The sequence below is a fragment of the Neofelis nebulosa genome, chromosome 12 (assembly GCF_028018385.1).
Source record: "Neofelis nebulosa isolate mNeoNeb1 chromosome 12, mNeoNeb1.pri, whole genome shotgun sequence".
Taxonomy (NCBI): domain Eukaryota; kingdom Metazoa; phylum Chordata; class Mammalia; order Carnivora; family Felidae; genus Neofelis; species Neofelis nebulosa.
The window spans coordinates 90,549,627-90,675,739 of NC_080793.1; the positions used below are offsets into that span (position 1 = coordinate 90,549,627).

General features: G+C 47.3%; 1 protein-coding gene, 1 long non-coding RNA gene and 2 other non-coding genes across 4 annotated transcripts; 2 read left to right on the forward strand and 2 right to left on the reverse strand.

The window, feature by feature from the left end:
• Nucleotides 1-46,555: 46,555 nt before the first annotated feature.
• LOC131492164 (uncharacterized) lies at nucleotides 46,556-51,863 on the reverse strand. The gene is made up of 2 exons (XR_009251906.1): nucleotides 51,795-51,863; nucleotides 46,556-48,206 (listed from the first exon to the last, which is right to left on the reverse strand). It is a non-coding gene; the product is annotated as an uncharacterized LOC131492164 (long non-coding RNA).
• A 5-nt stretch (nucleotides 51,864-51,868) lies between these two features.
• On the forward strand, nucleotides 51,869-107,315 carry SPTLC1 (serine palmitoyltransferase long chain base subunit 1). The gene is made up of 15 exons (XM_058695866.1): nucleotides 51,869-52,000; nucleotides 54,852-54,959; nucleotides 56,655-56,749; nucleotides 67,825-67,918; nucleotides 68,473-68,545; nucleotides 76,734-76,866; nucleotides 84,711-84,840; nucleotides 88,990-89,079; nucleotides 93,513-93,620; nucleotides 95,570-95,665; nucleotides 96,310-96,406; nucleotides 97,699-97,753; nucleotides 101,059-101,176; nucleotides 104,423-104,496; nucleotides 105,932-107,315. The coding sequence occupies exons 1-15, from the start codon at nucleotides 51,944-51,946 to the stop codon at nucleotides 106,023-106,025; spliced, it is 1,422 nt and encodes a 473-aa protein (XP_058551849.1). The 5' UTR covers nucleotides 51,869-51,943; the 3' UTR covers nucleotides 106,026-107,315.
• LOC131492237 (U6 spliceosomal RNA) lies at nucleotides 80,895-81,001 on the forward strand. Its single transcript, XR_009251947.1, has one exon. It is a non-coding gene; the product is annotated as a U6 spliceosomal RNA (small nuclear RNA).
• Nucleotides 107,316-112,277: 4,962 nt separating the features above from the next.
• LOC131492240 (U6 spliceosomal RNA) lies at nucleotides 112,278-112,380 on the reverse strand. The gene has a single exon (XR_009251950.1). It is a non-coding gene; the product is annotated as a U6 spliceosomal RNA (small nuclear RNA).
• Between the last annotated feature and the right edge of the window lie 13,733 nt (nucleotides 112,381-126,113).

Genomic DNA, 126,113 nt, shown 5'->3' on the forward strand with positions numbered 1-126,113 from the left:
TCACCTACGGAAGGACATCTTGGTTGCTTCCGAGTCTTGGCAGTTATGAATAAAGCTGCTGTAAACATACAGGTACATAATTGGATTTGGAGCTAAGTTTTCATTTTGTCTAGGTGAACATCGAGGGGTGCAATTGCAAGCTTGCGTGGTAAGAATACACTCAGCGTGGTGAGTAACTGCCGGGCCGTCTTCCAAAGTGGCTGTACCCTCTTCGCATTCTCACCAGCAGGGACGAGAGTTCTGGCTGCTGCACCGTCCTCCCCAGCATTTGGTACCGTCAGAGTGTTCCAGATTGGGGCCATTCGGATACGTGAGTGGCGGCGTCTCGTGTTAATTCGCACTCCTCTGATGACATATGCTGGGAAACATCTTTTCATATGTTTATTTGCAACCTGTGTATCTTCTTCGTTGAAGTACCTGTTTCGGTCTCTGGCCGATTTTTATGTGTTTGTTTTCTCATTGTTGATTTCTTAAGGATTCTTCGTGTATTTTGGATACCAGTTTAAATGTGTCCCTGGCAAGTATTTTCTCCCAGTCTGTACATTGTCTTTGCATTCTCTTGATGCTGTCTTTTACAGAAAAGTTTTTAATTTTAATGGAGTCCAGCTTATCAATAATTTCTTTTGTGGATTGTGCCTTTCTCGTCGTGTCTAAAAAGTCATTGCCAAACTCACAGTCATCTAGATTTCTAGACTTTCTTCTAGAATATCTTCTATGAATTTTATAGTTTTGCAGTTTACATGTATATCTGTGATCCATTTTGAGTTAATTTTTGGAAGACTAAAGCCTGTGTCTAGATAGAATAACATAAATTATCCCATATGAACATCAGAGAGAAAACAGACAGGAAAGATGGGACTGTTTCAAAAGATCTAACATCAGCGTCCCAGAAGGAAAGTATAAAGAGAATGAGGCTGAGAAAGTACTCAGAAAAATAATGGCTAGAAATTTCCTAAGCTTGACAAAAGACAATAGATTCAAGAAACTAAATTGAATTCCAAATAAGATAAACCCAAAGAAATGCAAGCCAAGACCCAGTGTAGTAAAACTTCTGAAAACTAAAGGCAAACCGTCATCACCATCGTCGTCATCATGAAAGCAGCCAGAGACAAACAACGTATTAAAGTGGAACCTCCCAGGAGGTGCCTGGGGGGCTCAGTTGGTTAAGCATCTGACTTTTTGTAAAAAAAAAAAAAGTTAATGTTTATTTTTGAGAGACAGAGAGAGAGAGAGAGAGAGAGTACAAGCAGGGGAGGGGCAGAAAGAGAAGAGACACAGAATCAGAAGCAGGCTTCAGGCTCTGAGCTGTCAGCACAGAGCCCGATGCGGGGCTCGAACTCATGAACCGTGAGATCATGACCTGAGCCAAAGTCAGATGCTTAACCTACTGAGCCCCCCAGGCACCCCAAGCATCTGATTTTTGATCTCAACTCAGGTTTCGATCTCCATGTCATGAGTTCAAGCCCTGCATTGGGCTCTACTCCCAGCGTGGAGCCTACTTTAAAAAATAATGTTAAAGTGGAACACCCCCCCCCCAAAAAAAAGTAAAGTGGAACCCTAAATGTATATTGCTAAATGAAGCCAATCTGAAAAAGCTGTGTGATTCCAACTGTATGACACCGGGGAAAAAGCAAAAGTCTGAAGATAGTAAAAAGATCAGTGGTTTCCAGCATTTCAAGTAGAGAGAGGGACAAAAGGAAAAATAGACGGAGACAGGAATTTTTAGGACAGTGAAACTGCACTGACATGGTACTGTAATTGTAGATACACCTCATCGTCCATTATCTATCTGAGTTGTACATCTATAAAATGTATAATCTAAAATGGGAACCTTAACTATGGACTTTAGTTAATGATCATGGCTCATTAATAGTAACAAATGCACCACACTAATGTAAGTTGCTAATAATGGAGGAAACTAGGGGGTGGGAAGGGTGAGACAGGTAAGCGAGAACTTTGTACTTGCCACTAAGCGTTTCTGTGAATGGAAAACTATCCCAAAGTAAAGTCCATTACATTTTTAAGTGATTGGAAAATCAAGACAGTCTCAGAAACTCTGAGAGAATTTGTCTACAGTATACCCAGGATAGCTACAACAAGTTCTCTACACAGAAAGGAAATGAAGGAATCCAAATGAAGGAGGAACATGGGAAGAGTGAAAATATGGAAAAATACAATAGAGTTTTTGAAATTATATTAGATGGTTGGAGCAAAAATTATAACACTGTCTAATGTTCCTCAGTGTATGTAGAGAAATATGTAACACAGTTACGTTACAAATGGGGAAGAGTAGAAAGGAAAAAAAGGGAGGTGAGGTTTCCACACTTCATTTGATCAGGAAAAAGGTTGTTGACACAGCATAGTAGTGAAATATATATACATAATAGAATATCTTAGGTGAAGTGGACCAATTTCTCCAAAAGTACACACTACCACAACTCATCCGATCTGAGATAAGTAATTTGAATAGCCTGATAAAGAAATTAAATTTATAACTTAAAAACTCCCAAAAAGAAGGACCCAGAATACCTTTATTGGAACGTTATAGCAAATGTTTATTTCAGGGAAGTAAAGGTAATTCAATTTTGAAAATCAATCAATGTAATCTATCGTATTAACAAGCTAAGGAACAAAAAATTCATGATATAGTACATTAATGCAGAAAAAGCATTTGCCAAAATTTAACATCCATTTGTGATAAAAACTCTCAGCAAACTAGGAAGAGGGATGAACTTCTTCAACTTGATGAAAAGCTTCTACAAAAATCTTACAGCTAACATCATAATTAATTGTGAAAGATTGAATTATTTTCCCTTAAGGTAAGTACAAGAGATGTTCATTCTTGTCGCATAGTAGTAGAAGTTCTATCCAGGGCAATAAGGTAAGAAAAGGAAATAAAATCACACAGATTAGGAAAGAAGGAACAAAACGATACCTATTTTCAGAGGACATGGCTGTTTATGTATGAAATTCCAAGGAATCTACACAAACAAAAACTTCCTGGAAATTAATAAGTGAGCTTAGCAAGTTCTCAAGTTGCAAGATCAACATACAAAAATCAATTTTACTTCAACAATACTAGCAACAAATACATGAAAATTGAAGTTTAGATTATAGTACCATCTACAATTGCTTTAAAAAAAAATAAATACTTAGATATAAATCTCACAAATCATTGGAGATATAAATCTCACAAACATGTATGTATAAACATTCCGAGGTAGGTGCCTAGGTACCTAACAATGGCATTCTAAATGCCATTCTCCACTAAAAGCAATCGGTGTTCTTTGAAGAAATGGCTGAATGCAGGGCTGGGGCCTCTTGTTCTGCCAGAGAGAAAGAAGGTGTCCCATGCATGACAAAGACGTATCAGAAGGACACGGTGCCAAAGAAGGGGCTCACACGGACCACATCTGTGACCATTTGACCATCGGAATAAATAATGACACTAGTGGATTACAAGCCACTGAATCAAAGAGGAAATCACGAGTCCATACAGATATAAATAAATGGAAAGTTTGGTGAGAAACAGGCTACTGAAACGGTTTCGGAGTACCTCTCTACAAAATACTTACCAATAACGAAGGAAAGGAGAGGCCTGGAAAATCCCACCTTAGTACAATGGTCAAAGCGAACAGCCCGCCTGATGGGATGCGGTGAGAAACCCACGGCATCTGTGATATTCTCGTCCATGACACATAACCTGCATAAAGCCACGAGGAAACTTTTTTTTTTTTAATGAGGGGCATTCTACTCTACCCTGGCCTGTGGCTTTTGAGAGTCTCAAGGTCACAAAATCAAACCAAGGCTAAGGAACTGTGGCAGGTGGGAAGAGACTGAAGAGACATGACAAGGCCAGGCAAAGCAGCATTTGGAACCGGCTCCATTTGCCGTGACGGACGCCACGGGGACAATAGGTGAGACCTGGATGGGGCCTTAGGTTCAGGTGGTAGGAATGCGTCACCGCAAGGGATGATGGCTGTGCTGTGTATACATACACACACGTAAGAGAATATTCTTCATTGTAAGAAATACATTCTGAAGTATTCGAGGTGATGGAAAACCGGGCGGCAGCCTTCGGTAGTCTAGGAAAAATAAATCCATACTGTACCTGCAAAGTTTCCATAAAATCTGTGGCTCTTCCCCAAAAAATGGAACCACTCTGTTGCCAAAATTTTACATTGAAAATCCACATATAACCTGTGAAAAGTTTACTTTATAAATTAGGAGCAGTAAGAGATTACTAATAACAAAATTGGACAATTGTAACACTATATTGCGATAAAAGTTATGTGAGTGTGGTCTCTCTCTCTCTCTCTCTCCCAAAATATTTTCCCGTACTGTACTCACCCTTCTCCTTGTGATGCTACGAGCTGATAAAACGCGTGTGTGATGAGACGAATCGAGGTGAATATGTAGGCCCTGTGACAGAGTGTTAGGGGACTATTGACCTTCTGAGCGTGTGTCAGAAGGAGAAGCATCTGCTTCTAGACTCTGGTTGAGTGCCGATAACGAAAACCATGGATTGCGGGCGGGGGGTGGGGGGGAGGGTACTTTCGTGGGAGTAGCAGGTACCAACAGGCTCATTATGATAAAGACATTGTAGTAGTGAAAAATGACATCAACCCAAATGTCCATCAAAAGGAGCACTGTTCCGTAAATCTAAGTACATTGATACACTGGAAAACTACACAGCACTCAACACAAATGAAGTGTCTCAGCATGACTACTTGTAGAATGATAGGGATACTATCTGCAGGAGTGTTTTAAGCAAGCCAAGCGATCCCCCGCCCTTGAAGGACACATGCAAGTGACGCAGAGGATAAGAAGGTGGCCGGAAGAGGGCACACCTCCTCCGATGGCCGGTAACCTCCCAGGGGCAGGGGGAGAAGGCAGTCACATGAGCGCAGCTCTCCCAACCACATCTCAATTTCTTTGATCTGACAGAAAAATGCCACCGTCTTGCTAAATTTGTGAGTAGTGGGTGTATGGATTTGTGATAGGTTATTCCTCGTCGATGGAAATATTTCGTTACTAAAAGTTTAAAACAGTACGATAAAATTAAATTGTTATCAAAAGTTCAGAGGCTCTGAGCAGAATTTGCAGATAATGTCTGGCCTGGCTAAAAGCCACACTGAAACTTTCCCAAGGACACCACACCCTCCCCTTACAGCAGGTGGCCCAGCCCCCAGGATTCCACAGGGGCAGCAGAGTCCCTGCCCCGGTTACTGGGGTTACTGAGGGTGTCGGAGACGCAGAGCAGGAGGAGGAGTGAGCTGAGAGACACCAAACCCTTTGACCTCTGGAGGAAAGATTTCCTTTTGCAGAGAAACACAGTCTCTGATTAACACGAAGGAAGGACCAAGGAAGAGGTGTTTTACGCACCGTTGTAGAGAAGTTAAGAAAATACCTCAAATTTTAACATGTGACGTCACGAGAATATTTTCATACCTTACGAATAATACATAATACCAGACTTGATGTTACGATGTGCTACGTTCCTGCTATATGGTGACTCCTTAACGCTAATAAAGCAGTGCAAATAACCAGGGCCATTGCCGCTGCGGGACGTGTCCCCTTGAGGTTCGCGCCACGGCTGTACCAACCGTCTCACAATTCACATAACTGTGCCGTCTGCTCTGTTAAACCCTAGCTTCAGAGTGGACACAGTCACAAAGCTTGTTTTTCCACAGCCAGTGGAAGCTCTGTCATTTGTACTGATTTTGAGGAATGGCGTGCTCGGATGAGTTTCCAGTCTTCCCGTGTTATCAGTGACATTTGATACTCTCGGATGGACTGTGCCAGCCACGTAGGGTATTTGATTAGAAAAGAAATGCCCCCTCTGTTTCTGAATAGGGTTCATGCTCCCTCTGTTTTGTTACACATGAAGAGTTTGCCAGCAAAGCTGCCCCGGGGGGGGGGGGGGGCACCTTAACTGGGTTGGCTTCCTCTGTGCTGGGTGAGGACGGAGATGCAGACCCAGGACTGATGTAAAACTTGATCTTGAGGTTCCACTGAAATATGTTCTCAGCTGGATCCGTCTAGAAAAACAAGTTAGGGAAAACAAAAATTCAAGAGATCATAGTATAGAACACGCTTTTTTTTAATGTTTATTTTTGAGAGAGAGAGAGAGAGAGAGAGAGAGAGAGAGAGAGAGAGACAGAGTGCGAGTGGGGAAGGGGCAGAGAGAGGGAGGGAGACGCAGAATCCGGATCAGGCTCCAGGCTCCGAGCTGTCAGCACAGAGCCCGACGTGGGGCTCAAACTCGCGGACCGTGAGATCATGACCTGAGCCAAAGTCGGATGCTCAACCGACTGAGCCACCCAGGCGCCCCTGGAACACACAGTTCTATGTAAGTCCTCAACATTACGGTATTTCTCGGTAACAAACCATGATTGTAGCATTTTTGTTAGAAGTATCCCAGCAGAGGAGCAGGTGCCGGAACGCTGCAGCACCGAGCAGCCCGCTCCCGCCACACCACTGAACGCGTCTCATCCGTTCCACTGCAAAGTGCCAGGACCCACAAGAAAACGAGCAGGAGGATTCCATGCGGAGTGGGTAACTGAGAAATGAACTAGAAACTCAAGAGAAGAATTCTGTCCCTGAGAGTACCTGACGAAGGTTCTGGCACTTTGGCATATTGATTATTTTGAATTAAAGTTACCTGAGAAGCAGTCAGCTGACCCTTCCTTTGTCTTCCTAAAAGCAGGCGATAAATCTCCCCCGTGAAGGGTGCCCTCCCTGTACCAGGACGAGGGAAGACCTTCCTCTCGCCAGAGATGTGGGGTATTTGGGGCCAGGAAGGCTGTACAAACAAACCTTGTTTAACGAGCCCACATCTTCCTAGAGATTCTTCAGCATTCAGTGCCCACAGCCCAAACCCTTTATCACGTCCGTTCCCCGCATGTGATTTGTTTCTTTGTCTGAACGGTATAAAAGCTTCCTGCTCTGGTCACTTTTTCCCCATGTACAAGTCAAACTTCAGTTAAAAATCTGTATATTTTTCTCTTGTTAATCTCTCATGTCAGTTTAATTCTTGCCCAGACCCAGACCCAGAGGGAGGAGGGGAGAATTGTTGCTCCCGTGCACTGTATTAGGCATTATTTGAAAGCAAAGGAAGCGATTCAAACTCATTACTTACGGTACAAATCCAAACTCCTGCTTATTTAGCAGCCCAGAAACCCTGGCACTCAGAGTAGGCATCTTTTATGTTAAGAAATGTTTAAAATTGACTTTAGAAGATCATATAGGGGCGCCTGGGTGGCTCCGTCGGTTAAGCGGCTGACCTCGGCTCAGGTCATGGTATCACGGTCCGTGAGTTCGAGCCCCGCATCAGGCTCTGTGCTGACAGCTCAGAGCCTGGAACCTGCTTCGGATTCTGTGTCGCCCTCTCTCTCTGCCCCTCCCCCGCTCACGCTCTGTCTGTCTCTCTCGCTCCCAAAAATAAATAAACATTTTAAAAAATTAGGAAAAAAAAGATTATATAATACATAGTGTAGGAGCATCCGGGCGGTTCAGTCGGTTAGGCATCCAATCTTGGTTGCCGCTCAGGTCATGATCCCATAGTTTGTGAATTCGCGCCCTGTGTCAGGCTCCCTCTGTCTGTCTCCGCTCCTCCCCTGCTTATGCTCTCTCTCTCTCTCTCTCTCTCTCAAAATAAACAAATAAACTTAAAAAATACATAATTTAGTGATTCTCAAAGTTATAAAATGTCTTGAGAGAAAGGCAGAGGCAGCTCCGGGGTTTCTGTAGAGAAGAGGGTGGGTTGGGAGACAAGGGGAAAACCTGTAGAGCAGCCTTGGAGTTACAAGCACACGTCGGTTGAAGGTCCTGGGGAATAAAAATAGCGAGTGTGTTCTGCTATTTTCATGCACTTGATATTTAACATTGTTGAAAAGAGACATTGTATCTAAAACGGAGTCACTTATGTTAAGCCCCACCAAGACTTAACACCTGGTGGCAGTTTCAGCCACTCCCAGGAGTGGCAACCAATCCGTCTGGAATTTCTTGCCGCACTAGGAGGTAATCTGCTGATAAGACCCCCCTCCCCTTCCTCCTCACCTTGCGGAGACAACCCTTTATTTTCTTTTGCTAATAAATCCTTGTCCCACCTGCTCTGCCCACAAAAGCCTTCCCTTCAGCGCTCCCCTCCGTTTGTTGGGTGGGATGCAAGCTGCTTCACACATTGTTGAGTGGAGCCACTTAGATCTTTACATTTATTCAGTTGCACTTTGACAATACACACGAAATTATGACGGCGCGGTTGTGGTGGGATGGCAACCGTACCTGGGGATTTCGGGGCCTGGGGGAGCTGGGAGACGTTACAGAAAGGCTTCCACGGCCCCGAGCAGCCCTTGGTCTGGGAGCCTTCACTGACAAGAAAAAACCAAAACCAAAACCAAAACCAAACAAACAAAATTCTAAGACTTTGAGCACGTTCTTGGGCCAACAGAATAAACTCTTCATAGAGAGTCAGGCCAAAAAGGAGCAGAAGTCATTGATGTGCAAAGCAAAAATCTCTGGCCTAGTAAACTGCTTCCTAAACTTGTTTTCTGTTCAAGGCAGCATCAGCTACGTGGCCTACATCCCCAAATGCCCTGTGTTTGCCCTCCACTTGGAGCCAGTATCTTCCATTGTTAATTCCCGTGACCACTGTGGTGAAATGAGACACTTTTTTTAAATTTTTTTTTTCAACGTTTTTTATTTATTTTTGGGACAAAGAGAGACAGAGCATGAACGGGGGAGGGGCAGAGAGAGAGGGAGACACAGAATCGGAAATAGGCTCCAGGCTCCGAGCCATCAGCCCAGAGCCTGACGCGGGGCTCGAACTCATGGACCGCGAGATCGTGACCTGGCTGAAGTCGGATGCTTAACCGACTGCGCCACCCAGGCGCCCCTAAATGAGACACTTTTTATGTGATATTTGATCGATGCCTTTTTTTGGTGTGGAGAATTTGAAAGTCGGCTTTTGGATTCATTCCTATTATTATTTAATTCCATTTTCTAGGTGGTTAATATTTAAGAAATCAGCGAGGCTCCCAACAGTCATTAAGCCTAAAGCGTTAGGCTTGGAGGTTGGAACTCAAAACCCAGCACTGCCTGCCAGTCACTTACTACTGTAACCATGTATTCCCTGGTAGGGCAAGAGCCGCCGGGAGAGGGAGCCCTTGTGCATCGGGCTTACCCCGCCCTCATCACCTTGCCCAGTGCACAGCTGAAACTCACGTCCTCCTGCTGTCCCTCTGCTCCACCCTCCCGACCTCTGCTCGTAGTCACTGCTCATACTCCTCTGCCTCACCAGCCATTCCATTTACACTGGTTCTGTCTTTCTCTCTCTCTCTCTCTCTCTCTCTCGCTCTCGCTCTGGCTCTCGCTCTCTCTCTCTCTTTAGTATGAGATGTAGCAAATGCAGGGAAGAAGGCATAAGTCACATTGTGTTAATTCATGATTGTAATGCACGTGTAATGCACAAGAAAGTACCACTGACATTTAAAAATGGGGGGCGCCTGGGTGGCTCAGTTGGTTGAGTGTCTGACTTCAGCTCAGGTCATGATCTCGCAGTCTGTGAGTTCGAGCCCCGCATGGGGCTCTGTGCTGACAGCTCAGAGCCTGGAGCCAGCTTCTATTTCTGTGTCTCCTTCTCTCTCTGCCACTCCCCCACTTGTGCTCTGTCTCTCTCTGTCTCTCAAAAATAAATAAATGTAAAAATGGGACAGTGAGGCACACCTGGATGGCTCAGTCGGTTAAGCCTCCGACTTAGGCTTAGGTCATGATCTCACAGTTGGTTGAGTTCGAGCCCCGCGTCAGGCTCTGTGCTGATGGCTCAGGGCCTGGAGCCTGCTTGGGATTCTGTGTCTCCCTCTCTCTGCCCCTCCCCTGCTCATGCCCTGTTTGTCAAAAATAAATAAATGTTAAAAAAAAAATTTTTTTAATAAAAACGGGACAGTGGGAGCACCCGGAAGCCCCTCCTGCATCCTTCCTCCCTAAAGGAAACCGTCCTCCATACAGTAATCACCTCTGGGCGTTTGTGTAGAAGTTTACCACATCCAGTAAGCAGCTGTAAACGCTACTGTGCCTTAAGTGCCTGCCCTTAAACTTCTGATGGTAATTTAAACGCTTGACATGAAGCTTTTGATTGCCGAGGCATCCATCGCTAAATACACCTGCCCTGAATAAGCACCCTTCCCTGATGCCTGGCCCAGCTGCCGGCAGAACAGCCAGAGGAGGAATTAGGGGGCCCCCACGGGGTCGGGGCCGGGTTTCTCTTTCAGAAAGCCCTGGGTGAGCTAGACACCGGACCACCGGAGGGACCCTGCTTCTGCCTTCCCCACCCTGACTCGCGCGCTTCTGCTTTAGCGGCCGCTGGCACGCCGGCCTTGTCCAGGACTGCCCGTGGTACACCTCCTTAGAGCTCTCTGCAGGCTGTTGCTGGCGTGCATCCCGCAGTCAGCATAGGAAGAACCCCAGGGGCCCGTCCAACCGCAGCACTGGCTGCCGGGTTCCCCGCCAGGCGGTCCCGGCCAAGAGCAGCCCTGCGGACAGGGTGACATGGGTGCAGCTAGAGTTCCATCTGCTCCTCGTGTGCCCTCCTCCGTCCCGGCTTTGCTCGCCCAACGTCGTGCTTCTGCGATCCATCCGCGGTGTTGTGTTCCGGGGCGGCTTCTTCCACCTTACTGCTGTGCGGTATCTGATTACGCTAACACACCAGGATTTCCTCACTCGCTCCCAGGTCGATGAACATTTGGGTTTGTTCCCGTCTGAGCGGTTAGACCAATCTTATATGTGGGGCGCCTGGGTGGCTCTGTCGGTTGAGCATCTGACTGTCGATTTCAGCTCAGGTCATGATCTCACCGTTTTGTGGCTTCCAGCCCTGCATCGGGCTCTGCACTACAGCTCGGAACGTGCTTGGGATTTCCCTCTCTCTGCCCCTCCCCTGCTCACACTCTCTGTCTCTCTGTCCTTCAAAACAAACAAACAAACAAACAAACAAACACACAAAACAAAACATTCTTACATGTATTTCCTGGGCATGGGTGTGCAAGATTCCTAGAGGGTATTTCTAGGAATGGACTTACCATCTATGCAGTTCTCATTGCCCCAGTAACTCACCAGTCCTTGCCTTGAGGTGTTTTATTTCAAGCATTTCAGTAACTGTGTAGTGTTATCTCATGAGGCTTTTAATATGCTTGTTGTCTATTTGGATTCTCTCTTTGATGAATTGCCTGTTAAGTTTCTTGCCACGTCCCTCCTGAGCTGACTTTTTCTTATTGACCTAAGGTTCTTTGTATATTCTGGATATGAGCCTTCGTTAGACCTAAGGTTCTTTGTATGTTCTGGATATGAGCCTGGATACTTGTGTCACAAGTATCTTTCTACACTCTGAGACTTGTGTTTTAGTAGTCTTTTCCCACTGCTCTGCAGTGCTAGCTTTATAAGAAGTCAAGTATCCATAAATACCTCTTTTTTCTGGATATTGTTCTGTTCTATAGATCTATATGTCTATGCGTTTGCCAATACTATACCGTTTTAATTACTGTAGCTTTTAATGTCATGAAATTTTATTATTTTATTTTATTTTATGAGAGAGCATGAGTGGGGGAGGGGCAGAGAGAGAGAGAGAGAGAGAGAGAGAGAGAGAGAGAGAATCCCAAGCAGGAGTGGAGCCCAACGCCAGGTTTGATCCCACGACCATGAGACCATGACCTGAGTCGACATCAGGAGTCTGATGCTCAACCGACTGAGACAACCAGGTGCCCCTATTGTGACATTTTATAGAGAAAGCTCAGCTAATTCGCTTCAAAAACATTTTTACTTTCTTGACCTTTTGCATTTCCATATACATTCCAAGTTCCGAGGGAATAAAATTGGGATTTTTATCAAGATTATATTGAATCTTGATATATTCCTTTGAATCCTCAGTCTTGACAGAATGTTGGTTGAACTGACATCTAATTAGTTAAGGGATAATTGAGATCCTTATAGTGTCAAGGCATTTCATCTAGGAATATAGTGTTGCTCCCTATTTAATTTAGGCCTTTTTAAATGTCCTCTTTACAACTTAATAATATTTCTTCCTATAAGTTTTTTAGCTACTATTAGATTTATTTCTGAATACTTGATTTCTTAGGCTATCTTGATGTCTGTTTAAAAAAAGGTAATTATATTTCTCAATAGTATATAGAAATCCACTAGATTTCTGTGTATTGACATGGTAGTCTCAGTATATTCTGTATATAAAATATATTTCACATATTGATTTTTTATAATGATTTCCACAAACATTTCTCTATATTGTGTATATATTAGCAAGTCAGCCATCTTGCTAAGCTTTTTAAAATAAGTTGAAATTTTAATTAATGTTGAAAAGGCCTTCCATATTATATCGAATAGAAATAGTAGAGCAAACATCTTTATCTTTCTCCTAAGTGTAAAAATTGAAATGTCTCAATATTTCACCAGTAAAAGTGGTGTTTTGTTGTAAATTCTGTGGCTGTTGCTGGTACCTTCTATGAGAGTTAGATGGTTCTTTTCTGCTTCCAGCTTGGGTTGAGGCGTTCTTTTTTTGTATGTTAAAAAGATACTGAATTTTACCAGATATTTTTATGGTTTTATTGAAATGATGATTTTATTTATTAATCTGCTAATATGTTATGCTGATTCATTTTTTAGTGTCAAACGTTGCATTACTAGGGTAATACCAAATCAGTCACGCTGTATTATTTTTTTATGTATATAACAGGATTCAGTTCAGCAGTTTTTTTATAGAATTCTTCGTGTTCAGCATTTCATGGGAATTCTCATTGTACAACTAAGATTCCAAGGGTCAGATTCAGTGTTTCACAAAGATGTTTCACCTTTGGGCGCTAACAATGAAATATATTGAAAACAATGTATGTAATCTTTGAAGTGTTCCAAGGAACACCATTGCTATCAGCAACGTGAAACCATACGTGTCCTTGTTAAAATTCAGAACTACAGCTCAAAGATGCTTCTGTGTTTTCAGCCAAAATTCTGGGTTGTATACAGTTTGGTTTTTTTTTTTTAATGTTTATTTTTGACAGAGAGAGAGAGAGAGAGAGAGAGAGAGCATGAGACGGGGAGGGGCAGAGAGAGAGGGAGACACAGAATCTGAAGCAGGCTCCAGGCTCCGAGCTGTCAGCACAGACCCCGACGCGGGGCTCGAACCCATGAGCCATGAGATCATGACCTGAGCTGAAGTCGGACACCCAACTGACTGAGCCACCCAGGCGCCTAGCCCTCAACCATCTTTTAAATGTGTGGCTAAAACTTAAGGCTGTGCTCTCAGTTAAGACAAAAACTTGTGTTTTTCACAGTAGATGTAAAAACAATAAAATACTAATGAAAAAATAATAGGTCTTTTTGTCCATAGTAAAATTGGACTGTCATCGATCCTTCTAACAGTGTCCTTCTCAAGTTACAGGAGCCCCTTAAAATGATTCGGGGAGCGTCTTAGTTAACTGGGGCGACTGCCAAAACAAAACACCATGGAGTGGGGGCTCATCCAGCAGGAGTTTATTTCTCCAGACCAGGGTGCCAGCAAGGTGGGGTTCTGGCGAGAGCCTCTCCTGGTTTGCAGATGGCTGGCCTCTCGCTTCACCCCCACTTGACGGGAGGGTTGGGGGGAAGGGGGGAGAGAAGCCTGTCTCCTACCATAAAAAAACCCTGTCTCCGAACACAGTGACATTGAGGATCAGGGTTTCGACATAAGTTTTGGAGCGTGAGGGACAAAATTCATGTCTCAGTTTCAGTCTCTGGTCCTCCCCCCCTCCCCCCGCAAATTCATGGTCTCCTCACATACAGAATATTTTCATTTCCCCCCAACATCCCAGAAGCCTTCCCTCATTCCAGCACCACCTCTAAGTCTGAAGTCCAGGGTCCCGTCTCAGGATCACCATCACCAGGTCTGCGAGGCACTGGAGACAGATTCATCTCGGCGCAGCTTCCCCCTTTCGATGCTGATCTGTGAAAGTGCACAAGTTACGTGCTTCCAAAATACACCGGTGGGACAGGCCCGCGGGAGGCGGTGCCATGCCAAAAGGGAGAGATAGGGGAGAAGGAAGGAGGGGCAGGTCCCAGGCAAGACCCAGTAGATCCTGAGATTGGGGAATAACCCGGTTGGCCTTCATGTCCCCCCATCCAGGCCCAGCGAGGTGCCGGCACCACCCCGCGGCCCACCCGCTACTCCGCAGCCACTCTGCCCTCCGAAACCAGGGAGGAGAGAGTTTCACCCCCTGGACCTCTGGTGAGAGGGCCCCCCTTCTGGTCTCTGAATTGCCTTCGGGGTCCTTCTTCCCTTTCCTTGAGAAACAGTGCATCTTCACAGCCTCGTAGCTCCGTGCTCCGGCCCCGGAGAACCCAGTCCCTCATTCTGCCGGCTTTCTCTGCCCCCTTCCCTCCCAAGTGGCAGCATCTCTGAGGGTTTAATGCCGTCTCTGTTCCTGGCCTGGGCTGAGAGGGCTCCTCCAAGTCCTGAGTCACGTGATCTCTTATCAGCAGGTGGCTCAGGCACACCCTTGGTGTTCTCTCCTTTGCGGTGTGGATAGCATTTTCTCCCTTTCCAATTTCAGGTTCCTTTTTTTTTTTTTTTTAAGTATTTTAGGGGCACCTGGGTGGCTCACTAGGTTAACATTGGACTTTGGCTCAGGTCAGGATCTTTCGGCTCTCAGGCTCAGAGCCTGGAGCCTGCTTCAGATTCTGGGTCTCCTTCTCTCTCTGCCCCTTCCCTGCTCATGCTCTGTCTCTCTTCTCCAAAAATAAATAAACGTTAAAAAAAAATGTTAATCAAGGTAAAAAAATAAAAAGCATTTTATCTCAGTTTGCAAAAGCAGTCTATTAAATACGGGGTTGGAGATGGATCGGGAAGAAAAGGCTTTTTTATCTGCTCATCGGAATAGAACCGCGAACAGGCAACGGCGACCCCATCATACTTTCCATTCAACGTCACCGTGATGAGATTTCCTTCAGCATTTCACTCACTTCGTAATTAATTCTCGTTCCCCTGGCTCCGGGGCCAGCAGGCCGCTCTCATGAGTCACGGCCTCTCGGCCGCCACAGGCTTTCTTTGCGCAAGGCCCGATGCTGTCTGTTGCTGGAAGACTCAGCGATGTCCGCAAAGTGTAGCGGAGCCTTGGGGCAAAGCCTAACAGGGAAAGTGGAAGCGACCTGTTGGTGATGCTAGAATTCTAGGGCAAGCGCCTCACTGCGCCCATTCAAGTACTCCTCTCAGCAAAAAACACCCTCACGCACATCATGTTTTCACTGAATGTCTGGGCACCCCGTGGCCCGCTCAAGCCGACACACAAAATTAGCCATCGTACGGACTGTTTCTTCTTTTTCTATTCTCTGGAAGGTTTCCAATAAGATTGGAATGATTTCTTCTGGAGTGTTTGATAGAAACTGTCTGGGCCCAGAGGTGTTTTTGTTTTTAAGTTTATTTATTTATTTTGAGAGAGACAGAGAGAGCGTGAGCGGGATAGGGGAAGAGAGAATCCCAAGCAGGCTCTGCACGGTCAGCCCGGAGCCCGACGAGGAACTGAAACTCACAAACCCTTGAGATCGTGACCTGAGCTGAAACCAGGAGTCGGAGGCTTAACCAACTGAGCCACCCAGGAGTTTTATTTGTGGAAAGGTATTTAACTACAGATTCAATTTCTTTCATAATTATAGGGGGGCGCCTGGGTGGCTCAGTCGGTCATGATCTCACATTCTGTGGGTTCCAGCCCCACATCGGGCTCTGGGCTCACAGCTCGGAGCCTGGAGCCTGCTTCGGATTCTGTGTCTCCGTCTCCCTCTCTGCCCCTCATCCCACTCATGCTCTGTCTCTCTCTCTCAAAATAATAAATAAACGTTAAAAATAATAATTATTATAGGAATATTCAGGTTTTTCATATTTGTCTTGAATTGATTTGAATGAGTGATATTTTCTAATAATTGTCCAAATTTTTATCTATCGATATGAAATTTTTTATGTTTTGAAATGGTCCAAAGTTACTGTTGTACTAAATGATTTTTTTTTAAATTTTTTAAATGTTTATTTTTGAGAGAGAGACAGAGTGTGAGCTGGGGAGGAACAGAGAGAGAGGGAGACACAGAATCCGAAGCAGGCTCCAGGCTCCGAGCTGCCAGCACAGAGCCCGATGCAGAGCTCGAACCCACAGACCGTGACCTGAGCCGAAGTGGCACGCTTAACCGACTGAGCCACCCAGGCGCCCCTGTACTATATTATCTTTAATTGCCTGCCTCAGGGTGTCCTGTCCTTTTTATCATCTTTGATATTGGCTTACATGCCTTTTCTTCCTATTTTTGTTTCTTCATGAACCATCACACACGTTTGTGACTTTTATTAGTTTTATCAAGTTGAAACTACTGACTTTACTGATCCTTTTGATTTTGTTACTTTTACTACATCATGAATTTTTGCTTTTAAATTTATTATTTTTTGCCTTCCACCTTCTTCAAGTTTAAATTGCTCTTTTTCTGTAACTTCTAGAAATGGATGCTTAGCTCATTTTCAGGCTTGCTTCTGTTATATTTTATGTACATAAGGCCATATGCATTTTTTTAAATACTGCTCTGGCTGCCTTCCACAAATACTGGTGTGTGATGTTTTTGTTATTATTCAGTCCATACTATTCTCTAATCTCCATTAGAATTTCTCCTTTGACTCACGGTTTTCTTAAAGATGTATTCCTTAATTTACATATAAGAATTTAACATCTGTTTTTAAAGTACTTACTTCGAACGTGGCTCTAACGTAGCTAACTCTCCATGAGTCCAACCCATTGGCATTTGTTGAGACTTAGTTTGTGGTCTGTCTGCTCATTTTTAAAAAATATTTTTGTGATTTTAAGAAGGACGTGCTTTCAGCATTTGTTATGTGTCCTGTTCTGTATTTGTCCATTAGGTCAATTCTGTTATCATTTTATTCACGTATTTCCTACCAGTTACTGAATAATGCCCTCTCACTGAGGATTTGTCTCTCTCTCCTTGTACTTGTGTCAATTCCCATATGATACATTTTTCAGGCGCACTCTTTGGTCTATATGTGTTTAAAACTAGTATGATGTCTAGGTAAAAGTAGGCTTTCCTTATATAATTGACCTTCTTTACCTCCAGTAATATTTTTTTGTGTGTTAGGTTGTATCTGGTATTTACATAGTGACCTCATAGTGACTGACATTAAAGCCTTCTATAGTTTGGGACACCTGGATGGCTCAGTGGATCGAGCGTCTGACTCTTGATTTTGGCTCTGGTCATGATCTCAGGGCCGCGGGATGGGGCCCTTGTTGGACTCCATGTTGAGCGTGGAGCCTATTTAAGATTCTTTCTCTCTCCCTCTGTCTCTTTCTCTCTCTCTCTAAAATAAATTTTTTTTTAATTTTAAAAAATGAAAAATGCTTTCTGTGGCTGAAGTTTAGAGGTTTCCTTCATGAACAAGTATATGTTATATTTTATTTTTATCTAGACTGACAATGTTTATTTTGTCACTGGAGTATTTTCTTCCCTTGTGATCAGTTTGGTTGGTGGGTGCTGAGACTTCTTTCCGCCACCTTGGCTTGTGCCCGCCATTTGTCCCGTCTACTCGCTATTTCTTTGCCTCTCCTCTCTTGTCTTGTTACGTTAGCAGACTGTTTATGATTGCTGTTTTTGACTTTGAACTTCTTCATACTGTCTCTATTCTATTTGTACTTGCCCTAGAAATGTAAGCATGCATCGTCAACTCCAGAAATCCAAATGTGATCAAATCTTTCTTCTCCTCCTGGGCAATTCCTGGATCTTGGAAGATTTTATATTTGCTTACCTCTCTCCTGAATTAAATGTTATTGTCTCCGTTTTTAAGTTCACCTTGTTTTGTTTTTTAATCCTCTTGACATTGTTACCACCGTTTTATTTAGTCAATAGTAATTTACGTTTGCTTATATGTTTACCACTTTCTTTGTTCTCTATTCTTCTCTTAAACTTATCCTTCGTGACCAGTTTCTCTCTGCCTAAAGTACATTCTTTAGCATTTCCTTTACTGAGATCGTGTTGCTGACAGATTCTCTTCTCTTAGTTCTCATTTGCCTGTAAGTGAAAGAAATTCACCCTCATTTTTGAAAGATACTTCTGCTGTGCGTATATGTCTAGGCTGACGAGATTTTCTTATAGGATGTGAATATGTCTTTCTTCTTCTGGCTTCTGTTGATATTGTTAGAAGTCAGATATCATTCCATCTGCTATCGTGTTTAGGTAATCTGTCTTTTTTTTTTTTCACCCTGGATGACTTAAGATGTTAAGTCTGCAGCTTTACTACGTATCTAGATGTGAATCTATTCTCATCAGTCATGCTTGGGATTTGCTAAGCTTCTTGAGTCTGTGGGTCTATTCCTGAGTCTAAAAAGGTCTCACTATTATATTTTCAACTATCGCTCTGTTCTCTTCACTCAGCTCTCAGAACTTGGACGAAATACTTCTCACCTCCTTCCATGTTTATCCTTTCTGCTGCGTTTTCTATTATTTTCTCTCTCCATCATGTTCTGACTTGTCTTACAATTCACGAATTCTCGCTTCTGTTCTGTTCATTTTCCTGTTCAATTATATCCATATGATTTCCATCTCCAGAAGTTCTGTTTGATTATTTTCTGAATATGGCATGCCACATTTTCTTGCCTTTTCCCTACAGTATGCTCGGGTTTGTCACTGGCCATAGTTTACGAACTATGAGATGCACTTTCCTTTACAGTTTTACGTCTTTGAAATAGTTGTATGTGCGAAAACCAGTGTTGTTTTATAATTACTATCAGCCAAAAAGCACCCACAGAGAGATCATTAATATGTGCCCCAAATGGAACTAAGAAATTGGTATAAAAGGGAAAAAAGCATTTGTAAGATAGATCGCTATAAAGCAGGCGTGGGAGACTTTTCTCCCCGGTAAAGGTACCAGGTACAGAATAGAAGTTGCGATTGGAAGCGGCATTTGGTTAAGTCCCAATAAACCACTGCGTTCTCCAAGATCAACGTGCTTCCGCACAGAACGCGTGGGGGACTGAAGGAGGATTGATGACCACAGGTGGCCCCGCACGTTTCACAGCTTCGCACCACGCTCCGCAGCTGCCCCAGGACACGGCACTGCTCTGGCTTCCCTACGGGTCTTAGTTTCCTCTCGCTGACTAACAAATTAACACAGACTCGGCACCCTGGAACCACACCCATCCGTTCTGTCACAGGGCCGTGTGTCAGGAGTCTGGGCGTGGCACGGCTAGATTCTGTGTTGAGGGTCTCATGACGCTGAAATCAAGGTGCTGGAGTCTCACCTGAGGCTTGGGACCCCCTTTGTGGCCCTCGTGATTGTGAGCAGAATTCATATCCTTGCCACTGTAAAACTCGTGGAGCCTGCAGGGGCGCCTGGGCGGCTCAGCCGGTTGAGCGTCCGACGTCCGCTCGGGTCATGATCTCAGGGTCCATGGGTCTGGGCCCCGCGTCGGGGTCTGTGCTGACAGCTGGGAGCCTGGAGCCTGCTTCCGATTCTGTGTCTTCCTCTCTCTCTGCCCCTCCCCCCCCCACCACTGTGTCTCTGTCTCTCTCAAAAAGAAATAAACATTAAAAAAATTAAAAAAAAAAAAAAAACTCCTGGAGGCTGTATCTTCAAGGTCAAGGGGAGAATGCCTCGCTGACACAAACTTTTGTAAAGACTTCACTAGATGAGGTCAGGCCCACCTAGGATAATCTCGTTTCGTTCACTCAGTCAGCTGATTAGTCACTTAACCATGGGGGTGATAGTCTATCTCACTTTCACGGGTCCTGCCCATTCTCAGGGGAGGGGGTTTTACAGGATGTTGACACCAGGCGGCAAGGATCTTAAGGATCGCTTAGAATTTTGCCATCAAGACTGTCCTAGAAGGAACATCTCAAGCTTCCATTTGGCTCTTCCTACCCTCACTCCCCAGGCCGTGGAGCTCGTGCATGGGTCGTGCCCACGCAGGTTTTGAGTATGTTTATTCCCATCGTATACGTGCTAACTGCGGAGCTAACCACAGTTTAGATGCATGGACCGCTGGGTCCACTCAGAGACGGTCCCAGGTCAACACGTCATTTGCCACCCAGTGTGCCACAGCTCCATGCTGACTGGGGGGCCGAGGTGGGGGGACCATAGTGGCTCCTGAGAATCAGCAGCGACAACGTCTGACTTCAGGTGTTTCCAGCCCTGCCTCCCAGCGGCGATCGGCCCAGGCTGTGGTTTCCTACTGCGCTCTGTGGTCCAGCCCTGTCTTCCAGACTTCCAGGTTCCAAAACCCCAACCCTCCCATTTGTCTCAAGCGGTAGCTGCTCCTTGCAGTTGCTGCCTCTGGGGTACCTCACTGTCTGCTTTTGCCTTTAGTCGTCTGATGTCTGCGTAATCAATTCTCTGTTTTAAAATAGCTTTACCACATGCACGACCCCAGAGGACAGTGTGCTAAGTAAAATTCACCAGTCACAGAAGGACAAATACTGCATGATTCTACTCATACGAGGAATCTAAAATGGTCAAGCTGAGGGGCGCCTGGGTGACTCAGTCAGTTAAGCATCCGACTCTTGGTTGTGGCTCAGGTCATGATCTCACGGTCGTGGGACCAAGCCCTGCATCGGGCTCCACACTGGGCACAGAGCCTGCTTGGGATTCTCTCTCTGTCTCTCTTTCTCTCCCTCCCTCCTTCCCTCCCCTCCTCGTGCACCCTCTTTCTTTCAAAATAAATAAACTTAAAAAAAATAAATAACTAAAACAGTCACACTGACAGAAGCAGAGAGTGAAATGTGCTTGCCAGGGGTGGGGAGGGGAGGGGAAAGGGGGAGATGTCAGCCAATGGACATCAAGTGTCAGTTAGGCAAGGTGAGTAAGTTCTAGAGATTTGTTGTACAACATTGTGCCTGTAGTGAACAGCATCGTATCGTGCACCTAAAAATTGTTAGAAGGGTTTATCTCATATTTAGTGTTCTTACCACAAGAACAAAAAAGAGGCACAAGGAAGCTTCTGGAGGTAATGGATATATATCAGTTCCCTTCATTGGGGTTTCACAGGTGTACCTGTGTCCCAAGTCATAAGATTGTATACATTAAATATGTATATCAGTTGTATACCAACTGTACCTAAATAAAGCTGTTTAAAAATAGATTAATAAAGGGGCACCTGGGTGGCTCTGTCGGTTAAGCATGCGACTTCGGCTCAGGTCATGATCTCGCAGTTTGTGGGTTCAAGCCCCGCATCGGGCTCTGTGCTGACATCTTGGAGCCTGGAGCTTCAGATCCTGTGTCTCCCTCTCTCTGCCCCCTCCCCTGCTCACTCTCTCTCTCTCTCTCTCTCTCTCTCAAAAATAAAGATTAAAAAAAATTTTTAATATAAAAATAAATTAAGAAAATAAAATGTCTCTGTTAAAAATAACTGATACAGTTCCTGTTTTCCTGACTGGTGCCCAGGCACATATCCGACGCTTCCTCAACGCTAGAGTGAGTAGGTAAACTCCAGTAGGTGCACGGAATGACCACTGTGCAGAAATACAACTGAACACGCGATGCTCGGTGTGCACAAAACTCACAACCGCAACACCCTGGCCCGAACCGTCCCGTGCAGCATGGTTCCACTTCCGTGCACTGTGCAGTCGGGTCCGTGTGGGGTGTGAAACCATCACAGACGGTGAGGGAGCCCGTACCCCGCGGAGAGGGAGGGCTCGCCACCCAGCCAGGCTTCCGTCTGCATTGGGTGCCCTTCTCCTTACACGTGGCAGAGTTCCCCCTGGAAAGGATTTGGTTGGTGATTTCAGGCCTAACCCGGATGACCCGACACCTTCCAGGGACTCGCAGCCTTGTTTCCCGCCATACCCGCGTCCTTCCCACGTGTCTCTCGCCGGAAAGGATGTTAAAACGGTTTCAGTGCAAGCGGGAAGTGCGGTCTTGGGAACATCAGAACTTCCGCGGAGGCTGCAGAACACAGCCCGGGCGCTTAGCACCTGCCTCGCCCCGAGCCCCCCCCCCCCCCCCCCACGTCGCTGGTTGGGTCACCCAGAGCCATGGCGCATGACCTCGGGTCTTCTGGCGCTGCCCCTGGAAGACCATGGCAAACGTGTGTTATCCTAGAAAATGAAAACTAATATTCATGCCTTGTTCGGCCTTGATCTACCTACAATCATTCTCAGACTGTATTTTTTCAGAGGTGATCTCAAAGTATGTTTATATTGATTCGTAGAAATTAAACACATGTAATCTATATCTAAGAATCCTGCATCTCAAACGAAACAATAATTTTTTAGCAAATTCGTGGTAAAATTCCGATGAAAGTCCAGAAATAAATTATGTAAGTTTTCACGAATTTATCTCCTGTGTCAGACGATCGCTTTCTTTTTCCCAAAAATATTACATCTAAATACAACTTAGCACATTTTTGGGAGGCCCCGGGGGATTTCAGAAATGCGGTCGTGCTGAGGGTGGCTGCTTTTCTGTGCCAGCTCGTTCCCTCTCCAGAAACCAGCCTCCCGTACCTCCTCCCGGAACCCAGTGCGCAGTTCTCAACCTGAGTTATCTGTGGTAAGAACATGGGCAGGCATAGTACAAACATTAGTTATACTTAAAACCTCTATCATCGTATCATGGTATTATTTACTTACACGGAATACAGTATCCAACTACGAGGCTTTTTCCTCAAAGAAATTTTTTTTTTTTTTTAAGCAGACTGCATACCCAAAGCGGGGTTTGAACTCATGACGCTGAGATCAAGAGTCACACGGTCTACCAACTGAGCCAGCCAGATGCCCCTCCTCAAAGGAATCTTAAAGAAATTCCATACTTACCATCTACCAATTGTACTAATTTCAAGCATAATGTATTCAAAATGAAGTCTTGAAGTAGGATTATAGTTCCATTTAAACATCAGAGACGAGAAAGCACAGATTTAGACTTCCTCTACCAAGCATACCTTTTAGCAACTGACATTGCCAGAGGTGTCCTTTTCAGCTGTAAATCCTCGACACGACTGCTTAGTAGTCAAACAAGGAGGTGAGTTCAGAAATGTCACAGAACACTGAACTGGATTTTATTTCTCTGCAGCATTCAGAGACAAAATAATGGTAAAAATAAAACTCTAAGTTAAAATGTTAACTTCATACAACAGGATGATAATAAATGGCCTTTCCTTTTTAGATTCCTTCTAAAAAATGTCAAGCCCATCAGGACCCCCACTAATCAATGCTTTGGCGCCCCAAACTCCCCACCTAGTGCTGGTGTGCAGTGGGCAAGACCACAGCCTTGACTTTGCTGGAGCATCTGCCCCTGGGCGACCACCACCTGCGTGCTCCACGTCTCTTGCCCTACATTCAGTGCCTCCCTACACCTCTCTTGAACTAGAACTTATCCTGTTTCTCATTTTCACAAGGGCACTCGCGTTCTTTGTGACTGCTTCATCTACTTTCTGTAAAAAAAAAAAGCCAACCCACAAATATTTATTGAACAGCCACTGCTTTCCAGAGTTTGCCTATGTCGAGTTCCTTACCAGCCTGCTCCCTGCCTTCCAGAATATCCATCAGCTGGTGCGAGCCCATCCTGGTGCAGTCCAGCATGAGCCACAGAACCGTGCAACGAACAGAAAGGGGAGTTCGGACACATACAAGGTCCTCTAAGTGATTTGTGTAAGAAATGGCCTCTGTTAAGAACACAGAAGATCCCTTCATTAAAGGTAACATTCACTGCTCATTTTTATTAAATTCTCGTATCATCAGTACTGTCATAGTGAAAGAAGATTTAAGGAACTCATATATTAGAGACTATGACACATTCTTAGCTTCCTGATTCATGGGAAAATGTCCAGGAAATCTTAACGGAAAAAAAGGTTAATAAATCGTTGAAAATGGCTCACAGCAGGTTCCCCAAGAATCAGAAGTGGAGGACGATGCCTAGCACCCCGATGCAAGTCTGAGTGGCCTCCCTGGTGTCCCCCCAGCTGCACGTGGTTGCCCCACATTACCTCACACGGCTTGGAACATGCAGACACGTGTTGCCTCAACCCTACCCAGCCTGAGCCCTAGAACTTCCAGATGGCCCGAGCGGCCCTGCCCCGTGTTGCCGCACCCAGCAGCCTTCCGACACCGGGAAGGGACGGGTTTACAAAATTAAAAAGTTTGACCGATTACAAAAGCATTTCTATGAACCATTTCATGGCACTGAAAAAAGATAGTTCCGCTTCAAGCTTTTAGTGTGCGAGAAAGACCTCTACAATGTGTAAAATAAGACCAAACAAAATAGCTCTTGCAACATTTTATCGAGTAGACACACACACACACACACACACACACACACACACACACACTATCCTCGGGTTTCAGGCTACTGTTCTCCTGCCTGAGCGTTAAGCTGGCTCTCACGTAGCCACCTGGGCCCGTGGGAGGGGAGTGCAGTAGGTCCTGATGTAGGCAACAGTTAGTCCCACACCCTTCCAGATCCGAGCTCCCCGCCCTTATCCAGGGGTTCGGTTTCTAACCACACGTCAGAGTGGCTCATCTCTTGGGCTTTCATCTACCTGAAAGAGGCAGAAAGAAGGGAGGATGGCAATGAGTGCTAAGTGCTGGAGCCTGACCTGAGTTTGCGTCCTACGTGACCGGAGTGTGGGGCCGATTCACTCGGAATCCTGAGGCAAGCCAGACTTTGGGTTTAGAACATTCCAAATAAAAGAGGTTTGACAACCGCGTCAGGGTTTCAGAGGGAACCAAGATCACAGAGCAAATAAATGAATATATATATATACATATATATGTATATATACATATATATATATATATTTTAATTTTTTTAATTTTTTTCAGTAACTCAACTTCTTGCATTGAAGTTGATCCAAATGTTAATGACTCCAGTCAGGTGCATAAGGCTTTTAGGCACAAAAGATGGCCCTCAGAGGCAGGATGTCTTCTCAGCCCACTACACGATCCCCTTAGAGCACGTTTATGTGGGCAACAGATGCCATACTTATATTTTTACAGTGGCTTGAATTTTTTTCCTTTATTCTGCACTATTACGCTGTCTCACCTACGCTGATGTATCATTAGCTACAATTATTGTCTATTTGTAGGATTATTGTGTTATCATTCACCGTGTTGGAGTTGCATTTGCCCTATTTTTGTGAGAGGAATGGAACAAAATTCTCCACTAACCAGCAGACAGGATGGGGAGAGGCATCTTTTAAAAACACACACACAGGTGACAACACACAAGGTAAATTATAAGCTACAATTAAAAATATGTGGAAACCAACATCACTGGGCCCTTCCCAAGCTAAAGATCTCTGGGAAATACGCAACAATCTGTAGTTGCCCTCGTTCCGTTTTCACCACAAAATATTTTTCTACATATACACGGTATTGTTGCAAGAGGATTTGGGTGCTTGTGAATTAAGGAAATCTTCCAAATAAGGGGGGAAAAACCAACAGAAACCTCATTCACAAATGTGTCTGTCTTCAGCAGTGCTGAGAGGATTTTGTGGTGATGCCGGAATCAATGAAAGCCTGTCGTGAGCACGTTTGTTAAAAGTACCTGACCGCTTTCAAAGTTTTCATAACTTTTCATTTCGTAGAAGAAATCTGTGCTTTTTTTTTTTTTTTTTTTTTTTTTTTTTAATGAACTTTATATCATAGGAAGAGGCTGAACATGGGACTTGGCTGTAAGGACTTTGCAAACCAGACCACACATTGTTCTGAGAACAGCACAGTCAGGCTTCCCAGTCTCAGGTGCCAGCACCCCCCCCCCCCCCCCCACCCCCGGGAGCGCCTGTTGGAAGCTCGCTCCCCTTCCGGAGCCGACTCCGACGTAAGCATGGCCGCCACATCCGGTGCATTGAATCGCTGCATCGCCCTGGCGTTTCCTGCAAAGTCAGGTGAGTAGGTTTTCATTTCCGTCTCCTCTATTTACTAGAGTAAATTTACTATTTGCAGAGTAAATTGAGAAGGCGCTCAGAACTATTGCTTTCCTTGAATAGTAAACAGGAAAATGGCTTATTATTAAACTCCATTTAACTTTACATACAACTTTACATTTAAATTACATATAACTTTATAAATTACATTATTTAATGTGATTATTAAAATATACTATTTGGGGGGCATAGTTTGGGCATGGGATTAAAGATTCATAGGGGCACCTGGGTGGCTCAGTCAGTTAGGCATCTGGCTCTTGGTTTTGGCTCAGATCATAGTCTCGAAGTTCGTGAGTTCGAGACCCCTGCCCAGCTCTGGACGGAGCCTGCTTGAGATTCTCTCTCTCTCTCTCTCTCTCTCTCTCCCTCTGTCCCTCCCCCACTCACTCACGCCCACTCTCTCTCTATGAACAGTCTCATTTTCATAGTTATCACCACAGTACCTGCCCCGCCCTGCGCCACCCCGCCCCCCCCCCCCGCCCCCCAGCAAAGAACAGGGCAGATTTCATATGAAAAGGCTTTTTGTAGGTTGAGATCTGCACATCTCAATGTAGTTCAGCAACTTCAACATCGTGGTTTCCAGCTTTGCTCTTTTCCACCCTGGGAGCCTTGCTGGGCCTTGAGTAACACTCACCCTCTCTCCTGTGACCGACTTGGAATTTCTTAGACTCCACTTCTTCGGTTATTTCCAAGGTCAAGCCCTGAGCATCCCTTTCATCTCTGATGCTGGAATGTGGAAAATAAAAGATACGAAATGCTAACGTGGAAAAAGAAAATCAGCATAGATAAGTGTATGAGAAAAGATACACGACAGTAAATTCTAACATAAGACTGTTGAAGGAGTCAGAAAGGGCTTTTTCATTACCAATGAAAAAGAGGCAAAACCTAGAGGTGCTGCCAATACAAATGTAGAGCCGTGGATTTTGACAGAGCTCTCAGGAGGTGAGGTGGCCCCGTCAACCTAAGACACACTGGGCAGAAACAAACTGCTTCCTGGGCTCAGCTCGTGTGGTTGGAGAAACCATTCATTCTTTCAAGGCAAAGACGGTTTTACTGACCAGATTAAGAAAGGTCAGTATTCCAAACTTTTTATTCTTCGACATCAGCTTAACTATTAGTGTAGGCATTGAAATTCTACAGTATGCCCATCTGTGAAAGTTTACCTCTAAGCAGTATATACAGTTCACTCAACTTAGTAAGGTCACAGCATTAAGCCTCTCATTCCCAGAATGATGGCCCAGTGACTGGCTGGTCCCATCACTCCATGGCAAGTTCTGAGCCTGTCATGTGACAATTCGGGTGTGAAAAAAACTAAAGACACTTTGGACATGGAAAGAGACAGAAAGTTTACTACACACAGACTTTCCCGAAATTCCTCCAGGAGGCTCTTGAGTGCAAAACAACCAGATTCAAGAAAGCAGGAGACCGGGGCTCCTGAGTGGCTCAGTTGGTTAAGCGTCTGTCTCATGGCTCAGGTCATGATCTCATGGTTGATGGGTTCGAGCCCCACGTCGGGCTCTGTGTTGACGGTGGAGAGCCTGCTTGGGATTCTCTCTCTCTCTCTCTCTCTCTCTCTCTCTCCTCTGCCTCTCCCCCACTTGTACGCATGTGCGTGTGTGCACACCCTCTCCCAAAATAAATAAATAAACATTAAAAAAAAAAGAAAGAAGAAAACAAAGGACCCAAGAATGGTGGCAGCCTAACGAGTAACTTACGTCGAGTCTAAAATACTGTCAGTGAATAATTATCTGGATCTGACACCGCAAAAAGTCCCAACACTAGGGCTGGAGTGGAACTGTCAGAGTTCTCGAGCAAACACAGGTCGAATACAGCCTGTTCTCAACATCTGCGGCGGCCGCGTGATTTCTGTGAAGGTAGCAGTTTTCACAGATCAGTGCTGCTTCAACATCACAATCAGCACCCAGCTGGAAATAAGCACATTTCTCGAGCCTCCTAAAGAAGATGTGCCCGATGGAAACCAGATACCAATTTTGAAGATTTTTATCACTGATGAGAACACGAGCATCTCGTACCCTCACCGTAAAAGGAAGTGTCACAGCTTCTCATGTAATGGAACTTGATGTGCTTGGAAAATACATTTCTTCACATCTCATCTACGGAGACTTTGTTGGGCTCAACGTGTAATCAAATTGAAACTTGTTGAAATACGGCTGCATCTCAAATAAACTTACATGTGATACATGATATGAAGGGCTCTTAAGAGAGAAAATTCTTCCTGGTGTAGGCTTTCCTGTGCGTTAATAATCAGAGAATCAAACTGGGCACAACACATGACCAAATTCTTGGGGGAATTAAAAGGAAATAAGTGCCCATGAACAAATCACAATTATAAGAGGTTAGACAATTCAGACACAAACCAAGGTCTGTGCAGGTAAGAAACATAATAGCGAAAATAGTGCAGGCATTAGGTCATGTAGATCTGAGCACCAACTGGGTCGAGCCCCAAGGAGTTAGAGCCTAGACATGGTCCAAAACATCTCAGAACCTAAACGCTGAAATGGGGTGTTAATGCACATATGATGGGCGTTGTTATTAGAAGTATCCTATATATATACGTATATATATTATTAGAAGTATCCTATATACATATATATATATATATATGTATATAGGATATATATATATATGTGTGTGTGTATATATATATATACATATATATAGTGTGTGTGTTATATATATACATACACATCCTACATGTGTGTGTGTGTGTGTGTGTGTGTATATATATATATATATATAGTGTGTGTGTGTGTACAACGGGATATAGATATAGATAGATATAAATAGATATAGATGCCTTCTGATGCCTGCACATTGGGACACACAGCTTTTTACTCTGTATTGTTAAATACAGACCTAAAAAGAGATAGCTTACAGAAATCTTAATACTTTTAAACCTTAGTCAAAACCTTAGACTCGATGAATCAGGAAAGCGAACTGAAGAATGTTTAGGAATTATAAATTCGGTTGATTTCCAAATTCATTAATTTCATGATGTATTTTAAACATAAGAGTACCTGTATTTCCAAGCACGATTTCCTGTTAGAATTTGTTAAGAGAAGCAAATCGAAATTTCTCTCAAAAAGAGAAACATACAGTTGAAGACAGAAGCCCCGATATTCAGCTGAGTGCAGGCACTATTTATTAGATACATAAGAAAGGGTGCTTGGGTTCTTGGCGGTGAATTAACAGGGAAAAAAGTGCAGTCGTAGGACTACGTACCTTCCTGAGGCATTCTGCGGGGGTCTCTAAACCGAGGGAGCTCTCTCGTCGCTCATAGCGATGCACGCACCCCCAGGACTTCCCCTCCTGGAGATCTCGCTGGAGCAGGGAGTCCTGAAGCCTAGCTCCTAGCACTCCCAACAGCCCAAAAAAACCGCTACCCACAGGCCAACTGCTGCTGCCGGGGGCCGGGAGGGTCCTGCCCCAGGGTCCCAAGGCCGGCTCCTGCCCCACGGCAGTTGCACATGAAGGCTCCACTGTGTGGACTTGAGGGGCATCCACGTGTAACGGTGTAGGCCACGGGGAAGGAGGACATCCTTCCCTGGGTGATGGGGTGGGAGAAATCAGGGAGGGCACTCGGGTGATGACATTGCGATACTGGACTGTTCAACACAGCCTTTGAATTGTGAACCTTCAGATGTATATGAATCTGTCTATCCCAATACATGTCCATATATATGAATATGTGTGTGTATGTGTATATGTATATATACATATATACACATATATGTATATAGGAGAAGAGGAATCATAAGTTTTTAATAAGTTTTTTGTTTTATTCAGATATTTTCTTTTGGTGCCCTTAATTTTGACGTAATTTCAAACTTGCAGAAAAGTTTAAGAATGGACAAAGAGCTCCTATAAATTCTTTATCGAATTTACCATTTTAAACATTTTGCCCCATTTCCCTTACCTCTCTCTCCATACACATAATACGTACATGTGTTTTCTGAACCACGTGAAAATAAGTTGCAGACACAAAATATTTAAGAATAAGGACACTTCCTGTGTAACCACAGTACAAGGATAATAACCCGGAAATTCGACATCGACACGCCATTCACTAAGTCCCTGACAAAGAGGGCGGGGAGACGTTTTGCTTTCAGAGGAGTAACAGTAGGATTTTTCCCAACAGTGACGGAATTGAGAAAATAATGGAACGTCTTCAGAGTGCCCGGTGAGCATTCCACACCCACCCGGTAAAGGACATACTTGAGAAACGAAGGTGGTCATACTGGGGACTGGCGTGAGGCCGGATGATCGTGTGCCACTGCTGGGTGGTGATTAGAAAGTTGTCAGGAGACCAGACCCTAACGGTTCTCATGACAAGGAAGAAACAGGTGATGTGTTAACTGAACGTGCTGTAGACATCACTTCACAACACATGGAAGTCAGGTCCTCGTGCTGCACCCCTGAGATCCCTACGGCACTGCGTGTCAGTTCTAAATAAAACTGGGGGGGGGGGAAACTGACGGTGGCGAAATGTTTCCCTCAGACAAAAAAATCGGAGAATTTATTTCCACGGATCCACACTAAAAGAAATGCCAGGGGCACCTGGGTGGATCCGTGGGTTGAGCATCCGACTTCGGCTCAGGCGATGATCTCGCGGTTTGTGAGTTCGAGCCCCACGTCGGGCTCGCTGCTCTCAGATTGTCAGCGCAGGGCCCACCTCAGATCCTCTCGCCCTCTCTCTCTGTACCCTGCCCCACTCGCATTCTCCCAAAGACAAATAGCTAAAATGAATTAAAAAATAAGAATGAAAAAAATAAGAGAAATGCTAAAGGGAATTTGCGAGTCGTAAGGGGAATATGGTAATTAACACAGGAAAGAAAGAAGAGAGGCAGAAAGGATCGATCACCTGTGGGTAAATCTAAGTAAACCTTGGCTGTTTAAACAGCAACACTCATATGGGCTTTAAAATACATGGGGAAGTAAAATAAATGACAGTGCCGGGAGCGGCAGGAAGGGGTTAAATGGAGTTGGTGTTTCAGGGTCCTCACACTGTCAATAAATTCTAAAACTCGTACAGATTATAAGCCTAAATGTGAAATGTAAAACAGTGAAACACTTAAAATTACGAAATTATGATGACTCGTTTGCGGTAGGCAAAGTGTCCCCAGATGAGACACAGAAAATGGCAACTGTAAAGAAAAACATGGTTGGGGCGCCTGGGTGGCGCAGTCGGTTAAGCGTCCGACTTCAGCCAGGTCACGATCTCGCGGTCCGTGAGTTCGAGCCCCGCGTCAGGCTCTGGGCTGATGGCTCGGAGCCTGGAGCCTGTTTCCGGTTCTGTGTCTCCCTCTCTCTCTGCCCCTCCCCCGTTCATGCTATGTCTCTCTCTGTCCCAAAAATAAATAAAAAACGTTGAAAAAAAAAATTTAAAAAAAAAAAAAAGAAAAACATGGTTAAGTCGGACCATGTTCAAACTAAGGATTGCTGTCTGTCCAAGGACACCAAGACGAGAGCCAAGAGGCAAGCCTCAGCATGGGGGAAGATACTAGTAACCGATGTGTCTGTCCGAGGTCTCCTATCCGATCTCTAATACATACCTCCGATCTCTATGTACCTATATCAGTTCTGTGCATTTTATATATAATATAAATTGTGTGTGCACGCGCGTGTGTGTGTAGAGTCAACGGAAAAAGGCGGACGACACGACACAACACAACACTGACTTTATACGCGTCAGAGAAATACAAATGGGAACCATGGTGCGAAACCACTACAAAATCACCAAAATGGCTAAATTTAAAAAGACATGACCTGCCAAGAGTTGGCGAGGACATGAAAGACTTGGAGCTTTCACACACTGTTAGTGAGAGTGTAGATAAAACTACTTTGGTACACTCTTGAGCAGAGTCTTCTGAAGCTGAACGTACGCAAAGCTTGTGATCCAGCAAGGCCTCCTCTTATATAAATATCGGGGTCTGGAGACAAAACACGGGCACAAATGTTCATAGCAAATTCTTTCATAACAGCCCCCAACTAGAAACAATCCAGACATCGACCAAAAGCAGAAAACATTTTTATAAGTGTGATATATTCAAATGAGAAACCACAGTGAAGAGAAAGAAAATATTACCGCACGGACAAATCTCTGAGATATTTGGGAAATGCAAATTAAATTACAAGGAGACATAATTTCGCATCTATCAGAATGGCTTAAACCTTTTTTAAAAAGTCAGCACCATGTCTGGCAAGGGTACAGCGTACCTAGAACTCTCGCACATTGTTGGTAAGAATGGAAAATGAGACAGCCACTCTGGAAAATAGCTTGGCAAGTTCGAGAAGTTAAATACACACACACGCCATTGGACCCATCAATCCCAATTCCATGCATTCAGTCTAGGTAAGTGAAAGCAGCGACTTTCACTGCTTTGTACAAATGTTTGTAGCAGCTCTCTTCATAAATCGTTGTAATCACATGCTGATCATTTATCATGAACTTGATAAAGTTTGACACATTACCCACTGCAAAAAGCCAATCTCAAAATGTTACATGCTGTATGATTGCATTTATAGGGTAATCTGTACATGTGTTAAGACTCCTACGACTGTATATCCAAGAGAAAATTGACTTACTGTTTGTAACATTTTTAAATAAAATTAAACACTGCAAATTAAGTGGTAGCCCAGAAACACAAGGATTCTTCAAAGGCAGTTCATTTGATGTGCGTTTTGTGCTGGTGTGCCTCTGAATTCTTAAAACTTTTTTTTCCCTACAGTTGTGGGTAAGCTTGGAGTCATTTTCCATTTCATTCATTTCAGGCTCATGAAGTCATCTCATATTTGGCCACTAGAGGCTAGCTAGAAAATTCTTATTTGGGGGTTTCCTTTAGCCTTGTGCGAGTATCCCCCATTTTGACTGTTCTCAAAGATTATAAGAAATATAATCAAAAGAATTTTTGTCAAAAGAATTTTTCACGTGGCCCCTGGGTGGCTCAGTCAATTAAGTGTCCAACTTTGGCTCAGGCCATGATCTCACGGTTCATGAGTTCGAGCCCCACATTGGGCGTCATGATCTAGTGGTTTGTGGGTTCAAGCCCCGAGTTGGATTCTGTGCTGACAGCTCGGAGCCTGGAGCCTGCTTTGGGTTCTGTGTCTCTCCCTCTCTGTACCCGTCCCCAGCTTGTGCTCTGTCTCTCTCAAAAATAAACAAACATTTTCAATAAAGTTTTTTTCCAGCCACGTTCATTTCATTTTTCCACTCATGTTAAATAATAATCAGATATATCTCTGGTGAGATTCCTTTCCTTGAATGGCTTCACAGAAAGAGCGACCACCCACCCCTCCCGAGACAAGTAGACAAAGAGGCAGGTGTGTGTCCACAAGCCTGACCTGGAGGCGGAGCCTCTGCCTCTCTCATTCACGTCAGAGTCAGAGATGACGCACAGTGATGGCATCGGATTCTAACTCCTTCTTTCTCATTTGGGACTCACAGAGGGGTGCCACCTCTAAGGGACGTACCACCAAGTAGCAAGCGTGTAAAAGCTCCTGCATCAAAATGCAGACACACGGACTTCACCAGGCCTCCCACGCGTTCCGTCCGAGTTGTAACTCCTATCAGTTGCCTTTTGGGAAGAGTCCGGCCTCATGGTCTCCCCAGGTGACAGCTTATCAGATTTCCCTTTTCCATGATGAAGGAAGGATTGTTATAACACAAATGGCCAGAAGTCTTGTCCCGCAAAGTGGTATTTTCCAAGGGCGCACTGCCCACCCCCCAGGCAGGCTTGAGTTTCCTTAACAGAATCCCAAGCCGTTGCCAGTGTGGCTGCGGCCACATGCACGATAGCCCTGGCCTCTGGCCTCCGGTCCCCAGCATCCCACAGGCCCCCGACGCACACGCCTGTCCAGTCTCCCCTCCCCCTGTGGCCTTGTCCCAGCCCACCCATTTGCCGGGGTCCGTCACCTTCCATTTTATTTGCCCCTTTTCGCGCCCTAGTGTCTGTAGCCTTGCCCTACCCTGGCCCTCCAGTCCCAGCTGCTCCTCCCCATCCCCCCTGCTCCCTTTCCACCGAGTTCTCCATGGTCCTTTCCCCTCTCAACAATTCTTTTCTGTTCCCCTGGTCCCCCCGACTCACCCGTTTGCTGACGGAAGAGTATTTATTGAGAGAGATAATAACAAGTGTTGACAAGGATGTGGGGACATTGGGACACTCCTGTGCTGCCGGTGGGAGCGCACAAGGCTGCAGTTGCTGTAGAAAAAGGCCTGGCGGGAGAGGTCTCTGGGAAGGCCGTGGGGCAGGAAGCACCAGAAGTCTGTCTCCCCACCTGGACGACGGTTGCACTGGCAGAGTCTGTCTGATGTAACGGGAATCTGGTGTCTATTGAAGGCTTGCAACTTCCAGGAGAAGGCTTGGATGGTAAATTGCATTCAATCACGAGCAATTTCTGCTCTTAGCACAGTAGCAGCTACCCACTCCCTTCCCCCAGCCATGTGGCAGGCAGCTGTGCGTGTATTTCTGAAGCAGCTCACACATGGCTTGCAGGACGTAGAGGAGGCAGGAAGGACGCTGTCCTCCAAATACTGGCTCTCTGTGCTGTGATCCGTGTTTGCTGCTTCTGATCACAGAGGCACAGACAAAGCGGTGGGTGGCCATTATGACTGCTCTTGCCCCAGTGTTGCAAACCGTTCCTCTCTGGCTCAAGGGACATCCAGGAGATTTCAAGGGCCAGTTCCATTTCAATCCCCCTTTGTGTTTTTGCTTTTCCCCTTCAGGAGTCAGACATTAAAGACTAGGATATTCAAAAACAACAGCATATTCAGGGAACACTAGAAAGTGACAGGGCATTCCCGAGGAAAGACTTAGAAAACACATAAGAAGACATGTTTACCCTGCAAAGCTAATCCTTGGCACAGAGAGGCTACAATTAAAAAAAAAAATAAAATAAAAATAGCAAGCCCTAGGGAAAGAGGAGACTCTAATTTCCACAGTTACCACATTATTAAATTCAAATGTCCAATGTTCAACAACAACAAAAAAATCCCAGGCATACAAAAAAACAGGAAATTATGGCCATTCTAGGGAAAAAAGAAATTCTTTTTTTTTGTAACCTTAATAAAATATTAATGTTTATTTTTTTTTATTTTTTAATATATGAAATTTACTGTCAAATTGGTTTCCATACAACACCCAGTGCTCATCCCAAAAGGTGCCCTCCTCAATACCCATCACCCACCCTGCCCTCCCTCCCACCCCCCATCAACCCTCAGTTTGTTCTCAGTTTTTAACAGTCTCTTATGCTTTGGCTCTCTCCCACTCTAACCTCTTTTTTTGGGGAAAAAAGAAATTCAACAGAATCTGTCCCTGAAAAGACTTAACAGAATAGACAAAGACTTCAAAATAATGCTCTTAATGTTGCTCAAAGAACTAAAAGGGGCATTCAGGAAGTCTAGGGAACTGTGTAAACAAAATGGAAACACCAATAAAGAGACAGAAAACATGCACAGAAACTATGTAGCTGAAAAGTACACTAACTGAAATGGAAACCGTGTGAGAAACATTCAAAGACAGTGCTAGGCAGGCAGAAGAAAGAATCCGTGAACTTGAAGACAACACTGGACATGATCAAGGCCGAGAAACAGAAGGAGAAGAGATTGAAGAAAAGCGAGCAGAGCCCAGAAGAACTTTGGCACCTTCAGAAGGACCAACACACACATCGTGGGATCCCAGAAACAGAAGAGAGACAGAAAGGGGCAGAGAGAATCCTTGAAGAAATAAGGACTGAGAACTTCCAAAATTTGAAGAAAGACGTGAGTATAAACATCAGAGAAGCTCAGTGAACTCCAAGTAAGATGAACGCAAAGAAACCTGCACAAGACACGTTATATTCCAACTTTCAAGAGCCAGCGACAAAATGTGAATCTTCACAGCGGCAAGAAGGAAGTAATCAACACAGGGCAAGGGCTCACCAGTAAGATTGTAAGCAGATTTCTCATCGGAAACTTGGAAGACATTGGGCTGACATGTCCCAAGTGCTACAAGGAAACTGCCACCAAGAAATCCTGTATCTGGCTAAACTGTTCTCCGTAAGTAAGGGAGAAATCAAGATATTCTGAAAGAAACAAAAGCCGGGGCAGCTTGTGACAACGAGACCTGCCCTACAGAAAAGTAAAGGTCAAGGTAGTCCACAAGGCGCAATGAAAGGTCACAGACTAACTCAGAGCCACATGGAGGAATAAAGATTTCAATAAAGGTAAATATATGGACAATTCTACAAGCTGGTGAAGTTCATAATCTAGGGACATAAGCTCAGCAAAAGATTGGGACCTAGCCTCACAGGGCTGGAGAATGCCTCCCCTCCCCCACACCTCACCACCACATTCCTAAAAGCTGTTTCCAGGAGTTTCTTCCATCCCAGTGCATCATGCCTGGCTATCTAGAAAACAATCACAAGCCATACCAAAAGGCAAACCGTACAGTCTGAAGGGACAGAGCAGGCATCAGAACCAGACTCAGATATGGTGGTACTGTTGGGAATTATCAGACCAGGGAATTTAAAACAACCATGATTAATATGCTAAGGACTTTAATGGAAAAAGTAGACAATATGAGGATTGTAAGCGGAGAGATGGAAATTGTAAGAAAGGTTAAAAAGATCAAAAACAGAGGTCAAAAACATTTTAACGAAAATGAAGGATGCCTTTTGATGGGCTCAGGAGACTGGACATGGCTGAGGAAAGAATCTCTGAGCTGGGGACATGACCATAGAAGTTCCAAAACTGAAAATCAAAGATAAAAAAGGCTGAAAAAAAATACAAAAGAATATCAAGGGGGGGCTAGCTGGCTCATTAGGTAGAACTTACAACTCTTGATCTTGGGGTAGTGAGTTCAAGTCCCGTGTTGGGCATGGAGCCTACTTTAAAAAAAAATTACAAGGAAATAGTAGCATGTGCTGCTATACAAAAGAATATCCCAGGACTGGGACAAAGTTGTAACATATGTGTAATGGGAACACCAGGAGGAAAAGAAAGAGACAAAGGAACAGGCGCCATATTTGAAGCGATCATGACGGATATTTCCCCACGTTAATGTCAGGCTCCAAACCACAGATCCAGGAAGCTCAGAAATCACCAGGAGGATAAGTGTCCAAAAAAACTACACTTAGGCATATCAAAATGAGGCAGAAATAGAGACTTTCTCAACAAAAATTGAGGGGGTTTATTGTAAGTAGACCCGCCTTGTAAGAAACGTTAAAGAAGTTTTTCAGGGAGAAGGAAAATGAAATAGGTCAGAAACTCAGATCCACATAAAGAAAGGAAGAGCATCAAAGAAGGAATAAGTGAAGGTAATATAAGAACCTTTATTTTTCTGGGGCACCTGGGTGGCTCAGTCGGTTAGGCACCTGACTTCAACCCATGTCATGATCTCAAGGTTCGTGAGTGGGAGCCCCACATCCGGCTCTCTGCTCTCAGCGCAGAGCCCGCTTGGGATTCTCCGTTCCCTCTCTCTCTGCCCCTCCCTGGCTTGCGCACTCTGTCTCTCTCTCAAAAATAAATAAACATTAAAAGAATTTGTTTTTACTTTTATTTTTCTTATCCTTAATTGATCTAACAGATAACAGTTCAAAATAATAATAGCCACAATGTATTTGATTATGTTGTTTATGTATGGGTATATAATCGAGATATTCTTCCCATACAATCCAAGAATCCTGCTCCTTGATAGTCACTCAAATGAACTGAAAATTTATGACCACACAGAAACCTGCATATGGATGTTTATAGCAGCTTTATTCATAATTATTAAAACTTGGAATCAACCGAGTTGGTGCATGGATGAATAAGCAAGGGAATCCAAACAAGGGAATATTACTCAGCATTAAAGAGAAATGAGCTATTGAGCCATGAAAAGACATGCAGGAAACCTACATGCCTACCACTAAGTGAGAGAAGCCAGTCTGAAAGGTTACACACCGTATGATTCCAGCCCTATGACATTCTGGAAAAGGCAACACTAGGGAGACAGTGAAAAGATAGTGGTTGTCAGGAGGCGTCTTGGTGAGGGGGGATGAAGAGCAGAGCACAGAGAATTTTTAGGGCAGTGAAGCTATTCTGCACAGTACTACAGGGGCAGAAACCTGTCGTCATACATTCGTCCAAATTCATAGGTTGTATAACACTTCAGGTAAACTATGGACTTTGGGTGATTGTGATGTATCCGTGTAGATTCACCAGATGTAATGAATGTACCATCGTGATGGGAGAGATGTAGAGTGGGGGAAGTTGGGGAACGCAGGGGTAGATGGGGAATATCTGTACATTCTGCCCAATTTTCGCTGTGAACCTAAAACACAAAAAAATAGAGTTTATTAATTCAAAAAAATACATGGGGCGCCTGGGTGACTCCGTCGGTTGAGCATCCGACTTCAGGTCAAGTCATGATCTCACGGCTCATGAGTTCGAGCCCCGCATTGGGCTCTGTGCTGACGGCTTGGCGCCTGGAGCCTGCTTCGGATTCTGTGTCTCCCTCTCTCTCTGCCCCTCCCCTGCTCATGCTCTGTCTCTGTCTCTCTCTCAAAAATAAATAAACATTCAAAAATGAAAAAATCTATACATACATAACGACGAGTAACAAAGACATGAGCAACATTGTTCTGTAATTATTGTTGTGGTGATTCCATTTTCAATTTTCTCTTCAGGGAGTGAGGAAATGTTTCAGGCAGGCTAGTCAGTAAATTCCTAACCACCTTCTCATTTCCTCCGGAATTCCAAGAGGTGTTAGAACTCGTGTGTTGACAACAATGGTTTAGATTGGGAAAACCAAATGCAGCTCCAGGATTTAAATCCACTTTTAATCAGAGGAATAAACAGGGAACACAGCATTAAAACAGGTAGCCTTGTAAGCACTTTAAATGCTGTTATGCAAACCTGCTATTGAGAAATCCAGCTCAAAGGAATCTAACACATGGGGGACATGATCTTGTCAAACTTGTCTTGTTCCTGTGGATCCTGAATGTTCGACTCTAGAAATGCTGCACTTAATTCTAATCAAGATATTCAGGAAGACACAGGACACTCCCACCTTCCTTGGCTCCTTCACCCTTTCGCATCCAAACAAGATGCATTCTGGACTCAGAATCGCATTGCCACACACCTGAACACACACATGTTTGGAATGAAGAGTGGTTATTAATTTCCTCCAGTCTGTGACATTAAAAAAAAATTTAACTCTGTGTGAGACCTTGAGGTTGCAGGAAAACACAATCGAGTTTTCACACGAAAAACCTAATTGAACCCAACTCAGTCCAGATTTTGGATGAAGGGGTGACTTCCAGGCTCCACCTGGAAGGGGCTGGGCCTCGAATTTGTAGGGCACTTTGTACAAGATGGAGAACAAGCTGAGTTTCCAAATCAAGCCAATGTGGGGAGTGGAGAGGGGTACTACCGATAGGGGCCATGAGGAGTTCAGAGCCCCCCTCGGGCTCCCTGCAAGTATTGCCCTGGTTCCACCGCCACTTCTTTGAGCTCCTCTCTCAGCTCATACATATGAATGCTTTCTTCACCCTAGATGAACTAGATGAAGCCACTGGCATGTGTGTCTGATTTGATCTTGGCAGGAGATCCTATCAGGCCACCTGGTCTCTCCCTGAACTGGCTCTGGGCACGTCCTCCAGTGTCCTGATGAAGGCTCCCTGCCCTCTGTCCTCAGTGAATCTAGAACTTTTCTTTTTTTTTTTTAATTTTTTTTTTCACGTTTATTTATTTTTGAGACAGAGAGAGACAGAGCATGAACGGGGGAGGGGCAGAGAGAGAGGGAGACACAGAATCGGAAGCAGGCTCCAGGCTCTGAGCCGTCAGCCCAGAGCCCGACACGGGGCTCGAACCCGCGGACCGCGAGATCGTGACCTGAGCCGAAGTCGGACGCTCCACCGACGGAGCCACCCAGGCGCCCCTAGAACTTTTCTAATGACAACAACTTCCAGTTACTACTGCCTATTACTATGCTATGTGCTTCATATCTATTAAACCAGTCACAATAACCCAAGAGGGCATTCCCATTCCCATAGGACAGATGAGGAAAAGAAAACGAGCAGGCAGAGGGATTTTTAAAAATCTGCTGAGAGGCGCCTGTGTGGCTCAGTCAGTTAAGCGTCCAACTTCAGCCCAGATCATGATCTCGCGGTTCGTGAGTTCGAGCCCCGCGTCGGGCTCTGTGCTGACGGCTCAGAGTCTGGAGCCTGCTTCGGATTCTGTGTCTCCCTGTCTCTGCCCCTCCTCCACCCCTGCTCACACTCTGTCTCTCTCTCTCTCTCTCTCTCTCTCTCTCTCTCTCAAAAACAAACAAACAGACAAATAAATAAATAAATAAATAAAAATCTGCTGAGAGGCGCCTGGGTGGCTCAGTCTGTTGAGTGTTCAACGCTTGATATCTGCCCAAGTTGAGATCTCACAGCTGTGAGATGGAGCCCCACGTCAGGCTCCAAGCTAAGCTTGGAGACTGCTTAGGATTCTCTCTCTCTCTCTCTCTCTCTCTCTCTCTCCCCCTCCCTCTCTCTCTCCCTGTCTTTTTCTCTCTCAAAATAAATAAGTAAACATTCAAAATTATTTTAGGGGCACCTGGGTGGTGTAGTCGGTCCTGACCTCAGCTCAGGTCCTGATCTCAGAGTTCATAAGTTCAAGGCCCACGTTGGGCTCTGCGCTGATGGTGCAGAGCCTGCTTGGGATTCTGTCTCTCCTTCTCTCTGACCTCCCTGCTTGTGCTTGTATGTGCGCTCTCTCTCTTTCTCTCTCTCTCTCTCTCTCTCTCAAAATAAATAAATAAACTTAAAAAAAATTTTTTTAATTCTTTTAAAAAATAAAAAATAAAAATCTACCGAGACCCTAAAAGCCGGGACTGGAGGTTAGACCCATCCAGGTGGACTTCTTCTGCTCTGGGAGGGAGAAAGATAGTGGGGCAAAACCTCTTTATATCAGGGTTACCGTTGTATCTGTAGTAGTGTGTAATAGTGCGTCAGTACCCGCGCACACGCACGAATGTGTGAGCACACGTAGGGGTGTGTAGGCGTGTGAATGTAGATGTAATGTGTACATTTCACTCTAATGTCTAAAAACTGGTGAGATTCCTGGGGAACCTGATTGGGTTGTTGTTTTGTTTTGTTTTGTTTTGTTTTTTAATTTTTAATTGTAATTCCCGTTAGTTAACGCGCCAGGTGAGAGGAGTTTCAGGTGTACGATAGAGCGACTCAGCCCATCCGCACAGCACCCGGTGCTCCTCACGACAGGTGCACTCCCTGAGTGTGAGTCATTTTGAAATGGGTGGAAATGCTAAATTTCAAAAGCTGTTTTCTCAATGACAAATGCCAGTTGCCCGTCTCAACCGGTGGAGCAGGACCGGTTGACACACGGGCCTCCGGTGATCTCCAGACATGTCCGTGTGACGGAAGTGTCCCCGGGGCTCCCCTCCAGAACAGTCTGCCTGCACAGGGACATAGCCCCGGACGGACGGACACACGCAATCCCCAGGCCTTTCTCTTGGGCTCGCTCACTGCAGCTGGTTTTTTTGCAGTGCATTTATGCAGTTTTCCGTGAGCAATTTCTTTATTCCCTTTGACTCCTCTGACCTCGTGTCAACTCTTCATTTTCAACTTTCCTAGGACATCGGATTCTGTCTTGTTTTGGAAATGCCACTGTGACTACATTCTGTCCCCTTTCGAAGAACCGAGCAGTGTCCACACTGGAAAAGCAGGTACGATTCTGTTCTTGCAGGAGGTGATGCCGGATCCGGGTCGGCCTGATTCAGCAGCAGCCCCCCTGGACCCCACTTCACATGCAGGAGGAGAATCCTAGTCCTGCCGCCTCGGTGAGCCCCCCATCACCCCAGCGTGTCAGGGCCCAGCACTCAGGCCCGGAGCTCCCTCCGATGCCATGGCCAGCGCATTCACAGGCCACACCGGGGTCACTCGGAACCCCATTTGGCTCAGGGAACCTTCGAGAGGGATTAGGCACTGGGATTCTTTTCCACATTCCAGATACTTATTTGATACAGCCCGGAGCCCTTTGTAGGTAACTCATTAGGCGCACAATGGCAGTATTTAAAGGTCACTGATTAAAAGAAGACTTTCACTGAAAAGCAATGCTCTCATTTGAGGGAGCAATTATATTCTGCCCGTTGCAGGGAAGAGAGATAGAGATTTGCCAAGGACCCGGGACTTCTGGCCTGGGGACAGCACAGGGGTCTCGGAACCAGGCCGGCCTCCGCCCCAGGGTCCCCCAGAGCTGCCCTGTCCGTCAGTCCCTCCTCTGCGGAGGACCGGAGAAAACCCATCGTCTGTGACAGGGCCCCCAGAGCACAGTGACAGGGTAGGGGGGCTGGCTCACAGGGCTAATTTCTCACTGCTTCTCTGTGCCTCGCTGGGTCACAGCAGAACCTCAGGACCAGCAACCCCTAGAAGGAAAGGCGATTGCATAACAACACCATGTAAACACAGTGAAACAAAACCTCTCTTCGTAAAACCCAGAGCGGCTCCTCTCTCACAACAGGGTTGTGCTCTCTTTCTCTCTCTCCCTCTCTCCCCAGCTGGGTGACTTTCAGCAAGTCACTTTATCCCTGTCCTTCTGGGGCTGAGTTGTTTCTTCTGACAAATGACTGACCCGGAACTCGAATGCCCTTCACGCCCTGAAGTCTCAGGTGCAGTCAGGGCCCCGGGCGAGAGCAGTACCGTATGCTAGGTGCTTATGGACACACTTGACCTAGTTCAACCCTATTTCATGAGGTGGATATTAGGACCCCCATTACACAGATGAGGACACAGAGGTTTAGAGGGGTTCCATGAGTTAACAAGGGTCGTAGAGCTGGTGAAGCGATGGGGCGTGGGTCCAAACCTTGAAACCCATGCTTTTGATGAGTCTATGCTGAGAGCCGGTGGCTGTGCCAGATGAGTAACAGGCATGGCTGGACAGTCCCTGTCAGGGCCTGGCCACCGTTGTCAGCACTTGGCGTGTGCCGGCCTGCCTGACTCTCACAACAGCTCGGCCCCTTTTGCAATTGAGGGAACTGGGGCCCAGAGTGGTTAAGCAACCCGCCCAAGGTCACAGAGCCAGTACGTGTAGGAGGGATATCCATAAGATATCCCTAGAGCCGTGTTTCCCCTTCTTTATGATAAACTACAAGCACAGAGCACTGCAGGTCAGGTTTATTAGTAAAACATGCTGGTTTCTAGAACTATCAGTTTAGGCCTTCTTTAAGGGGAGTCTCTTAGTCATGTTAATCTGGACTTTTTTTTAAATGTTTCCTTAGTTTTGAGAATGAGAGAGACATAGTGCAAATGGGGGAGGGGCAGAGAGAGAGGGAGACCCAGAATCCGAAGCAGGCTCCAGGCTCCGAGCCGTCAGCACAGAGCCCGACGCGGGGCTCGAACTCACGAACTGGGAGATCGTGACCTGAGCTGAAGTTGGACGCTCAACCGACTGAGCCCCCCAGGCCCCCCAACCCCTGGACTTTTTAAAAATGGGTAACTGCTGTTATCCCAAACTTCGAAAGATGAAAAGGATTCTGGATCCTTATAAATGGCTTCTTTGTAGTATCCTGAGCTGAAACTTACAAAGTTCGCCGAGCATAAAATAAACTCCTGTTTAAGCAAAACGGAACTTACGGTATGGGCAATTTAAGATCACCCTGTTGAAGTTTTTCGGGATTGAGATACAGAATAGCTTTTTAAAAATGCCTTCAGTGTAGGCAGAGCACCAGCGTAAGGAGGTATGGGCGAAGTTGAGGGAGCAAACCCACCATTTGGCTATTTACTAACTATTGAGTGTCTGTTATTAGATGCCTGTGGATATGGTGACAAAGATCCTGTCCCAGCTCGCCACTTTGGAGTGTGGAGGGGACAGTGTCCCACACGTGCACACACAACACTGCAGTTTTACTACACGAAACCGAGAGGGGCCGAGTTCTAAGACAGCATGTAACTCGGAGCGGGCAGCTCCCTGGGAAAGCGGTGTCTGAGCTGATATCTGAAGTGTGCGTATTTCAGATGTCGGCTGGGAGAAGAGAGGATTCTGGATACAGAGTGTACCTCCCCAGTACATGTGCCAAGATGCACAGACAGGAGGAAAGGAGACGAGAGGCTGGTGGGGTTGGGGCTCAGGGCACAGGCGTAGTTAAGGACTTGACCTGATCTCATGGGGCCGCAGACGCTACAGTGCATCCAATTCCAGCCCCGCCCCCTTTCCTGAAAACAGAACTCCAGCGAATTCAGGCAGTGGGCAGAGACCCCTTGATCACAGTGAGGACAGACCCAGCCCACAGACCCGCAAGATGAATCGTAATCGGTTGGCTAATTCTAGTAACTAGTAATTTCCTAGTAACGGGTCAGGGGTGGGCATATGGCCGGTGCTGGCCAGTAAAGTATAAAGGGAAGGATGCTGGAGAAGTCCCGGGAAAAAGCAGGTTTCCAGACAAAACCTCAGACCTCAAGAGAAGAGGACTTTTTGCCCTGCCTCGCTCGTCCGGACTGCACGTGATTGCGTGGCATTGTGGCCATCGGGAATTGGGGACGGTCCTCGTGACGCAAGGCCACCGTGCTGAGGATGGCCTAGCGGAAACTAGAAAGAGTCTGGGTCCTAGGAGCCGCTGATCGAATTCCGGAACTGCCTCCGCCAGCTTCCTGGTGTGTGGGGTCACCGAGCACCTCCGTAGAAGTCACACGTAGTCTCTTACAGCCGAGGCAACCCAGACTGCCTTACACGGGAAGGCTTTGTCCCGGCTCGCGTTGTGAACCCCCCGCACCCTCTCCACCGGCTCCCCCAGCTTCTCCGTGTTGCCCGATTTGGTAAGCTCCTTCCGAGTGTTTTCATGGCCAAATGACTTTCAATGTCGTTCACCGCTAAGCCAAACAATGATTTCTTTCTGTAACGTTTTGCCTCTGGGGTTAATTGCCTCTTTTTTCTTACTTTGCTTGGTGGTGGGCCCAACCCAGGCCCTTCCCCCTGATCCAGCGTGACCCGGTCACACAGCAGGCCTGTCCCCAGGCTGCCGCCCCGCACCTCCTCCCCTTCTTGCCTGAGGGAGCCGTCCTACGTTGGCCTCGTTCCTATTTGCTCCTTCCTTGGGGGGCTGCGTGTCACCGGGAGTGTCTCGAGGACGCCTGCCTCAGCAGATCGGGGTGCTGCGGGGCACAGGCTTTGTACCCCTCCCCGCGTCTACACCCATTCCCTCCGGCTTCGGAATCTCTTCTGGCCACTAGACCGTCAGCTTTACATCTCTGTTCCCGGCCTCTCCTCCGAACATCCACCTGCCCCTGGCACATCTCCGCGTGGCTGTCTGACGTCCACCCCCCAGCTCGCTCTTTTTCCATCTTCCCCATCATAGAAAACGGGATGCCATTCACTCCGTGGTTCGGGCGAAAGACCTCGGGGCGTCCCTGATCCCCTTTCTGTCCTCCCACAGCGGCGAACCCCGACAGCTCTACCTTCCAGTGGCGTGTCCGGCGGGGCGGCTCCCCTCCTCGCTGCCCCCCTGCTGCCCGGGGATGAGCAGCCGCCGCCCTCGCCCCACATCAGCCACACTCCAGGGTTTCCTGAACCCTCCAGGCATTTGCCCTCACTCTGTCCTCCCTTGGCCTCCCTCACTCACAAAACACTCACGGGTTTCATTCCCTGCCTTCATTGAGTTCTGTCCAAATGCTACATCTTCAGAGAGGCCTGCCCTGTCCACCCTCTCTAATGCATGATCTCCATTTCCCTCCATACTTCTCTTTTCTACAGAGCGTTTCTGACATTAAGCCACATCTCTAGTTGTGTCCGTTCATTGTCTGTCCACCTGCTACAGCGAATGTTCTAGGAGGCCAGGGATGTCACTGTTGTTGGTAGTTCTGTATCTCCAGTGCCCGAGGGAAGGCTCAGTGAGGATCTGTTGATGAAGGGATGGATGGATGGATGGATGGATGGATGGATGGATGGATGGGGGGAATTCTATGTCTAGAATTTAAAATAACTAACATTCCTAGACATGATCACTGAAATTCAAGTGGACACCACTGGTCTGATGGGCTGCATTAGCACAGATAAAATTAGTGGACTAGAATACCAACATCAGAAATTTTACCAAAAAACAGGGCCCCTGGGTGGCTCAGTCGGTTGGGCGTCTGACTTGATTTCGGTCATGATTCCATGGTGGTGAGATCGAGCCCCATGTCGGGCTCCGTGCTGAGTTGGAGCCTGCTTGGGATTCTCTTTAACTCCCTCCCCCTCTCTCTGCCTCTCCGCCCCGTCTCTTTCAAAATAAAGAAATACAGACTTTAAAACGAAAGAAATTTTACCAAAATGAATCATGAAAGAACAAAAATCAGAAATTTTGAAAACAATTTATATAAAAGAAAAATGTATACATATAAAGAAAAAGCAGAGCTTTTTTTTTTTTTACTGTGGTAAAACACACCTTCATAACAAAATTTACTATTTTAACCACATTTGAGTTTATGATTCAGATCCTTCCATGTGCTTTTGACTATTTGTGTATTTTCTTTGGAAAAATGTCTATTCAAATCCTTTGCCCATTTTTTATGTGGATTGTGTGGGCTTCTGTTATTGAGTTGCCGGATTTCTTTACGTATCCTGGATATTAAGTTCTTATCGGATGTATAGTTTGCAAATATTTTCGACCAGGAATGGGAGCTTTTGAAAGAGAGATCATAAATAATGTGGAAGAAATAGTCAAAGAAATAATCAAGAAATTGTTCTAGGACTGAAGAAAGACACAATTCCTCACCTCGAGAGGACCCACCTAGTGCCCGCAGAAGAATTGAAAAATGTTTCACGTCACTACATATAATACCTAAGTCTGTGTGCTGTGTCTGCTCCAGACTGTGGGTAGTGATGCCCTCAGCAGAGACTGCCTGGGATACTCACCTGAGCCCTCCACCCAGACATTTCCCTGAGCAGAGCCAACGCTGTGGCTCGTGCTGCCCTTGTGGTTTTTATTATGATTGCAGGATGCCCCTCAGTGACATCCATCAGGAAACTTCAGGGAACAAGATTTATTACTCACAGGTCAGGAAGGGTAGAGATCACAAGTAGAGAGAGAGAGAGAGAGAGAGGACAGGGGTGGGGAGCAGAGAGAGAGAAAGAGAGAGAACCCCAAGCAGGCTCCATGCTGTCAGCACAGACCCCAACGCAGGGCTTGATACCACAAACAGATCAGGACCTGAGCCAAAATCCAAAGTCAGACACTCCACTGACTGAGACACTCAGGCGCCCCTGGAATGGGTATCTTTTGAAATGGACGCCTCAGCAATCAAAAGCTTAATGTTAGGCACTTTCATGATACTATGTGCATAGGTACATACTAGATTATACAGCTATATAATATTGGGTATACAACTCTATTATACAATATCGGATACAATATTATACAATAATTATATAATATTATGCAATACTGATTTGGTAGTCGAATCAGGAAGGAAAGGTGGTGGTTGTGTAATGAAGGATCCCAAGACGAGATCATCCTGGATTATCCAGATGGGCCCTAAATCCAATGGCAAGTGTCCTTATAAGAAGCACGGAGGGGACACGTGGAAAGAGGAGAAGGTCACGTGAAAGTGGAGGCAGAGACCGGAGCAAAGCAGCCACCAGCCAAGGGACACAGGGAGCCACCAGAAGTAGCAGGAGCAAGGAAGGATCCTCCCCTAGAGCTTTCCGAGGGAGTGCAGTCCTACCGACCCTTGACTTTGCACTTCTGACCCCCAGGACTGTAAGAGAATACGTTTCTCTCGTTTTAAGCAGCCCAGTTTATGGTAATCTGTTACGGCCGTCCTAGAAAACTAATACAGATTTTGGTCCTGGGAAGCCGAGTGCTGCTGTGCCAAATACCTCCAAGTGTGGACGTGGCTTTGGAATTAGGCGAGGGTAGAAGTTGGAAGAATTTTGAGCTGCATGAGAGATACAGCCTAGACTCCCCTGAAGAGACCATTAGTAAAAATAGAGACTTTAAAGGCGATCGGGTGAGGGCTCCGAAGGAAATGAAGAGCGTGGGGAGAGAAGGTTTCTGTCATCTCTGAGAAGGCGTAGCTCGTCATTAGCAGAATGGTGGTAAACACGGACGTTACGGGCATGTCTGCTGAAGTCTCAGAAGGAAATGACGAGCATGGGATCGGAAGCTGGAGGAAAGGTGAGCCTCTCCTCGCAGTAGGCCGGCAAAGAACTTGGCTGACTCGTGTCCTGGAGTCGTGTGGAAAGCAGACCTTGTAAGTGACGCACCTGAACAATTAGCGGAGGTTTCTCAGCAAAGCGTTGAAGGTGCGGACTGGTCCCTCCTTGCCGATTATAAGAAAATGGGAGAGGAAAGAGGTAAGTCGAGGAAGGCACCGTTAAGCAAAAACAAAACCAGTGCCTGATGATTCAGGAGATTCTTGGCTTATCCCCATTGCAAAGGATGAAAAATGAGTTGCTTCACTGTTTTTTGTCTATCTTTCAATTTTTTTTAATGTTTATTTATTTTTGAGAAAGAGAGAGGGGGAGAGAGAGAGAGACAGAGTGCGAGCAGGGGAGGGGCAGAGAGAGAGGGAGACACAGAATCCGGAGCAGGTTCCAGGCTCCGAACCATCAGCACAGAGCCTGATGCGGGGCTCGAACGCGTGAACCGCGAGATCGTAACCTGAGCCAGAGTTGGACACTTAACCAACTGAGCCACCCAGGCGCCCCAAGAGTAGCTTTCCTGTTGGGGGAGTGTGCTCAAGAGAGAGGGCCAGGGATGAGGCCGGACAACCTTTTGCTGAAGAGGTAAGCAGGGGACTCACGGATCCACTCAATCATCTGAGCAGAGCCAGGAACAGACGTGGGGTTTGCCAGAAGGATCTGTGGGGGACCCTCTTGCCAGTACTGGCATGAATCCCCATGACAGACCTGGGAGACCCACAAAGTTTTTGAGAACGTGTCAGCGGGGCACTGCCAACTTGGCCTGAGGGACAGAGACGGGACAAAGTAAAAGAGGGCTGTCAGATTTCCAGAATTCTGTAGCCAGAAAGTGGGCTGATTGAGCCACTCAGTTCTATGCTGCCCTTTCAGAGAAAGCAAGAATGACTCTGGGGGCAGAGCCGTGAAGCTAGAGGTAGGAGGGGTGGGAGCAGAGGCTCAGCGAGCTGCCGGGGCACAGAGGCCGGAGCTTTGGGCCCAGACAGTGCAGCTTCAAGCCACGGAGACCGTTCTCAGACCTTGAAACCAAATGTAACTGGTTCTGCTGCAGCATTCTTAACCTGCTTGGGACCGGTGACCTCTTTGCTCCTTCCATTTTCTCCCGTTTGGAACAGGAATACCTATCCCACACCTGTCTCACCATTGCATTTTGTACGTGACCTAGTTTCATTGGCCAATACATCGAGAAGAACTTTGTCCCTGGATGCATTGGGCCGGCACTCACCCATCTCTGATTCTGATGATTAAGATGATGATATTTGGGACTTTCTGAGCTCGTGATATGTAAATGTGGGTTAAGGTTTTGAAACCGTTGGATGGGGTGAATGTATTTTGCATGTGGGACAGACGTGAATTGGGTGGCCAGAGGTTAGACTATAGTGGGTTGAGTGGTGCCCCCCACCCCGAAAAAGACATGTCCACATCCTAAATCCTGGGACCTGTGAGTATGGCCTTATTTAGAAAAAGTTTCCTTGCAGATGTGACTACGTTAAGGCCCTTGAGATGAGATCATCGTGGGTCATCACGGTTGGTCCTTAGTCCAATGACAGATGTCTGTTACCAGGCACATGGAGGACAGACAGAGAAGAGAAGGCCATGCGAAGACAGAGGCGGATTGTGGTTATGCAGCCATGAGCTAAGGGAGAGCCACAGAAGCCGGATGAGACGGGGGGAGGATTCTTCCTGTTGTAGCAGCTAACTCCCACATAACAAACACTCCCAAAGCAGCGGCTTGCAACCGAGGGGATGGGAGAAGTTCGGGGTCCCTCGGCGGTCTCTTTCTATCTCTGTGTGGTCCCCACATGATCTCTCTACATGCCAGCTGAATCCTACTGTGGAAGCCACCACAAAGATCTGCCCAGCCTCACGGGAGGAATCGTAGACTCTCCCTCTTAATGGGTGTATCCAAGAATTTGCAGGTGGCACTACCAACTCAATCCAGCAGAGACGGTGAAGTCGACCGCTCAGCGCTCAGCATTACCTTGCTACGGGGGACAAGGAAGCTGCAACGTGTACATCCCAGCCACCGCGAATCATCTACCCAATTAAGGGCTGGCTGCCTGGGAAAATCTATGTGCCCGGATCCTTCCAGTTTTCCATGAGAGCAGGAAACAGGAGGACCTCCACACGTCAGCAGGGTTTCGGTAGCCTGAGGGTGCAGGTGCTGGCTGTTGGGAATAAAAGACCCTGCGGAGGCAGCGGGCACATGTACAGTACTGGGTCCCAGGGGATGTTGGCCGAGCACCTCCATCATCAGGCACGTAGTGCCCATTCCACGTGGAAATGTAGTGCACGGGGCTGGTGCCAGCTCACGGTATTGGGGAGAGTCAGGATTACTCAAATAAGTGGCCTTGGGGAAATCTGTTACTCCTTTAGGAAAGAATAATTACAAGACCCGTACCTCTTGTCATACAAAAATACAATTTTCGGAGGAATCAAAGAGCTAACTGCCAACAACAACAGACGGATGCAAGCCTGGGAGGCAAGCGTAGGTGTGGTGGAGATGGCCCTTCTAAGCGAGATCCAAATCCAGAGGCAATAGAGGAACAGACTGCCACATTACATAAAACCTAAAATGTAGCTATGGCAGAGGACAACATAAACAGCTGGAAAGAAACGGGGCAAAAATGTCACATGTGAAAGAGGAAGATAGAAGATACTCAGAATGTAGAAAGAGCTCTTGTAAATCCGTAAGAACCTGAAAGATACCCTATAAAAAAAAAGTGGGCAAAGAATATGAATTGGTGACTGAGAGGCTACAAATGTCAATAAAAAGTTGTTCAACCTCATGAATAACCAGAAGCATAAACAATAAAACTCAGTGAGGTACCATTTTATCTCCATTAAATGGGCAAAAGTTTTAAAAAGATTGATTATAGCCATCATGAGCTAGAGTGTGACTACACTTGCAAACAGTTTAAATTGGTTGAGCCATCCTGGACAACAGCTTGGTGGTAGTCACCAGAGTTAATACTGTTGCGCACTCTAAAAGTCCACTTTGAGAAAGCGCTTCAGGAATATTCCCACAGAAACAGGAAGATGTAGACTGCAGCATTGTTGGTAAGAGAGGGAAAAGTGGAAAACAACCCAAGTGCTTACCAACAGGAAAATATTTAAATAAAATGGAACAAGAAATATGTATATACAACACATTATGCCAAGAGATAGTCTTCTTCATTAACAATATAAGATGTATAGACACATGGAAAAAACATTACAAGAAAAAAAGAAGAGAAAAAAAGCAAAAGCAAGCTGTAGATCAATATTGTCCCCAGGGTCCCAGTGACATTTAAGAAATCCAAACCAAGTAAGTATACGCACACCGTGTTTGCAGGTGCCTACGAAGGTTCTAGATTTCACACCAAACTGCTGTAGGGCTTAATACACGCCAAGCGCCTCGTCTATGCAGGACACATGGTAAGGGCTGTGTTAGAGGTGGCCATTTGCATTTATATTTCTGTAAATACATAATAATGCATTCCTGGGTTACTTGTGTAATTTATAAGAGGACTTCTGTGATTGCCTAACACTGCCTGCCCAGGGCAAGGCCATTTATTATTAGTCCCTCCCTCCCGAGAGCCCCGGCACGGGGTGTGCCACCTCACAGCCACAGGCGAACACCTGTCACAAAAGCCATCCCTCTGTTCCCACCCCTCTAGGCCGCCAGGTGAGACCCCCCAAGGTCTCCACCCACCGCCTTAAGGCCCGACCTCTCGCTTTCCTCCAGTGCGCAAGCGCCAGGAGGCGTGCCCAGCGCTCGCCAGCCCCGCCCCCAGGAGCGAAACGTCACTGAGCTGCGCCGCGCTCTGTTTGACGTACCTGAGACCCGCCTTCCGGAAGGAGGCCCCAGCGGCTGACTATGGCGACCGCCGCGGAGCAGTGGGTACTGGTGGAGATGGTCCAGGCGCTCTACGAGGTGAGCTTGGCGGCCCGAGCGGCCCAGGACCACACCCGGCCCTGGAGGGGTGGGACGGCTCCTGTGGGTTTGTGGTCTGAGTCCCGGGCAGGGTTGGCTGGGTCACGCCCGGACCTTCGGCGTCCCTCGCTGGAGAGGCTCGCGGGGGAGGCACGGGCGGGAGCGGGAACCGAGGGTCTCCGTCCGGGCACGGGAAAGGAACAGGTGGGAGGGGGCGCAGGAGCGAGGCTGGTCCTCAGAAACCAGAGTTGGGACTGATGGTGAAACAGGGTGGTGAAAATGGAGTGGAAGATCTCAGCCTGGGAAGGTCCTAGGGGTTTCAAGTCCTCGGGACTGTGGATCAGGTAAGAGGGGAACGAATCGCAGTAGAAAGGAGTTCGTTTTTGTCGGGGCGAGGGTTTAGGAAAGCCGAATGATTTAGGAATGAGGAATATGAAATAGTTTGTCATTCTTCCACAGGCGTCTCATTTTCTGTCTTGTAAAGATAGAACGCTTTTTAGAGATTTTTAAAGGCGGAACAATTACGAGTGCTTTCAAAGGCTGTCTGTTTCACGTGTGTCAGGTGACAGCTATGATAGCAGAACTTAAGTCTTAGAGAATGTTCATTCACTTGACATGTGTTTACTGAGCTTCGATACCCCGTCCGGTAGAACTTTCTGCATGTCGTGTATCTGAGCTATTCAGTGTAGCAGCCACTAACCACAGGTGGCAGTTAGGCATTTGGAATGTGCCTAGTGCAAGTGAGGAACTAAGTATTTCATTTCATTTCATTTAGATGTATATTTACATAGTTACGTGGTGACTAGAGGCCAAGGTATTGGTAATTACCAACGTGTAGCACACGTCTAGACACTAGGGATAGTACAGTGAACAAACATGCAAAAATGCCTGTGCTTATAGAGCTCGTATTTGTTTAAAGCAAATACCAATTTTCTTTTGATGATTTGTTAAAAACTTAACATAGCTGCCTACTGCCAGGGGAGACCATGGTGTCTTCCCCTAAAGAACTTACCAGGGCTTCCTGAAAAACAGTTGACAGAACAGGTGTGGCGTAAGTGATGGCTAATACTAAGCTAATTACAGTAACTAAGAGAAGAGCCACTGAAATTGAATTTTTTAAAAAATGAGTAATTTTCTGTTGTATGTTGTTGCTTCTTTTTTGAAGGGTGCATAACTGACCAAGACTCAGGTGTCCTCTTGGATGTAACATTTCCAGGAAAAGAAGCTGCATTTGTGATTTTGATTAATTCACTAGACAATTGGTATCTCAGTTTTTCTTAGGATGGTTTCTTTCTGGAGTGGGATGCTTCGTGATTTAGGCAGATGTTTGCCTACTGGAATATAATTATTGAGAAAAGCAAAAGAAAGAAGTAATCGTGTATGTAACCTTTGTACGTAGTCAGAAAGACATTTGCACATTGACTTGGGAGTTCATCTCTGAATTTGCAGTTTTCCTGTTTCCATATTCTGAATTTTTTTAAACTATGGTAAATCATCTTCACTTCCTTTCTGTCTGATGTTTCAAAATAGTTTGTATTTACATTTCTGACTGTCTCTTTTGAGTGGTTTTTCCAATGACGGCCTGTTGGAGTAGATCACTCTGTAACTGACTGAGGTTTAGTTGCTCTCTGGAGTCTTCCACATGTACTTACCGTGTCCAGTTGTGCAAAACACAAAAGTCAGCTGTACATCTTGGAAATGTGCGCTTGAAGACGTGGCATGGATAATTTCAGTAAGGTGTCTGTGTGCCTATTGACATGAAACACACTGCATACTTGTGGGGAACTACTGCAGAAAAAAGACCTGACGTTCCTTTAGGCATTTATACGGTCTTGTTTTTGTTTGTTTTTTTCCCCAGCCATGTTCCCAGAAGGATTTAAGGAGGCTTATTAGAAGCTTATCAGATAGAATCGAGTGAGATGTGCAAAACTCTAAGAATTGTGGAAACTGATTTCCACGTAACTCTGTTAACTGACCTGGGGTAGACGAGGGCAGGAGCAGGCGGGTGAAGCTATGAAGCGTTCATTACTGTCCTTTCCCACCAATAGGAAGGTACATCGTCTGACGGATCTGATAGTTGATATTGTTTGACCTGTTGGGATTCTGCATAAGCTTTTATTTTAAAAAGTAAATTCCTGGGGCGCCTGGGTGGCGCAGTCGGTTAAGCGTCCGACTTCAGCCAGGTCACGATCTCGCGGTCTGTGAGTTCGAGCCCCGCGTCGGGCTCTGGGCCGATGGCTCGGAGCCTGGAGCCTGTTTCCGATTCTGTGTCTCCCTCTCTCTCTGCCCCTCCCCCGTTCATGCTCTGTCTCTCTGTCCCAAAAATAAATAAAAAAAAAAAAAAAAAAAAAAAAAAAAAACGTTGGAAAATAAAAAGTAAATTCCTTTCCTACAGAGGTTTTAAAGCTGCACTATTAAACATTTATCATGTGAAGGAGAAATTACCAACTGTTAGAAGTGGGGATGGGGTGCCTGGGTGGCTCAGTCGGTTGAGCGTCTGACTTCGGCTCAGGTCATGATCTCATAGTTTGTGGGTTCGAGCCCCGCGTCCGGCTCTGTGCTGACAGCTCAGAGCCTGGAGCCTGCTTCAGATTCTGTGTTTCCTTCTCTCTCTGCCCCTCCCCCACTCACACTCTCTCTCTCTCGGTCTTAAAAAATAAAATAAAAGATTAAAAAAAAAAAAAAGAAATGGGGAAAGGAATGAGTGGAAATGAAAGGAGTTTGAAAATAACTCTTAAGAAATAATAGGTTAAAGGTCATGGGAGGCGATACATACAGGTGCATTACATTTTATGTGCAGATTTTGGAAGGGTTCACTTCATTTCTTTTTTGGTTTTTGACTCCCTCTTAGGCTCCTGCTTACCATCTTATTTTGGAAGGAATTCTAATTCTCTGGATAATCAGACTTCTCTTCTCTAAAACTTACAAGTTGCAAGAACGATCCGATCTCACAGTCAAGGTAAGAAATTAAATTTCTTTTATTATTCACTGTATGATTACCGTGGCTACGTCTTTCCAAAAAGTACTTGTGGCCACTGAACTTAGGTATGTTAAAATGTTTTCTGTTATGTAAATGAATCAAAGACAGTGAAACCTCAGGGTACCAAAATACAGGGAAGCCAGGAATAAAGTCGACACCGAGAGGAATACCACGTCAGAGACCTCTGCACGTGGCTAGAGGCCAGCAGCAGTCTTAGGAATAGATGGTGGAAGGGAAGCTTCTGGATTTCGATTGTCGATGCGCAGGATTACATGAGTTGCTCAGGAAAACCACCATGGTTTCTGAAACCCGAATGAAAGTTTTCCCTGTGCTCTTCCTAAAGGAAATTCGGGGTTGAAAAGAATCTTCCCACCTCCCTACCCCAAACCCAGTTTTGATGCCTTCTCTGGTACGGGGCCCAGCCCAAGGCCTACCTGGGTGAACCTTAGGAAACAGAAGCGTCTAGAGGCCACGAGGAGTTCCGTGCGCCGGAGGGATGAGGGCGCTTGTGAACAGGAAGTGCATCCTGGTCACTCGGTAGGAGCACTCAGGAACTGTGCCCCAGTGCGAGAGGGAAGAGCGGTTGTGACTGTGGTGTGGTCTCTGTCGCTCCCATTGTTTCCCCGCCCAGCCCCTGTAGCACCGTGCCCGAATGCTTATAAAAAGCCCAACAGCTTGGGCTCACCCGGCAGCGCTGAGTACAGCACGGAGACCGAGCCGTCCCAGGAACAAGTGCTGGGGAACAGAATGAACGCAGCAGCGTGGCCTTCGCTTCCCCGGTTGCACTCCCTGGCTGCGGTCGTCCTGGTCGTTAATATTAATCGTGGGGGAGGTGTCAGGCCGTGTCCCCCCGGGGACGTGCAGCAGATGGTCCCCGGGCCATCGGAACGTTTTGTTCTGAGGGCAAAAACGTTTTGGAGGCCCGACTAAAGCAGAGTAGGAGAGATCTCATTGCGTGATTTTGCATAACCTTTTCTAGGCCAATGGATCTTTGAACCTGTGTTTGGAGACATATGCTAACCTTGACCGGAGATGCCCGCCCTCCCCCCCTCTTGTCCTGACTACCTGTGGGATTAGCATGCCAGGGAACGCTCTGGACAGCATTGCAGGAAGACTGGGCCATCCAGGGCAGAGGTCCTTGGCGTCTCAGAACTCCTCGAGAGTGATCGGGTGGCCGTGCAGCTGGTTTCTAGCTCGGCTTTTTAAGGGATGGATCATTTCTAGTCTTTTGAGTTTTCATTTCTACACATGGCAGTCCACGCACATAGACATTTTTTTAAAGAATGACCAACCGTGATTTTAGGGCAGTCCTCTGAAAGCCAAACTCAGCAAGATCCGGTAACCATGGCCATCTTCCCCTGAAAGCCAGGGAAGAACACAAACTGTGACCATGGCAGTGGTGCTTGTAAAGCTTCCCTTCTGGCATCACAGACACAGTGCCCGGGTCTGGGCTCTGTAGACCTGCAGTCTCTCGCACACGAGGGGATCGCTGGCCGCTTCTAACACCCGTCTCCACGGCCGCAGGTGGCCTCGGGGCTGCCGCTCTCTGCCGCGCGGTCGTCGGCAGAAGCAGATGAGGACTTTATTGGTTGATTTGTAGCAGAAATCTGGGGACAGAACGGTCGCCGTCCCGTGACTAGACCCTGCTGTATTTTAACTCCTTTCCTCCCGTAGGAAAAGGAGGAGCTGATTGAAGAGTGGCAGCCGGAACCTCTTGTCCCTCCCGTCTCCGGAGACCATCCTGCTCTCAACTACAACGTCGTTTCAGGGTAAGTTGGTTCACTCCTCCACGGACTTGCACTTGGTCTCCCGTGGGTATACTCGCCAAAGCACACACTGGTTTGTGTAGTATTTCTTTTTTAACAGAAATAAAACATTCAGAAATTTCCGGAGATTGGAAACCTCTGCTTTAGATCCCAGTATATAACTCTGTTCTAAGGACGGTGTGGCCGTTGTGTATAGTCTCCGATTTGGGCATTGCAGTTCGTCCTTTCTTCTGTTAAAAAAAAAAAAAAAAATGCTGTTTTGGGAACAATACATGCTCACGATAATACGTCCAATAGCGAGACACCCTTAAAATGAAAAGCAGCGCTCCTGCTTTCCTCACCGTGGCCGTTTCTGAGTCTAGATCTGCGTGGGTACCTTCGTGAGTGGGTGTTAGCAGCGTGCGCTCACTGCCGTTGACTCGTCAGCTGCGGGCGACGCTGACTCCCAGTCCCAGCTCTGGCCCTTGAGCCTGCTTGCGCCGCCTCCCTCCCCGCTTCCAGGGTCTTTTCCAGCTTTGACTCGGCTTCCCCTGTTGCGTATCTTTCTTGCCGTATCTGCTATCGTCAGCTAAGAAGTGTTTTAAGTTTACGGAAAATACCTGACACAAGCGTATCCACCGCCCAGAATCAATAGGCGTGAACATTTTGCTGTCTTCGAATCCACCTTGAAAAAGAAAGAAAACGTTTCAGTTACTGCGAAAGAACCCCTTCCCATCTACCACTTTCTCGTAGCTCCCACACAGGATAACCGTTACCTTGAAGTTGGTGGATGTCTCTCCTTTGCTTATCTTTGTACTTTTGACACGTCTGCCTGACGCCAGGAGATGATTCAGTAGTTTGTCTATAAAACTGTGATGCAGGGTGTCTCCTGAGTGTGTATCCTTCCACTTCTGGCCTGATCTTAGGGAGTCTTGTATTCTTCACGTCATGGTTTCTTTGGTCCTATGGAATTTTTACGTGTTCTCGCCTCGCACTTACTCGTCGTTAATGCTGTGGTGGAGTCCTTCCCCCACCCCAGAGGCCGAATTCGCCTGTTTCTGTATGGTGGTCAGCTATCCCAGCATTCCTAAGTTGAATTGTCCACTTTCTGCCGCTGAGTAGAGATTTCCCTTCTTTTGTGTCCACGTCCTTCTAACAGGTCTGATTCTGGCTTTATTTCTATTCTTTTGGTATATTTGTCTCTCTTATGCCAGAACTCCATATAAATAGCACAGCTTAAGAATAGGCTCTGGGACACCTGGGAAGCTCGGTTGGTTGAGCGTCTGACTCTTGATCTCTCAGCTCAGGTCCTGATCTCCTGGTTAGCGGGATCGAACCCCGCATCAGGCTCTGCACTGACAGCGTGGGGCCTGCTTGGCATTCTGTCTCTTCCTCTCTCTGCTCCTCCCCTGCTTGTGTTTGTGCATGCACTCTCTCTCTCTTTCTCTCAAAATACACATTTTAAAAAAGAACAGGCCTTGACTAGAGTGAGTCCTGCACCTCCTTGTTCTTCAGAATTGCTTGGACTGCTCACAGCTGTCTCCTTCGGTGTGAGTGTCAGTGTGACTGATCACATTTGACCAAAAACGGAGCTTGGGTTTGCGGCCAGGCAGTGCACCGATTTGGATTAATTGGAATTGTGCTGATAATGAATCTTGTCACCACGTGCCCGGGGTGTCACTCGTATACTTAGGTCTCTTATGTCCTGCGGTAAAGTTACATAGCTTTCTTCATAAAGACTGCTAATCTTTTTTTTTTTTTCTACTTTTTATTTTGAAATAAGAGATTCACATGCGGTTGTGAGAAATAACCCAGGGACATCCCGCGTGTACCCTTCATCGGTTTCCACCCATGGTAACGCCTGCTTAACAACCAGGATGTGGATGTTGTGTATCTTTTAATAGATTCGTCTCTAGGTACCAGAGCGTATTCATTTCTGTCGAGAGGAGCATCTTTTTCTTTCTGTTCCTGTGTTACTGCACACCTCCCAGTGCGGTGTCGGATGGGGGTGGTGACAGGGGCCTCAGTGTCTCGGTGGCTTCTCAGAGATCATCTGGATCAAGTTACGGTCTTCCTTTCTCTTCTCCATCTGCTAAGAGAACTTTTTCTTTGGTTTTTTAAAATCAGAATATTAACTGTTATCCCAAGTTTTCCTGTGTCTGTTGCGATGACAGATGGCTTTTCTGCCCCAAGCAGTTACCGTGTCAGATTATACCGATAGGGTCTTTAAGTTATGCACACGCGTAAGTTTGTGTGAGAAAAACTGCCATCCGCCGTGCCGTCCGTCCTCACGGATCGTCCAGATCCCGACTGTCTAGAAGCGATCACCGTGTTTCTTTAGCCTCTCTTTTTTTTTTTCTGCGATTTTCCTGTATTTTTCTAAGGAACTTGCTTATGCTGTTATTTCTTTTTTTTTTTTTTTTTTTTTTTTTTTCAACATTTTTTATTTTATTTTTGGGACAGAGAGAGACAGAGCATGAACGGGGGAGGGGCAGAGAGAGAGGGAGACACAGAATCGGAAACAGGCTCCAGGCTCCGAGCCATCAGCCCAGAGCCTGACGCGGGGCTCGAACTCACGGACCGCGAGATCGTGACCTGGCTGAAGTCGGACGCTTAACCGACTGCGCCACCCAGGCGCCCCTGCTGTTATTTCTTGATTATATTCGTTCTTTTCCGGTTTTCATTTTGTCCATGAATTGCAGGAGGTAAAGGCCGGCTCTCCGAGAACACGCACACCCGCCCTCCCCAGGCCACAGTCGCCCCTCTGCCACCTTTGTGTGGCCGAGAAAGGCGGCCGCAGAAGGGCGGCGGCCTGTGTGGCCCCGGCTGTGGTGCGGCCTCCTGGGCACCTGCCACGAGCACCCGCGGGCCTTTCCGCCCTCCTCCTGGCAGGTTTGTGGCCGCACCGCGTGTCCCTGGATTACTTGGTGCTCACAGTTTTGTGGCCGCGTCAGTATCATTCATTGGTGGAGCTCGGCATCCTTTGTTTTCGGCATCGGGGTTACGTTTTCCTCATTCGTTGGCCCGCTTGCTCGCTTCCCCACGTCGGTGCGACTCGTCCTGCCGTCTGCATTCCGAACGGTCACACGTACCCGCTCCCCTTAGCGGCCCGACTGCTGCCCAGAGCCGCCATCCCTGGCCCCCCACCTGCAGTCAGGACGTCCGCAGAGCCTCCCGAGGAAGCTCTGTGGAACTCGTTTTTGGAGACCTTACGCATCCTAAAATGGCTTCGTATTCTCTTTGGCCCTGGTGTGCTCGTGTTACCGGTTCTTACTGGTCTGTCAGACACCTCAGCGTCTGGTGACCCACAGCATCCATATTTGTGTCACCGTGTGCAGTGTTTTCACTGTCGTCGCGAGCGGTGTGTAAACAGTCGTAAAAACCACAGAGAATCTTGAAGGCCGTTTTGCTGTGGTTGCTGATCTTGGTTACTTTCCAATTCACGCAGGAGGGCTTTTCGTTCAGCGCCAAGTTGACGCAAGAGAAAATGAAGTTACTTAACCTGGAGAGATTTTTTTCTTTAAAAACCAGCCTTATTGGCGTATCATCCGCGGACCGTAAAAGCCACCCTTTTAATTCACCACAGTTAAGTGGGTTTTAGTATGTTGGCAGAGCTGTGCAGCCATGGACATCATCTTATTTCAGAATGTTTTTATCACCCCAGAAAGAAATCCTACAGCCACTCTTGTTCTGTCCCCTTCCCCCAGCCCCTGACGCCCCCTCATCAGCTTTCCCCGCATTTGACTCTTTTGGACATTTCGCCCCAAAGGAGTCCCGCAGTTTGCGGCCCTTGGTGTTGCTTTCCTTCACTTAGCGGCATCTTTTCCAGGTTCGTCCTGTGTCATAGCTTGTGTCAGTGCTTTATTCAGCTTTATGGCGGAATAATAAAATAATTTCACTCTAAACACGTCACACTTTGGTTGTATATTTGTCAGCCGTTGGGCGTTTGGATTGTTTCCACCCGAAAGAAGAAAAAGTATATCCGTATGTGAACTCCTATGAATGGCTGCGTGTGTGGGCACGGGTGTTTGTTTCTCCTGAGTGTGTACCTGAGAATGCGGTTCGTTGAGTTATACGGGAGCTTACTCTGAGGAACCACCAGTCCGTTTTACAAAGCGGCTGCATCGTTTTCCGTTCCCACCAGCAGGACGTGAGAGTTGTGATTCTCCACCTCTTGGCCTACGCTTACCGTCTTTCATCACAGCCCCCCGGGGGGCGGGAGGTGGGATCCCACTGCATTTCCCTGATGACTGATGAAGATGAGCGTCTTTTCATGTGCTACTTGGCCATTTATATATCTTCTCCAGAGAATTACCCGCTTAAGCCATTTTGCCGGGGGGGGGGGGGGGGGGGGGCGGGGGCTGTCTTTTATCATTGAATCGTAAGAGTTCTTTATATTTTTTGGATGCCATTCCCTTATCAAATATATGACAGGCAGATATTTCCCCCATTCTGTTTGTCACTTCCCTGATCCTGTGCTTCGAAGCACAAATGTTTTTAATTTTAATGAAGTCCAGTCTGTCTCTTTTGTCCGTTTGTTTCTTGCGCTTTTGTGTTAGATCTTAAAATCTTCCTTCCTCTAATCTGGGATTACCAAGATTTACTCCTTTGTTTTCAAAGAGGAGGGCTCAGTGTCCCATTTTTCATTCTGTAGACTTATATCTGATTTCTGGTTTCAGCAGGGCCCCCTCCCTCCAGTTGTCCTTCGGACTTTGAGTTTATAGTCATGCCTTATCAGAGAGTCAGTCTCCTATCTTTCTACAGAGCAGGAAGGGGATCTGTGTGAATGACTGCTTCTCCTAAGAAGGTTTTCAGGCTGCCCTGTAGCCCGCCCGCCTGGCCCCACGTGCACAGGCAGCCTTGTCCCCAGCGTGGGAGCATTTTCCAGGAGTTGGGGCCCGGCTCCTCACTGCCCGCCCACACGCAGCTTTCTCTCTGCTTTGACCTCTCACACACAACGCGTCCTCTCTCCTTGGGTCCTGGTCTTCCGAGCATCAGATACACAGACCTTGGAGGCATTTTGTGTGCCATCGAAGAGGCCACAGGTTGAAAGGGGTTTTTCCCTTCCTTCTGTTTTGTTTACCGGAAGTCACTGCTAGGTCTTTGCATTAATACGAAATCCTCCCGTTCCTGGAATAAACTCTATCTAAGCAGGGCCGTTTGGTTAGTTTGTGTACGTTGCTACATTTGTTTCGCTGATGTTTGGGATTTTTAACACGTGTGTGGAAAAATGAGTTTCTTCTCTTGCTTTCCCTTCCCGTGCCTGGTCCGGTTCTGGTATCAGATGTAACGAGTCTTACCGCTTCCTTAGCCACAGTGCCGTGGCAGTGCTCACAACGCCGGCACCGTCTTCAGCCCGTGCAGCGTGCCCTCCCTCGGGGCTGCGTGGCCCGGGCCCGGGGACTTCACGTGTGCCCTGACCGCAGTGGGGAAGGCTGCTCCGATCTTCCTTGAAGAAGGCACGCGTTCGGTAGCGGGTGGGGATCACGGGCGCACGGAAGGCTCTGGTTTGGAGAACTACCCTGTGACCTCACCACTGTGGCCTAGCTCCATAAAGCTGGGGATTAGGGTCGTCTGGCTTTGGGGGGGGTGGCGCAGAGAGTGGCTGCCTGCCGCTTGGACTGTCCACCGGCCTCAACCCCCGTCAGTAAGTTGCCCTGAGGAAACTGTCAGCAGTGTCATCATTTTTCGGTCTTAAAGGCCTTCTCAGTCTGGAAGGTACTTTACTGACCCTCCTCCGCCTTCTAACAAGTGTGTATTTGTTGTGGTTGTGTGTTCTGTTGATCCTAGGTTTTTAATCCTGGATTTAACGTCTTCAGTGAGTTTGTTGTTGTTTTTTTTTTTTTTCAATGTTTTTATTTATTTTTGAGACAGAGAGAGACAGAGCATGAGCAGGGGAGGGGCAGAGGGAGAGGGAGATGCAGAATCCAAAGCAGACTCCAGGCTCCGAGCTGGCAGCACAGAGCCCAACGCGGGGCTCGAACTCACAGACTGTGAGATCATGACCTGAGCCGAAGTCGGACGCTCAACCGACTGAGCCACCCAGGTGCCCCTTCAGTGAGTTTTTAAAGGAAGTTTTGGCTACAGTCATTTAGTAATTGTCCGTTTCTTAATGTTTTCCAATGTATCGGCAGGAAGCAGTTGATAGGATTATGTTGAGCGTGCAGATGTAAAGCACACACAGTCCTTTGCATGCGGATGAGTACAGGGGCACATCTGTGGGGTCACGTTTCCCTTGTTTGTGTGCCTTTCTCAGCCAGATGTGCCAGGAGCTTGTCTTCTGGTTCATTTGAGGCCCTGTGTTATTTTTCTCCACGAGGGGCCTCTTGTAGACACAGGTGCTAACCCTCTCCTCTCCGGTCAGCGCCCACACAGGGCAGCTCCGTGCACCTCCTCTCTGGTTTCCTTCCGTCCCTTCTCCTCCCCACTGTAACACTTCCATTGAGCCGTCACTCGTCACTTGATGTTACGCATTGTATGTTATTAAAATGATACATTTTATTATTATGCATGTATCGTTGATCTTAAAAATAGTTATTTTGCCAGTAAAAACGGGTTTGTTTGGGAATAAAAGAAGATTGCAATTTCGGACCAGCAAGCTATGGCTAAACCACAGGCAAGTGCAGCAAAGAAGGGAGAAGAATGTTATTTCTCGGAGGAGGAGGAAGTCGAGAGGTGTTGTTTTAATGAAAGTCCACTGGAGGAAAGCGGAAGTCCAGGGAGGGTCAGTTTTTTATAGGAGATGCTGTGTCCATCTCTCCTGTTGGGGCCTGTAATTGGTGGTTTATTCTCTCAGGGTCTGTAGTCAACAGTCCTTCCCGTGATTGACATTGAGTGGTGCCGCTCCCCTCCCGGCCTCACCTCCTGGCATCCGGGGTCCGCTTGGGGTTTGCCTTTGTTAATTTCACAGTGCCTTTGGAACCACATCTTAACGGTTTGTGAATGTATGTTTTTCATTTTGTGCTGCAGACTTCGCTCTGATTTTTTATTCACACTTGCTTTTTGAACATGCATTTGAGTGCCTGCTATGTTCTAGGAATGTGCTGAGCACATGCGATAAATCAAAATCTTGCTTCTTTTGGGACAGACAGCCCAACAGTCAAGTAAAAAGGATGTTAGCCGGTATTAAGTGACAACAGGGAAACCTCAGAGCAGGGCAGACAGACGCCGCGGGGACTCCCGATGTACTTCTTGTTTGGTTCCTCTGACTGCTGCGTGCCATTCGGTTGTGTATTCGCTGTTTCCGTCACGATGGGCATCTCAGCTCTCCCCACTCCCCACTGCCACAAAAAATCTGGCGATTATCCCCGTGTGGGGACTTTCTGGAACCAGGAGTGGGGGGCTGACACATGCCTGTCTCATTTCCCCGGGGGACTTCTCTACGTGGTGATGCACCCATCCACTCCCCCGAGTTAGTCTATGGGGTCCAGTTTCCCCACAGCCCTGTTGGCTAGCATTGTTTTATTTTGTATTTTTCTGATTATCGCAGCCTTTGAGTGTCATTTCATCCACTGACTAGCTGCCGGGGTCTTCCCCTTGTGTGAGTGCCCCTTCATATGTCTCACCTCTTCTTTTACCGCATTCTTCGCCTGTATTTGATGAGCACGAATCCCGCGTACCGTGTAGACTAGTCTGCGGTCACTTGTTGAGGTGGTATTCTATTACGTTGACTTCAAGACGCACGTTCTTTGTCCTTTTCCTGTTTCACAACCTGTGACGTGGGGATGAATCCTGCAGCTGAGAACCGTCGTCAGCCGTGACGGGGGGGGGGGGGGGGGGGGCGGGGGGGTCCCCACCTGTGTATCGAGCGCTTGCTCACGGCTGTGCCCACCGCCAGCACTTCGGTTTTTACAAACACTGCTGGCAGGTAAATCAGCGGTTGGCGGGGGAAGGGGCCCGACCCCTCCAAGCCGGAGACGAAGGCTTTGAACGTCCCTTTGTCAGACTTCTGCCTGTGGGTGATCCCGGCTCGCTTTTAGAATTGTCATTCGGTCAGGGGAAAGATGAGTTGAGTCCAGTAGGGAAGTCCCGGCGTCAGAATTTGGAGCGTGGGGGACACTAACCTGCCAGGTAACCTCAGAGATGGTGGGGGAGCATCCTAGACAACACGGGGTCCTCCCGGTGGCGGGGGGAGCGTGTTGTCTGAACACCCGTGAAATCCACGACTTAGGGGAGGACGAACAGTGGAGACTTGGGCGAAGAGGTTAGGACTGTGTTGATGGACTTACCCTGCTTATGTTTTCCTTTTCATAAGTACAGACGTACTGGGACAAATCTGTGTGGAAGCGCACCTAGTAGAACTGTTCATTAACCGTAAACCACAAAACTGTAACACGACAGAACTTTACATTTTAGTTGGCACTGGTTTTCTTTCTTGGCGCTAGGTAAAAACCTACCGTTGGCATTTTAGATTCACTGAAGCACAGTAAATCTCTTTATCACCGGCTGTTGACTGTGTGGTGTCTTCATCGAACCAAAATTCTTCATTTTGACTCAGATTCATCCATTTTGGTCTCAGTGTTTGGGGACTTACCAGCAACGGTTTCTACTCCAAGGTCACAAGGACATCCTTCTACATTTTCACCTGTTATGTCTTCCAAAACATCTTTTATGGTTTTAATATGTCTAGAACTAATCTGGGTACGTGTTTATCCGAGTTGATTTTTCTCCATGGGGAAGAGAGGTGTGTAATTTGGTAGTTTGTGGGGCAGCTGCTGTCACTCACAGGTATTTGTGTGCACAGTTCTCTTGAGTTCTAGTCTTTCCTCGCTCTGGGTGCCTGTTCTGGCACTGGTACCCGACCCATCGTTTTTGTTTGTTTGGTTTCTTTAATGTTTCTTTCTTTTGAGAGACAGTGAGTGAGCAGGGGAGGAGCAGAGGGAGGCGGAGAACCCCAGGCAGGCTCCTCGCGATCAGCACGGAGCCCACAAACCGTGAGATCATGGCCTGAGCCGGAAATCAAGAGTCAGGGTGCTTAACCGACTGAGCCACCCGGGCGCCCCCTCAACCCATTGTTAATGGGGTTCTGGAATACTAGTTTCCTTCTGGTAAAGCATCATCCTGTTTCTAAATTCACTTGAAATTACTGACTCTCACTAATAGTGAGGTTGTGAGTTTGGATTGGAAAGGGTTTTATTTTTCCTCCAGCTAGTCCTCTGAGGCCTTGATTATGGAGATGTCTTTCTAGATTGGCTTTATTTGCTCCTGGGAGAGACCCTGAAGGCTCTCATACTCCCGCGTTCCTTGTTACGTGCCCAGCGTGACGTTCCTGCTAGCCTGCGTGGAGCACAGGCGTGAGCTTCCATTTCTTGCTGGAGACTGGTTTCCCTCCCCGCTCCCAGTGCCGGACAGAAACAAGATCCTTGTGTCCCTATGCCGCGGTGCCTCTTGGCAGCTTGCCGGCTGTGGTTAGGGGCTTTGGGCGTACTTCCTTTTGACGGTTTGATTTCTCTGCGTGTTAGTTTTCGTACAGTGGCCGTGACTTCTCCAGCAGCAGCCTTAGTACAGACTTGTCCACGCAGGTGTTTTGGTTTTCCATGTCTGTGTGAGCGCCAGCACCTCCACACCGGGACCGTCGGGAAACTCAAGGGCGAGAAGCAGGAGACTGAATGAACGCTGGATTCAGAAGCAGAGTAGGTGGCTTGAAGGAGAAGCCCCTGAGGCCAAAGGGAAGAGGGAGGGAAATATTTAGAGAGCACCTGTAACGGGCCAGGCCCTTATCTAGCAATGGCCCTGAGAGGTGGGTTCCTTCCATACTTTGGAGATGAAGAAGCCGAGACCCCCAGCGGCCGAGGAGCGTCCCCGAGCTCCTGGAGCCGCCAGGAGCCGAGAGGCAGAGGGCGTCTGTCTGGCTGATCGCCTCTTGTACAGGTTCACCTACTTCTGTGAATTGACTTCGAGTGCCCGTTCTCTTCCTTCCCTGCGTTCCCACATCTTCTGTTTCTCGCGTAAGAAACCAGTTCTGATCGCACGTCCCGAGAGCCGTGTTTCCAGTCTTTTCTGACGGCAGCGCGTCTTCCAGAGCGCCGCGTGTGCACAGCGGTGCACGTGTACAACTGAGGCAGGCTCGCGCCGCAGTCCTTGCCCTGGGCCTGTGCTCTGACGGCCTCCGTCCAGCTCTGCTCGCGGCTTCCTTCGGCCCCAAGAGCTGGTCGAGACCACGTTGGCTTCACTAGCTCGTGACCCCCCGGTTTGGCCCCGTGTTTTTGAAGCGTGGCCTTGAGGAGTGTTGTCAGCAGGGGACGTGGCAGGTGGCCTCAGTAGCTGTCTCCTGTCCCGTCCCAACTCCGATCCGCACCCCCAGGCTGCCGGCCGCCCTGTCTGCCCCACACCCTACCTCTTGAGCGGTAATCCAGCACCAACTTCAGAACCCCTGCATACTTTTTTCGGTGGCTTTCCAGAGTTAACGTGTGTCTTTGAGCCACTTAACTGCAAGGCCTGAGCTTGTTCTGCCTGTTCTTGCTTTTGATGGTGATGTTTTTAGATTTCCTTCCTATTTGTCTTATTCCAGAGTTTTTTCTGAGGTACTTCATGTACTTGTTTCTTCATGAGTTTTAAAATCAAAATGAAGATCGGGGCGCCTGGGTGGCGCAGTCGGTTAAGCGTCCGACTTCAGCCAGGTCACGATCTCGCGGTCCGTGAGTTCGAGCCCCGCGTCAGGCTCTGGGCCGATGGCTCGGAGCCTGGAGCCTGTTTCCGATTCTGTGTCTCCCTCTCTCTCTGCCCCTCCCCCGTTCATGCTCTGTCTCTCTCTGTCCCAAAAATAAATTAAAAATGTTGAAAAAATAAATAAATAAATAAATAAATAAAATCAAAATGAAGATTTACCACTAATCTGTGTTGGAATTATCACTCACTTTTTGTTTTTTACTTGAGTAGAACAAAGTAGCCTAACACGAATAGAGCCAATGGCCGGTTTTTAACGTGCCGTCCGCTAACCGTACACGTCAGAACTAACGAAAAGGGCTGGAAGGCGAGGATGCAGGTCGGGTAGAGTGACCACGCTTGTGTGACTCGTGAGCCACCAGGGTGGGTGGTGCCGCGTCCCTGTAACGTGAACGTCGTCTGGTCACGCGTACCTCTCTCCTCTCTTTCCCCAGCCCTCCGAGCCACAACATTGTGGTGAATGGAAAAAAGTGTGTAAACTTCGCCTCGTTTAATTTTCTTGGATTGCTGGACGACCCTCGGGTCAAGGTAAGTGGCCCCCGCGCTGGAGGCAGCAGGATTCCCTGCGAAACTGGGCCTGAAATAGACAAACGGAGGGCGTCAGGAAGGGCTCTCTCTGCTGCCGGTGGCCGTCACTGTCGCCCGGCGGAGCCGGAACCTGGGCTCGACAGAGGGTGGGCGATACGGGCGTCTGACGTGGCTCCGTGGCGGTGACACGCAGAGAGCCGCGGGAGGCGGCTGGGAGGCACGTCTGGGAACCCAGTCCATCTCCCGTTGGGAGTACGGGCCAGGAAGCTGTTTGGAGGACAGACTTTTGCCCGGAAACGCCACAAAGTATAAAGGCATTGAGTTAACCAAGTTTGGATAGGTTAAAACACAACTTTTCCACGTTTTAAGTTCTGTCCCTAAATCTTTACAGGTGTCTGCTCTTTATATCCTGTTGTTAGAATGGCCACGGTTCTAAGAAAGGAAGCAAAGTTGGGGGGGGGGAGGGTTGCCATGTGGGTTGAAGAATAGGATATGTCAGTTTTGAACTCTGAAAGATACGTTATTAAAACCTGATTTTTCTTACATGCACGAAGGCAGCGGCTTTGGTGTCCTTGAGGAAGTACGGCGTGGGGACCTGCGGGCCTAGAGGGTTTTACGGCACATTCGGTATGTTTCTGCCCTCTCTTCCAAACTACTGCTTTTTTTTTTTTTTTTTTTTATGTTTATGTTTATTTTTGAGAGAGAGTGCATGTGAGCAGGGGAGGGGCAAAGAGAGAAGGAGACAGAAGATCTGAAGCAGGCTTTGTGCTGACAGAGAGCCTGACGCGGGGCTCGAACTCATGAACCGCGAGATCATGACCCGAGCGGAAGTTGCATGCTTAACCAACTGAGCCACCCAGGCACCTCCAAACTGCTGCTTTTAAGAATTGACTCGATCTGATTTCAAAGCTCCTTGGGAAAGATATCCTGGATTCGTTGTGACATTGGGTGGATGAGTGCTGTCCGTGTTTGGCATCGTGGCGGGAGGGGCCCTGGTCTGAGACTGAGCGTCGCTCACCGAGAAAAGACACAGGTGCCTTAGGTGCACCGTCTCCCGGAGGGCGAGGCCCACGCTGCTGCTGCTGCTGGGTGTGCCCCGAGAGACCCAGTTTGTGTCTGTGTGTGTGACGGCAGGTGGCTCCGCTCTTCATAGTCGCGCAGGAACCTGGTTCTTCCTCGTCGTCTTCCTCCAGTGCTGGGGGGCACCGAGCTCGTCCGCCTGGCTGAAGTCGCGCCACAGGTGTGGGGGAGGGGTGCGTGCAGCGGTCCCTTCGAGGCAGGTGGGGCGTCGCGTGTCACTGCCACACTCCAGTGTGGCACAGAACCTAGGTGAGGCCTCGCCGTGGAGGGGCTGGGACACGCCTCCAGCCGGGCAGCCTCCTCGTTACATAATTGTTCAAATGAAGATGTTACTGGAAATAATTTCCTGGCGTAGCAGCGTCAGCGTGTGGGGAAGACAGCCGGGAAATCTCCTCCGTCTTCTATTTGTACTTCCATTTCTAGGCCTTCGTGTGGTTTTTTTTCACTTAAACAATTAGGTGTTTTTATTTAAGGGAACACCTTTATTCCTTAGCTAGCTTAGAAGTTAAATGATTTTTATTGGAAACAGACAACAGAGCTGGTGTCCGAGCATCTTGAGCTGGAAAAGATCTGAAAAATCTTTTATTCCAGCATTGCGGCCATTTAGAAGCAGCATACAAAGTTCAGAGAGGCTGCCTGACTTCCTGACAGTCACACAGCTCGTTAATTTCAGCCTTATGGCCAGAAACCCAAGTATCCTGACTGCGAGTCCTTATGGGAAGATCAGAGACATCAAGAGCGCAGATCAGCCTCCCTCTTTGCCCCAGTCTAGTGCAAACACGGTTGGTTTGCTTGGTTTTTATTGGTAGGGAATTATTTCCTAGAGATATAGTATTAGAAAACTAGAAAAGGCATTTTTTATGGGGTTGTTTGCTGTTATCTGATCAACAGTATTTTCTATGATTTGCTTGCTGGGGTAAAAAAAAAAAAAATAGTTTTCTTACAAGCTTCTCTTTCTTGTGGATTTTATTTGCACGTGTGGCCTTGGCCCCTGCTTCGGAGTTCATTTCAGAGGATAGATAGCAGATTTAATGCCAAATCAAGTCACGAAAAAAAAATGTTTCAGCTTTTCAAAACCAGTTTTTCCAGAGCTGGTAGAATAGCCCAGTCAGCTTTCTGTTTGGATCACCTAGTAGGTTGTCACGTGCTCCCAAACGTGAGGTCTGTAGTGGATGGTTTGTAAGTTAATATTCTTGATTGAATAATTCAGCCCATGCTATAAACTTCAGAAGGTTTATATAGAGAGTCAAAGGCTTCTCCCCGCCATTGCCTCTACCCCAGAGAAGACAGCTGCTGTCAGTAGTTAGCTGCTTGTTCATTCTTCCAGAGACCTGTTTCGGCAAATGCAAACCCCTTCCGTACACACATTTCCCCAAACAAATGGTGGCATACCCCGCACGTGCTCCGTGCCTCGCAGTTGGAGTGATTTTGTTGGAACTTTAAACTGGATTTGGATTTTCAGGGGTCTGAGTGGGTCCCCAGGGGCAGAGTAATGAGCACATCTGTGTGTCACCCCCTCTGTACTGTGCGTCCTCGGCCGGGTCTCCCGGGTCGTAACTAGCGGAAGGTTCGGACGGACGGCGGCGTCAGTGTGGAGGCTGGAGGCGGGCTGGCAGGGCTTGCGGTGTGATGGCCTTGTAACAGGACCCGGGTTCTAGCGCGCTGTCCTTCTGGTAAGCTGATGTCGTTCCTCCTTCACAGGCGCCCGCGCCTGTCACTTCTGTTCTTTCTCGTGTGGCTATTGTCCACGTTTTCACGTTCTGGTTTTCCGACAGGATAGTTTGTATGTCATTATTATTTTTTTAAATTTTATTTTAGAGAGAGAGCATGAGTGGGAGAGTGGGGGAGAGAGAGAGATTGAGAATCCCCAGCCACATGCTCAGCATGGAGCCCGACACAGGGCTTGATCCCATGGCCCTGGGATCGTGACCTAAGCCGAAATCAAGAGTTGGACACTTACCTGAATGAGCCACCCAGATGTCCCTGACAGTATGTTTTTTATATTTTTCCTTATTCTGGAAGGAGTTGCTTATATTACAGTTATATTAAATTACCTTGAAATTTCAGTGTTGGGTAAGATCAGAGAAGGTACTTAAGGTAAGTGAAGGCTAAATTTTAAATCTCTAGAATAAACCTCCACAAGTAAGTTATTCTGAATATTTATGGTATGTTTGCCCTTTGCTCTCTCCAACAAAGCAAACTGAGGACCCCTTTCCTCTCATTTGAAGTTGCTTGTGCGCCCCTGCGGCTGAAGGCCTCTTTCCCTGGGCCCCCAGAAAGTTATTTTTAATTTCATCCTTTTTTTCCCCCTGGAAATAACACATTCAGATGTCTGTTTTTAAAGATGAAAATACTGGGGCGCCTGGGTGGCGCAGTCGGTTAAGCGTCCGACTTCAGCCAGGTCACGATCTCGCGGTCCGTGAGTTCGAGCCCCGCGTCAGGCTCTGGGCCGATGGCTCGGAGCCTGGAGCCTGTTTCCGATTCTGTGTCTCCCTCTCTCTCTGCCCCTCCCCCGTTCATGCTCTGTCTCTCTCTGTCCCAAAAATAAATAAAAAATGTTGAAAAAAAAAATTAAAAAAAAAAAAAAAAAAAAAAAAGATGAAAATACTTCTTTGTTGAGCTCTTTTCTCAGTTTTTCAAAAATAAACGTAAATCACTTGTAAATCTCCTTTATGTTATAAATTATAATTTTCTTTTTAATGTTATATTCTTTTTAATTATTATATCATAGTAACATATTAGATGATTAATACAGAAAAAAAAATCAACAACAGAAAAAATCAAACATACAAATCAAACATCATCTAGTTTTTTAGGCTGGATGTTGTCCTGCCTCTGGCAAGTGGTACTCAGCAAGTTCTTATCATCCTAAGGACCAGTGATGACAAGTCTCCCCACCTTCCCCTTTATTGTTTGAATGTGTGTTTGAGAACAGAGCCAGTGGATTTGTCAGGTTGTAGAGTGTACATCCCTTCCTCTAGGGCTGATGAGGTCCCCTGCACTCTGATGCTTTCTCTTATCCAACTTCTCTGTTTGTTTTCTTTGAATAGGCTCAGATCTCATTGGCCTGAGGTTTATCGCTGGTTTCCCAGAATCTGCTTTGCATATACAATGCTTGCTTGGCTCTTTGCTCTTCAACTAAATCAAAACACAATTAGTGGCAGCGTTTCATGGCGAGGGATAATTGTGTTCTAGAGCCAGTCGTAAACAAGTAAATCGTTCGTTTATTTTTCAAAATATTTTCTTGCTTTGTTTCAAAGCCGTCAGCTGAACCCTGACTGCATGTTTTATCAGGAAGAAGACTTGGTCATAAAATTCCTACATCTGCCACTTCTTTTTAGCAGCCGGTCTGGGATTGATTGTTTTTGCAGTGTAGGAGGGGAACGATCCTTGTTTGCACAGCTTAGAACATTTTGGTAAGAATCACAGAAGATACTGCATGTGAAAACATTGTGGAAAACGTTCAGCACTGTATTTATGTTGTAATGAGTGCATAACTGATATTATTTGTACTTTTAAGAAAAGTCCAAGTCTCGAGGGATTAAAAAAAAAAAAAAAAACAGTGTGAAGCACAAAAGTATAGAAGCCTTAAGAAAAAATGTAGTTGTTTTTAAACTGTTCTAAAGTTGACTGTTTTATAGTCTTTCCTTTGGAAAACAACCCAGAAAGCTGTTCTAGCTCTTATTAGAATAAAACAGGGGATCCTGTATAATTGGAAAACAGAAAAGTGCCTGTAACGTGATAGTTCTTAAACATCCGGGGTTTGGACAACTCAAGTAGAAGAGTGTAACTGCTTTTTTCTTTTTAAAAGGAAGCCTCTTTTTATTCTACGAATACTGGTTTAGCTGTACAAGCGCTTAAACGGCTTATCGGTTTTTCCATGCCAGGCCTTCTCCTGAGTGTTCATGGGCCGTGACTCGTGGTTCTGGTAACGATCTTTTGAGGCAGGTCCGACTGTGACCTGTTTGACAGAGGAGGGCTGGAGAGGCACGGGGCAGTGTCAGGCCTGCCCTGGGTCCCCACCTGGGGAGAGGCGGGAGGCCAGAGCCGGAGCCCCCTGGGAGGACTGCTGCGGCCAGGCCCCACCCTGGGTGCCAGGCATCCTGTCCCGGCCCTGCGCCCCATCTCTAGGTTTCTGGTTCCGGGGCAGGTGCTAGAAAGGGCAGCGGGCGCGGGGAGGGCCCACGGGCTCTCTGGGCACCCGCCTCCGTGGTCTTCCCCACCGCGCTGGTTCCTAGCGGCGAAGCAGAGGATGTGCGCTTCGTCGCGCTCCTTGTAAACCGGTGGCACCAGCGGGTGGACTGGATCGTCCGCACGGAGGACAGACGTCGGGAGCGGGAGAGCACGGCCCTTTTCCTGTTTGCTGCCTCCCCTCCCTGTGTCTCACGGCGTAGCTGTCACACATCAAGGGCAGCTGTCCGTACCCACCTGTCACAAAACCTGCTTTGCAAGGCTGCCAGCGGCAAAAACCCAGTGTCTTTAGGTACCCGGAGGAAAAGGCCGGTCTTTTTCAAACTTTTGGGAAAGACGAGAATCAGTAAGTCATTGACTTCTTGTGGAGAATTTTCTTAACCACATTACGGCAGTGACATAAAAACGGTCATGAGTATACACAGCGTTTTCTACCATACAGTTTTCATCAGCTGGGGTAACTAACTCTTAGAGCCCTGAAAGTAAGCCAAGATTGTTTTACTTTCTCGTCGCTAATCGGTGAAAAAAAATGAGCCATTTAAAGTGGAGTCTACAGAATGATTTATGGTCCTTTTTGTAGTTGGCAAAAACGTTTGTGTCCATAGCATGTTTTTTCCCTTTGAAATGGACCTGGTGGGTGAGAGCAGTTCACTGTGGCTCGGCTTATCCATCTGCTAAATGGGGACGATGTGGGGCAGACTTGGGATTCGTCGGAGGCCTCCTGCGGGGACCCGCCCTGTTCTGATCAGAAGTGGGGGTGGCGGGGACTTGCCTGCAGGGCAGGAGCCACAGCTCTAGGGATGAGGGAGGCGTCCGCGCTCCGCATGGCGGGGGGGGCCTGTTCTCGAGCGTTTGGCCGCCTGCCTCTCTCTTGTCCGATTGAGAGATCCCACTGGCAGCGTCTCGTCGCGGGCGGCGCCAGGGTCAGGGTCGTGTCCTCGGACCCTGGTGTGGACGTCACAGACCTTGTGCTTGAAGAGCTCAGCACCCTGTCGATACCATTTCGATCAAATGGGAGGTGGTCTTCTTAATGTTACTGTAAGATTCCACGCTGACTGGCTGAACGTTCATGTCGTGGAATGTCTGCTCTATCGAATGGCGGTAACCTTTTGGTAATGGAAATCAGATGGCCCTTCGTGTGCTTTTTGTGACAGGCCCTGTGGGGGTACGTTTTACCTGCAAATAGGAAGAAGCGGGTTTCGTTTTTTTGTCATCACTTGAGTGGAGCGGGAGAGACCGTTCGTGTTCACAGTTCGGTAGCATCGTCTAAGAAGCACGTGCATCCGGGGGCTTCAGTTTATTTTCTTCTCTGGGTACTGCTCCATTCTCGAATTCCTCACTCTGCATCTCTGGCCGTCAAATTGGGGTTTGGTGGGGGGCACCTGTGTCCTGCCATCCCCTCACTCAGTAGCTGGCTTCCACCCCATCCCTCATCCCCAGCCCAGCGTTCTTGGTCTTCAGTCCGAAATCACGGCGCGTGTGTGGTACTGGTGAGTACAGAGGGGGCTGAGGGCGCGAACCTTCTGCCCCAGGCGTGGAGCTCCCCTGTGCCAGCCGCACCCTGCCTCTCCTGGAGGTGTCGCTTTGTCAGGTGCCAGAAACCCTGTATTTCTCCCCGATCCTGTGCTCGTCAGACCACCTGTCTTTATGTGATAGTCACTGCATTTTTTTTTTTTTAACGTTTATTTATTTTTGAGACAGAGAGAGACAGAGTATGAACAGGGGAGGGTCAGAGAGAGAGAGGGAGACACAGAAACAGAAGCAGGCTCCAGGCTCCGAGCTGTCAGCACAGAGCCTGATGCGGGGCTCGAACTCACGGACCGCGAGATCATGACCTGAGCCGAAGTCGGATGCTTAACCGACTGAGCCACCCAGGCGCCCCAGTCACTGCATGTTTGATAAACGAATGAGAAGATTATTGGACACCCCCCGTCTTTTAAAAATATAACCCGTGGTGAAGTTGAAACTTCTTTCATTCTTAATTTTCTTTGACTAATTAAAAAGCATCACAATAAGGTTAGTGTGTCCCTAATCGACCAGTGAGTGGGTTTACAGATTTGAGACACTTTATTCATATGTGCCAAGAAGTTGATTCCGTATTTCTTACAGCTACACTAACTTAGCTCACTTATTCCTGTCTGGAAGGTGGTGGAAGCCTTACCCTGACCATTGACTGTGTGTCTTTTCCCTTACGGTGGGAGTATTCAGTCCGGTCAGGCTTGAACCCGCTAGGGTAAATCCTGTCTGGCGGGTCTCAGTCGCTCAGGCTTCGTGTCTCCCCGCTTCTCACGTGTCTCTGTGGGGCACCCCTCCTACTCCCTGCTCTCCGGGAGACCCGTGGTCGGTGGAGGGCAGGCCCCTGGAGTGATGCTCCCCGCACGCGGCCTTGACATGGTCTGGGATAGCTCTGTCGGGCCATCCGCCCTCTGCGGCACCCTCGCCGGGACCCGTCTGGATCCCCCGCCACTGCCCGGAGTGCCAGGTCCCCTGAGCCATGTGCCAGTGTTCCCCTTCGTGGCCTCTCAGTCTGCCTTTACTACCTCCGATTTCCCTTTCTCGAAACCCTGAAGCTCCGGGGCTGGCGGGCCTGGCCGCATGCTTCCTGTAGCACTCCTGTGCTTACACGGGGCACGCGGCGGGACTGATTCCTTCTCCAGACCTGGGTCCTGCTGTAGTTAAAAGAGCTAAAGGAAGTTTGAAAAGTCCTCTTCTCTCCCAGCTAATGCCTCATTTGGGGGCCCCAGGGCAAAGCTGGTCAGTGCACCGTTGCTTCTAGACCTCGCTGGGCCCTCCATGCCGGGGCCTTCAGCCTCGTGGCAGGGCCAGGGAAGGTGAGCGGCCCTAAGAAGCAGGGCAGGGAGGAGAGAGGTACCAGTGTAGCGAGCGCAGTCTGTTCCCACCTTAACCAACATTCTTCTCTAGCGGCTCCTATAGAACACCGTGTTTCTCTTTGTGCCATACGTTTGAAGTCCCCGGTCCGCTTAAATAGAAATCCAAACAGAAAAGTCAGTGCTGCGGAGTGATAGCAGGTGCACAGGGAAGTCCCAATAAGCTAGTAGACGAGGGGGCACCGCCTTGATTGGAGTACGTGGGTTCTTTGACGTTTCCTTTTTGAAGCTGGCTAACGCTTGTCCTGATGTCCGGCGTGTACCTTCTGCTAACATGCAAAAAAGGCTTTCGTAGATTCACGTGTCGCACATTGGTGAAGCCTCGGTGCGGTTGGCTGAGAGAAGTCAGAGCAGGTGGTCGCTGGGCCTCGAATCCCCGCGCTGGCTGACACAGAAGCGAAACCCAGTGCCGGAGCTGCCCCCCAGCACACTTCGGGGACAGAGGCATAGCTGATCCCATTCCGATTTCAGAAATCGTTTCGGCCCAGAGTTATCTAAACGGATCTCCCATCATTTATAACTCAGAAGCAGTTTCATTTTGCCCGTAAGGTGACGGTATCGTTAACGAGACTTAATAAACTGAACTTACTTTCTCTCCCTTCTGCTTAAAGAAGAGGAATTAGAAGGTGTCTTAACCATTTAACGTCTTGCTGTAGATGTGCACTTGGACCTGGAAGACCGCCTGGCAAAGTTTATGCAGACGGAAGAAGCCATTATCTACTCGTACGGATTTGCCACCATCGCCAGTGCTATTCCTGCGTACTCCAAGAGAGGGGACATTGTGTTTGTGTGAGTAACTTTTACCCACGTTTCTGGGCAGACTTCCTTTGGGAATGACGGTGATCTCCCGGAGGATGCCTTTGTTAGAGGTTTTCTGCCTGAGATAATCCTGACTTTTTATTGGGTAAAGAAATATATAGTAACTTCAGCGAGGTGATTGTACGGAATTGACGAGACTGTCCCTGTAAGGATGCCTAAAGCGTTTTTAATTATTGATTTTATTTATTGACGTCCACAAGGCCAAGCTTGCCACGGGTGAGGCCAGCGATCTCTCTTCTCTCTGCGGTTCGGTGACAGGACGGTAGTGTTCTTGAAGGGTCCGTGGTCTCCACCCACCTGGTTGCTCAAACTACTACTGCATTCAAGATTACCTTTCCAGGCTCATTTTGTACACTTTTCCTCAGGCATTCATGCTGTGGCCTTGTCAGCCTCCCGTGCTAGTGTCCTCTCACCACAGGGCCTTTGCACACGCCATTCCTGTGCCTAGAACATTGCCGCTCCTCTCTGCTCCTGCTCACCCTGCACATGCCTCGCCTCTGCGGGGAAGCCTTCCCCAGCCTCTCAGACCAGGCCGAGGCCTCCCGCCGCATGGGAGAAGATCCTGGAGCCAGAGGAGTCTGGTGTTTGTGTGATCCATGATCACGTGGGTACTCACACTGCCCCTCAGAGTCCCTGTGCTTCTCCGGCCCCCCCGCATGCACACGTGGGCACCCGCACCGCGCCCCCCGCCCCTCTTCCCCGTGGCCCTTCCAGCGGGGTGTACGAGTGCGTTGCCTCCCCTGGCGTTTGCCGTTCGTCGTGCTCGGTGAGCATCAGCTCGGTAAGCGAACAAACAGAAGTCGGAGCTTAGAAGAGGGTCCGAGTGACGAGGCTTCGGGGCCCAGCCTCCTGTGGCGCCTGCACCGCCCCGCGGCCTCTCCCTGGAGGGACTCACGCGGCGGCACTGGCCCTGCCCGGGCTCCCGGACAAGTGTGCCTTTCCTCCCCACAGCCTGTGGCAGCCGGGGCACCGGCCTGTGGCCGCGTCAGGGTGAGGGTTTCCCAACCTGACTGTGGAAGCAGGGGATTTATGAACGTCGTATCCGTAGTGAAAGAGTCAGACTCCTCACAACTTGAGAGCTGCCGATTTAAACCGTAGCCCTAGGTTTCTAGTAAAAGCCTAGTTGTGGCAAGTACGGTGTCATCCAGCCTCACTTTGAATCCTTTTGTGAATCCTAAGCCCCAAAAAAGCTGCAGCTGAACTTGTGGGATTCCTCCGTCACATCCCAAATCCTGTACTTTTCACGGCCGCCAAACCCAGGCTGCGTTCACGTCCAGCTGCCCTGCCCAGTGGCTTAGAGCTTCAGTTTCTAGTCAGTGAGGCAACTTAATGATTCTCCCATACATAAGGTCAAGTGTCTCTGTCTTCAAGTATTTCATAATTTCAAGTATTCTGCCCGGAATTCATTCGGAAGCAGGAACACTAGAAGCGGTGTTCAGTAAATTATTTGACAAAAATTGTTTTTGATAAATTCTTACGCGTAGATCATATGTCCAGGGCTGTATTTCTTCTTTTTAGTAAACGCTAATAAAGCTTTACCGGTAGTAGGCTCAGCACGGTGGCTGTTCACGTACTTAGGTCTGTGCCCGTCACTCTGCTGAGTCTGTGTGCACATTACTTCGTGTATCCATTTTTTATATATCTAAATGTTTTATTTTAGACAGAGAGAGAGTGTGTGCACATGAGCAGGAGAGAGGGGCGGAGGGGGGGAGGGAGGGAGAGGGAGAGAGAGACAGAGACAGAGAGAGAGAGAGAGAGAGAGAGAACCCCAAGCAGGCCGATGTGGGGCTCTATCCCTTGACCCTAGAGTCATGACCTGAGTTGAACTCTTAGAGTTGGACGCTCACTGACTGAGCCACCCAGGCTCCTCTCATGTACCCTGACGTAATCGTAGATTCACAGACACTTACGACAAATAATACGGAGATTCTGTGTGCCCTTTACTCGATCTCCCCCAGTGGTTACTTCACAGCTGGGATGTTGGGATTGAAAAAGTCAAGATACAGAGCATTTGCACCACCACAAGGGTCCCTCATGTCACCACACCCCTCACCCCCCACTTCTTGCCCCCTGGCAACCACTAATCTCTTCTCCCTTTCTGTAACGTTGTCTTTTCGAGACTGTTGTACAAGTGCAGTCATACGGTAGGTAGCGTTTGGGGATCGGCTTTTTTCACTCAGCGTTACTTCTCCAGAGACCCACCCACATCGCGTGGATCAGGAATTCATTCCTTTTGGTTACAGGGTCGTATCCTGTGGTACAGAGGCGCCGTAGTCGGCTGAACCACTTGCCTATTAGGACATCTCAGTTTCCAGTTTGGGGCTCTAACAGATAACGCTACTATGAACATTTCTGTACAGGTTTTTCTGGGAAAATGGGTTTCATTTCCCTGGGCTCTGTGCCTCCCGGTTCAGCTGCTGGGTCACGTGGTATTGCAGATTGAGTTTTGTAGGAAACTGCCAAACTTGTTTTCCAGGGTGGCCGTGCCATTTTACATTCCCATAGATAGTATATAAATGGTCAGGTTTCTCCACATCCTCGGAAGCATTTGGTATTGTCACTATTTTTTTTTTTTTTTAATTTTAGCCATTCTGACAAGTGTGTAGAGATACCTTACCGTGGTTTTAGTTTACATTTCCTTCCTTGATGGCTAGTGATGTTTACTTTTTTCAGACTTGAGTCTTGGCATCAGGAGACCGCTTCATAAAATCTATTGGGAAGTATTCCCTCTTGTATTTTCTGGAGGCATTATATAAGGTTGTTGTTAATTCCTTATTTGGTAGAATTCTCCAGTAAAACCAACTGGGCCCGGAGATTTAATTTTTGGAAGTATTTTAAATATGAAATCAATTGTTTAGTACTTACGAAGCTGGTCAAATTATCAGTGTCCCTTTGGTGAGTTGGGGTGGTTTGTGTTTTTCAAGGAATTGGTACATTTCTTCTCAGTCAGCAAATACATGTATGTCGCATTCTTCTTAATATATCCTTATTCTTCTAACGTCTGCAGAGCCTGAAGTGATGACCCATTTCATTCCTGTCTGGTCATCTGTCTACTCTCTTCCTAGGCAGTTTTGCTAGAGATGGTCCATTCTATTTATCTTTTCAAAGAATCAGCTCTTTGTCTTACTGACTTTTCTCTGTTGTCTTGTTCGTTTCAGCCCTGTCGATTTCTTGCATTACTTCCTGCCTTCTGCTCTCTTGGTTTCCTTTGCTCATCATCTAGGTTCTTCAGTTGGGAATTTTGATTGTTGACTTGAATCTTCCCTCTTTTCTGATACATTAGTGCTCTGCATTTCCCTCTCCAGTACTACTCTGGTCTTGCCCCACACATTCTGATGTGTTTATTTTCATTTTCATTGAGTTCAACGTATTTTATTTTACCTTAGACTCTCTGACCCACAAATTATTTAGAAGCTGTGTTTAGCTTCCAGGTGTTTGGAGATTTGAAATTTGTTGCAGTTTGTGTTATGACTCGTGATGTGGTCTATATAGGAATATGTTCCCCGGTCACTTGAGAATATTCTGCCGTTGCTCGGTGGACTATTTTATAAATAAATGCCAGTTAGATCCCATTAGTTGACGACGTTGTTGAGATCGGATCTAACCTTACCCGTGGTTTTCTGTATGGTAGTTCTACAGTTTTTGTGGTTGTGATTTGTCTATTTTTCCTTTCACTTTTATCACTGTTTGCTTCTCATCTTTTGTAGCTGTCGTTCGGCACGTATTCAAGATAAGTTTTCTTGGGTAATTGATCCTGGTTATCATTGTATAATGTTCTTCTTGGTCTCTGATCATTTTCCTCGTTCCAAAGTCTGATTTGAAAGATATTAACATAGACACTTCTGCTTTCTCTGGTGAATGTTTGCGTGGTGTATTTATCGTATGTAATATGTATACTTTCACTACGACATTATTATTGTATATTCTTTTATAGGCGGGATATTGTTGGGTCATGTTTAATAACACCCTGCCAGTCTCTCTTTAAATTGTGTATTTTGGTGCTCGCTTCGGCAGCACACGTACTAAAGTTGGAACGATACAGAGAGGATTAGCCCGGCCCCTGTGCTCGGAGGACACACACAGTCGTGAAGCGTTCCGTGTTTTTTATTAACGAGGGCACTTGTGATGTGCACCAGGCGTTAGATGTAAGTGATGGATCACAAAATTCTGTTCCTGAAGCCAATAGCACACTATATGTTAATTAACTTGAATTTTTTTTAAATCTTGTAAAGAAAAAAAAATTGTGTATTTTGGCCATTTACATTTAAAATCATTATTGCATTTCTTATGGCGTTTTATTTTTTGTTTCTTATTTGTTATCTTTTTTTTTGTCTGTTTTCTTTTTCCTTCTTTTCTGGGAGTTAAGTGAACGTGTTTTATTTAGAATTCCATTTTTACTTATCCATGGTGTTTTTGAGTGTTTCGCTCTGCATAGTTTTTGTTTGTTTGTTTTTAGTCATTGCTCTGAATATGACATTATGTACACACATAAGTTATCACATTGCCAGTCTCATCATTTTACCAGTTCAAGTAGAGAAACCGGTACCTTCCTTTACATTTCTCTGCTCCTTGTTTATAATATAATTGTTTTATATTTTTAATGTTATTTTTTTATTTATTTAGGGATAGAAAAAGAGAGGCAGAATCCCAAGCAGGCTCCACACTGTCAGTGCAGAGCCCAGTGTGGGGCTCGAACTCACGAATTGTGAGATCATGACCTGAGCCGAAATCAGGAGTCGGATTCTTAACTGACTGAGCCACCCAGGCGTCCCTTTAATGTAATTGCTAAAGTATTTCTGGTATATACATTGAAAGCCATATCAGACAGTGTTGTAATTTTTTTTATGTTTGTTTATTTATTTTGAGAGAGAGAGAGAGAGAGAGAGAGAGAGAGAGAGAGAAGGAGAGAACTAGTGGGAGAGGGGCAGAGAATGAGGGAGAGAGAGAATCCCAAGCAGGCTCCGCATTGTCAGCACAGAGCCCGACTTGGGGCTCCATCTCTCTGTCTGAGAAATCATAACCTGAGCTGAAGTCAAGAGCCAGACAGACACGCAACCCAACTGAGCCACCTAGGTGCCTCTGGACAGTGTTGTAATTTTTACTTAAATCATCCAAAATAATTTAGAAAACTTCAGGAGGGTGACAAAACCCTAGTGTGCTTGTTCATACTTTTTACTTAGTGTTCTTTCTTGCTTCATGATAATCTAAGATTCTTCCTTTTGTTTTCTTTACTTATTTTTTCTAGGTAGAGAACTTGCTTTAGCCATTCCTTTAGGGGAGGTCTGCTGGGGGCAGATTCTCTTAGTTGTCCTTCAACTGAGAAAGCCTTGATTTCCCCTTCAGTCCTGAAGGATATCTGTGCTTGTTACAGAGTTCTTGGTTGACAGCTCTCTTCTTCCAAGTACTTGGAATATATTTTGGCACTTTTTTCTGGTCTCCATGGTTTCTGATGAGAAATCTGTCGCTCTGTTATTTTTCTCTTCTATGTAAAGTGTCATTTTAGGGGGCTGCGTTCAAGACTTTTTCTTGGTCATCAGTTTTCAGAAGCTTTACTATAATCTTGGCGTTTATTTCTTTGGGTTTACCCATATGAATTTCGCTCAGCTTTTTTTATTTTAAATTTTCTTTTAATGTTTATTCATTTTTGAGAGAGAGACAGAGCAGAGACAGAGCATGAGTGGGGGAGGTTCAGAGAGGGAGACACAGAATCCGAAGCAGGCTCCAGGCTCCGGCTGTCAGCACGGAGCCCGACGCGGGGCTCGAACTCCTGGACCGCGAGTTCATGACCTGAGCCGAAGTCGGACGCACAACCGACTGAGCCCCCCAGGCGCCCCGCGCTCATCTTTTCCATAGGGTTCAGCTTCTTGCCAAATCTGCGTCCTTTGGGCCTCCCCTGACGCAGTGTGGCGTCTTTTGTCGTGGCCCCACGGGTCCCTGAGGCTTGCCCTCTCTCGTCCGTTTTCTCTGCGGTGTAGGTTTCCACGGCTTCGGTTGTTACATCTGTCAGTTCTCTGATTCTTTCCGCCACCCCTGCCGCCAGTCTGCGGCTGAGCCCACCCACTGTGCTCTTCTTGAGGTTGCTGTGTTTTCCAGTTCTAGTATCTCTGCGGGACTCCGCCTCCTGTTTCTTTGCCCAGGTTTCTGTTTTTCACTTGTTCCGAGCATGTTCGTGAGTGCTCATTGAAGCATTTTTGTCCTGACTGCTCTAAAATCGTCATCCCTGACATCTGTCCTCTCCGGATTGACGTTTGTTGATTGTTTTCTTTCGTTCTGTTTGAGATCTCCTGGTTCTTGGTATGGCAAGTGATACTTGAAACCAGGGCGATTTCATATTATGCTGTTACAGCCTGTGCTTTATTTAAACCTCATGTTTTAACGGGCTTTCTCTCCGTCAGTCTTCCAGTCGGGGCAGGGGGGCACTGCTGCCTCATCGCTGCCGGGTCCAAGTCCACGGTCCCCTTTCTGCCTCCATGGATGCCACAGTGGGGGCGTTTTCATTTCTGCTGGTGTTGGTGAGAGTCCTGCTTTCCCTCAGGCCTCCTCTGACACGGCCGCCACGGCAGGAGTCCCCACCCGCTCTCGCTTGGTACCACCTCGCAGGGATAAAAGTCCCGGCTCCCTTCTCCGATACCACCATGGCCATTGTTGGGGTGCCTTTTAGCTCCGTGAGGATCAGACTTTCGGGGCCCAGCTTTCCTGGGGTCCGGCTGCCGTCATTTCTACCTACCCGGCCGCCCCCTGTCCTGCCCTTTGGCTACAGAGCAGGCTTCTGTGAGCGCTTTTCGCCCGTGGCCCCGGCACCTGCGTGTGGCCGGCCTTGTCGGTTCCAGATGAGGGAGGGCCCCAGAGTCCTGTCACGTCATCCTCGGGTCCTCGGCCTGTCTGCCATCTCTCTCCATCTTCCAGAGTCTCCTTGTGTTTGTTTTATACGTAATATCCGGTGTGGGGGTTGTACTTGGAAAGATAGGGAAGATAGGACTGTCCCATCTTGGCAGAACAAGTGTTATATATATTTTTATTTTTATTTATTTATTTATTTATTTTTTAATCTTTTTTTTTTTTAATGTTTCTTTATTTTTGAGACAGAGAGAGACAGAGCATGAACGGGGGAGGGTCAGAGAGACAGGGAGACGCAGAATCCGAAACAGGCTCCAGGCTCCGAGCCGTCAGCCCAGAGCCTGACGCGGGGCTCCAACTCACGGACCTTGAGATCATCAGCTGAGCCGAAGTCGGCCGCTTAACCGACTGAGCCACCCAGGCGCCCCTATATTTTTAAATACTATACCTTAATTTCAAAAGGGATTCCCTCCCTAATTAACTCCGTTTAGGGGATCTTACCGAAGTTTAATCTGCAGGACCCAGAGTTCTGCACTGAGTGAGACAGAGTCCACGATCCAGAGTATTACTTCTTGCAGCAGAGTTAACGGCAGAGTCTGTGCCACTCAAACCAGAGACGCCACTGGGGGGGGGGGGGGGGGGAGGGACCACCAGTGTTTCCTGTGTTTCTCAGAAAGAGAAAATTGCTGAGTAAACTGACGTGCCCCCCACAGTAGGCCGCACAGGAGGCTGGTTCTGGAGCGGTTACAGTGTGGCCAGGGCGCGCTTGGTGGAGTAGAGGTAGCGAGGCCGAGGTTCCGAGAGAAGGACCCACGGAGATGGGCGCAGACCGCGTGCGTCCAGGGCCCAGCGTGTTCTGTTCATCGGCCGTGCTCAGGCCGACGGGTAGGTGCTGGTCGGCCCAGAGCAGGCTCTCCTTTCCCGAGAATGGCGACGAGGCTGTTAAACCCCGGTTTGTGGGTCTCTCTTCCTTGCAGGGACAGAGCCGCGTGCTTTGCTATTCAGAAAGGATTACAGGCGTCACGTAGTGACATTCAGTTATTTAAGCATAACGACATGGCCGACCTGGAGCGACTACTGAAAGAACAAGAGATCGAAGATCAAAAGGTATGATTCTTTGCAAGAAAATTATACAGCTCTTTTGTGTTCGGTAACCGGCTAAATCATATGTGAAACGGTAATTTGTCATGAAAACTTGCCCGCGGATCGCATTTGGATATGAAGCGAGGGCATTCCTGCTGATTAAATGTACTTCGTGTCGGAGAGCCGGGTCTGATTGTAATTGCCTCGTCGTTGCCGTAATTACAGCTGGCAAATTTGCGGGCAGGCGATCCAGGCAGCTTTCTAAAAGAGACAGAAACCGCGCGCCCTTGGCGGTGGGGGTGGGAGGGGCTCGCTCTCCACTCTGCAGAAATAACACCGGGGCTCATTAGGGTGGGAGCAGGGCGCACCTCGTGAATTCAAAATAGGTTTATTTATATCAGGATAAATCACGTGTCTGGTAACTGGAAGAAACAGCGGCCCATCTTCATTTATGAATGTGTGAACAGAGTGACTCTCTCTCCCTCCCGCACCTTCGCCCTGGAGCTCCGAGCAGCTCCGCCTGTGCGAGCCACCTGCCCCGCGCGACTTCCTTCCGCACCGCAGCCCGTTTACACTGCCGCTTCGCAGGCACCTGGTTGTGCAGAGACCCTTGAGGGGTGGGGGGCCGGGGGCGGAACCGGCTCCTCGGCCTTCTGATCAGAGACGGCAACGCGGCGGACGTACGCTCAGAGCGTCTCTGGCGGGATTGTCACTCACGGCCCCGCGATGGCGTGGAGGGGGACGCTGGTGCTGTCTGTGGTTCCGCGGTAGGGACCATCGTGCGCAGACCGCACGGAAGCCGCATCCTTCCTCGCAAACACCACTTGAAGAGGACTTTCCCGGTCCACCTCGGTCATTCCCAGGGTGCCTGCTAAGGAGTGCTCCCGCGTTCCTCAATTCTGTGTTAACTTTCATCCTTCCAGATACACGCATTGTTCCTTTAAGGTTCTGGCCTCTTTGTTCAGGGGACAGCCTGAGGAGCGGCCCCTCGTGAATATGCACTTGTCACGATGAAAGCGCATAGGCTCTAGGCTCTCGCTGGTTTATGCTGGATTGCTGCAGGCCGGGGCTTCTTGGCTGCAGGATTTAGAAAAATCTGTCGGGAAAGTCTTCAAGTGGAGAGCATTCCACTGATGAGTTTCTTTTGACAAATTGTAAAAAGGGGTCCCTTATTCTGATTCGGCAGTAGAATGCTACCCCACTGAAGAACACGGCCTCGGCAGTGTGACCAGCGAGCGAGTCCCCTGCAGCGTTTATTTTCTTAAGTTTGTACTAATTTGGAAAAGAGGTGGGGTGTGTGTGTGTGTGTGTGTGTGTGTGTGTGCGCGCGCGCGTGTTTTGTTAGATTTATAATCCTTGGAACTTTTTCTTATGAATAACAAGAAATAAAATTATCTTGAAATGTGTTTCTATTTTATAGTTTTACCCTTTTACTAATTAATTTATACCCCATTTTCCCGACATGGGCAGGCTTTCTAAGTCACTTTACATTTTGGTATTTAGAAAGAATTTTTTTTCAGTTTCATTTTCACATAAATAATAAATGCTCAATGTGTGAAAAATTTCTTAGATACTTATCTTTTATTTGAAAGTGACTTAAAACGTGGTTTCATCCAGGTTCTTTTTGTCAACTTTGCAAATAGTTCATAGATGTTTTTTCATTCGCTTCCGTATAAGGTTCTCTTGTTCCATATTCATTCTTCTTTTAAAAAAGGACAGTCGGCAAAAACAGCAGTTCTCAGAAGTACAAATAGATGTGAGCAAGTGAAAATTACTCAAGCCTTCCTAATAATTAGCAAAATTAGGCAAAGAGCCTTCACCTATCTGACCAGAGGACATTTTTCCTGGTAATAATCTGTGTCAGCACTGGTCTGGGTGATCAAACAAAGGCCCTCCTATAACTCTGGGGAGAGTGCCCGTCAGGACACCTTTTCCAGAGGGTACATGGACAAAGATATTCCAGAATTCTTAAATGTCCGTACCTTTGGACCTGTATCTGGGGTGTTGTCTTTAGAAGAGAATCAGAAGTGGTGTTAAAGATTAAAGATACAACGTGATAGAAAAAAGCAAAACGAGGGAAACAGCCTACATCCAGTGTTGGGGAAATAGTTAATTTATGGTGTATATACAGATAGAATAGTAGATCTCCATGGAAATCATGTTTAAAAATTTTTTTTAATATTTATTTCATTTTTGAGAGAGAGACAGAGCACAAGCGGGGGAGGAGCAGAGAGTGAGGGAGACACAGAATCCAAAGCAGGCTCCAGGCCCCGAGCTGTCAGCACAGAGCCCGACATGGGGCTGGAACTCACGGACCGCGAGATCATGACCTGAGCCGAAGTCGGACACTCAACCGACTGAGCCACCCAGGCGCCCCATTAAGTAATTACTAATTAAAATAATTTTTTAAGCTCAGGTCCTTAAACTATTGCAGTAAAATCCTGATTTGAACAAAGTAATTTACAAAGGTACGTATTTGCAAGAGAGACAAAAATTATCAATGTGTACTGTGACTAGCTATATTGTTAAAAATTGTTTTTGTACTTTCCCATTTCCCAAGATTCCTACATTGAATATTTTTTAAGCCGTGTTAAAAATACTTTATTTTGGGGGCGCCTGGGTGGCTCAGTCGGTTAAGCGGCCGACTTCGGCTCAGGTCACGATCTCGCGGTCCGTGGGTTCGAGCCCCGCGTCGGGCTCTGTGCTGACCGCTCGGAGCCTGGAGCCTGGTTCAGATTCTGTGTCTCCCTCTCTCTCTGACCCTCCCCTGTTCATGCTCTGTCTCTCCCTGTCTCAAAAATAAATAAACGTTAAAAAAATAAAAAAATAAATAAAAAAAATAAAAATACTTTATTTTGGAAAGGTAGGGAGAGGCTCACCTCTCCTCACGTCCTCCCCCGTGACCCCCAGCAGACCGATGGTCACTGCGGTTTGAGTAAAAGCGGCCGAGCAGACTCTGCGACATGTCCTTCCGCATGCTTCAACAGACACTTTTCTGAGTGTTTGAGCCGTGGGTTCTGAAACGTCCTTGAAAGCCTCGCTCTGCTGTTTGGGTTTCTGGTTGTCCGTTAAAAGCTTAGAGGCAAGAAACCTTGGAGTAGGAAGACGGTGCCCCCTCCCTGTGGATCATCTGGCTGTTGTTTCAGCCCGACTCCCCCATGGCCCGTGCACATGTGCCGGGGAGTGCTTCATGAGTAGGCTTGCCATCGGTGGGGCGCAGGGAGGTGCGTGTCCTTTGAAAAGGCCCCTTGCCCGCTGCCTCAGACATGCCTGGATGAGGGCACAGTTGAGTTTTACTTGACCCAGTAGTAAGGAAGGAAAGGGTCTTGTCTGCGTTTTGGTAGATGGAGAGCAGGGTTCGTCTGTTTAGGTTTCGATCATGAGAAATCTCCGGCGGGTTCAGGGGAAGCACGGGAGTATAGTGCAGCCCCTACCCTCCTCTCAGCTCTGGTAGCAACATCCTGCCGTTCTCGTATCACCGGGGCCTCTGCGTCTCCCGACCCCAACTCTGGTGATGATTGCCTTCACCCACCTCAGTTCTTCCTAGTTTGTTTTTTTCCCGACATTTATTCATTTTTGAGAGAGCAGGGGAGGGTCAGAGAGAGAGGGAGACACAGAATCTGAAGCAGGCTCCGGGCTCCGAGCTGTCAGCGCAGAGCCCCACACGGGGCTTGAACTCACAAACCGCGAGATTGTGGCTCGAGTTGAATTCGGACGCTTAACTCACTGATCCACCCAGGCGCTCCAGTTCTTTCCAGTTTAGGTGAACTTCACAGACGTTGAAGTGAGCAGATCGTAGCCATACATTTTGACCAGCGGATAACCCAGCCATGAGGGCTCCATTGTGACCTAAAACGCTGCCATCTCCCCAGGAAGTTCCCCTGGGCCCCTTCTCAGTCATTCTCAGAGTGCCTAAATCGTGTGCGTGTGTGCGTGCACGCGTGCGGTCACCTAGTGCATGGTGTGAACTGAAAAACAGAGAAGAAAGCACTTGCTTCATCTCAGAATAATCGGGTCCGAAACCTTGGGCTTGAAACGCATCCGGACTGTTTACTTCTTGAATCAGTCTTGTCAGATGGGAGTGCTAGGGAGCGTCTAACAGATTCTGCATTTGGAATTACTGAAATTTAAAATGTCATTGTTTGTTTGTTTGTTTGTTTTTGTCTTTTAAAGAATCCTCGCAAGGCTCGGGTCACACGACGTTTCATCGTGGTGGAGGGGCTGTACATGAACACGGGCACTATTTGTCCTCTCCCGGAGCTGGTGAGCAGCCGCGGTCACTCCAGATTCTAGAACTCGGGCTGTCGGGCGGTGCTGCCTCTTGTCCCTGAGCACTTGTGACGCCTCGCATCTGCACCGCTTTGCCTAACGGGTCTCAGGAGCACATTCAGGCCATACCAGGGAAGTACATTAACACTACGTGCCAGCCCGGTCTTTAAAGGGTAGTCAAGACTCAGCTTTTTAAAACCAGCTTTATTGAGGTGTAATTGACATGCTAATGAAATCCATTCACTGTCAGTACAGTTTGGTAAGTTTTGGCAGATTTGTACACCCTCATCTCTGCCGCTGCAGTCAAGTTACCGAACATTTCGATCTCTCCAGAAAGTTCACTCATACGCCTTTGTAGTCAGTACCTCCAGCCCTGGCCCCAGACCACCGTTGATCTGCTCTCTGTGCCTGTAGTTTTGACTTTTGTGCAATTTCCTATAAATGAAATCATATAGGATGTGTTTTGTAAAACTCTTGCTTTTTTTTTTTTTTTTTTTTTTTTTAAATGTTTATTTTTGAGAGAGAGACAGAGACAGTGCAAGCCGGGCAGGGGCAGAGAGAGACAGGGAGACAAAGAATCTGAAGCAGGCTCCAGGCTCTGAGCTGTTGGCACAGAGCCCGATGTGGGGCTCGAACTCACAGCCTGTGAGATTATGACCATTTCTGGACTCTCAGGGTTGTTCCACTTGTCTGTATGTCTGTCCTTATGCTGGTACCACACTGTCTCAGTTACTGTAGCCTTATAGTAAATCTTGAAGTCAAGACACGTGAGTTCTCCAATTTTGTTCTTTTGTAAGATTGTTATGGTTATTTGAGGTGCCTGGAGATTCCATTTGAAGTTTAGGATCAGCTTTTCCATTTCTGTAAAAAAAAAAAAACAAAAAAACAAAAAAACCAACAACAGCCATTGAGATTTTGACAGATAATAGATATTCGATAGAGATTGGATTTTGATATTGAATCAGGATTATATTGAATCTGTAGATTGTATTGAATCTGTAGATTGCTGTGGAAAGTTTGTCCATCTTACTGATGTTAAGTCTTCAAATCCATGAACACGGGAGTATTTCCGTTTATTTAGATCCTCTTTAATTTTCTCTGGCAGTGTTTTGTGGTTTTCACTGTGCAGATCTTACATCTTTTTGGTTAAATTTATTCCTAAGTATTTTATTCTTTTTGATATTATTATAAATGGGATTTGGGGGGTGAGCGTTCACTGATAGTTTATAGAAATACGACTGATTTTGTGTTTTGATCTTACATCATGGAACTTTTACTGAACTTACTAGCTCCAATAGTATTTTGATGGGTCTTATTCTATTTATAAACTCCTATAATCTGTGAATAGAGGTGGTTTTACTTCCTTTCCAGTTTGGATGTCTTGTATTTCCTCTTCTTGCCTGTTGCTCTGGCTAGAACCTTCTGTACAGTGTAGACTGAGGTGAGAGGGGGAAGATTGTCAGGCTGTCACCACAGAGTATGATATTAGCTATGGTTTTCCATAAATGCCCTTTATCAGTTGAGGAAGTTCCTTCCTAGTCCTGATTTGTTGAGTGTTTGTACCATGAGAGATTTGGATTTTGTGAGACGCTTTCTCTGAATCAGGTGATGAGTTGATCATGTGATCTTCCATCATCCTATTAGTATAGTTGATTTTCCCGTGTTGAACCGCCCTTGAATTCAGCCATTGAAATTTGAGTCTGAGCCCATCAACTGAATGAGGATTCAGAATAAGGATTTCATACCTTGTTTTTAAAGTGTTTTACTGTTTCTTGAGGAAATCTAGACACATTCTAAATATCAGTGAAAGAGATGTGTTGTATTGGTTTTCCTTTCCTTGTTTTTGTGAGTGTCAAAAACTGATAGAATAATATGGGGGAGATAGTATAGTGGGCCAGAAGATACCAGAATTGCATATGTAGGGCTACGATAGTAAAGCAGTACTGATGGATAGATATACAGCCAAGCCTTGAAAAAAATATAAAGCGTAAGGAACAGGTCAAGTATGTATTAGCATTGAATATGTAAAGATTACAGGATTATGACTTTGGGATTCCTGTTTGGTTTCACCGACTTGTCTATTGGTGTACCAGTACTGGCATAATATTCTTAAATATGTCCTAAAACATGATTTTTTAAAAATGTTTGTTTATTTTTGAGAGAAAGAGAGCACAAGCAGGGGAAGGACAGAGAGAGAGAGGGAGACACAGAATCCGAAGCAGGCTCCAGGCTCTGAGCCATCAGCACAGAGCCCGATGCGGGGCTCGAACTCACGAACCATGAAATCGTGACCTGAGCCGAAGTCAGACGCTCAACTGACTGAGCCACCCAGGCGCCCCCGAAACATGATACTTAGAAATTGTCTCATTCATACAATATCTCATACATACTAATGGATGGAAAACAGTGTTGCAAAGGTATAATTCTCTCCAAATTAGCTGATTCATTGTTAATAAAAATCCATCTATATTTAGTGGTTGATAATCGCTGTATTTTAATTCAATTGTGGAACTGATCACATTCATATCATTTGGGAGTAAATCAGTTAAACATTTGGGGGAGACACCTGGGTGGCTCAGTCGGTCGAGTGTCCGACTTCAGCCCAGGTTGTGATGACCTCACAGTTCGTGAGTTCCAGCCCCACATGAGGCTCTCTGCTGTCAGCACAGAGCCCGCTTCAGATCCTCTGTCCCCCTCGCTCTCTGTCCCTTCCCCGCTCACACTATCTCTCTCTCAAAAAATAAATTTAAAAATAGGGGGCAAAAGCTATACAAACATACATATGTTCAGCTTCCCAACATGTACATGGAAAAGTAACATGAAGTAATTAGAAGAACATTCAGAAAAGGATGCATCTAAACCTTCGAAGGGAAAGGACTGACTTACAAGCCTGAAAGCAAAGAGGGAAAACAGATTGAGAGGCATATTAATGAAAACTTTTTCTGAATTAAGAAAACAGTGCCATGAATTCAAATTAAAGCATAAGGCCACTGAGGGAAGAATATGTACATTTCCTCAGGAGTTTTATGTGTACTCAAACCAGTATTTAACACATACTGTCTACATTCATAAGGTCTTACAATTTTGTCTTTAAAAATTGGCCTTATACTGTCTATATTGTTGTTAAATTTAGAGCATCTAAAGTACAGTCTCTTGGGACGCCGAAGTGGCTCAGTCGGTTAAGCCTCAACTTCATTTCAGGTCTCGGCTCAGGTCACGATCTCACGGTTCGTGAGTTCGAGCCCCGCGTCGGGCTCTGTGCTGACGGCTCAGAGTCTGGAGCCTGCTTCCGATTCTGTGTCTCCCTCTCTCTCTCTGCCCTTCCCCTGTTCATGTTGTGTGTGTGTGTGTGTCTCTCTCTCAAAAATAAACATTATAAAAAAAAAAAAACTTTTTAGTAAATAAAATATAATCTCTTCACCATCATGACACATTTGACCCTTGAACAATGCAGACCCCCATGCAGTTGAAAATCCACATACCTTTTGACTCCCCGAAAACTCAATACCCTACTATTGACTGGAAGCCTTACCCATAACGTAAACAGTTGATTAACACGTGTTTTGTATGTCATACGTATTATACACCGTATCCTTAAGGTAAGCTAGAAAAAAGAAAACATTAAGAAAATCGTAAGGAAGACGAAATACATTTACAGTGCTGGACTGTACTTACTGAAAACACTTCACATCTAAACAGACCCGCGCAAGGGCCAGCTGTAGTTCTGAGAAACGTGCGTACGTGGCCGTGTTCTGAGCTGTAGTTCTGAGAAACGTGCGTAAGCGGGCCACAGGTACGGAGCTGCCGACCGCAGGACTGTGGCTCCTGGGGTAAGTGCCGTCCACTTGCTGCGAGCGTCTGGTCGTGGCACTGCCCCCCAGTTGCTCAGTACATGTGTTCTCTGTTTAAAAACGCCTTTGTTTCATACATACTGTTGAGTCGTTCACGTTGAGCTCAGGGCCACCGGCGCTGTAACTCATGCCTGGACGAAGCTTCTCTAACACACGCGTTTCCTCCGTGAGACACATCCCAGCCTTCTGGCGCTTCAGATCGCCAGCCTGCACTTCAGCGCTGTGCTGGGCCGTCCTAACCGGAACCACCGGCCAAAAGCACAAGATACACAAAACCACAGCGATAAATAGACGCTGAAAAGGACACGTGTTTCCAGTGTGAGCGGAGGCAGGAGTCAGCCTCAGCTGGGGACAGGCAGGTCAGGTGACTCCGTGCGTGCCGCTCCGCACTCTGCCTTGTGTGTTGATTCGGGGTTTCGGGACGCGCCCAGCAAGCGGGCAGGTGCACAGCTATAGACCCACCACTGTTGGGGACCAGATGTGCTTTTTCCCTCCTAGGTGTAACTGTTCTCCCCAGTATCTTCTTGACGGTGCTGGTCACCAGCACTGTAACGTTGCGTTCTGTTTACCACTCAGGTGAAGTTAAAGTACAAATACAAAGCAAGAATCTTTCTGGAGGAAAGCCTCTCGTTTGGAGTCCTGGGAGAACATGGTCGAGGAGTCACTGAACATTTTGGAATCAGCGTAAGTGCCCCTTGCTCCTTTTCTGGGATGTGTCCTCATGCAGAAAACATGCGGTTCCGTCCTGCCGGCCACGTTCACGTACCACGGGCACGAGGCGGTGCTCCCCGTCAGCGTGCAGGGTCGTGCCGCCCTGGGCTCCGTCCCTTCACTGAGCCCACAGGGGACCAGGTCCGCCAGACCAGGGCCTGTCGTCCCTCAGAGCCTGGAAACTCACGGCGGTGCCTCCTAGGATGCGGTCTGTGTAGCCTGTAGCGTTTGATCTTGGCTTTCCGTGTCTTTTCTCTAGAAACGGATAAACTTGCCTGCGTGTGTTTCTTAAAGTCAGTAAGACTTCCCTAACGTAGTCCCTTAGAAAATACGATGGGGGCAGTGAAAGGATGTTCTCTCCGATATTTACAACTGTGTGTGTTCTCAGTGGGTTCTGTGTACGGGTGTCAGATGGCCGTGACTTCTCTACGGAGGGAGACACGGAGTCAGAAACACAGGCGGCAGACGCGCCACCAAGCCTCAGGTCCCAGAGAGCTGGAGGGAGTTGGTCGCGTGTTCTCTTCAAATGAGCCCCACCTGCCCCAGTCCCGGCGGCTTGAGCCCCTGGAGCCTCGGGGAGGAGCAGCGTCTGCCCGCCCACAGAGCCTGTGTTCACCGACCCCTGTGTGCTGGAGCTGAGGGGAGCTTTTCTGCAGATCCTGTGCATCAAAGCTTTCCTATCTCTGGCAAAACGTTGAACTGAAGAACACGAAGTCACCTTAGGTTATCTGCGTCTCACTACCGATAACGAAGCAGAGCGAGTATCCCGAGTTAGAGTGACACATGCTCCTTCCCCAGAGGCAGACTGCTATTTGGTGATTAAATGCACTGAGCAAAAGTGCAGAGTAGATGGACCTCAATCGGATCCTGATTCCGGCAAATACTGCAGAAAACCAGCTTTGTGAGGCAGGTATTAGAACACTGAGTATTCGGCAACATTAAGAAATTTTTCATTTTTTAGGTCTGATAGTGGTTTCGTGATTATGCCTTTGAAAGGGTCCATGTCCTTTAGAAACGCACACTGAAATATTTACAGATGAAACTCTTAAGAAGTTGGGGGATTTGCTCTAAAGAAATGCTGAGAGCAGGAGGAGGCTGTGCATGGAAGACTGTCCCATGAGCTGGCAGTGACTGAATCTGGTGATGAGAGTTGTTTATTCTGTCCTCTCTACCTTTGTGTGTGTTTGACGTTTTTCATAATAAAAGGTTTTTTTAGAAAGTAAGAGCCAACGGGTTTCCTTGTTGGGTCTGTGGACCACTGAGAAGCCCCGGGTGGGATTGGACCACTCACCATCGTGGCATCAGTGAGTGGCTTTGAACGGCCGCTGTGTGCCCAGGTGCACCTTGGTGCCGGGGCTGGAGCGGGAGGACGGAGTCAGGGGAGCACCGAGTTGAGGAGACGGTGGCGACTCAGAAGGCCACGTGGCACAGCAGGGTTTGTCCGTTGCCCGGTTCAGCGTGGCCAAAGAAGCAGTTGCCATGTTTGGAAAAACTGCCCTTGCATTTTTGAAGAGGTGAACGTAGGGATAAAGTGTTCAAAACTCTGATAGATTTCTTCGTATTTATCTCAGGTACCTTCTGGGGGCATGGCCAACTAGACCCTCATTGAAGCACGGAAATGACTGATTTTGAACCTCAGAATATTTGTAGTACTAAGCAGCTTTGGGTTTCTTCTTTTAATTTCTTTCTGTCCTTTCACTGAGGGTAAATTGCCGAAGGGCCTCTTTAGAGGCACACTTCGAAACCTTCCGTGCTTGTGACCATAGGTTTTATGTGGCTTCTCCTTCATCGGCACAGAGGTGGTTCATTTGAACCAAGATGTTAAGTGATCAGTGCTGCAGTGTTGTCTGCAGGCTTGACGTCAGTCTTTACTTTTTCTTTAAATTGAGGAATAACTCCCACCGTCTTGCTTTTTTTGGCAGATTGATGATATTGACCTTATCAGTGCCAACATGGAGAATTCTCTCGCTTCTATTGGAGGTTTCTGCTGTGGCAGATCTTTTGTAATTGACCATCAGGTGGGTTCTTTTAAAAAAAAAAAAAAAAAAAAAAAAAAGACAGTAGCTCCTGAAACTAATGCCCCCTGGTTGTGTTAGAAGTTATTCACCTGTAACTTCCAGTCACACAGCTTCACTCTGACTTGGTTTGTCGCAATCTTTATTTAAAAGTCAATATGTCAGGGCGCCGGGGTGGCTCAATCGGTTAAGCATCTGACTTCAGCTCAGGTCATGATCTCGCGGTCCGTGGGTTCGAGCCCCGCGTCGGGCCCGGTGCTGACAGCTGGGAGCCTGGAGCCTGGTTTGGATTCGGTGTCTCCTCCTCCCTCTGCCCCTCCCCTGCTCACACTCTCTCTGTCTCAAAAATAAAGATTAAAGAAACTTGTTTAAAAAATAAATAAATAAATAAATAAATAAATAGTAAGTCAATTTGTCTGAGAATGACTCGACATGTTTGTATTTGGAAAATATCTTCTTCCTTAAAAAGGTCTCGTTTTTGTTACGCGTATCTTTTACACGTGCATGGCTCCTCCCACTTTACCATTTGTACACACCGTTAGCAGGTCATGCAGATTTGGTGCCTTTAGGGTTTTTAGCCCCCCCCCCCCCCACCCCCCAAAAAAAAGAAGCGTATTCATGTCTTTACCTTGTTTGTTTCTTCTCAGCGACTCTCCGGCCAGGGGTACTGCTTTTCAGCCTCGCTGCCCCCGTTGTTGGCTGCCGCTGCGATCGAGGCTCTCAACATCATGGAGGAGAACCCAGGTACGGTCTTCTGCCCCCAGGACCCCGGGCCTCACGGCTCACGTCAGCCAGGCTGCTGGCGTGCTCTCGGAGGCATTCGCCGGAGGGGCGTGTGCACCAGACGTCGGTGCCTCCGGATGATGTTGCCTGGCATTTGTGGGGAGAATCACGGCTGGGATGTCGTCCTGCTCCCGGGATTCAGTGTGGGCTTCTCTCCAGGCCGGCGGGCTGGGCCGGCTCCCAGGCTGGGCGGATGGGCGGAGACGCCAGGAGGAGGGGTCAGCTCCGGGCCTGTTGTCATTCGAGAAGTTAGCTGAAGTGTGCTGCTGCGGGTGCCCTTGCACATAATTTATAGCTTACCCAGTTTTTCCTTCAGCCTTTGACTCGTTATTTGGTACTGAAGCCAAATCCGGTTCACCGGCCGTTCAAGCTTCCTTATTAGGCCAGGTTGATTACATTTCAAATGTGGCCTTAGTTGGGGTGGCACCTCCTCACAGAGCCTGAAACAAATGGAAAAGCAGGCCTTAACCCGGTATTTCTAAACTTAAGATTCTTTTTTTTTTTTTTTTTTTTTTTTTTAATTTTTTTTTTCCAACGTTTTTTATTTATTTCTGGGACAGAGAGAGACAGAGCATGAATGGGGGAGGGGCAGAGAGAGAGGGAGACACAGAATCGGAAACAGGCTCCAGGCTCCGAGCCATCAGCCCAGAGCCCGACGTGGGGCTCGAACTCACAGACCGCGAGATCGTGACCTGGCTGAAGTCGGACGCTCAACCGACTGCGCCACCCAGGCGCCCCTAAACTTAAGATTCTTTAACTCTCTAAATGTTTAACATTGGTTTTAATTCAGAGAATCAGGAAACGTGTGTCTGCGTGCACATCGATTGGCTTGCTTGTCAGAAGGCCCAGCACGAGTGCCTCTTGGTCACATGTTTTAGTTTTTTAATTTTCCGTGAGTGAGGTGAAAACGTCCGAGAAAAGATAGTAAACGGTAGTATAGCGTCTTCTCTTTTATCAAATCGTTAAGGGTCCAGAAATAAGTACTATATCTGTACCCTTTTATTCTTAGATTATTTAGAGACTCCTGATGGGAACGAGAGCCCTCGTTCTGTTGCGGGAAACCTCCCCCAGCTTGCGCTCAGAGTGGGCGAGGAGGTGAGGGCAGCACGCCGAGACCGGGCCGGGGCCTCCACAGGCGCTCCTGTCTGGGGGGGTGGCCGCGTTTTAAGTTGATGAGCTTGAACACTAAACATCTTTAGAGATACGTTTAGATTAGTAATACCACATCTTCCAAATATTTTTTTTTCACACAGGTATTTTTTCAGTGTTGAGGGAAAAGTGCAAACGAATCCATAAAGCTCTACAAGGGTAAGTTAACTATATTTTCAATGAACTGAAAGTCTGTACCACGTTTAAACAACTAGTGAAAAATTTTGAATGTCACCTCTTTGGTTTTGAGTGTATTTAATGGGCTTGGATCAGTTTGACTCGCGGCTAAGAAATGAGGAACTCGGTTCTTTCAAATTTGTGGGCCTGAAACCAGAGCATCGTTTTGTTGTTGTTTTATTTTATTACTTATAATTTGTTGAGAGAGAGCACGCACAAGCAGGGGGAGGGGCAGGAGAAAGGGGAGAGAATCCCGAGCAGGCTCCACGCTTAGCGGCAGAGCCCAACGTGAGGTTTGATCTCACAGCCATGAGATCGTGACCTGGACCGAATTCGGGAGTCGGACACGAAACTGACTGAGCCACCCAGGTGCCCTGCTTTGTTGTTGCCTTAACGAACCGTGACTTTGTTTTTCTAAAGGGATACAAGCTAATTAATGCGATAGCAGTATATAAGGGACAGAGGTGAAGATAAGCACCAAACACGCTGTCACCAGTAAGAACTCGGGTTAACATGGAGAATCTTTCCTCGTCTGTACACATAAATGATATCATTATATGCTGCGTCATTAGGTGACAGTGGGTGGATTCATATCGTCCATACTTTTTAGAAAATTATTAAGGTTTATTTTAAGTGAAGAAAAACAGGTGAAATCGAAATGAACCATATGAGTGTTGGCTTGTGTCTGTCTTAATGACACAAGAGTAGTTCTTTAAGGTTGCTCTGGCGTTAAGAAAAAATTCAGGTAGGTGACGCCTCCAGGCAGAGTTCTGGTCTTACCGAAAATGATCTCAGTTGCCCAGGTGTTTCCTTTTGTCTTTCCCAAGGTGGAAACATGTCTTTTCAGTCATGAAAGTCCCACTTACTGCCAGATGTGGGAACTAGAAGCTTCTCTAAAAGGAAAGGACAGTGAATAAATGAGCAGATCGCGGCTGTTCCAGATGAAATAGGGGCAGAAATAATTACCGTTCTGGGTGTGTCTGCACGATAGTAACAGAAGTTCTTCTTGCATGATTTATGGTTGGGAGCCATTGTTCGTGTCGGTTCCAGTTACGTTGCTTTATGAAATGTTAATGTGCCAACACGGCACACTGGAGCCACTGTAGACTCAGGAACACCAACCGAAGTGCCCTTCATTCTGTCCGGTGGTAGCAGTGTGCCCCTTTTGTAAGCCCAGCCCTCCTCCGCCCTCCCGTCTTCTCCTCCGAAGCCCCCAGATCCCTGTCTGCCCTGCGCCCGGTGTTGGCAGACAGCCCGGCCTCATGCTGTCACTCAGACCTCCGCATCTTCCCTCACAGACATGCACGCACACAGGCATCCACACCGCTCCTCCCTGGTGTGACAACCGGGGCGGGGGCGGGGGGTGGGCTGGGAGGCTTGCCTCCTGCAGTCATAGCTCTTCCTCCGTAAGGACTCGGCACCTTCGGCCGTCCCCTTTCTGCCGTCACCCATTCCAAGCGATTTGATTAGCGTTCAAGCACGCTCTGTCCTCTCTTCTCTTAACTGCCTCTTTCCTGTGACCCCACCTTCCCGCCAGCTGGTAGCCAGTCTTCTCTGGCATTTGTGCTGTGTCCTCATGATCTGATCTCCAGCAGTCTTTCCAAGCTCTTATTTATTCTAGACGTTTGTATCATTCTGTGTGTGATGATGTATGTAGAGGTCCTATGGTCTGCGGTAATTATTCTCTCTTCCTCCAAATTCTTAAACATCTTAGTTCTTTATTTCTTTCATTGCGTTGCTCTAGGTCGCTAGACATCTTCTGTAATAGTAGTGATAGACGTTTTCTGTCATTTCCAACCTAAAAGTCTTTCTTCATTAAGTGTGAAACATCACGGCCGCATGGGTAGCTCAGCTGGTTTTTTTAAAGTACGAAACGTTGCACTACGGGATTTTTTTGTAGGTGGTATTGATCAGATTATTCCTAGACTTGGAGACTTTTTAAAAGAATCATAGACTTGTCTCATGCTGAATTTCACTGTTAGAATTGTCTCCTGTTAGACTGTGCTTGCATTCTGGAGTAAACCCCTATTTGATGATGTATTTTTCTGCACTGTGCTGCTACCTGGTTTATTGAGAAGCCTAGTAGCACATATTACATTTAAGGAAAGAGACCCAGATTACTGGTCTTGGTTGGTGGTCTGAAAGGCCAGTGAAGTTAGCTTCTCGCACCTCCCTTGATACTTGGCACACGGTCATTTCGGAAAGCTCATTGAGTCCTAAACATGTTGAAGGAATCCGTGTACTAGAAAGTGCTTCTTGCGCCCATTATATTCTGAGGGAAAAGCAGATCTTTCTAAGGGAAGCTGGGTAATGAAGGCAATTTAAAACGTGCAGCTCAGTTTCCGACAGTCATATGCCACCATTTGTATTCAGTCTAGCAGGTGGGTCAAAAATCAAACTGTTATTATCACAGGATAAACACGGACTGTAAATGAACCTGATGTGTGGGTCTCATGACGTCTGTAATAATGATTTGAAAATACGGGATTTCACGCCTAAAGAAATCTCTCTTCCTCCCTGAGAAGCTGCAGATGTCCGTGCTATTAATCCTAAAATGAAAATAATCATAATCCAAGTAAAACTTAACAGTAAACATGCAAATAAGAAAGGAACTTCGTAATCTGATCATGCTTCCGGTGGTCAAGATGCAGCGTCTTTAGTGTTAGAACTCATCTCTGTCATTTATGAAAGACAAGATAAATGAGCAAGGAAACATTACCAGTCTCAGTAAGTAGTCGTGAAGGAGGCAGAGTAATAGAAAATGAATGTGTAGACGCTTCCTGAAAGGAGCGAATTGGGAGGGAGGCCGCAGGAGGTGATCCTGGGGCCGGACCCGGCTTACTGGCCAGCAGTGGAAGACAGAGCGAGGGACAGGTGAGGAGAGGGCGTGAGGGCCAGGCCTCGGGACCCAGCGGGTGTGTGAGGAGGGGCCGCCAGAGCTGGGGAGGCGGGGAGGCGGGAGCAGGGCCCACAGGCCTCCCCTCCCGGTGGAAGCCTGGGGATGACTCCTGTTTTCTGTGCTGTGTGAGCCAGTGACGTCCGCCAGGACAGGGAGCCTTCTTCCCGCCAACTCACAGCGGGCCCTGCAGGGGCAGGGGCATCTACACCAGGGAGCACCGCCCGGAGCACGGATCCCTGCTGTCTCTGTGGGATCGGAGCCCCGCCGTGTGACGCCTCCTGGGAAAACCACAGGGTTCTGCTCCGCTCATGAATGCAGACTTTGTAGTTATTTTTCTGCGAGACACCGTTGTACCCGGAAGGGACTTACGCTGTGTGTTTCCTTTCAGCATTTCTGGGCTAAAAGTGGTGGGAGAGTCATTTTCTCCCGCATTTCACCTGCAGCTACAAGAGAGCACTGGGTCTCGAGAAGAAGATGTTAAACTTCTTCAGGAGATTGTGAATCACGTAAGTGTGTAGTTCTACCCCGAGCCCAAGCAGCGTCTTCTGTGTCCCGTCTTAGGAAAGATCTCTTTGCCCCGGGACGCAGCCCTCTTGTGGAACCGTTCTGGTCCCCGGGCCTTCGGGACACATCTGTGCTGACAGGCCGCACTGTATCTGCCCGGTCAGGTTCCGCTCACGTTGAAGTTGTCGTGTTCTGTGCTCCGTTGTATCAAACACACTTTCCTTGCGCTCTACATAATTAGCCTTCCAGAAAACCCGTTCGCACGGCATTTTCAAAGCCAGGATTTCGTACCTGTGGGTGGGTATGGCATTATGAGTGCTGGTCACAGGCAGCACTGGACAGGCGTCTGGGGTGAACCCCCAACGCAGCTGAGACTGGAACTGGAAAGGAAGAAAGATCGCTTCTTCACCAGGCCTAGTTTGGAGGTTGATTTAAATATCTGTGTCTCCTGAAAGTGATTTTACTACTAATTGTAACTTCATTATTAACTAAGAAATGGCTCCCTGGGGAAGACCACCGGCCCCTTCCCTGGAGCCCTGCCCCCTCCGCCCCCCCCCCTCCCCCCGCATGCTGCTCGTGCTCACGCTCGGATGGAAGGGCCTGGGACCCCGCGAGCACCCGTGCTGGGACGGCCCTGCCTTTCCCCCGACTGCAGTGCGGCTAGCATGCGCCTGGGAATGGGGCAGGCTTCTTTCTGCCTTCTCGTCCTGCTTGTCCTGGCGGTCCCGTCCAGGGGCTCTGCCCCGAGGTCACCGGGACGTCAGGATGATGGCTGTTGTCTGTCGTGTGCCCTTGGCTGACCATGGCTGGGAGGTCGGGTCTCTCCGCGGTGGTGTGGCTGGTCGGTATGGAGAACGGGGCTGAGGCCGATCTCGGCTTCTTAGCCGCCCTCCCTCCTCCAGTGTGTGAAGTCGCCATCAGGAAGGACAGGTCGGTGGGGGGCTTCATGCAGTTGGTGGCCTTCTGGAGTCCGTCAGCTTATAAAACGGAACCAGACCCAGAACGTGAGATCCCCAGCTCAGGGGATCTCAGGAACCGTGTGAGGTGATGAGCAGTCCGGCTGGCACAACGCCCCTTCCCCAGGGCCCAGGTGCCACAGGGGCCCCCCCGGGTGCGGCTCTGCGAACTCGACAAAGACAAACTCTCTTTCACGGGAACTGACCTCCCGCTGGCGCCTTTCACCCCGTCCGCGTTTTTACTGCGATGTCACGTACGTGTGTACGGGCCGAAGAGAAAGGACGGCATCCTCGAGGTTAGGGCTCTTAGAGACGTGCCGCGACAGCTTTGTACAATAAACGCAGGCTAAGTGGATGCCACAGGGAGAGTCAGGTCAGTCACACCAGCTCCATGTGACGGCCCAGCCTGTGCTCTCAACAGGAGTGCCCGCTGGTGTGATGGACGCAGCCCGGAGCAGCCTGTCGGGGCCTCGAGCCCCCGCGCGGATCCCCCCCCCCCCCCCCCCCGCCTCCTCCGGCCCCCGCGGGACGGCTCTACACGGGCTTCACGCCGCAGGGCCAGGGCCGCACTCCTGCCACGGGAGCCCCCGTCCTCAGTCCTCAAGACATCGTGGCTGTGGGGGCCTCCTTCCCCTTGAGTCAGAGACACTGCAGAGGGCAGGCGACGGAAGGGGGGCCCGTCCTCAGAACGGAAGAGAAGGCGACAGTCTGCACAGCTCACCGATGCCGGACCCCGTTTGAGGTCCCAGCCGCAGGACATCCTGGGGAGAGCTGAAGGAGAGTGGGCAGGGCTCGGGGGAGGGGCGCGAACACGGTCCGGAAGCCGCATTTGTGCAGAAACGCGGGGTCTTGCGGTGTCTCTGCATCCCCACGCTAAGCTCCGCTCCACACTCCGTGTTCCGTATCTGAGAAGGGATGGTTGTGGCATTGGAACTCTCACTTAAGCTTTGCAGAACCCGGTTTCACTAAGTTCTTGTTGAGTTGCCTGACGAGACACTGTTTTTATAAAGAGCGATGGTTTAGGACGTTTCTTAGCCAGGCCTAGGATCAGAGCTGGTCCGGGTGTTCTCAGGCAGTTAACTTCTCCAAGTACTTTGAGACGGAGCATCCGTATCCGTCTGGCCATGCTGCCCGCTGCCGTTTCCCGTCTTTCCAGCAGAGGGAGACCCGCCCGGCAGCGGTCGGGACGGCCCCTCTTCAAGCAGACTCCCTCACTGCCCAGCCTGGGAGCAGCGGTTCCTTCCTTGAGGCCACCCCTGCTCTGATTGTTCTGTTTTTGTTTTTTTCCTTAGTTTTCTTAATGCTCATTTACCTTTGAGAGAGAGAAACAGAGTGTGAGCGGGGGAGGGGCAGAGAGAGAGGGAGACACAGAATCGGAAGCAGCTCCAGACTCTGAGCCGTCAGCACAGAGCATGACGCGGGGCTCGAACCCACAGACTGCAAGATCATTACCTGAGCCGAAGCCAAGAGTCGGACGTTTAACTGACTGAGCCACCCAGGCGCCCCTCTGACTGTTTGTAAATACAATTCGCATACCAGAAACTTCTCACTTTTAGAAGATAGAGTTGAGGGGCCTTTAATGTACCACAAGGTTGTGCCCCTGCCTCAGCCCAAAATATTTTCATCCCCCAAAAAGAAACCCTGATGAACCATTACTTCGATAGGATTTTTATCCTTAATTTTGAAGGAGTATATTTTAGCTTTGTAAAAATATCCACAAGTGGTTAATGTGTGGAGACGCTGTGCAAAACGTGGGTGACACCAGACTCTGAAGCCTGGTAGCGCCTGGGCAGAGGTGCCCACGGCCGTCAGAGGAGTTGCTGGTACCTGAAGTGTAGGCTGTTGGCCTGTGAAACCGTCCTCCCGTTTACGACCAAGTTCAGCTTTGGTTAGTTTACGGGGCTTTGCTGGTACTGTTGCCCTTGTCCTGACTGTGCTTTGTTGAAAATGGAAACCCCTAGTCCTCTGTGGCTATTTAAACGTAAATGAAGGAAAAGGAAAAGTCCCATCTGTCCGTGGCACTGGCTGCGTCTCACTCACAGTGCTTGACGGCCACACGGCCTGGGCCACTCACGGGGCCTCGCAGAGCGAACGCCCGGCAGGAGGTCTGGGCGGAGGCGCGGAAGGTGGCGGGGCCGCTGGGGGCACGTCTCTGGCGTTTCGCCTTCTCGCTGTTGTGACTGGGAAAATGAACTAACCTGCGGTTAAGGATGGCCTTGCAGAGTACCTCCCGTCGGGATGCCCGCCGTGTCTGCGGCCCAGCTCGCAAACGTGTCCCTTCTCTTCACGCAGTGCATGGACAGGAGCATCGCGTTAACTCAGGCACGCTACCTGGAGAAAGAGGAGAAGTGCCTCCCTCCCCCGAGGTGGGTGGACGTTCAAATGTGACGTGACTCTTGCTTTTGCTACTTGAAAAACTCTATAAAGCGTATTTTGTTGCGAAAACGTCTGAAATGCTGCCACAGGATAAGGAAGTGTGTCGCTAAAATGTAGTTCATCCTCTTTCCTGTTCTTAAAGTAGCCATTTTCAGATTTTACCTGTAAAGCCCCCCCAGGACTCGCCGGACCCTCCCAGTTAACCCGAAGAGGTGTCCGCGATCCCAGGACTGGACGGGGGCGGCCGAGGTTCTGATGAGCAGATGTGCGTCTGTCACACCTCGAAGGTGACGGGCTGTGCCAGCCACGTCCACCGGGAGGACCATCCTGAGGGAGGGGCACATCCGGCCGTTGGCTGGAACGCCATGGGGTGCATTTGGGAGTGCAGACACTCCCAGAAGAAAAAGAAAGCAACAGTGGGGAAAATCTAGAGAGGTTCAAGAAACCCTGCATGGGGGGAGGGCACCTTGACTCTTGATTTACAATCGGTGCTGTTCAGTAGCACTTAAAATATAGTCAAAGGAGGTAGACACCCAGAGCATGAAGTGTCAGGGTCACAGCATGAGGTCCGTGAGGTCACAGGGGGAGGGCACGATTTGTTCTGGCCTGGAAGGGACTCGGGCTTCCGAGGGCAGGTGATACTTAAGCCAAGCCCAGAAGATCGAGTGTGTCAGTCAGGCTTTTCAACGCCGACGTCCGGCAGGCTGTGCAGTGGTGTGGAGACCCTCAGGTGCATCTGGGGAGACAGAACACAGGCTTGAGGGAGACGAGAGAGACGCTGGAGAGCAGGGAAGGCCCAGGGAGGACCCGGGAGACTGGAGTCTGAGCCTGTGCGGACTTGGAGGGCCAGACCACGGGCAGCAGCGCTGAATGGCTTAACGAGCCTACCCCGTTCTGATTTGCGCCCAGGCAAGGTGCGGTCTTCTGTCTCAGGACAACAGGGTCCCTGCTCGCTTTGTTCCCTCAGTGCTCCCTGCCCAGCACAGTGCAGCTCAGTGCAAGTGTCCAGTGGACCGTCCGGATGTTTGCAGGGGGGGTGGGAGAGAAGAGGGAGGAGTGCCCAGGAGAGCTGATACTGTTTTGTGTTCAGTTTCCTGAAAACTTAAAAACGTCTGCCTTGCCTCCGAGTATTCTAGAACTTGCACACGACTCACGGAGTTGTAAATGTGAGCGTCAGCACGTAAACACTCCCTGATTTGAGAAACGTGAATTCCTGCCTTGGGCCCGGTGCTCCTCAGGCAGAGCCCCCGGCACCCAGAGCCCCCCACAAGGTTGCAGTCGGGCCTCAAGTGGCAGACTTCTGAAAATGGCCCGTCAGGGTTCGGGCTTGCGGGCGGAGGGTCCCTGCCACAGTCGCTCGGCTCTGCCGTGCCGTGACAGGTGGCACAGCCTCCTTTGACGGTTTTCTGTGTCCTTGTTTCTCAGCATCAGGGTCGTGGTCACAGTGGAACAGACAGACGAAGAGCTGGAGAGAGCCGCACGCACAATCAAGGAGGTGGCCCAGGCCGTGCTGCTGTAGGCGGGTCCCAGGGCCAGGTGGGCAGTCGCCGTGCGGCACACGCAGGCCTCCCAGTTGCCGCCGAGCAACCTGGAAGAGGCCTGCGGGTACCTGGCAGGGTGGCCACCGACCAATCACGTGGGTGTGGACTCGGCGGGCCGCCACGAGGAGGATGCTGGTTATTTAAACACACAGACACACACACACACCCCTAAAAGCCCAGGAACTGGTTTTTAAAGAAGAAAACTAATGACAGCATATAACCGATATTTAAATTGTGCGGTTTAGTACTATTTAAATGTTTTATTATACTAGTATTTTATATTCGTTTGTTGTTGCCGTTTAAAAATGGAGCTTCAGTTTATCTCTTCTCCCTCTAATAGTAATTGTGCGAGCACTCCTAACGTTTCCTAGCAAAGCATCTCTGCAGCATTAAAGCTTAGAGGAGCACTTCACCGTCTAGGACACAAAGCGTATCTGTGAGGATCTAATTCAGCCACGTCTTACGCGGTCTCCATCCTGTGAAGCCCAGTGGTGGCTAATGTGTAAGGAAGCACTCTTTGTGCTGTTGCGGCAACCTTTTCATTATATTTGAATCCTAGAGTTTTTATATACATTTCTAACAGCTTACCTTAGCATCCCTAACTGGAGAATGACTACTTATTGTATTTCCTAAGTGAGCAATAATTTAAATCAAATACTATTTTAGTTTAATATAATTGACCTTCCCATTTATTGTGTGTTGACTTCTAATCTGTTTTAGGAGGAGGGTTACTGTGACGATCCCAGAATAGAAATCATGTCCTTGATATTTTAGAATATCTTGAATGTATTCCTTTTTTGTAGAGTGGGTTTGCCTAAGGACATATAACTACTGTCTTTTTCTAAGCGAAGGAAAATTATTTTTGTTTTCAGCTTATGAATTCCAAATATCTAAAAATGTGAATGCACTAAAAATAAAATTTTTAAGCTGGACTTTAGCTATCTGTTTTTTCTTGTGCTGTGTGCCACAAGGTAGTGTGTAAATATTACACCGTTGTTTCTTCTCTTAGTAAAGGTAAAGGAGTAAAATTGTTAAAAAAAAAAAAAAAAAGTAATAATGCCATTTTTATAATATGTGTTCATATTAACAAATGGTCTTCAACATCTTTTTAAATAACATATTTTTTAATGTTTAGTTTCTATTTTGCTTGAGGTATTTCGTACATATGTGCCTTGTGATTGCTGCTGCTTTAAAGGATACAGTACTGTCTTTGGGGGATGTATCTTTTCGTTATATTTTTTAATGAAATAAACCTACATTCCTGATAATCAGTCTATATGCATGTGTAATGTGTTCAACAGAATAGCCTCTGGATTTTCACTTTTCCACCTAGGTAGGGTAGTAGTCTTGGTGTCTGTGTTTAGAAAATATTAAGTACAGGGGTGCCTGGGTGGCTCAGTCGGTTAAGCTTCCAACTTTGGCTCAGGTCATGATCTCACGGTTCGAGAGTTCGAGCCCCACATCGGGCTCTTTGCTGACAGCTCAGAGCCTGGAGCCTGCTTCAGGTTCTGTGTCTCCCTCTCTCTGCCCCTCCCCTGCTCGTCCTCTGTTTCTCTCTCAGAAATAAATAAAAACATTTAAAAATCAAAAAAAAAAAAAAAAAAGAATATTAAGTACATTTCTTAGTGTCTTTCTTCAGTGTATGTTATCTGAAATTCCCTAGACTTCTTTTTTTTTTTTTTTTTTTTTTTTTTTCAACGTTTTTTATTTATTTTTGGGACAGAGAGAGACAGAGCATGAACGGGGGAGGGGCAGAGAGAGAGGGAGACACAGAATTGGAAACAGGCTCCAGGCTCCGAGCTGTCAGCACAGAGCCCGACGCGGGGCTCGAACTCACGGACCGCGAGATCGTGACCTGGCTGAAGTCGGCCGCTTAACCGACTGCGCCACCCAGGCGCCCCTTCCTAGACTTCTATTGATGGGAGCCTAGGCCTCTATGACTACACGTATGCCAGAGCTGTGGGGTTTTTCTTTTAATAGAGAGAGAGGGAGAGTGCGAGCAGAGGGGAAGAGGAGCAGAGGGAGAGAGAGAATCTTAAGGGGGCTCCACGATCAGTGTGAAGCCCGACGCAGGGCTCAGTCCCATGATCCATTTTGACCTGAGCCAAAATCAAGTTGGACACTCAACTCACTCAACTCTGGGCACCACCCAGGTGCCCCAGAGCTATCATTTTTATTAGCAGATGATGATAGCAACTTTTCAGCTACTTTTAAAATATTTTGTAAATCAACATCCAGATGTTCATTGCTACTTTTTAAAAATGATAGAAGTGCCTGGGAAAGATGGTGAAAACAACGCATGTTGTCTGACATCAGCCCTTGAAACATAGCAGCATTTTGAACAAAAACCCAAAACCAAAGTCTTTCTGTTAAAACTTTACAATAACCAGCATCCAGGTACATGCACCACAAAAGAAACATATGCTAGGAACAGTAAACTTGCGTAAAACTGAGGCAGAATGCTGAGAGAAAACTCCCCTCGAACCTGAAGCAGGGCACATATTTCTGCCAAGAAACCACAAGAGGGCTCTGGAACGCTCCATCGGCGGCTGGGGTGGGCAGCACGGAAACCATTCGGGGACCGTTTTCACTCGGCATCGTCATCCACAGGAGAGGAAGTACCCAAACGACTCCTCCCTTTGTGATGTTGGGTTCAACTCAGGAAATGTGGGGCTCTGAGCTGGGTTCCAACTCAGGAAATGTGGGGCTCTGAGCAAGCTGGGACAGAAACGAGAGCGGTATTTCCAATCTAGAACTGCACCAACGGGACTGTATGCTTTTGTTTTATGTACCACTAGAATGGCTCTGTAATATGCCAGTGGTAAGATGCACTTCAGTAACAAGTACTGTCACATGGGTGGAAAAGGTGCATCTTAAAATCTGCAGGATAAGTCAATGATCTGCTGCTGTGCAGGCTTGATGCCCTCTTTCCTTGTGTATGTAAAACCTTTGTGTCCCAGAACACAGTGTGTGAGGACGATTGTGGCCACCTAGTCTTCCATTATCTCCACCCTTCCAAAACGTCCTCATGAGGACATCAAACAAAACCACCCATTACCCGCACCCACAGTACGGATTATGCTGTGGAGAATACGTAAACTTTATTTTCCTATCTAGTGCCTAGTAGAGAGGAAAACGGGGTAGGCGGCTAAATGATGACGGAACACACGTAAAGCAAAAAGTCGTCTTCCAGAAGCAACATGCAAAGCAGAACAAAAGGGGAGCAGCCTTTTCAAGAGATTCAAGGGAAAAAGAAATGTGAATCAAATATCCAGAAAAGCTGTCTTTCAAGTAAGAAGTTGGTAGAAAAACAATTTAAAATAAGAGCTCGGTACTATGTTCATAAGCCCTTCTGAGGAATCTGCCAGGGGGAAGCTCCATCAAGTCACGAAGTCGCTGGGGAAATGAGAAGAATTAAGATAGTAAACTAAGAACTATTCAACATAGAAGAAAGCAATAAAGGACAGAGGTGCAAAAATGAATAGCAAAAACCCAACCATATAGAGAATTACGTTCAAAGGTAAATGGACAAAACATTCCAAAGGCTGAGGTTAGCAGGCAGACTAAATTTTTTTTTTTTTTTAAAAACCTGTGCTGTCTCTAAAAAACTTCACATTCCAAGACACAAGTAATGATGAAAAGTATGCCATGCAAACAACCGTGAAAGAGCTGGCGTGGCCTGTATCAGTATCAGAAAGAACTTTCAAGAACTATCACTACAGACAAACAGAGACATTTCGGAATGATAAAAGTATCAATACGTAGTGAAACCCCAACAACTGTAAGTGTATATATGCTCCTAAACACAGAGTCCTCAAATACATGAAGCGAAACTGACATAATTGAAAGAATAATTTATCAGGAATAGTTGGGAGATTTGAAAAAGCCCACCCTTGGGGCGCCTGGGTGGCGCAGTCGGTTAAGCGTCCGACTTCAGCCAGGTCACGATCTCGCGGTCCGTGGGTTCGAGCCCCGCGTCAGGCTCTGGGCTGATGGCTCGGAGCCTGGAGCCTGTTTCCGATTCTGTGTCTCCCTCTCTCTCTGCCCCTCCCCCGTTCATGCTCTGTCTCTCACTGTCCCCCAAAAAAAAAAAAATAATCAAAAAAAAAAAATAATATCATGCCCCTATTTCCTCATTTATCAACCTGAAACTGCAATTAGGATCTCCTATTTTGAAAATATTTCGTATATATATTTCGTATATATATTTCCCTGTTTTTCTATTTGAATTACCCACTTTTCCTGGGTTATTTTTCTAGGAGTTCCTGGTTTACGCTCAGCAATAACCCCATATAGTTTCATGCATCTGCATTGTTAATATCTGCCATTGGTATCTTAGCTCTCACTGAACAGAGCCTGAATTTTGATGTAATGAGGGCCATTGTTTTTGTTTGTTTTTTAATGGTTTGTGCTTTTGTTTGAGGACTTTTCAGCACTCTCTGCTCTCTGTTGATTTCCAGTCTCTTTCACATTGAAGTCTTTAATCTATTTAGAGTCTGCCCCCATGTCTGGGATTAGGTAGCGGTGCAATTTATCTTTCTTCTTCTGTATTCTGTAGTCCCATGTCATTCTCTAAGCAGTCTGTTGTTTACCCATTAATTCATTCATTAATTTTTTAAAAATACTTATTTTGAGGGGCGCCTGGGTGGCGCAGTCGGTTAAGCGTCCGACTTCAGCCAGGTCACGATCTCGCGGTCCGTGAGTTCGAGCCCCGCGTCAGGCTCTGGGCTGATGGCTCGGAGCCTGTTTCCGGTTCTGTGTCTCCCTTTCTCTCTGCCCCTCCCCCGTTCATGCTATGTCTCTCTCTGTCCCAAAAATAAATAAAAAACGTTGAAAAAAAAAAAAAAATTTAAAAAAAAAAAATACTTATTTTGAGAGAGAGAAAGGGAGGAAGAGAGAAAGGGGAGAGGGAGAGAGAGAGAGAACCCCAAGCATTCTCTGTGCTGTCAGGCGCAGAGCCCTATGCAGGGTTCGAATGCACGAACTGTGCGATCATGACCTGAGTAAGCTGAAGCCAAGAGTTGCACACTTAACCGACTGAGCCACCTAGGCGCCTCCCCCCCGTTAATTTATTTTTATACTTTATCTTCTATTAAGTCTCATACAAACATGCCGGTCAGTCTCCAATTTGTCATTTTCCCTTGTCTGTCCTGCCCTTGTGTTGGTTTCGGTATGGCTTTATTAAAACACCCTTGGGGCGCCTGAGTGGCTCAGTCGGTTGAGCATCCGACTTCAGCTCGGGTCATGATTTCACGCTCCATGAGTTCGAGCCCCGTGTTGGGTTCCGTGCTGACAGCTCAGAGCCTGGAGCCTGATTCAGAGTCTGTGTCTCCCTCTCTCTCTGCCCCTCCCCGACTCATGCTCTGTCTCTGTCTCAAAAATAAATAAAAAAACATTTAAAAAAAATTAAAAATAAAATAAAATAAAATAAAACACCCTTTACCACATCCCATTATCTGGCAGGACACACCCTCCCTTTGTCTTCTCTAAAATTGACTTCACTATTCATAGATCTGTCTCTGTATGTATTTTTCAATTACTTCCTTGAGTTCCTTTAAAAGAAATCCAGCTGGAATTTCAACTGATACTGCATTTCATTCATAGGTTAAACTAAAAAGAATCAACCATCTTATAATATCAAATGTTCCTATCTAAGAGCGTGGGATGTTTTTGTATTTAGTGAGATCTTCAGTCTCCTTTATTAGCGTTTTTGTTTCCACATAGAAGGATTTTGGATTCTTGGGCAATTCCTAGATATTTCATACCTGTAGTCATTGTAATTTGCGTCTTTTATTATATTTAATAGTTGGTTACTGCTGGCAGAGAAAGAGACCATTGATATTTTTTTTTCCTTTTTTTCCCCAAGTTTTTCTTTAAATTCCAGTTAGTTAACATACACTGTAATACTAGTTTCAAGTGTAGAATTTAGTGATTCAACACTTTCATACAACACCCAGCGCTCATTACAAGGGCCCTCCTTAATAAAAATATGTGGGGCGCCTAGGTGGCTCAGTCGGTTGAGCATCCGACTTCAGCTCAGGTCATGATCTCACTGTCCATGAGTTCGAGCCCCCGTGGGGCTCTGGGCTGACAGCTTAGAGCCTGGAGCCTGCTTCGGACTCTATGTCTCCCTCTCTCTCTGCCCCTCCCCCCCTCATGCTCTGTCTCTGTCTCTCTCTGTCTCTCTCTCTCTCTCCGTCAAAAATACATAAACAGTAAAAAATTTTTTTAACAATATGATATACTTCACAAATTTTCATGTCATATCCTTGCACAGGGGCGATGCTAATCTTCTGTGTATCATTTCAATTTTAGTGTATGGTCTGGAAAACTTGCTGAAGTCCTGTATGTGTTCTAATACAGTTGCCCCTTGAACAACATGGGTTTGAACTACATGGGTCCGCTTGTACGTAGATTTTTTTCTTATGGTTTTCCTAATAACGTTTTCTCTAGCTTACTTTATGGTCAAAATGCAGTATATGATACCCATAATATACAAAATATGTGTTCATCAACTACGTTATCAATAAGGTTTCTGGTCAGTGGTAAGCTATTAGTTAAATTTCTGGGGAGTCCAAAGTTGTATGGGGATTTTGTACTACGTGGGTGTCAGTGTCTCTAACCCTCATGTTGTTCAAGAGTCAACTGTAGTTTGGGGCACGTGGGTGACTCAGTCGGTTAAGCATCTGACTTTGGCTCAGATCATGATCTCACGGTTCATGGGTTCAAGCCCTGCATGGGTCTCTGTGCTGATGGCTCAGAGCCTGGAGCCTGCTTCGAAATCTGTGTCTCCCTCTCTCTCTGCCCCTCCTCTGCTCGTGCTCTGTCTCTCTCAAAAATAAATAATCGTTAAAAAAAAAAAAGTCAACTGTAGTTTGATGGTTCTTCTGATTTTTCTAGGTAGATGTTCATTATACCTCTTATTTCCTTTTCTTTTGTTACGGCATTGTCTAGGATCTCCACAACAGTGCATTAAACACTGGCAGTGCCACTGGGCGTCCTTACCTTGTAACTAATCGTAAAGAAAATCCATCTAAAGTGTCACTATTACATTTATCAACTTAAGTTGCTATGGGGTTTTGGTACATAGCCCTTAGCAAATGAATAAAGTTCAGGTCCTCTGGAAAGCAGACATCAAGACAAAGAAATAGACATGCAAGTGATTTGGCCCATTGATATGATGGGTTATATTGGTTGACTTTTTTTTTTTTATTATTATTAAATATAATTTATTGTCAAATTGGTTTCCATACAACACCCAGTGCTCATCCCAACAGGTGCCCTCCTCAATGCCCATCGCCCCCCTTCCCCCCTCCCGCCCCCTCATCAACCCTCAGTTTATTCTCAGTTTTTAAGAGTCTCTTATGGTTTGGCTCCCTCCCTCTCTAACTTTTTTTTTTCTTTCCCCTCCCCCATGGTCTCCTGTTAAGTTTCTCAGGATCCACCTAAGAGTGAAAACATACGGTATCTGTCTTTCTCTGTATGACTTATTTCACTTAGCATCACACTCTCCAGTTCCATCCACGTTACTGCAAATGGCCAGATTTCATTCTTCTCATTGCCAAGTAGTATTCTATTGTGTATATAAACCACAATTTCTTTATCCATTCGTCAGTTGATGGACATTTAGGCTCTTTCCATAATTTGGCTACTGTTGAAAGCGCTGCCATAAACATTGGGGTACAAATGCCCCTGTACATCAGCACTCCTGTGTCCCTTGGGTAAATTCCTAGCAGTGCTATTGCTGGGTCATAGGGTGGATCTATTTTAATTTCTCGAGGAACCTCCACAGTGTTTTCCCAGAGCAGCTGCACCAGTTTGCATTCCCGCATTGGTTGATTTTGATGTTGAACTAGCCTTGCATTCTTGGAACAAACCCCAATTGCTCATGATGTACAATCGTTTTAAAACATCACTGGATTCAGTTTGCTAATATTTTCTTTTTTTTTTTTTTTTTTTTTTTTTTTTAAATTTTTTTTTCAACATTTTTTTATTTATTTTTGGGACAGAGAGAGACAGAGCATGAACGGGGGAGGGGCAGAGAGAGAGGGAGACACAGAATCGGAAACAGGCTCCAGGCTCCGAGCCATCAGCCCAGAGCCTGACGCGGGGCTCGAACTCACGGACCGCGAGATCGTGACCTGGCTGAAGTCGGACGCTTAACCGACTGCGCCACCCAGGCGCCCCAAGTTTGCTAATATTTTCTTGAGGATTTATGCACCTAAGCTCCCGAAAGGTGTTGACGTACAGCTTTATTTTTATGTACTATCTGTTGTACCTTGGTGTTAAGGTAATAGCGACCTCATAAAATGAGTTGGGACTCAAATGAGAGGACCTCCTTTCTTCACTGGCAGAGATTTTGTACGACTGGTGTTAATTCCGTGAATGCTGGAGAAATTCTCTATTTGAAAACATCTGAAACTTTTTCAGGAACTTTTAATTATAGACTCTTTTTTAACGGTTATGGGACTATTCGCATATCTGTTTCATCCTGCTGAGTTTTGGTACTTTGTGGTTTTCAAGGAATTAGTCCATTTCTTCTCATTTGTCAAATATCTGACATTTGTGACAAATTTATGATTTACAATGTCTGCAAGATCCTCTGTGATGCCCTTCTTTCATTCGACATTGATGGTTTGTCTCTTCTCTTCTTATCCTTGCCAGTTGAGCTAGAGGTTTGTCAGTGTTACTGACTTTTTTGACAAATAACGTGTTTTTGTTTCGTTCTCTCATTTTCATGTCTTGATTTTCATTGATTTCTGCTCTTTTTTAAATTTCTTTCTGCTTGCTTTTAGTTGTTGTTTGTCTCCTTTCTCTTCTTTTTCTGGGCTCTTGAGCTAGGAACTTAGATTATTGATCAATAGTTTTTCTCTTTTCAAATGTCAACACAACACTATATTAGCTAAACCCCACAAACTGATATGTTTTATTTTTTTAATTTGTTTTTTTAATGTTTATTTATTTTTGAGAGAGAGACAGAGTGTGAGCAGGGGAGGGGCAAATAGAGAGGGAGACACAGAATGCAAAGCAGGTTCCAGGCTCTGAGCTGTCAGCACAGAGCCTGATGTGGGGCTCGAACTCACGAACCGCAAGATCATGACCTGAACAGAGAAGCTGGATGCTTAACCAACTGAGCCACCCAGGTGCCTCCATATGTTGTATTTTCAATTTTGTTTCAATTTTCATTCAACTTCATTCATTTATTTTTATTTTCAAATGTACTCTGAGACTCCTGCTTCAACCCCCAGATTATTTAGAAGTGCGTTGTTGAATTTCCGAGAATTTGGGGATTGTTCTCTTGTCTTTCACTTACCGACTGCTAATCTGGTTCTGTTGTGGGTAGAAAACGTACTCGGTATAGTTCAAAATTCTCTTTGATTGGTTAAAGTTTGCCGTCTGACTGAGGATATGGCCTTCTCGGTGAGTGGTCCACGAAGCTGGTGCGGGATGTGTGGCCTGCCGTGGGTGGGTGGACGGTTCTGTGATGTCAGGCAGACCCAGTGGGCCATGGCATTGTTGGTTCCTCTGCAGCCTTGTGGGTGTTATCTCTGGGAGTTCTAGCACACGCTGTGAGCTGGCTCTTAAAATCCCTGTGCCTGTGTGTTTCTCCTTTCCTCTCCACCAGTTTTGTTTTTGTATAGTTTGAAACCTTGCGGTATGCTACACACAGACTTAGGATTGCTGGGTCATGCTGAGTTGACTGAGCCTTAATCGTTCTGTGATGCCCGCTTTTGTTGCTAGTAACTTTTCTTTGCTCTGAAGCTTACCTTCTTGGATGTTATGATAAACACTCTTGGTGTTTTTTGTCTTCCTAATTCGTATTTCCGTGATACAGCTTTCCCATCCTTTTCTTCCCTGCTTATCAGTGGCGTTATTTTGAAGTCATTTTTCCCAGACTGCATGGGAGCGGATCACGTGTCTTACCCACTCAATCTCTACCTTTTTTCATTTTTCATTTTTCCAACTTTACTGAAGAATAATTGATCTCTGTCTTTTTGTTAACAGTAGTTTCTTTTTTTCTTTTAAGTTTATTTATTTTGAGACAGAGCGAGATAGCACGAGCAGGGGAGGGACAGAGAGAGAGTAAAAGAGAGAGAGAATCCCAAGCAGGCCCTGCACTGCCAGCATGGAGCCCAACGTGGGGCTTGAACTCATGAACCATGAGACCATGACCTGGGCTGAAATCCAGAGTCAGACACTCAACCAACTGAGCCACCCAGATGCCCTAATCTCTGTGTTTTAGTTGGTATATTTATACCACTAATATTTAAAATACTCATTGATACATTAGAGTTTAAGTCGGCCATTTTAAACACTTTTTTTTTTTTTTTTTTTTTTTTTTTTTACTGAGACAGAGAGAGACAGAGCACGAGGAGGGGAGGGGCAGAGAGAGAGGGAGACACAGAATCCGAAATAGGCTCCAGGCTCCCAGCTGTCAGCACAGAGCCCGACGCGGGGCTCGAACTCACGGACCGCGAGATCATGACCTGAGCCGAAGTCGGCCGCTCAACCGACTGAGCCACCCAAGTGCCCCAAGTCTGCCATTTTAATATTTTGTTTTATACGTATCTTCTTTTTTCATTCCTTTGGTTTTCTTTTTCTTTTTTTTTTCGGGGGGGGGGGGGGACTTCCTTTCTTGTTAGTTACCTGAACAGTTTTTAGCACTGGATTCTTCTTTATATACAATATTTTTTTACATACCACTTGGCATAACTTTACTGTCGTTGTCCCACCTGTGACCTGGTACCACTACCTGTGCTATCAATGTTTTGCCCTCTGAGTGTAGACGCTTTACCTGCGTTTAGATCCCCAACCCTCCCCACTTCTTAAACATAATCGTCTTAGGGACGCCTGGGTGGCTCAGTCGGTTAGGCGTCCGACTTCGGCTCAGGTCACGATCTCATGGTCCGTGGGTTCCAGCCCCACGTCGGGCTCTGTGCTGACCGCTCAGAGCCTGGAGCCTGCTTCAGATTCTGTGTCTCCCTCTCTCTCTGACCCTCCCCCGTTCATGCTCTGTCTCTCTCTGTCTCAAAAATGAATAAACGTTAAAAAAAAAATTAAAAAAAAAATAATCGTCTTAAGCGTTTCCACTACGTGCATTGAGCACCACATCAGATCGTGTTATAATTTTGGCTTCAAACATAAAGTATAATTAAAGAAACTCAAGAGGGGAAGAACAGTCTGTTACGTTTGCCTCTGTATCTTCTCATTCCGTTGTCCTTGTTTTCCTCTCCGAAGGTCCCCTCCTCTGTCTGTTGTCATTTTTATGCCTTTGCTCAAGCTGCCATGACACGTACCACGATCCTGGGCACTTCATCAGCAGCCCGTCCCTCCCAGTCCCGGAGGCTGCAGGTCCAGGGCGAGGTGTTGGCAGGCGTAGTTTCTCCTGAGGCCCGTCTCCTTGGCTTGTAGGCTGTCACCTTCTGTTTCCTCACACGGTTTTCTACGTGCACACGCTCCTGGGGGCTCTTCCCCTTCTTATGAAGACCACCGATCCTATCAGAATAGGGCCCCATCCTTATCATCTTGCCTAACCTTAGCTACCTCCTTAACGGTCTTATCTCCAAATACAACCTCCTTGGGGGTTGGGTTTCAACGTATGAATTTGGGTGGGGGGACACAATTCAATCCATAACCTTTTTTTTTTTTAAGGTTTAGGGTGCTTCCTGTAGCAATCTTTAGAGGTAGGTCTGCCCGCACCAAATGCTTTTAATTTTCCTTCATCTGAGAAGTCTATTTCCCCTCCATTCTTGAAGGATAGCTTTGCCAGATATAGGATTCGCGGCTCACAGATCTTTTCTTTTATCTCTTGAAAAGTGCGCCACTAACTTCTGGCTCGATGGTTCCAGATGACAAATCTGCGTAATTAATTCAGTCTTTCTGGTACAGGTAGAGCATCATCTCTCCCTGGTTGTTTCTAAGTTTTGTTTCATTTTGTTTTATTTTTGTGTTTAGTTTTTCAGAAGTTTAGTAGTGACGTGTCTTTGTTTGGATTTCTTTGGGTTTATGCTATTTGGATTTCTCCCAGCTTCTTGAATCTGTAGTTTTATGTCTCTTGCCAAATTTAGGAAGTTGTCAACCATTGTTTCTTTGAGTATCTTTTCAGCCACACCCTCCTTGTCTTTTTCTGGAACTCGGATGATAAATGTTGGCCATTTTGGATATTTAGTTAGACATCTGTTTCACAGATCCCCCACCCTACATTTTTTTTTTTTTTCCAGTCTGTTTCCTTTTGGTTTTGTTCAGATTGGATGAATTCGTTGATCTGTGTTCAGGCTCATGGATCCTATCCAAAGTCATCTCCATTCTACTACTCAGTCCATCCAGTGAGTTTTTATAACTTCTGTTTCTTTGCAGAAATTTTTTATTTTTTAATTTGTCTCAAGAGAATGTGTCATTGTTTATTGAACATTCTTAACTACGACTGTTTTCAAATCCTTGTCAAACACTTTCAACATTTTTTCACTTCAGTATTGACATCTGTTGATTTTTATTTCCCTTTTTTTAATTGTATTTTTTCATTTATATTTTTGGGAGAGAGAGAGAGAGAGAGCAGAGGAGGAGGAGCCGAGAGAGGGAGACACAGAAACCGAGGAAGGCTCCAAGCTCCAAGCTGCCGGCACAGAGCCCGACACGGGGCTTGAACGCACAAGCCGTGAGATCGTGATCTGAGCCAAAGTTGGATGCTAAACCGACTGAGACCCCCAGGTGCCCCTGGTTTTTCTTTCTCAAAGGGTAGTTTTCCTGGTTCTTGGTATGATGAGCGAAGTTTTATGGACATTTTGGCTACTTTGTTAGGCGGCCTCTTAATGCGACATAAATCTTCTATTTTAGCAGGCAAGTGACCCCTTTTACATTTACTGTTTGGTTCTGACCTGCTTTCGTGGGTTGTAGCCCCAGTGACCGGTGAGTTTCTAGAGCCCTTGTGGTGCTATACGGGTCGGCCTCATTCTTGTGGCATCTCTGGGGGCTCTGGGGGATCAGTCGCGGCCCCTCTGCAGCTGCCTGAAAGGGGAGGAGTTGCTTCTCTGGGCCATCTGTGCTGCTGGCCACCTTCCGCCACGGGACTGGGTGGGAGGGGTGTCTCCTGCCACTGGGTGGAGAGCTCAGAGCTGCGATGCCGCCCCTCCCAAGGGGAGCAGTTGCCAGGTGCGGAGTGGGGGTTGGGCCAGCCCAGCAAGGCTTTGAAGGCAAATCCGGTCCCCTGCTAGGTCCCCTTGTGAAGCAGCCCCTGGTTCGGGCCCTGTTGGGCTCCTCCTTTCCGGTTCTTCCGCCCAGCCTTTCTTGTTTGTTTGTCTCTGCCAGGTTTCAGGCCACTTTGGCACCCCTGCGGAGCATCTGGGAGATCAAAGACCTCACCAGGTCACCACACCTGAAGACCTGAGGTCCCCGACCCTGTCCCCGTCCCCCTTCTTCTTTTCCATTTTCAGAGTCCTGTTGCCCGTTTCTGTCCAATTATTTCCAGGCTATTCGGTTGGATGGGGGGGAGGGGCGGGCAGGAGGTGGATAAGTGAATTCAGTTACACTTGCTCGTTCTGAAGCTAGAGGTGCCGTTTAAGATTCCGCACATGGAAGTTGGAAAGAACCGCTTGAAATCCATGGCTGCGAGAGCCGCTGCTGGGCACCGTAGGGTGGGCGCACTCTAACGATCACTGCGTCTTCAGAGTCTAACTCAGTGTCCCGAGGCACTTCCCTCCATCCTTGGACAAGAATACTCAAGAGTACTTCTCCAGGCTGCATGTGTCTGAGCCAAAACCACGTTGGACCGGGAGCCCGAACGTAGGACATCGCGATTTTCCAAAAGCTGATGATGCTACTCTCTGCTTATATTGTCTGCTCATCTGTCCTCTGTCCATCCGTCTGCCTGCAGATAGGTGTTTCTCCGTCTACTCGCCTTGAGTATGTACCTCTTTGCTCAAAAAAAAGAAAAAGAAAAGAAAAAACCTGCTTTATTCAGTATCCAGACGCACCTAACATAGTGAGTCAGAACTCAGAAACAACCCGTTAGTGGGAATCTTTCTTCAGGAAAGAGGCCAGCGCTCTAACGTGCAGAAGTGACAAGATTTTGTCTCAAAGTTTGCTCTTAATAGCCCTGGATCAACGCGACGGAACGTCAGCATTTTGCAAAGCCTTTAAATGTGGAGATTTCAACAGGATCTCCCTCCAGTGCTCGCACCCTCTTCTCTAAGTGCCTCTCAGATGTGGCTTTTAGACGAAAGCATCTTAACGGAGCGGCAAATAATTCCACGGCGAGATATCGGCTACACGGGGTGTGTGTCACGAAGGATCACGCCCGCGGGTTTTGTTTCTGTAAATCCGAAATCTACTCCCCAGCGGACACCCCGCTTTTTCCGCATTCAAGAGATGAAATACATAAGGAATTCGTTAAGAAATCAGGCGCTTCGGTGGGACAGCTTTGATTTGACACTTTTGAAATATGATCCAGGCCACGGTGGTGAATGGTGCAAACCTCTTTTTTTGGCACCCGCATCTGGACCTGATTATTTTAAATTAGGTTGTGGGGCGCTGGCACCCCCCACCCCTCGTCGGAGCCGCTAAGTGCAGACGGAACCGGGGCCCGAGATGCTGCGGGAGGCGGGCGCGCGTCCGAGTGCCCGGAAGGAAGCGTGTCCCTTCGTCCTCAGCTGCTTCTTTCTGAGCCGCGTCTGTCAGCACCGAGAACGTTTCATCCACGATGGTGGCTTCCATGCCAAGGATAGACTAACCCTGGAGCGTTTTATCCGCGTTGAACCTCTTGCCTCAGAAGCGCAAGTGACGCTAGCTGGGTTCTCCCGTCAGTATTTATTAAATGGGTAAAAACTGGCTCCAAAATAACCTGCCACCGATAACGTGGCTGGCGTGCTCTGGGTTCCCCGCGGGCGGAGATGGGGCTCCCCACCGCCTTGTCCCCGTGGGACAAGCTTCACTGCCTTTGCGTCGCCTGTGGCCAGGAGTTCAAAACCGGCCCGCGTCCTGCATTCCACCCCTGTCTGCGGTCGCACAAGAGGGTGTAAAACTGGGCTGTCCCCCGCTCTCCGGCAGCTGATACGTTCCATTTTCTGATTTGGGGCATGTTTGTATGTGCAAGTTTGTTTTTCAGGAGCAGGGTCTGGTCAAAAGAGAAGGGAAACAATCACTTTCACATCGAAAGAGCTGGCCGATGGGATCTCCTCCTTCCCGTGGTTTTGGAAACAGTCACACGGCCACGCCTCGGATGGTTTCACGGAAGCCGGGTGCTGAGCAGGCTCCTGCCTCCAGGATGAACGGCTTGTGTTGAGCCTCGCACAAAGCTCTACACGTATCTCGGGAAGAGATTCTGCACCGGGAGGGTTCGGAATGCACAGCTCCTTTTCCACGCACACCAGGGCGGCCCGATTGGGTCCCGCTCGCGTTTCTCCCCAAGACTCAGCCTAAAATCACCCGGGGAGGGGGCAGGATCTTGGCACCGGCAGGGCCTGTCTCAAAGCTGCATCTCATGTAAACCTCCACAAAATCTACTCACAGAGGAGAAAACAGAGCCAGAGAAACTACCCCGTGTCTGTTCCCACAGCCGGGGTGTCGCCCAGACCTGCCCGTGACACCTGTGTCCCACGCGCCCTGCACCTGTCGCGTGGCTGATCCAAAATGGACTACAAATCGCCCTTGAGGCACCTGGGGGGCTCAGTCGGTTAAGCGTCCGGCTTCGGCTCAGGTCATGATCTCACCGTTCGTGAGTTCAAGCCCCACGTCAGGCTCCATGCTGACAGCTCAGAGCCTGGAGCCTTCTTCGGATTCTGTGTCTCCCTCTCTCTCCGCTCCTCCTCTGCTCACACACTGTCTCTCTCTCTCTCTCTCTCTCTCTCTCTCTCTCTCTCAACAATAAACTTTAAAAATTTTTTAAAGGAGGACAAAAAGGACTACAGATTGCCCTGACTCCGGGAAAGAATCTCTCTCTCTCTCTCTCTCTCTCTCTCTCTCTCTCTCTCTCTCTCTCTCACACACACACACACACACACACCTGCTGTTGGATTAGAAACTGAAAATTCTGCATCATGGATTGGGAATCATTGTCAGAGGCCAGATAGAGCCTGCAATTAAATTTTTTACAAGTTCACCAGGTAAGGGGAAAGATGAAGTGAAAGATGAAGATCGGGCTACGGGGGCTGGAGAAATGGAAAATACAGGAAGAAGTATAAGAAGAGTAGAGGTGCCTAGTCGCTGGGTTGGTTGAGCCTGGGACTCTTGATTTCCGCTCAGGCCACGATCTCATGAGTTCTTGAGTTCCAGTCCCCACCCCCTGTCAGGCTCTGCCCTGGAAGCTCAGAGCCTGCTTGGGATTCTCTTTCTCTGCCCCTCCCCCACCTGCACTCTCTCTGCCCCTCTCAAAATAAAGAAATAAACTTAAAAAAAATTTTTTTTAATATAAGAAAAGTAGAGAATCATTCTAGGAGGTAGAATATCTAATTAACGGAAGGCATAGAAAAAAAATAACAAACTTTTTTTAAGATTATTTTTAATTTTGGGGTGCCTGGGAGGCTCAGTCGGTTGAGCAGCCTACTTTGGCTCAGGTCATGATCTCACAGCTCGTGAGTTCGAGCCCCGTGTCGGGCCTGTGCTGACAGCTTAGGGGCTGGATCCTGCTTCGGATTCTGGGTCTCCCTCTCTGTCTGCCCCTAACCTACTCACATTCTGTCTCTGCCTCTCTCAAAAATAAACTTAAAAAAAGATCATTTTTAATTTTATTTTCAGTTTATTGGAGAGAGAGAGCACAAGTGGTGGAGGGGCAGAGAGAGAGAGAGAGCATGAGTGGGGGAGGAACAGAGAAAGAGGGAGACACAGAATCTGAAGCAGGATCCAGGCTCTGAGCTGTCAGCACAGAGCCCGATGTGGGGCTCGAACTCATGAACGGTGAGATCGTGACCTGAGCTGAAGTCAGTCTGGTAACCGGCTGAGCCACCCAGGCGCCCCTAAGATTTTATTTTTAAATAATCTCTACACCCAACATAGGGCTCAAATCCACAACCCCAAGATAAGAGTCACATGCCCCACCAACTGAGCCAGCCAGGCGCCACAGAAATATATTGTTAAATAAACAAAAAGCTTAACTATGAGTTAGATGTTGGACATTCTGCAATAATTGGTGGGTAAATGGATAAATAACCCAGACCTCTCAATCCTCGAAAATTAATACACAGAAATTCTGCCAAACCAGGGACGTGAGTTGCCATATTGAAGAAGCCTGTTGAACACCTCCGAAAACGAGTTTCGGAGACCCATGGCAAAGCACATCGTCGTGAAACCTCACACATCATAACAAACCGAGTTTCTGAATCGTGTTTCAGAGTTAAAATCTGTTAAATTTGTGTCATTTACTTATAAGTAGATATTCATAAAAGGCTGTGCCTCGAGCGATGGTTCCAGTTTTAAGAGGACCCACAGGGCACTTTACAGAGGCTGAGTTAATCACATGGAGTCACCACGGTTGTGAGTGAAGCCAGCCTCCGATCAGAAATGCAGTTTACAACTAGAAGTGAACCAACACGGCCGTCTGTATCGAATAGTCTAAACACTCGGCCAGTCTCGTGGCAAACGCACTCTGGCGCCCAGGCGACAGGAAAACAGCCGATGGAACAACACTATCAATATTCCGAGCATATGCTTATGCTTCTTAGCACAAAGACTTAGCCAGAGCTTAACTTTATGCCAGTGAGGTAAAGAGCGCGTGTAGATGAACAGGCTTGCTCGGTGAATCATCTTACTGTTTCAGCCGATTCCCACTTTCTCAGGGTTTTTCATTAAATGCTTCTGCTCGAGCCAAATGTTCCGGCCAAGGCTGGATTAAAGATGATGGGGCTCAGAGTTCTCTACTCCCACCCCAAACACGGGAGAGAACTGAGAGTCCTAAACCTTCACAGAGGAAAAAACACGGATCCTCTACAGTGACAGAGGCCCCAGATGTCTGCCAAGCAGCCCGTCCCCCTTTCTGGGGAGCACCTAGAACCCAGACTGGATGCCCGCAGTATGGCCCCTCCTGGGGGAGGGATCATGACGGGGCCAGGTGCTGGGGGTGGGGGTCCAGGATATTCTTCCCACTAAGAGGACAATCACTGTACTCATGTCGTTTTTAGACTGATATTATGTCCTGGCGGGGATTGGAACGTGGCCCCCCAAATACGCCACCCTGGCAGAAGGATTATTTTGAGCTGAAGGCCATTGAGAAGCAGCAGGTGTAGGAAAAGCCCCCCTCTCTTCCTAAAAATGGGGCGCAAATTTCCCTTTGTGAAGGTGTCCCCTCGACCACACCAGCGAGGGAGGAGCGACATTATGACCGGAGATGGAGGTCACCCACATGAGTGTGCAGCAATAGACCTTACTAAATAGCCCTTACGTCCCGTTACATTCCCCACAGCGTTACCTTCCCTTCGTTACTGCCACCAGAAGCCCAGCCTGTTTCCTCTGTCCAGCTGCGTCCGTACCATTTATCACCCTTTGTTAACGCGTAAGGCTCCTGGTCTAGCCACCTCTCTAAGTGTTTACTTCTATGAAAACCTCCACGGACACGGGAAACATAAGATGAACATCAACTACAGTTGGTGTGCTTTTAGTCCTGTTAATTTGTCTTGGTTGATTTCATTTGCAAACCGCAGCCCAGGAACGTAAGAGGGTGCATGAAAAGTTTCTTCTCCCCTTCAGTTCCTTGCTACCCAAAGCGTCTCAGCTCATACACGTGCAAAGAATCAGAAATAATAGCAGCAGTAAGACTTGTCAGCAGGTGAATTTGCACTTGTCGATAACCCAGTAAGACCGAGCATTTATCACAGACTTATTGGCCGTGTGGGTTTCTTCTAGGAACTGTCCGTTCATGTTATGTACCTTCCCTCACGGATATGTAAGCTTTCTTTTGTATTCTGGTATCTCTCCCTTATTCTCTGTGCTGCAAACACCTCCTCCCACTCTGTGATTGGGGCAGGTGAGGGTTTGCATTCTGTCTGTATGTCATCGAGTCACCCTGTCGTTTGATCTGAGGCACGTTACCCGAGTTTGGTCTCCCCTGTGTCTAACGGGGTGGTTTAGCCTGATTCACACGTCTGTCCAGGGCGTTAAGCGAAATAAACCATGAAGCATGTCAACAGGGTAATAGATTAACATCCAGAGATAACGTTGATGTTACTGCGACGTGTGGATCCCGAGAGCAGGCGGGGGGTGGGGGTGGTGGCGGGGAAGCTTCGAGATCCCTGCGTTATTTAGTTAGAGATCACTGAATTAACACTACGTAGACAGCACTCACCACGTAGCGGGTAGTTTTCAGTCTTACGCGTTTTAGCTTATCTGCTCACAACAACAGTTCGCAAAAGTTGCTACTGTTACCCCAGTTTTGTGTGTGAGGAAACCAAGGAAGACACCGGGACAGTTGGCCAGATGTCTGGGGAATGGGTAAACAAGACAGAGCCGCAATTTCCGCTCGCGCATCTACCGGGAGGAGCTCTCGGAACCGTCCGGTTTAAAAACAAGAATGTTGTTTAGAGCAGGCTAAGCCTGGCTTGTAGGAGTTCTCCGGAAAGGGACCGGGAAGCCCTCCTCAGGGACTGCAAGGACACCTCACGTTTTGCAAGAACTGCCAGCTGGGACCCTCACCAAGGGGAACGGAGCCATACATCCACACCTGAGGCGTCGGCCTGGGTCCTCCCCACCCCGTGATGCCCTGGCCAGCATTCCTTGCCGCCCTCCCACGGGGTAGCAAGAAACACCTTCGGAGACCGTCAGGACGGATCACCCACTCTCATGACACCCGCCGACTTCCTTCCACGGCTTCCGTAAGATTCTCAAAGAGGCTCATCAGCTCAAAGGCTAATTTACCAAACATACCACGGGTCTACATCTCAAGCCCCCCCACCAAAACGGACAGAGGTAACTTTTTTTTTTTTTTAACTTCTGTAGTAAAGAGAGTCTTCGTTTTCCTGAGCTTCTGGGGCTCCTTGAGTTTTACTCGTGTGAATAAAAGAGAGTCCGTGGATGGTATCAGGGAAGGAAAAAAACAAACACACACATTTTCCTGCACCCTCTTAGGTTCTTTGCCTGGGGCTCTG

What these genes read in the sequence shown, in the direction of transcription:
- SPTLC1 (XM_058695866.1), top strand. Translation starts at nt 51,944, where the DNA reads ATGGCGACCGCCGCGGAGCAGTGGGTACTGGTGGAGATGGTCCAGGCG. An exon ending in AGGGTTTTACGGCACATTCG is followed by an intron (nt 68,546 to 76,733) that starts GTATGTTTCTGC and finishes GTCTTGCTGTAG; the next exon opens with ATGTGCACTTGGACCTGGAA. An exon ending in TTCAGGAGATTGTGAATCAC is followed by an intron (nt 101,177 to 104,422) that starts GTAAGTGTGTAG and finishes CTCTTCACGCAG; the next exon opens with TGCATGGACAGGAGCATCGC.